At 40.4% G+C, this 144,179-nt stretch overlaps 2 protein-coding genes across 7 annotated transcripts in view; both read right to left on the reverse strand.

The window, feature by feature from the left end:
• Nucleotides 1-16,321: 16,321 nt before the first annotated feature.
• Nucleotides 16,322-96,147, reverse strand: LOC139767294 (uncharacterized). 3 transcript variants are annotated; one of them, XR_011717034.1, is made up of 18 exons: nucleotides 95,988-96,134; nucleotides 82,683-82,814; nucleotides 76,991-77,069; nucleotides 76,039-76,125; nucleotides 74,667-74,872; nucleotides 71,570-71,729; nucleotides 70,994-71,071; nucleotides 68,937-69,141; nucleotides 64,434-64,636; nucleotides 61,271-61,423; nucleotides 53,893-54,009; nucleotides 47,295-47,528; nucleotides 44,165-44,278; nucleotides 36,362-36,610; nucleotides 33,169-33,251; nucleotides 29,601-29,843; nucleotides 27,724-27,848; nucleotides 16,322-16,502 (listed from the first exon to the last, which is right to left on the reverse strand). XR_011717034.1 is itself a non-coding variant. In XM_071696494.1 (16 exons), the coding sequence occupies exons 1-16, from the start codon at nucleotides 96,027-96,029 to the stop codon at nucleotides 29,760-29,762; spliced, it is 2,226 nt and encodes a 741-aa protein (XP_071552595.1). In that variant the 5' UTR covers nucleotides 96,030-96,147; the 3' UTR covers nucleotides 27,907-29,759. The 3 variants fall into 3 exon arrangements, 2 of the variants coding, with proteins under 2 accessions (XP_071552595.1, XP_071552594.1); XM_071696494.1 differs by lacking the exons at nucleotides 16,322-16,502; nucleotides 27,724-27,848 and having other exon boundaries at nucleotides 27,907-29,843; nucleotides 95,988-96,147; XM_071696493.1 differs by lacking the exons at nucleotides 16,322-16,502; nucleotides 27,724-27,848; nucleotides 95,988-96,134 and adding an exon at nucleotides 95,841-95,894 and having other exon boundaries at nucleotides 27,907-29,843.
• A 28,698-nt stretch (nucleotides 96,148-124,845) lies between these two features.
• The window catches only part of cac (calcium voltage-gated channel subunit cacophony), a 1,845,957-nt gene continuing 1,826,623 nt past the window's right edge, over nucleotides 124,846-144,179 (reverse strand). For 3 of the 4 annotated variants that reach the window (XM_071696568.1, XM_071696569.1, XM_071696570.1), the window contains 2 exons: nucleotides 143,947-144,095; nucleotides 124,847-131,143 (listed from right to left, as the gene is read on the reverse strand). In XM_071696568.1, the coding sequence (XP_071552669.1) occupies nucleotides 130,263-131,143; nucleotides 143,947-144,095 (1,030 nt within the window). In that variant the 3' untranslated portion in view covers nucleotides 124,847-130,262. Of the gene's footprint in view, nucleotides 131,144-143,946; nucleotides 144,096-144,179 lie in introns of all 4 variants that reach the window. The other variant, XM_071696567.1, reaches the window with a different exon arrangement.

Below are 144,179 nucleotides of genomic sequence, written 5' to 3' on the forward strand. Positions count from 1 at the left end.
TTGACCACTTGACCTCGACGGTAGGACCCCCTTAGCACGACGGTGCGACCCAGGGGTCGTGCTCGGGGGGTCGTACTGCCGCGTTCAAAACGAGCCAACATTTCAATCTACATGATCAATGAACACAGCTCACACAGTCTACCTGGGATAGGCTATGTACAGATAACACAGTCTATCACACGGCGAGGCTGTGTTTATAATCATATATCATTTTACAATATCACGGAATTTATGATCAACATACTTGGAAATCAGTATAAGGAATTCAAAAATTCTTTTGACAAAGATGCCACACAACCCCGCGCACACAACACCGAGTTTTCCCTGATGTATTTTCTTGTATTTTCAGCCTACTGTATACTCTATTATCACCTGGATGTAGGGAAAGCAGCAATGGTATGTCACACTCTGTATTGTAAATATATACTCTCAAATGCGACTCATTTTGGACGGCATTACACCACTGCTGAGCATCAACGGACGAATACAAACGCCAGCCCTCATGAAAATGTAACTTTGCCCTCGACCTGACATGGTCAGGTCAGACGTCAGGTCGTCATGGTGACCCGCGAGTCGTGCCGCCGTGCCCAGGGCAGCACGACAACGACAGCCACAGGTATGCCCCTGGGAACACAGGCACTACAACCACTCAACACTACCTCAGGTAGAGACCAGCACTTCAACCACTCAACACCCCCTCAGGTAGAGACCAGAACTACCACCACTCAACACCCCCTCAGGTAGAGACCAGAACTACAACCACTCAACACCCCCTCAGGTAGAGACCAGAACTACAACCACTCAACACCCCCTCAGGTAGAGACCAGCACTACAACCACTCAACACTACCTCAGGTAGAGACCAGCACTTCAACCACTCAACACCCCCTCAGGTAGAGACCAGAACTACCACCACTCAACACCCCCTCAGGTAGAGACCAGCACTACAACCACTCAACACCCCCTCAGGTAGAGACCAGAACTACAACCACTCAACACTCCTTAAGGTAGAGACCAGCACTACAACCACTTAACATCCCCTCAGGTAGAGACCAGCACTACAACCACTCAACACTCCCTCAAGTAGAGACCAACACTACAACCACTCAACACTACCTAAGGTAGAGACCAGAACTACAACCACTCAACACTACCTCAGGTAGAGACCAGCACTACAACCTAGACATTTGTACCCTCCCGTGTTGTGCCCACAGCACCAACAACCTTGGGCCTTTCCTGTCTTACGTCAGAATCTACAAATCTAAAGTTCTGCCACAAAAGACAACACAGCAACGAAGAAAAAATAAAATAAAAATTTCTAAAATCTCGACACACGTTGCTGTAAAGCGTTTGTCAAATGCAATTAGTTCTGTTTCATTGTTCCTCCATATACCTTCGGTCAAAGTTAATTACTGTTGCGATAAAATAAAACTTATGTATTTACAGTTGTAAAAAAAAAACTGAGTAAGAGAAGTGGTCATTAATGTCATGGATTTCTATTGATCGATATAAGTGAACAATAAGACTTAGGTCACTGTTTACCCACGTACAGAATGATGAAGGTAATGTTCAGTATCAAATAACTTTAATAAAATAACTAACAGTTTGGCTACAGTTCTACAGTGGGATTATTGGATACGCCTCTTTAACGCTGCAACATAATGTAAGGCAACCATGCTAGTGTACACACGTCTTCCGCAGACAGACAGATATCATCACAGTAAAACTAAGGAAGGATGTGATGTCGGTGCGCAGGAGGGGCACAAAGGACGAGTGGAAGGCCACAGACAAATTACCCCACTCCACTGGACCTGCAAGTTTTGGCAAAACAGGCACTGTAGCCTCCCCTTTAATGTTCTGCTCCAGTCTTAAAAAGTGAAGATTTTATTTGCCTCCAGATTAAGAGCAGGCTGCAGAACGAACTGGCACATGCACTACATCTGATTTTAGCCCGGTAAGAGGAGCCAAAATGAATAGGCGATGCGCATGCATGCGTATCTGTTTATAATGTGGTTACATACTGCCCACTCAAACTGTCCTCTCCCAGATGCACATATTTAAATTCCTTGCACACATAACATTCGCATCGCGTAAATCAGGTATTTTATTCATAAAAATCACTGTATAGTAAATCAAAATCCTATTCAAAGTGTATCTTAAATCTAAATTCTATTCAAAGTTTCTACGTATGTCCCACACTTCTCTGTGTACTAGCTATAAATCGAAATCATCCATACCCAAATCAAATAATTTATTCAAAATCTTGTACAACGAAATGAGATCCACTGTGTAATAACCAACTTGTACAGTACATGGAGGGAGTTCTTCACTCGTGGGGCCTAATTTCTCAACTTGTTCGACTACCAAGTAACTTTTTAAACTTATGCAAGCTGTCCACATCCACAAGTTCACTATTCCATTTCCTTCATTCGGCCATCATTCTTGTACGACAAAAGACAGACCACCTCTTTTCCAACAGGTTTCTTCCCTGTGTTCATGCTGTGGCTTCTGGTTACTTTATCATTGCATTTCAAGATGAATTGTTGACTGATGACTTCTTTAAACTTATTGTTAACGGATGGCTTCTTCAAACTTAAAAGATTGTGAACAGGTCACCCTTTACTCTTTTCTCTTCGACAAAGGCCAAATCCATGAGTCTAGTACCCTTTCTATAAGCTCTTTGTCTTTCTGAAGTGCGATGGCCAAATCTGAGAAGCATATCCCAGTTTAGGACAGATGTTTTACATGAACATCTCGCTTCCACGTCCATATACTTCAATACCACTCCAACACTTGCCACACGATAGTCTGTCTCCTTTCCTGCTGTCCTCAGCTGAGGCTTAGGTACCATGTCTACTTCTAGTCTCTCTCTCACACACAGATTCCTGCAGCGTATTTCCAGCTACGTAACATACCTATCGAGGTCGTCTGCCACTGTGTCCTGTCTCATGCATCGTGTGTCACACGCACTCCGGAGTGAGTCAGGGCTTCCCTTGAATGTGCGTGCGGATGAAGTCACGATGGACGAGAGAGAGAGAGAGAGAGAGAGAGAGAGAGAGAGAGAGAGAGAGAGAGAGAGATAAGAGGAAAACGAAGTAACTAAACCTGGTAACCGTTAAAGAAACAGGAAGTACTGTGGAACTAACAACCCGTGACCCTGGCCCGACCCACGTTGACGGCTGGAAAAAGTGAGGTCGGGGTGCCCTGAGCAACTCACATCGGGCAGGAATGCAACGTGACTTGGACCTTCAGGCTGAGGGCCAAGTCATGACATGGAGGGTGAGGAAAATATGGAGGCGGCCTGGCCTCAGGTATGCACTGCTCGAGATCAAAACAGGGTTAAGAGAGAGAGAGAGAGAGAGAGAGAGAGAGAGAGAGAGAGAGAGGGGGGGGGGGGGCAAAAAAATCACTTCATTAGGCGATCAAAGTCATTTATCTGTCTTACAGAGGAGGAGGAGGAGGAGGAGGAGGAGAGAAAAAAGGGGACTGATGCTTCAGAAGGATCACCAGGAATTAATAGCCACAGCGTGTGACCAAAGGGCAAACGAAGGTGCACCGACCGAGGTTATTATGGTCCGATGCTGAGGGCCAACTCCAACCTGCTGCTGGACCTGACAGAGAGAGAGAGAGAGAGAGAGAGAGAGAGAGAGAGAGAGAGAGAGAGAGAGAGAGAGAGAGAGGAAAAAGCCCAAGAATGTCAATGTATCAATGTGCCATACATTCCAAACTTCTTCAGTGTATATTTCATATATATATATATATATATATATATATATATATATATATATATATATATATATATATATACACGAACAAAGTGCATAGGAACGCGCACCTTCATAGAACATACCAACCTCCAACAGCCAGGATCGAACCCGGGACCCCTGTGCCACAGGCGAGAATATATATATATATATATATATATATATATATATATATATATATATATATATCCCTGGGATACAAAAATAACAATGGAGAAGACGTTTCAGATTTATTTCTTTGTTTCAGTGGTCACGTATGTCTCGTACACTTAACTATATTCCGCCGTCGATGGCTGATCTGTGCCACACTCTTTCCTCTCGTGCTGAACATGTAATTCTACGTCCCACTTTTTCTTACAACTTCAAGTTTAGAAACACACACACACACAAAAAACTTGACCAAGACATGCACGGCGAGATACAAAAGACTCTCTCATTCATCTCTTTACATGTCTTTCCTTTACTGTCCAAATACAACATCATGACAACAACAAAAATATAAACCATGACTTTATTTTCTCCGTTGTCCAATCTTCCTCGAGGCGAACAGAAAACGAAATTCCAGGAATCGTGTCCAGTGGAGCGCACCATAAAGGAAATGGGTGCAATATTATGGGGGAGGGAGCTGTAGCTGCTTGACTGCGGCCAAGACGAGACGAAGGTACACACACACACACACACACACACACACATGATGACCTACCTGCCTACTGCAGGTACCAACAACATGATGTAATGTGTGTGTGTGTGTGTGTGTGTGTGTGTGTGTGTGTTCTCGTGTTGGCACAGGCATCATTACAAATCTGATGGGTACAGGCGTTTGGGAAGGATGGGGAGGGGGGGTGTGTGCTCTTGCCTTATTACAGTCTGGTGGGTACTGGTGCCTCGTTATGATCCCGCATTATTACTAACACATGATTTTCAGGTGTTTGGTGTAACTAAACAGATAAAATACTGTTCTAATAACGTTATACACACACACACACACACACACCTCGCCCATCACACCGCACTTGACCTCCCACTTCTTGACCTCGCCATGAATGCCATGACACGAGCACAAGGTCGGCAGCATAACTACCAGATCGATCCCCAGGCCACACCGGGGACTACTCCCTCTCTACCACCCTGCGAGAGGCACGCCCTGGTGACTGAAGCAAGGTGGTCCGTCATCCATCTGGCCCGCCCTGTGGTAGCCAGCACGGCCGCTGGTGGGGTCCACGGCCGTCTCACCTTTTCAATTGTCCCCAGGTTTTCCCTCACTCCTATTTCTTGCTACGTTACATTTGACCGCCTCAAGTGGAATCATTTATTTCAAGTACTGCTGAGAATATACCTTAAATGGAATCATTTATTTAAGGTAGCGCTGAATACCTACTTTGAATGGAATCCTTTGTTTTCAGGTAGTGCTGAACACGTACCTTAAATGGAATTATCTATTTTAGGTAGTACTAAGTACCTACCTTAAAAAGAACCACCTGTTTTAGGTGGTGCTGAACACGTACCGTAATTGATATCTTCTATGTTAGGTAATGTTCAATACCTCTCATTTTTATTAACATATTTTACGTGACTTCTTTACAATGTTTTGAGAGTTTTATTATGACATTATATGGGTCGCACAGACTTATATAATGCCATGTATCATATCCAAATTAAGATTTTCTCTGACACTAAACAGTTTTTAGGGCATGTTTTATTCACCATAGAATACCGTACAACGAAGAATCAACCCATTACATCTATCAGCGAACTCTGGACGATCAAAACCTTCCTCCGAAGTGACCATTTATAACATGACGTGGTGATAACAAAGTAGAAACCAAGACACCGACAGTTATCTACGAGGTAAAGGTATCTGTAGAAGGTCAGCAAAGGCGATGCCATATGTGAGCACCCACATCTTGAAATAGCAAGGGGAGTCCCCTGGTGAGGAAGGTCCCACTGGTGGGATAAAAATCCCCAGCCCTCTGGTGAAGGGGCGTCTCTCTCTCTCTCTCTCTCTCTCTCTCTCTCTCTCTCTCTCTCTCTCTCTCTCTCTCTGGCCCAGAATATGGTAATGCAATATCTCTTATGACTGCCAGGGAATCTGCGACATCCTGCTAGGTTCCCTCACTACCGCCCTTACCATACCACAACAAACATCGTACTGTATAAGAGGAAAGCCCAGTAGTACGATAAAGACGCCACCTGTAGTTATACGAAAGTTGACGACACTGAAAATGGAATTAGAAGAAGGGAAGCCAATCAAAAGCGACACGCTAGCCGGCTCTCTGATCACCAAACTATTCAGTAAGCCACAACAGGAAGGAAAAGGTGCCAAATGACTGGAAACTGGTTAATGTTATAATTCTACTACTGCACCTAATTCGTACCCATCTACAAGCCCATGCGTTTCATATGTATTCGCTCGGTATACTAAGTTGAGCAAGCAAATGGAATTCAGGTGTCCAAACCCCCCCCCCCCTCCCCTTCCTTCCCCCCCATACACTGGACGCTTACTACTGACCATCTGGAGTCATTCCCCTGGTATTACCTGTAATTACACTACGCATCATACCCTTTCTGAAACCATCAACCCGCTCTACATTCTGAGAGGGCGAAACTGAGCAAATATAATGATAGCTGGGGTGAAATTCCCAACTAGGGCCAGATTTTGGAAATTCAAGGTCCATGGGGCGTGTGAGGCGCGTACTCGGACTGGAATATGTGCAGACTCCTCCAGACGAACACATTCACAATGCAGGGTTATATATGTGACTATAGAAGGGGGCTTATGTAAACATCATCAACCATTTGGGTCTCCCAGAGAAATATAACGTTAAGAGGTATTACGAAGAACGTTTCCAGCAGAAGAAAAATTAAGTAAAAAGGCCGAAATGATCACTGAAATGAATGAATAAAAAGAATGCTCTGTTTAGGAGACACGGGTCTTGTTAGGGTCTAGACCTGCCATTTGCCTTCCCTCTCATTGGCAACAGAGACAGGCGATGTCCCGGCACATCGGCGCAACTTACGATAGGGGAGAAAGAGACAACAGGTATACATGCAGTGGTCAATTCCAGCATCTGGGAGACTAATACTAAAACATTCATGCGATATACGTTACAGAATCAATAGCCCACCAAAAGAAGGGGAAAAAAATTGCCTGAATTCCTGAAGTGTGAGTTGGCATGCAGTCAGCTGTTTGGTCTCGCATATACCTTATACACACCCAATATTAGCGGAAGCGTGAGTGCTGGAAGGTTAAATACATCGCAAAAGCAGCGTCCACTGTTCTCAAAGTCTTTCCCGCCTCTTATGGCACTCGCTCGCGGGTTAAAAGGTTAGGAAGACTGAACGCTGACTTTTAAACATTTCATTTCTTCGTTTATGAACACTAGGTCATTATTTTATGAAAATCAATGATGGTAATTTTCCACCAAGTATATTTTTCTATAACGATATATTTCCTTATCAACGTAATTCAAATAAAGAAATCGTAATTTATCATCTTATGGTAAAATTAGTCTTATAACATCTCGAATGCCGTTAAAAACTTGACAAAACATCTATAAACAGTTTTACCACTTCAAATCATATCAATAAAAGCGACTCTGACGTGAAACCTGTTTCCTAATAAAGACATCAACATTCACTATAACATACGCCAAACCAGAACAGGCTCGCACACGCACGCCTAAGTATCATTAAACCACATGCAAACATTTATACCAATATCAATTGGCTATACCTCCCTCTAAACGTCACAAGCACCCGTACTGTGATAGGTCACCCGAGTGACGTCACAAGACGGTGACGCTAGTATGACATCATATATAAAAAAGGTTACATCAACAATTATAAAGAACCTTCGGGAGGAGTTACATGATAGGGTCATTTCATTCGTGACGTCAGGAACAGACACACTCAGAGATTGGTCACTTTTCTACCTTAGCTGATACGAGACGGACACGTAAATGGCCTCATCAAGGCCATCTCATTTAAGTTTCAAGGTAGGGCAGCTGCACTCTAGACTAGACGCAATCGAAGCTGATATTGTTAAGATTGATTCACGCACCCTAGCGACTTCACTCTCTGCCCTTTCCAAGCGAAGCCTTGAATGCCCTTTTCAGGCCAATTCAATTTGAGGACAAAAACATTTTGAGACCAGTGATCACACCTTGAAACACTTGGATGAGAACTGGTTTTGCGGCGCGCGCCAAATTGCGTTAACTGCTTACTGTCATGAAGTCATTCAAAATCAGTGACTATTACATATGGACCATTCATGAGTATGAATGGTTTAACAGCGTTATGAGAATGATGTAAATAATATATATATATATATATCTGGTCAAGGGAGGAAGTCCTTGACAGCATTCTAAATATCGTATTAAGAACAGAAGACTGAGCCTAAGAGGGAAAATCCTCACTTGGACACCTTCTCTGTTTCTTCTTTTGGAAAAGTAAAAAACTGGAGGGAAGGATTTCCAGCACCCACTCCCTCCCCTTTTAGTCGCCTTTTACGACACGTAGGAAATACATGGGAAGTATTTTTTCTCCCCTATCCCCAAGGATAATCTCTCTCTCTCTCTCTCTCTCTCTCTCTCTCTCTCTCTCTCTCTCTATATATATATATATATATATATATATATATATATATATATATATATATATAGTGTGTGTGTGTGTGTGTACATAATGCACTTATATATAAGACACACCGAAATGCTGTCAGAGGAAGGTTCACGAAAAGAAATGATTAGCATCTAACGGCGGGGCAGCAAACAACACACACGTCAGGGAAATCTTTTGAAGGTGAGCGGGGGTTTAAGTGGTGGTGTTCCTGGACACTCGCTCAGCCTGGGGACCTACACTTCCTCTGATCAGTGTCTGTTATGTTTCCCCACGACGTCAAAGTACGTGCGAGATGGAAAGTAACAAGGAGAGCAGTACACAGAGAAGAGACTGACACAAAATTCAACTGAAGCGATGAAAACAAAAAATCGCGAGTGAAATCTTATTTCAGAACGTATAAAGTATTGGATATCGTTAAAATAGTCACTATCAAAAATAGTTACTAATATATCAAAGGAAACAAGATACAAAAATACAAGCACTACAGGGAGAAAGAATCAAATATAACACAAATATGGAGTGTCGAATAAAACGCACAACTAACAAATGTAAATTGAAAACACGTTACTGTGGCATCCCTTTAACAAGACAATACTGAGAAATCAGTGTGTGAAAGAGATCTTGAGGTACTGATAAGCATCGACTTCAAAACGAGGCAACGATATATAAACGTACGAAATGAAACTAAAATGACGTTTGGATATATTCGTTAGTTCGGATACACCAGGAACTGTTCAGCAGCATCTTGTTGCTCGCCACAGCTGTGGCAATCGGTGTCCCAGATCCGCCACTAGCCTGTCACTCAATCGCCAAATGCGGCTAGTGGCGAACGAGATGAAGCCTAGTCTACACCACCTTGATCTTGTACCGCAGTTCTAACCACCATATCAAAGGATGGATATAAGCTACCAAGAAAGCAGGCAGAGGAGAATGGCAAAAATTAACCCAAGCATTAGGAATCCTTCCTATGACGAGAGACGAAAGGAAGTTAAGTGTGCATTCCCTTAAAAGTCCTGCCAGGGGTTGACATGATCTACACGTACAAGAGGATGAGAGGCTAAATAAAGGTTAATTAAGTCAAATGCACTAAATATCAAATCTATCAAATCAACAAAGAACTCGCAATAATGGTATTCAACATGATGAAACTAGATTTTATAATAAAACCAGAAAACACTGGTTGGGAGGCACAGTTGTTAATGAGTAGAACAAGTTGGCAAAAAAAGGGTAGCAAATGCAAAAAAACAACAAAGTTTCAAGCACAGACTGGATGTCTGTTTGAGTGAGACAAGAAGGATGGGTTTGAAGAGGACCTGCATCACATACATATCGCCAAGCCTGGGAAAGTTTTTTTTTTTTTTAATTTTCCAAAAGAAGGAACAGAGAATTGGGCCAGGTGAGGGTATTCCCTCAAAGGCCCAGTCCTCTGTTCTTAACGCTACCTCGCTGATGCGGGAAATGGCGAATAGTTTGAAAGAAAGAAAGATATATATATATATATATATATATATATATATATATATATATATATATATATATATATATATATATATATATATATATCCCGCGTCCCGGTGACACCTCTCCCTCGACAAACCTACAAAACATTTTGACCACATCGTCGGAAAAGATTACTGTCCCTCTCACTGAGCTTCCCCACTGCCTTGCTCCTAACGCGCTCAGAATCCTTTTCTTCAATCTGGTGGTGACGAGGGGTAAAAGGAATGGGTTCAGCAGGGGAAGGTACAGTGGGAAAACTTTGAGACCAGTTACGGTGTACAGATGTGTAGGCTGTATTGGAGTGTGTGGATGGTTTGCTGGATACGTATTTCTGGTGCTTTATTCATACGCTCGCGGGAAACCGTGTGTGTGTGTGTGTGTGTGTGTGTGTGTGTAGTGATGTTGTTTGTTGGTTAAGGAAGGAATCTGGCTACGCCTAGCCTAGTATGCTACCATCACCCATCCTCCTACAGAACATATACATCTACCCTCATCCTGTTACACATCCGGCCAACCTGTCTCTAATGCCTGGACAAAACCCTAAAAATTTCCTATATGTAACACCCAGAGGGCAATCACTGCAAGTCAACACATTAACACATGAGTCATGTTCTGGGGTTATTCTGTATAAAACTTGTGTAGAGAAGAGTATTAAACCATGAAGTTTAGAATCGTCGTTATACGGGCGAAGCGAATCTACTCTATTTCTTTATCTCAAAATGGAGTCTCTAGCTAGAGACGGTAAAAAAAAACTATGTATTTCCGTCCTCAATGTAACCTGAACTTCAAAAGACAATCTTTAAGCCCAGAATGCAACTGGTAACCACACAAACAGGATGAGGAGTGTTTGGTAACTTCACCAAGCACACGGAAACAACATTCACACACTAGGCTAGGCGTCAAGGTGTTTGTTGTGAGGTACAGGGAGTTAGTTACTACGGTCGCCCAGTCTTGGCACTGGGTTAGGCAATACGTCGGCGTAGAGGGAAGTATTCCTTGCTGGCACAATGTTATCACTCCCTGGGCCAAGATAACACACACACTATCAACGGCCGAGTCGGTCTACCCTCACACAACACCCACATCAGTTCATGCACTATATCCCAATCCTCCCGGTCGGCCGGCCTTACACCTGTTCAATATCCTTCCTTGTATATCATAATTATGTAACCGCACGACCTTTTCTCTGAAGGGGCTCCTGCAGCTTCAAGGCTGCGCTGCCTTCAGTAACAGGAAAATGCTGGACTCCTTTGGAGTGATAAGTTCCTCAGCGAGACTGTACTCCCATTTCGTCAACAGACGATGATGACAGACCCCCGCCGGTGACTTTTCACTCGCTCGCTAAATACAGGCAGGTGGAGCCCGGTAACACTACCCTTCCTTATACTTCTAATGACCTATAAACGGCACACTATTTCTTTAAACTTTTTAACAAGACAGATCAAATCATCCCGTTCCTCTTCTCTGTTTACCAGTATGCCAAGAAGACACCATTAATTTCTATTTACCAATCATTCACACGACTTCCTGTGAAGCAGAACCTTACCCTGGTCCATAAAAGCCGTCGAAACTCGTCTAGTAAATACTTCCTCGAGTTTCTCCAAGAAAAAGATGACAAATTTACGATAAACAAACAGGACGAAAATGAACACGGCATGAAAACATCATCAGTGAGGCAATCTGTTTTCGCTCGTTCTTATTTCTGTTGTCACGAAGGAAGAACTACTCTACTGTCGGCTTCATACGCGGGCACGTCCGCACCTTGGTCAAGATGAGCATCCCTAAGTCCCCGTCCAAACCTTGATCAAAATCTACATACGTCCGAATTGATGCGCACTTCAGCAACCCACCAAAAGTGGGCTCGCCCTCACCTATATTCATGCCTCAGACACACCTTCCTCAACGATGATCGCCTACATCAGCCGCACTTTATTTTGGCTAAATAGATTGAGCTACCGCCCTCCTCCCTTGCTCCTTCCACCGGCCTATCGCGGACATTACCGGGCCAGAGATCGCCCTTAAAGTGGCACATCTTTATAGCGGATGAAGTTCCAAAAACATAAACAGCGCGCATATAAACTGACCAGATCTACTGTCATAAATACATTAAACAGAAAAAATACACATATGTAAGTATGAAAATAATGTGTATATAGTCTCTGGGTCAGTGTATTATACTGCACTTACATGACAGCTAGACACTAGCTGATGTGGACATACGAGGCCAAATGTTCGTTGTATTCCTAACGTTACTTTGCAAAGTCGGGGGGGGGGGGATCAATAACACACGGTATACATATACACACACAAACACACACACACACATATATATATATATATATATATATATATATATATATATATATATATATATATATATAAATATATATATATATATATATATATATATATATAGAGAGAGAGAGAGAGAGAGAGAGAGAGAGAGAGAGAGAGAGAGAGAGAGAGAGAGAGAGGTGGGTAGGTAGGGATTCAGGTTTACGAGGCTTGTGATGCCGGGTTAAATCAACCCTAGCGGCCAGCTGTTGCCGGCTAACCGTTCTTCAAGTGATATTACCGAGGCAAACAACACACGAGCCTGCCCTCCAATGTAACATAATACCCCGAGTAAATTTTCTCCCAGTCTAAACGATCACCCGTTAATACCATACTGGTAATACATATGAAGGAAGAGCTTTTCGTTCACTGATAAATAAACCTAAAGGCATGCCGTTGCTTGCCACATGAGATGCAAAGATGACACCTCGTCTTGGAACACTGCGTATATCTGGACGTTACAAGTCCACAGGCGATGATGTTTTGTATTACGATAAGTTTCCGCCCTCATCAGGAAGTCCCTGTGAAATAACAGGCTTTACAATGTACCTTGGAAACTTAAGGCGTATTTCGTTCCTTGAACACGACGGTACGACCCTTGAACATGACGGTACGACCAATTAACATGACGTCGCAACCCTTGAACATGAAGGTACGTCCCTAGAACATGACGGTGCAACCCTTGAACACGACGGTGCAACCCTTGAACACGACGGTGCAACCCTTGAACACGACGGTAAGACCCTTAAACACGACGGTGCGACCCTTGAACACGACGGGGCGACCCTTGAATATGACGGTGCGACCCTTGAATACGACGGTAAGACTCTTAAACACGACGGTAAGACCCTTGAATATGACGGCGCCCCCCTTGAATACGACGGTACGACCTTTGAACATGACGGTACGACCCTTGACCATGACGGTGCAGTCCTTAGGTATGATGGCCTGACCTTTGCAAGTCAAAGGTTAGGCCATCGTACCCAAGGGTCGTAACGTCAAGCTCGAGGAATCTAAAAGCAGTCAACCAGAACGTCATCGTCTGCAAACACATATCTAACACCAACCAAACTGTGATGACAGAAGCGGTTTGACATCATATCATCTTTCCTCGTTCACATCTCAGAAGCAAAGTTGCTTCAAGTGGCTCCAAGATAAGGCAGAATCCTCCCAACACACACACACACACACACACACACACACACACACACACACACACACGCAATCTTGCGGTCCCTTTATCTCCCGCACTAAAAGTATAAAGGCTACTGACGTTTCTTAAATTTAGTATCAAACTTAAATACAAGAGCGAAAGCACACAACAATGAACCAAATCCCTGGACAATCTGCGAGGGCTGGGACGGCTAAACAACAAGCTATGTACTAAAGACAAATGCTTTAATAAAAGTAATAGTATACAGCGCAGTCTGTCCTGTCCCCTACATTTTTTTCTCCTCTCGAGCAACGATTTCCTCTCTGCCACAAATAACCAAATGCACTCACACGCTGACGACTCAACACTGCATTCCACCACACCCTTCAATTCTGCTCCTTCTCCTCTCACTCGATCTGCATGTCGTCTCGACACATCTTCCTCAATAAGCTCAGACTTGGACATTTCAGTAGTGTTCACGAAATCTAGTTAAGTTTAATGTCCCTAAGACCCAGTTTCTACCCCTCTCTCTATCGAAAATTCCTCAACTTTCCACTCTCCTTTGACGGTTCTGTAATTCCACCTCTTGACTCATTGAACATACTCGGTATTACTATAACATCCACTCTATCCTGGAAACCTAACATAACGGAATTAGCTAAGTCTGCCCCTAGGAAACTGGGAGTCCCATTTACATGTCGAAATCTATTTTCCTTCTGAACACTTGATCCGTCCTCGTATGGAGTACTGCTCTCACATCTGGGGTGGTTCTAGCTCTAAATCCATACTGGACAGACTTGAGTCGGAAGCGGTCCGACCTATAAACTATCCCAGGTTAACTTCAAAACTTGACCCGCTTGACCTACGCCGCAATGCTGATTCTTTTTCCCTCTTCTCTAGGTGCTAATTTGGTTTTCGTTCCTGAGAGCTGCCTGCTTGTGTGCCCACACCACTAGCTAGCCCACGCAATACCCGGCAAGCTGCTGCGTCACATGATTACTGTGTGGCCGCTGGCATTTCATGGGTGGGCCGTTTTGATAACTGTTTCCATCCCTACACCTCGAGGCTTTGGAACTCTCAACCCTCTCATGTCTCTCCTAATGAACTATGACCTGGAACATTTTAAAGGATGTTTTCCATTTTCTCCAGAATTCGTGTAATACTTCAAAATTCGTACTTTTTCTTGTCTATTCTTTTTCCCTTTCATCATTCTTTCTATATTTCAATTATGGCCCGGCCGTGATGCGGAATTTTATCAGTGACCAGAGCCTCCAACGTGAAAAAATAGTGCAGATGCACATGTAAGGAGCCACAAACAACACCGCTTAACGGGGGATAATCATACGTCCGTATCATCGAGTCATAATATAAAGTCCTATACATGCTTGGAAACAACCCCTTATTAGTCAGGGATTACTCTTCACCCACTTCTTTCAGAAAGGCGAGGAGCCAGAACCCCCAAATCGAATGTCCTGTATTCTGATTCAAGTATAATGGTCGTCGTAAAATTTCAAAACAATCACTTATTGGGAATCAAAAGTTAGAGGGTGGGCACCAATGTCTGCACACCACCACAGATTTCATTGCAAGTCCGGAGCGAGTGGACGCTCAAAATGATCACGGAAGAACGATCCTGCTAACCTTGAGCTCAGAAGTGGGCTCGTCACAGATCTTGCTAAATTTGAGCGCATAAGGTGGGCGTTAACCATAGGACTTGCTAGGGCGCATTGGGTGGGGTAATTCAAAAGTCTTTATAACTTGAGCATTTAAGGTGGGCTGTTATATGACGTGCTCAACCTTAGCGCATGAGGTATGGCAAGTTATATGAATTACAGCCACTTCTCAAATGTCCACGTGCACATCATTAATGCATGTACTTGTGATTACAGAATACATGACAAAGGTTGGCGTGCTGGGAAAACTCGGCAGTAGGTAAGGATCTAAACTACTCGATTTTCTAGGTACTTAAACACTTTAATCACTTTAACGATGAACGAATGATATTCTAAAATGCATTACAAATATGAAATACCAAGTTCCACAAGTATAATCTGGTGTTACGCGGATTATGAAACCAGTTATTGATGTCCAGCCAGTAGGAATAGGCTACTTTTGGCTTCCCGGACAACGAGACGCTACACCGAGGGGAGACAGGTTGCACCTCCTACCAAAACGTGGTTTTGCTCAGCTAAAAGGAGGAGCGGACAGCTTCCCGACACGCCAATCATGTGGATGGATGTCGCCGGAAAGCTAACAATGACACTCAAGATTTCAACGAGCTCTGTTATATGGTTAACGGGAAAAGAGCAAAGAAAACACCTGCAGATGACACACACACACAAGCTGCCAGATAACCTTAACCCACTCAGATAACCCTGGGTGGGACCTGGCCGTTACTGTTACAAATGGTAAGAGATAGGGACATTATATTCATTATTAATGAAAAAATCCAAATAATGAAAATAAAAGCCTCTCAAGTTTTACAAATTACCGCCACCCCAAAATTACGTACAAGCACACACACACACACACACACACACACGAGAAAATAAAAATCTCGGAACCATAACGAATACTTCAATCATGTGTGACCCAGAATATATGACGAACGAACTGTAATGTTGAGATTTTTATATTTAACGTGTGCAAAGCAGGCCAATGGTAGTTTGTTCCTGACGTTAACTCGTTAAAGCGTGAATATATAGATACGGATAAATTTATATAGATAACCAGATAAATATATAGACTGATAGATAAAAGAGCATAACTTAGATAAAAACTTAATGACATATGTGGTCAAGAGGTGAGGGCCAGGTGATGGTATGGGAAGGAAGCACATGCTGGTCCCGCCGCTGCCAGACGCACGGACGCCACTCACCAAACTTCTCATTTCTACCATAGCTTACCTTCTTTAATTTTCCTGATCTTGTTGAAGAGGGAAGACATCTTAGTGGTGGTGTGGTGACTTCTTCACCTACGTACTGTAAGTTAGGGCGGGTAATGTCATTCAGGGTCCACGCCGAACAAGGTAGGACGAGATTATGTTTATATTCCTCCACTTATATTTCTAACACAGATTACACTTGTTTCCAAATGATTATCATTGTTCATTCGGAGGGTCACTTAAATCGTCTGAAAATAGAGGACACAAATTTTGTTAAACGCGGTTACGATATATTCTGCTGTTCTATGAGTAAACAATATTCACTTACTGTAAGCACTATAGATAGAACTCTCTGAACCTGCAGTTATTGTAATCTTAAAATCACACGATGAACATATAAAGGTGTTACATCACTGTCCAAAAACTCTAATCACTTCCAACAGAAACAACAGTCTGCTCTCAGTAATTAACCAGTTTTAATAATCAATCCTTTTCTTTGAAACAATTTCAAATCAATTAATACTTTGTATTAAGTATAATTTCCAATTAATCACACATTAATTCACCCGGTAGTGAAAAGTTAATGACATCGATGTAGTTTCAAGATGTAATGTTACAGAAATGTGTTGTAATCTTAACTTTGCTTATCGTATCACTACATGTACGTAAAGATGCTACAACAAAAACTGAAGAGTAGCTCGTGTTAAGTCCTCCGGGAATGTGTGTGAAGCTGGCCACACACACACACGTGTGTGCCTCACGCACCCTAACAGTGAGGCGGGCAACAACCAGCGAGAGCGAGTCAGGCTAGTGAGAGAGAGAGAGAGAGACCAGGACACGCTGTTGGCCCTGTCAAGGTTTGAGTCACACTGAATGGTAGACTTCTCGCTCGGTCGCTCCCTCCCTCCCTCCCTCCCGACAACTGCCCATTATCATCCTCCCTCCATCGTTCATTTAACCGAGGTAAACATACGTGTGTTTTTAAAACGACCCTATGTTAGTCAATGAAATGAATGAGGTCTTAATTTGCATTCTATTATTAATGCATCTCGTTATCATTCTTCCTGTGTATTAAGTTCGCAAATAAATGTTTCCTTTTATTACTTATCCCGACAGTGTTGTTGTCCAATAGGTGGTCATTGTATATACCATCATTTTAATCACATACTTGGTACTCCTGAACACTATAAACATTGCATCTGTTGCTTCTATCTTCCCTAGCTAATCACTGAGACCCGTTTTAACGTATGAGCCTCTCTCGAACCCTCCTACAAACAAGCTGCAAGTTAGTTTAGTTAGTTATACTCGCTACAGCTTACTTTAGTTTGTCAGTTTATCAACAGTAAATGCTAAGGGACGAGCAAGGCATAGGTACTCGACTAAGAGGAGAACTCGTTAACTAACCGGTCAATCGTTCTGTATTCCCGTTGATTGGTCACAACCAATAAAGTCATATTAGATCTATTTTTCTGGGTCACAAACAGACATGGCTACACTTTTGTACAGACATGTTAGGTGTTGGAACGTTAAAGTCTTTTAAATATGAACAATCAGTTTTAAAAATGACCGTATTTTAAGTTACTGTTACTCTTGCGGGAGGTTTTAACTGCATTCACTCTTTCAAGCGAGTCACATGAGTATAATGTATATGTGTATGTATATGTATATGTGTTATGTATATGTACATGTATGTTTATGCGCATATATATATATATATATATATATATATATATATATATATATATATATATATATATATATATGTGTATTTTTTTCCCCATTTTACAAACTTTGTCGCTGTCTCCCGCGTTAGCGAGGTACCGCAAGGAAACAGACGAAAGAATGGCCCAACCCACCAACATACACATGCATATCGATACACGTCCACACACGCACATGAACATACCTATACATTTTAACGTATATATATATATATATATATATATATATATATATATATATATATATATATATATATATATCTTTTTCTTTTCTTTCGTACTATTCGCCATTTCCCGCAATAGCGAGGCAGCATTAAGAACAAAGGACTGGGCCTATGAGGGAATATCCTCACCTGGCCCCCTTCTCTGTTCCTTCTTTTGGAAAATTGAAAAAAACGAGAGGGGAGGATTTCCAGCCACCCGCTCCCTCCCCTTTTAGTCGCCTTCTACGACACACAGGGAATACGAGGGAAGTATATATATAAATAAATATATATATTTGGTAGCGATAAAATAAAATATATATTTTATACTATTCGCTATTTCCCACGTTAGTGAGGTAGCGTTAAGAACAGAGGACTGAGCCTTTGGGGGAAAATCCTCACTTGGCCCCCTTCTCTGTTCCTTCTTTTGGAAACCTAAAAACGAGAGGGGAGGATTTCCAGCCTCCCGCTCCCTTCCCTTTTAGTCGCCTTCTACGACATGCAGGGAATACGTGGGAAGTATTCTTTCTCCCCTAACCCCAGGGATATATATATATATATATATATATATATATATATATATATATATATATATATATATATATATATTTTTTTTTTTTTTTTTTTTTGCTTTGTCGCTGTCTCCCGCGTTTGCGAGGTAGCGCAAGGAAACAGACGAAAGAAATGGCCCAACCCACCCCCATACACATGTATATACATACGTCCACACACGCAAATACACATACCTACACAGCTTTCCATGGTTTACCCCAGACGCTTCACATGCCTTGATTCAATCCACTGACAGCACGTCAACCCCGGTATACCACATCGCTCCAATTCACTCTATTCCTTGCCCTCCTTTCACCCTCCTGCATGTTCAGGCCCCGATCACACAAAATCTTTTTCACTCCATCTTTCCACCTCCAATTTGGTCTCCCTCTTCTCCTCGTTCCCTCCACCTCCGACACATATATTCTCTTGGTCAATCTTTCCTCACTCATTCTCTCCATGTGCCCGAACCATTTCAAAACACCCTCTTCTGCTCTCTCAACCACGCTCTTTTTATTTCCACACATCTCTCTTACCCTTACGTTACTTACTCGATCAAACCACCTCACACCACACATTGTCCTCAAACATCTCATTTCCAGCACATCTATCCTCCTGCATATATATATATATATATATATATATATATATATATATATATATATATATATATATATGTATATATATATATATATATATATATATATATATATATATATATATATATATATATATATATATATATATGATGATAGAGTGGCAGATATAGGGTGTCTTGGTCGAGGTGGTGTGCAAAGTGAGAGGGTTAGGGAAAATGATTTGGTAAACAGAGAAGAGGTAGTAAAAGCTTTGCGGAAGATGAAAGCCGGCAAGGCAGCAGGTTTGGATGGTATTGCAGTGGAATTTATTAAAAAAGGGGGTGACTGTATTATTGACTGGTTGGTAAGGTTATTTAATGTATGTATGACTCATGGTGAGGTGCCTGAGGATTGGCGGAATGCGTGCATAGTGCCATTGTACAAAGGCAAAGGGGATAAGAGTGAGTGCTCAAATTACAGAGGTATAAGTTTGTTGAGTATTCCTGGCAAATTATATGGGAGGGTATTGATTGAGAGGGTGAAGGCATGTACAGAGCATCAGATTGGGCAAGAGCAGTGTGGTTTCAGAAGTGGTAGAGGATGTGTGGATCAGGTGTTTGCTTTGAAGAATGTATGTGATAAATACTTAGAAAAGCAAATGGATTTGTATGTAGCATTTATGGATCTGGAGAAGGCATATGACAGAGTAGATAGAGATGCTCTGTGGAAGGTATTAAGAATATATGGTGAGGGAGGCAAGTTGTTAGAAGCAGTGAAAAGTTTTTATCGAGGATGTAAGGCATGTGTACGTGTAGGAAGAGAGGAAAGTGATTGGTTCTCAGTGAATGTAGGTTTGCGGCAGGGGTGTGTGATGTCTCCATGGTTGTTTAATTTGTTTATGGATGGGGTTGTTAAGGAGGCGAATGCAAGAGTTTTGGAAAGAGGGGCAAGTATGAAGTCTGTTGGGAATGAGAGAGCTTGGGAAGTGAGTCAGTTGTTGTTCGCTGATGATACAGCGCTGGTGGCTGACTCATGTGAGAAACTGCAGAAGCTGGTGACTGAGTTTGGTAAAGTGTGTGAAAGAAGAAAGTTAAGAGTAAATGTGAATAAGAGCAAGGTTATTAGGTACAGTAGGGTTGAGGGTCAAGTCAATTGGGAGGAAAGTTTGAATGGAGAAAAACTGGAGGAAGTAAAGTGTTTTAGATATCTGGGAGTGGATCTGGCAGCGGATGGAACCATGGAAGCGGAAGTGGATCATAGGGTGGGGGAGGGGGCAAAAATCCTGGGAGCCTTGAAGAATGTGTGGAAGTCGAGAACATTATCTCGGAAAGCAAAAATGGGTATGTTTGAAGGAATAGTGGTTCCAACAATGTTGTATGGTTGCGAAGTGTGGGCTATGGATAGAGTTGTGCGCAGGAGGATAGATGTGCTGGAAATGAGATGTTTGAGGACAATGTGTGGTGTGAGGTGGTTTGATCGAGTGAGTAACGTAAGGGTAAGAGAGATGTGTGGAAATAAAAAGAGCGTGGTTGAGAGAGCAGAAGAGGGTGTTTTGAAGTGGTTTGGGCACATGGAGAGGATGAGTGAGGAAAGCTTGACCAAGAGGATATATGTGTCAGAGGTGGAGGGAGCAAGGAGAAGAGGGAGACCAAATTGGAGGTGGAAAGATGGAGTGAAAAAGATATATATATATATATATATATATATATATATATATATATATATATATATATATATATATATATATATATATCCAAGCCCCACAAAACTTTCCATGGTTTACCCAAGACGCCTCACATGCCCTGGTTCAATCCACTGACAGCACATCGACCATGGTATAGCACATCGTTTCAATTCATTCTATTCCTTGCATGCCTTTCACCCTCCTGCATGTTCAGGCCCCGATCGCTCAAAATCTTTTTCACTCCATGTCATCACCCTCTCTATCAATACCCTCCCACATAATTTCCCAGGAATACTCAACAAACTTATACCTCTGTAATTGAAGCACTCACCTTTATCCCCTTTGCCTTTGTACAATGGCACTATGCATGCATTCCGCCAATCTTCAGGCACCTCACCATGAGTCATACATACATTAAATATCCTTAGCAACCAGTCAACAACATAGTCACCCCCTCTTTTAATAAATTCCACTGCAATACCATCCAAACCCGCTGCCTTCCCAGCTTTCATCTTCAGCAAAGCTTTTACTACCTCCTTTCTGTTTATCAAATCATACTTCCTAACCATCTCACTTTGCACACCACCTCAACCAAAACACCCTACATCTGCCACTCTATCATCAAACACATTCAACAAACCTTCAAAATACTTACTCAATCTCCCTCTCACTTCACCAGTACTTGTTATTACCTCTCCACTTGCCCCCTTCACCGATGTTCCCATTTATTCTCTTGTCTTACGCACTTTATTTACCTCCTTCCAAAACATCTTTTTCTATTTGTATTTATTTATTTTGCTTTGTCTCTGTCTCCCGCGTTAGCCAGGTAGTGCAAGGAAACAGACGAAAGAAATGGCCCAACCCACCCACATACACATGTATATACATACACGTCCACACACGCAAATATACATACCTATACATCTCAACGTATACATATATATACACACACAGACATATACATATATACATATGTACATAATTCATACTGTCTGCCTTTATTCATTCCCATCGCCACCCCACTACACATGAAATAACAACCCCCTCCCCCCAAATGTGCATGAGGTAGCACAAGGAAAAGACAAGAAAGGCCACATTCGTTCACACTCCATCTCTAGCTGTCATGCAATAATGCACCGAAACCACAGCTCCCTTTCCACATCCGGGCCCCACAAAACTTTCCATGGTTTACCCCAGACGCTTCATATGCCCTGGTTCAATCCATTGACAGCTCGTCGACTCCGGTATACAACATCGTTTCAACTCACTCTATTCCTTGCACACCTTTCACCCTCCTGCATGTTCCAGTCCCAATCACTCAAAATCTTTTTCACTCCATCTTTCCACCTCCAATTAGGTCTCCCACTTCTCCTCGTTCCCTCCACCTCTGACACATATATCCTCTTGGTCAATCTTTCCTCACTCATTCTCTTCATGTGACCAAACCATTTCAAAACACCCTCTTCTGCTCTCTCAACCACACTCTTTTTATTACCACACATCTCTCTTACCCTATCATTACTTAATCAAACCATCTCACACCACATATTGTCCTCAAACATCTCATTTCCAGCACATCCACCCTTCCTCCACACAACTCTATCCATAGCCCACGCCTCCAACCATATAACATTGTTGGAACCACTATTCCTTCAAACATACCCATTTTTGCTTTCAGAGATAATGTTCTCGACTTCCACACATTCTTCAACGCTCCCAGAACTTTCGCCCCCTCCCCCACCCTATGATTCACTTCCGCTTCCATCAGCTGCCAAGTCCACTCCCAGATATCTAAAACACTTCACTTCCTCCAGTTCTTCTCCATTCAAACTTACCTCCCAATTCACTTGTCCCTCAACCCTACTGTACCTAATAACCTTGCTCTTATTCACATTTACTCTCAGCTTTCTTCTTTCACACACTTTAACAAACTCAGTTACCAGCTTCTGCAGTTTCTCACACGAATCAGCCACCAGCGCTGTATCATCAGCAAACAACAACTGACTCACTTCCCAAGCTCTCTCATCCACAACAGACTGCATACTTGCCCCTCTTTCCAAAACTCTTGCATTCACCTCCCTAACAACCCCATCCATAAACAAATTAAACAACCATGGACACAACACACACCCCTGCCGCAAACCTACATTCACTGAGAACCAATCACTTTCCTCTCTTCCTACACATACACATGCCTTACATCCTCAATAAAAACTTTTCACTGCTTCTAACAACTTGCCTCCCACACCATATATTCGTAATACCTTCCACAGAGCATCTCTATCAACTCTATCATATGACTTCTCCAGATCCATATATGCTACATACAAATCCATTTGCTTTTCTAAGTATTTCTCACATACATTCTTCAAAGCAAACACCTGATCCACACATCCTCTACCACTTCTGAAACCACACTGCTCTTCCCCAATCTGATGCTCTGTACATGCCTTCACCCTCTCAATCAATACCGTCCCATATAATTTACCAGAAATACTCAACAGACTTATACCTCAGTAATTGAAGCACTCACTTTTATCCCCTTTGCCTTTGTACAATGGCACTATGCAAGCATTTTGCCAATCCTCAGACACCTCACCATGAGACATACATACATTAATTAACCTCACCAACCAGTCAACAATAGTCACCCACTTTTTTTAGGGAGAATAAAAAGATGTTTTGCAAGGAGGTAAATAAAGCACATAAGACAAGGGAGCAAATGGGAACTTCAGTGAAGGGGGCTAATGGGGAGGTGATGTGGTGATGTGAGAAGGAGATGGAGTATTTTGAAGGTTTGTTGAATGTGTTTGATGATAGAGTGGCAGATATAGGGTGTTTGGTCGAGGTGGTGTGCAAAGTGAGAGGGTTACGAAAAATGATTTGGTAAACAGAGAAGAGGTAGCAAAAGCATTGCGGAGGATGAAAGCCGGCAAGGCAGCGGGTTTGGATGGTATTGCAGGAGAATTTATGAAACATCTTTTTATTCTTCCTAAGATTTAATGATACTCTCTCGCCCCAACTCAAATTTGCCCTCTTTTTCACCTGTTGCACCTTTCTCTTGACCTCTTACCTCTTTCTTTTATACATCTCCCAGTCATTTGCACTATTTCCCTGCAAAAGTCGTCCAAATGCCTCTCTCCTCTTTTTCACTCAAAATCTTACCTGTTCATCCCACCACTCACTACTCACCTCCCACCTTTCTCACACCACAAGCATCTTTTGTGCATGCCATCACTCCTTCCCTAAATACATCCCATTCCTTCCCCACTCCCCTTACATCATTTCCTCTCACCTTTTTCCATTCTGCACTCAATTTCTCCTAGTACTTCCTCACACAAGTCTCCTTTCCAAGCTCACTTACTCTCACCACTCTCTTCACCCCAACATTCTCTCTTCTTTTCTGAAAACCTCTATATATCTTCACCTTCGCCTCCACAAGATAATGATCGGACATCCCTCCAGTTGCCCCTCTCAGCACATTAACATCCAAAAGTCTCTCTTTCACGCGCCTATCAAATTAACACGTTATCCAATAATGCTCTCTGGCCATCTCTCCTACTTACATACATATACTTATGTATCTCTCTCTTTTTAAACCAAGTATTCCCAATCACCAGTCCTTTTTCAGCACACATATCTACAAGTCCTTCACCATTTCCATTTACAACACTGAACACCCTACGTACACTAATTATACCCTCAACTGCCACATTACTCACCTTTGCATTCAAATTAACCATCGCTATAACCCGGTTTCATGCATCAAAGCTGCTAACACACTCACTCAGCTGCTCCCAAAACTCTTGCCCCTCATGATCTTTCTTCTCATGACCAGGTGCATATGCACCAATAATCACCCATCTCTCTTCATCCAATTTCAGTTTTACCCATATCAATCTAGAGTTTACTTTCTTAAACTCTATTACATACTCCCACAACTCCTGCTTCAGGAGTAGTGCTACTCCTCCCTTTGCTCTTGTCCTCTCACCAACCTGAGTTCAGAACCACAAGGATCCACAGGGACGAGTTCAGAACCATGGGGATCCACAGGGACGGATTCAGAACCATAGAGATCCACAGGGACTTTACTCTCAAGACATTCCCAAATCACTCTTCCCGTTTACCCTTGAGTTTCGTTTCACTCAGAGCCAAAACATCCAGGTTTCTTTCCTCAAACATACTACCTATCTCTCCTTTTTTCTCTTCTTGGTTACATCCACACACATTTAGACACCCCAATCTGAGCCTTCGAGGAGGATGAGCACTCCGCGCATGACTCCTTCTTCTGTTTCCCCTTTTAGAAAGAAAGAACATTATCTCAGAAAGCAAAAATGGCTATGTTTGATGGAACAGTGGTTCCGACAATCTTATATGGTTGCGAGGCATGGGCTATAGATAGCATTGTGCGGAGGAGGGTGGTTGTGCTGGAAATGAGATGTTTGAGGACAATATGTGGTGTGAGGTGGTTTGACCGAGTAAGTAATGAAAGGGTACGAGAGATGTGTGGTGATAAAAAGAGTGTGGTTGAGAGAGCAGAAGAGGGTGTTTTGAAATGGTTTGGTCACATGGAGAGAATGAGTAAGGAAAGATTGACAAAGAGGATATATGTGTCAGAGGTGGAGGGAACGAGGAGAAGTGGGAGACCAAACTGGAGGTGGAAAGATGGAGTGAAAAAGATTTTGAGTGATCAGGGCCTGAACATGCAGGAGGGTGAAAGGCGTGCAAGGAATAGAGTGAATTGGAACAATGTGGTATACCGGGGTCGCCATGCAGTCAATGGATTGAACCAGGGCATGTGAAGCGTCTGGGGTAAACCATGGAAAGTTCTGTGGGGCCTGGATGTGGAAAGGGAGCTGTTGTTTTGGTGAATTATACATGACAGCTAGAGACTGAGTGTGAACGAATGTGGCTTTTGTTGTCTTTTCCTAGCGCTAGCTCGCGCACATGCGGGGGGAGGGGGTTGTTATTTCATGTGTGGCGGGGTGGCGATGGGAATGCATAAGGGCAGACTATGAATTAGGTACATCTGTATACATGTATATGTCTGTGTGTGTATATATATGTATACATGGAGATGCATAGGTATGTATATGTGCGTGTGTGGACGTGTATGTATATACATGTGTATGTGGGTGGGTTGGGCCATTCTTTCGTCTGTTTCCTTGCACTACCTCGCTAACGCTGGAAATAGCAACAAAGAATAATAAATAAATATAAAATAATATATATATCTGATGTCTGTTCCTAAACGGAACTCCCTCAAGGAGTTGGCCACCACAATAGAGTTTTCATAACCAGTGAGCTCAAGTGCTGCTCCTTTGCCTTTAGCTTTAACAGGCCACAGGCAGAAGGCAACTCCAGCACAGTATTTCCAGAGGCTCCTACCTAGTTCCTGCTATTTCTACCTAAATAAATAGATGAATGGAATTTTCGCTATCGCTCAAAATCTAGTTACTCCCTCCACTTCTGATACATATACATCCTCCTGGTCAACCATTCCTCACTCATTCTCTCTATATGTTCAGACCATTTCAGCACACCCAATTAAGCTCTCTAAACCACTCTCTTTTTATTACAACATCTCTCTCTTACCCTTCTATCACTTACTTGATCAAACCACCTGAAACTATACACTGTCCTAAAACATTTTCTTTCTAACACATCCATCCTCCTCTGCACATCTGCATCGAAAGTTCAAGCCTCACATCCATACAAAATCCTTCTGCTTCAACACCTGTCAACATACCCAAGTTTGCCATCTCAGATAATGACATCTCTTTCAATGCGTTCTTCAATACTCCCATGACCTTCACCTCCTCACTCACCCTTACTTTTGCTTTCATGGTTCCATTTACTGCCATGTCCCAGGTATCCATAACACCTCAATTCCTCTAAATTTTCTCCACTTAAATTCACAACCCATCTAACATGTCCCACTATCTTGCTAAACCTAATAACCTTCCTTTTATTCACATTTACTCTCAATTTCTTCCTTTCACACATTCTTCCAACCTGTCATCATCTGCAGTTTCTCACTCGCATCTGCCACCAATGCTGTCATCAGCAAACCAACCTCCACCCTTGCCTCTCTAACAAGTAATTATCAGACATCAAACCAACTGCCCCTCTCAATACAATCACATCCAAATGTTACACACAACAATTAGATCTTAACCCAATGATGCATGCTTTCCATCATCCCTCCTCATCTACATATGCTTATGTACGTCCCTCTTTTCAAACTATGTATTCCCAGTTACCAGTCCTTTTAAGCACACACCTCCACAAGCAGGCCAATATTTTCCTTCATATAACAAAGTATCCAATCCCCACCTAGTTATACCATCAGCTACAACATTTACCATGTTGGTATTCAAATCACTCATCACCAATATATATTATTCACATCCAACCCTTGGAATCATTTGAAGTAATCGTATATAATCTGGTTGAAAATATGCTCCAAATATGTTGCTTATAATTAATGCATAGATTTAGATTAAATCAATGAAATTTTTGTCTTCTCTTTCCATCCTAAGATATAAAGCATTTGAAGGTGGAAGAAAAAATATATTCTTAAAAGGTACCCGATACAGTCATGAGAAAGAAACATTTACAAATTACATGAAAATCACTCTGGGAATGTGTCGTCTTTTGAGAGTATACGAGAGATCATTAGTTATAAGCAAGCATGTGGCAAAAAGCAAACAAGTAAATAGATCACTTACTTAGAGAAAAATACCATAAGGAGGCATTCTATATCTCTCATTTTGCAGAGTTGTGTGTTCACTGCAGTTCATAACAAATCAATTCACTGTGTATACTCAGATTTCACATTTATCCGAATTCAGTGCTGGAAGGATTCATAGTATCAAAGATAAGTGTCTCTTGCCATTCAGTTACAACCACAGTACATGTAATGCATTTATTTCTTTAAATTCTGTTCAATACATTCAACTTTGTATACCTAAGTAGAAAAAAAATGCATCTTTAACAGTTCTTAGATTATCTTTTACGTTAATTTGTACTGAAGGTAAATAGAATAATAAACATAACTCAGAAAGCAATAAACAATAATAACATTCAATCAAACTTGTCATATTTCATGCCTTACACATACATCAACACACATATGTAAGAGATAAATTATCTAGATTCTCTAAAGATTAAAATATAAATTATCTAGATTCTCTAAAGCTTAAAAAAGTATTCCACAAAAATCCAATGCATATTATGTTGCTTTTTACTATATTTAAAGCAGGATGATGCACCCAGAATCTTCCTCACACATTCTAGCTACAGACCTATTCAACCGCTTTGAGCGTCTGCTCAAAAGTTTTACTGAATGATATTGCATATACGTTCTCCTATCAAGTGAAGCTATTTGCTTGCATTAAGAAATTAAAATGTGTGGAAAAAGATGGTTAACTCAGCAAGACAAAAGTGATATCAAGAAAGATAAACTAGAAAAGGCTGAAGGGAAGAGGATAAAAGATGAAACAAATAAAAAGGAATCCAAGGGACATATGCCAAACTACCATGTGGTTGAGAGTAGCCTATGAACCATAACTGGAAAAAAGAGCACCTACTCCTTGGTAATATTCTATAAGCAACAAGGGCATCCAATGTACCGATTTTCTTAATGAAGATATACTAAAATTTCTACAAGGGCAATACTGAGCTCTCTCATTTAGGTGTTATAAAGCATAAGATTCACAAGCACCTTTGTTTTAGTAAACTTGTAACATGAGACTGGAAACGAAAATACTTGTGCATGGAATACTGAGGTCAACCACTGCACTTTAAGAGCCAAATCTCTAACAGTTATTATATACTAAACACTAAATTTTACTTGGGGAAATTCAAACAAAGCTACATCCTTAATACAACATAAGTCAGTTTGTTATATGTTGTCTTTACAACAATATTTCATCTTATTATGAAAGCATTCAGGATTTGATAAAGCAAATTATCAGCAGGCAACATTATAACATACCAATATGTCTGTACCTACAGTGTTACTTCAGTTCCACATATAAAAAGAACTAGGTGCCATACTTTGTCTACTTCTGCGTGCTGTTCTGTCATCAAATCATTACTTCAATCTAAATTTATACATTTGAGTAATTCAACTCTTCTCAAGAAGTGGAAAAGGAATTCGCAACATACATTTATAGAATTAATTGAGAACACTAAATACATACAATTATGTTGGCTCAACACATTCTGCATTATAACACTCTACACATATTCAGACATGAATTGCATTAGAAAAATATGTATAGTATAAAGTTGCATAAGCAAAACTGTACTATGTAAACCCATAAATTCCTTAAGCCCAAAGGTGAAAATAAGTTATTCTTACTGTGGTTACATTGTACTGCCAGAAGGAAAGGCCATACAGTATATCAACAATTTTTAGAAGACAGGTCATACTGTTCACAATAAATTTATCAACATTATGGCTACAGACATAGAATACTAAACATAATACATCAGTGAACTAAGTAAGAAATATTGCGTATACGAAATACAAGTGAAAAATACAAATACAGAACTCCCATAGCCCCTAACTCCTCACTAAAGTACAGTATGTGATACTTACTTGTGTATCTACCAATGTTTTCAGCACTTCAAAATTAGCTTCTCCTCATTAAGGAATAATTTGGTCAATGGAAGAGAGCAAATACTTGAGGCAAACTGGTCAAGGCTATCTTATTACTATTTGTTTACTGGTATACAAGTCATAGAATGTATTTGTACTCTACTGGCTGAGCAATGAAGACACAAGTGTAATTCTTGGCTGTGAAGTTTCTGCAGATGATACTGACAGAGATGATCCCTCTACCTGTTGTGCAAAAAAATAATTTTACTTAGTAGATGTAATCAATAACATCCAACAATGCTCTTACATATACAATTTCCTGAGTCAATTATGGAATGCAAGTTTCTCCCACTTATGTTTAGCAAAACAATGAACAACATATGATTTCCAATGTTTGTTGATGGTGTGCCCTTCTGTTTTGTCTATGATTACTAAATCTGTCAATCATTTCTATGAGAAATAATCATGAATCAAGAAAATATCAAAATAAATTTGTCTGTGTGCTAGATAGTTTAAATTTATTTGACCCCTCCCTCTCTCTCTCTTCTGAATTAAACATGCTGATGCCCTTAGAATTCCTGAAGTGAATTGGAGACAAGTGGTTTTTTTTTCTAGTTTCTAATGAATTACTGTGCATTCCATAAATCGATAAGGATTACATACAATAGTCCAACAACTGAAGCATGGTGAATGGTGCAGTGAGAATACACTGTTTTCAGTAACTGAAAATATCCTTATCTCACAGGACTTTTATTGTAAAAGCTGCAGGTGCCCCTGTATTGACCAACCTCAAAGCAGTTGTTAGCTGAATTTTCCCACCCACATGTGAAGGATCTCATGCATTAATAATTGATTAGAGGCATGTACATATACCAAACGTCACCTCCAACTGTAAATAGCATGCAGAAATGACAACAATGCTCAGTTCCCAGATGATGTAACCAAAATGGAAAGTCATCCTGTTCTCCTTTTCTCCTCCAAGCTGGGATTCTACATTACTTTGTAGTGTGAGTGAACAAAATTGCATATGGTTCAGTTGATGGAAATGACCAATAACCATATTCACATACATAGGAGACCATGAAGAATGACTGAATACAATATCAGAGGAAGAGTATATCTCCAAACACAGAGATGTATATTGGTGGAGGGATCACAAACTGAGGACACTGAGTACACTGTCAGATTGAATAATGGCTGCATGCAGAAATTTACAGATATTAGTGTTATCCAAGGTTCAAATTCCTATATGGCAAAGTGTTTAAATGTCTGGGGTTGTTAAAATGGCTTATAATACTTGTTTTCAGAAATCTTATATTACTAAAATTCTGCTGTCTGTGAGAGTTGACTTTAGTCCTCGGTCCCAAGAGAGTATATAATGCTGTTACAGTTGCTATGTAAGCCACTCATCCTATTATTTGGGAATAGTCAATCACAAAATCATTCTACATTAAGGAAAAACTTTCCTCATGCAGAACAGAATACTCTCCCCTGAATATGTAAATGACTTCATCTGAGAATACAATATGAGTGTCCTTCCACAACTATACTGAAAAAATACATGTATTAAAGACATTCTCAACTCTTAGGTCATAAATAATGGGAGAAACAAATCACTACAACAACTACTTGACAACCTTACATTTCAAATGCTCTTAGATTCCATTTAACTCAAACCACAAGGTTCTGCATAACGAGACTAAAATAAGAAAGGGGACTTTATCATATGGTCTCTTCTAAAGTTAAACATAGGATGGAAAGTAAAGTCTCCATTGGGGCCTAACAAGACTCAAAAGTCTACAGACCTTCAATGAAAATCAAAGCTCAATGCAAAAGTTCCAAAGTTTCTTGACCCCAGTTGTTGCGATGCCTAGCTCAATAAAGTGAAGGTCCATTTCATCCAGAACTATGATATAAACCAAAATTACCATTGAACTTCGAGCTTAAGATCCTATTGCAACTTATCCAAGGCCAATAAGAAGAACTAAAGGTTTGCATATTGTGCATAACAAAAATATCTACGAAAATACCACACCGAGAAAACTTATCTAGGGATCTGTTATACTCAGTTAAAAATGTGATCTATGGTTCAGCATAATGTAAAAATCAAACCAACGCTGAGTTCCATACAGAACATTTCCATATGGGATCACAAGTATTTCCCTTCAGCAGACACCATCAGACTCAGTTGCCCTCCTGTATCATCTACGCTAACTGAGGCAAGAGAACCTTATGTCTTGTAACATAAAGAGAGGCAGTTATCCAGTCTGCTGGGGGGAGGGGGGTCATTTATTGTTTGTTGAGAAACTGCAGATGGAGTCTACGTTTAGGAAACTGTATGCAAGGGAAAACTTGATAGTGAACAAGAATAAAAGCAAAGTTATATAAGGTTTAACGGTGCAAAGAGATAGATTAGTTGAAGTGAAGTGTTGAAGACACCTGAGAGTGAAGATGGCAGAAAATGGAACCATGAAAGCTCAGGTGAAGTCATAAGATGGGTGAGGGAGGTGAAAGTCATGATATCATTGAGGAATGGATGGAAAGAGAAGTCACCATTTTGGAGGGCAAGCATGGGTATGTCTGAAGGTGTAGTAGTCCCAATGATGATGCATGCTTGCAAGGAATAGGCTATTAGATGAGAATGTGCAGATGAGGGTGAGTGTGTTGGAAATGAAATGACAGAGGGCAATAAGTGGTGTGAGGAGGGGTGATCAAGTAAGAAATGATTGGTAGTGAGAGTATGGGTGAAACATGTGAAGAGGGCATGCTGAAGTGGTTTGGATATATGGAGGGAGTGAGTGAGGCAAGGTTGACAAAAAGGATATATGAGTCAGAAATGTATGGGACAAGGAGAATCGAGAGATCAAATTGGAGATGGAAAGATGAAGTAAATAAGATTTTGAGTGCTCGAGGCCTGAGCACGCAGGAGGGTGAAAGGTGTCCATGGGAAAGAGTGAACTGGAGCAATGTGGTTATACATCAGGCAACATAATGTCAGATGATTGAATCAAGGAATATAAAGCAGCCAGGGGAACCATGGGAAAGTCTGTGGATAATGGGTAAGGATTCTGTGTATCACACAGGACAACTTGAGTGAATGTGAGCAAATGAGGCCTTTTCTTTGTTCCTTTCACCACCAACTAATGTGGGAAACAGTGAACAGGTATGAAAGAAAGGGAAAAGACATAACAGATGATTCCAGAAGGCTCAATGATACATGAGTCGAACTGAGGGTGTGATGGTACACTGTCAAGAGGGGAAAGTCCTTCACTGGAGAGGCATCTTATATCAGACAATCACCTGGCCCTGTCTGGTCATTTTCTTACAACTGTTGATGTTTAATGACTAGTTTTAATCTGCCTGGCTAACTCACTATATCAGTGGAATGACAGGAATTGCTTGCATTACAAATAACCATCGCAAAGAAAAACACTTCTCCCTAGGTTGTATTTCCATGTGTAACTAAAGCAAACCACGCAAATATATTACATAGCAGTCTGTCCAACTAAAATGTAAATTATGTACATTCAAACTTTAAAAACCCAAAGTCTGCCTGGGCGTTCCATACCTGCTGCAACTCTCGTGTCTGAAAGGCTGCAGAAGATCCCTCATCCGTCCTGCTGCCATTACTCAGAACCACCATGTAGTCATCTACATTGAGAAAAGAACACGTAATCAATGATAAAATATTTAGTGTACTATCTTATCTTTCTATCATATGAAGCAAAACTTTACTATATTCATCTCTAAAGGTGTAATCTGCTGTGTTTATGTTGGTCAACTGAAAATTTATTACATAATCAGAACCTGCCTTCTATTTCCAACTATATAATGAAAAGATTCTGCTGTTCTATTCATCAATTCTGACCTCCACAAGCTCTGTTTTCACATTGAAGTTGAAACAAGTATTTCTTCATGCAAGCTTCTTGTACATAAACACTTCAATCTTCTCCCATTCAAGAGAACTTTCACTGCACCCTCAATTTTTCTCCCTTGCATGACTCTCCCTTCAACACACAATGCCTTCACAATGAAACAAAGATCCTCCCAATTCAGTCCCACCATAACATTCCCGGCACTCAATTCTAAACGACGGTATTTGATACAGCCCATCCAAACTAGTCTATAACTAGTCACCATCCTCCAAGTAGAAATAAAAAGCTAACCCCCTGCCTGAAACTTCAGGAATGTCTCCTCATAGATCCTCCCACCCCCAACAAATACAACACTGGCAAAACAAATACACAGTGAACTAAACAACGCCCTTCCAACTCACCATATATACAGCTACCAAAAACCACATTCCCCAAACAGACACTAGTCATGCTCCTGTCTACACTTTGGATAAAGAGGATATATGTGTCAGAGGTGGCAGGAACAAGGAGAAGCAGGAGACCAAATTGGAAGTGGAAGGATAGTGAAAAAGATTTTGAGCAATCGGGCCTGAACATGCCGGAGGGTGAAAGACGTGCACAGAATAAAGTGAATTAGAACGAAGTGGTATACAGGGGTCAACATGCTGTCAATGGACTGAACCAGGGCATATGAAACGTCTGAGATAAACCATGCAAAGGTCTGTGGGGCCTGGATGTGGACAGGGAGCTGTGGTTTCAGTGCATTACACATGACTGCAATAAAACCAGTGTGAGTGAATGTTGCCTTTCTTCATCTTGTTTCTGGAGCTACCTTGCAGTCGCAAGGGATAGAAATGCTATTTCCTGTGGGGTGGGGTGGCATCGGGAATGGATAAAGGTGAGTGAGTATGAATATGTACATGTGTATATATGTATATCTATTATCATATTCTTTATCATACTTAGTCACTGTCTCCCACGTTAGCGAGGTAGCGTAAGGAAACAGACATAAACGCCCACACACGCACATATACATACCAATACGTTTCAACATATCCATACATATACATACACAGACATATACATATATACACATGTACATATTCATACTTGCTGCCTTCATACATTCCCACTGCCACCCCGCCACAGATGAAACAGCACCCCCTCCCCACGCGCATATGTAGATATATGTGTATGTATATGTATGTCTATGTATATATGTTGATCATCCCTGGGTGAAAGAACACTTCCCACATATTTCCTGTGTGTCATAGAGGGTGACTAAAAGGGGAGGGAGCGGGGGGCTGGAAATCCTCCCCTCCTGTTCTTTTTTTACCTTTCCAAAAAAGTAACAAAGAAGGGGGCCAAGTGAGGATATTCCCTATAAGTCTCAGTCCTCTGTTCTTAAACCTACCTCATTGAAGTGGGAAATGGTGGATATGTATTTAAAAAAGTGTATGTTGATATGTATATGAATGTGCATTTATGTATATATATGTGTATATGAGTTGATGGGTTGTTCTTCTTTTGTGTCCTAGCACTATCTCGCATTCAATATTTTCAGGGCAGAGTGAATTGCAGTGATGTGGTATACAAGGATCAATAATGTTAAAGGACTGAACCAGGGCATATAAAGCTGTCATGGAAAAACAACAGTTTTGGATAATGGACTGTGGTTTTAGTGCCATATACACAACAGTTAGAAAAAGGATGCAAGCATATGAGGTAATCATTTTGTCTATTCCTGATGTTCTCTTGTAAATGCAAATATGAAAGAAAGACCACCTGATGCAGTTTTTAATGAATATTAATGCCAGATATAAAATAAAATTCTTTAGATGTTGAAAAAGTATTAAGAGAAAGCCCACTTTTATATTCTGGTGGACAACTGACACTTTATGAGAACCAACCTGAAAATGAAATCACAAGAAAAAAGTTCATAACAAAGCAACAAAAGTTGCCATAACTGCTATATGCAAATGATGCTGTATCATCTAAATTAGGGTAATCATATGATATAATCCATCCTATTTCAATGGTGTATGCAGGGGGAGCTGCTGAAAATGAGTGTCAGTGCAAGTAAGATACTTGTTCTTGACAGGGAAGGGAGATTACAGTGTAACATACAGTTTGCATGGTGGAAAAAACTCTTTTTTCTCATTATATTCAACATTCACCATCAAAATGCATGTTCTTCTCATTGGCTCTTTGACTTCTCTCATTTCACCATAAATTTTCTTTCTTTATATTTCCTCTTTCTTGTTGGTTCCTGCAACAAAAATAACATCTCTCAAACATCTCATTTACATGATCATCTGCTTCCAAAAAGGTGGGGACCTTTTAAATCATCATTTTTACATGCCCCCTCATCATCATTCGCCTATGAACCATGAAATGAAGAAAGAAATACGGGGGTCTACTAGGAATGTGGTATGGCAGGGAATGTGAAAGGAATGAATTATGGAGTGGTGCGGTGGGTGAAACATAACATTTTGAGGTGGTTTGGACATGTGGAAAGAATGCAAGATGGAAAATTTATGAGAAGAGCATATGACAGTACAATTAAAGGGAATGGTGGGAGAGAAAAACCACCAGTGATATGGTGAAATAGAGTGGAAGAAAACCGGAGAGACAGAAATGATGAAAGAATGCATGGAATGGTGTATGCAAGGTAGGAATGTAAGGACAGGGATACATGGAAATTCTTCTGCAGCAGTCACCCCCTTCATGGGAGTTCCTAGGAGGAATGGTCATCAGATATACTGACAGATAGATAGATTTAAGCCTTTGTTTCACTACCTTCTTTCAGCTATACCCAGCAATTCATTCCTGTGCTTTGAACATAATTCTTAAGTAACAACAAACAATACAATACTGAGTTACCTAATTTGGAACTCCTTATCTTACTTTCTAGCTGCAGCTGTAGTGGTGCCAGCTGAGAGAGTGGCACAGAAGTTATGCTACCATCTTCATTAATTGTGACAGCATGGCTTAGGTTGGTTCCATCCACTTCTTCTACACATTCCAGTCTTCCACCTGTCTCCTCCACACAGTCCATGTTTCCACCACCATTACCATCACTCCCAATGGTTATTTCCATGCTCTCACTAGGACTGCCTTTGTGACCCTGGACAAACCATTCTGCCACTGACACACCTGTTGTAGAAAAACAAAATCTTAGTTATGTAAGAACAACTTGAATGCCCTATCTTTTACATCTAGCCCCTAAACTGAAACACACAAAAAAGTGAAAACAATGAATGACAAAATATGAAATGCATACCTCTACAATAGAAATTAATCAAACCATTTCAACACACCCTCTTTTACTCTCTCAAGCACACTCTTTTTATTACCACACATCTGTCTTACCCTTCCATTACTCACTCAATCAAACCACCTCACACCACATATTGTCCTCAAACATTTCATTTCCTACACATCCACCCTCCTCCGCACAACCTTATCTATAGCCCATGCCTCACAACCATATAACATTGTTGGAACCACTATTCCTTCAAACTTACCCATTTTTGCTCTCCGAGATAACATTCTCGCCTTCCACACAGTTTTCAATGCTCCCAGAACCTTTGCCCCCCTCCCCAACCCTGTGACACTTCCACCTTCATGGTTCCATCCACTGTTATGGTTTAAGACACTTCACATCCCTGGTTCAATCCACTGACAGCGTGTCAACCCCGACATACCACATCGTTCCCATTCACTCTATTCCTTGCATGCCTCTCACCCTCCTGTATGTTCAGACCCCGATCACTCAAAAACTTTTTCACTACATCCTTCCACCTACAATTTGGTCTCCCACTTCTCATTCCCTCCACCTCTGACACATATATCTTCTCAGTCAATCTTTCCTCACTTATTCTCTTCATGTGACCAAACCACTTCCATACACCCTCTTCTGCTCTCTCAACCACACTCTTTTTATTACCACACATCTCTCTTACCCTTTCATTACTTACTCGATCAAACCACCTCACACCACATATTGTCCTCAAACATTTCATTTCCAATGCATCCACCCTCCTCTGCACAAGCCTATCTACAGCCCATGCCTTGCAACCATATAACATTGCTGGAAACACTATTCCTTCAAACATACCCATTTCTGCTCTCCGAGATAACGTTCTCGCCTTCCACACATTCTTCAACACTCCCAGAACCTACAGCCCCTCCCCGACTCTGTGACTTGCTTCACCTTCCATGGTTCCATCCACTGCTAAATCCACTCCCAGACATCTAGAACACTTCACTTCCTCAAGTTATTCTCCACTGAAACTTACCTCCCAATTAACTTGTCCCTCAACCCTATTGAACCTAATAACATTGCTCTTATTCACATTTATTCTCAGCTTTCTTCTTTCACAAGCTTTATCAAACTCAGTTACCAACTGATGCAGTTTCTCACCCGAATCAGCCACCATAGCTGTATCATCAGCGAACAACAACTGACTCACTTCCCAAGCCCTCTCATCCACAACAGATTGCATACTCGCCCCTCTCTCCAAAACTCTTGCATTCACCTCCCTAACAACCCCATCCATAAACAAATTAAACAACCATGGAGACATCACGCACCCCTGCTGCAAACCGACATTCAGTGGGAACCAATCACTTTCCTCTCTTCCTATTCGTACACATACCTTACATCCTTGATAAAAACTTTTCACTGCTTCTAGCAACTTACCTCCCACACCATATACTCTTAATGCCTTCCACAGAGCATCTCTATCAACTCTATCATATGCCTTCTCCAGATCCATAAATGCTACATACAAATCCATCATATGCCTTCTCCAGATCCATAAATGCTACTCAAAAATCCATTTGTTTATCTAAGTATTTCTCACATACATTCTTCAAAGCAAACACCTGATCCACACATCCTCTACCACTTCTGAAATCACATTGCTCTTCCCCAATCTGATGCTCTGTACATGCATTTAACCTCTTAACCAATACCCTTCCATATAATTTCCCAAGAATACTCAACAAACTTATACCTCTATAATTTGAACACTCACCTTTATCCCCTTTGCCTTTATACACTGGCACTATGCATGCATTCCACCAATCCTCAGACATTACATATATTCATTATACTTTGTCGCTGTCTCCCGCATTAGCGAGGTAGCACAAGGAAACAGACGAAAGAATGGCCCAACCCACCTACATACACATGTATATACATAGACATCCACACACGCACATATACATACCTATACATCTCAATGTATACATATATATATACACACAGACATATACATATATACACATGTACATAATTCATACTGTCTGCCCTTATTCATTCCCATCGCCACCCCGCCACACATGAATTGACAAACCCCTCCCCCCGCATGTGCACGAGGTAGCACTAACAAAAGACAACAAAGGCCACATTTGTTCACACTCAGTCTCTAGCTGTCATGTATAATGCACCGAAACCCCAACTCCCTTTCCACATCCAGGACCCACAAAACTTTCCATGGTTTACCCAAGACGCTTCACATGCCCCGGTTCAATCCATTGACAGCACGTCGACCACGATATACCACATCGTTCCAATTCACTCTATTCCTTGCACGCCCTTCACCCTCCAGCATGTTCAGGCCCCGATCACTCAAAATCTTTTTCACTCCATCTTTCCATCTCCAATTTGGTCTCTCACTTCTCCACGTTCCCTCCACCTCTGACACATATATCCTCTTGGTCAATCTTTCCTCACTCATTCTCTCCATGTGACCAAACTACTTCAAAACACCCTCTTCTGCTCTCTCAACCACACTCTTTTTATTACGACACATCTCTCTTACCCTTTCATTACTAACTTGATCACACCACCTCACACCACATATTGTCCTCAAACATCTCATTTCCAACACATCCACCCTCCTCCACACAACTCTATCTATAGCCCATGCCTCACAACTATATAACATTCTTGGAACCACTATTTCTTCAAACATACCCATTTTTGCTTTCCAAGATAACTTTCTCAACTTCCACACATTCTTCAACACTCCCAGAACTTTTGCCCCCTTCCCCACCCTATGATTCACTTCCACTTCCATGGTTCCATCCGCTGCCAAATCCACTCCCAGATATCTAAAACACTTCACTTCCTCCAGTTTTTCTCCATTCAAACTTACCTCCCAATTGACTAATTGACATGTCCATAATTCATACTTGCTGCCTTTATTCATTCCTGTCACAACCCCGCCACACATGAAATGACAACCCCCTCCCCCTGCAGGCGCACGAGGTAGTGCTAGGAAAAGACAACAAAGACCACATTCATTCACACTCAGTCTCTATCTGTCGTGTATAATGCACCACAACGACAGCTCCCTTTCCACATCCAGGCCCCACAAAACTTTCCATGGTTTACCCCAGACACTTCACATGCCCTGGTTCAATCCACTGACAGCACGTTAACCCTGGTATACCACATCATTCCAATTCACTCTATTCCTTGCACACCTTTCACCCTCCTGCATGTTCAGGCCCTGATCGCTCAAAATCTTTTTCACTCCATCTTTTTGTCAGTTTCTCAGTACTACCTCACTAACAGGGGAAACTGATCATGTATGAAAAAAAATCCTACACTTAATTCATTTATGGTTTGCCTCAATAACATCAAAGATTTTGCTAATGTCATTTTTGAGTTTTCTACAAATATCACAGGAATTCTATCAGATCTTGGTCTTGAGTTCTAAGATGATCAATTGCTTTAATTACTTACCACCCTGGTATGGTAATATCTGTAAGGACATACTTAAAATAGTGACTGACTATTTCATATACACCTTCTTTCATTTTTTGGGGGGGGGGCAAAAACTGACTTCTTTTAATTGATTACACTTTGGAAGATTTTTTGAGCTATCTTAATATTCATCTCCCACACTAAGAGGTTCAACCTTGAATTTTTTGTACTTTGCTTTATCTATTTTTGCAAACAGAATTTTTGTTCCATGCTTTGCATTATTTTCTTCTTTTACATTCCCTGTTTCCTTCTATGCAGCTCCATCATTTCAGCCAGCAATATCCTTTCTTCTAGTGCATCTATATTATCCTGCTAAATCACACTAAATACTTAGACCAATTCTATGTTCTTAACTAATTCACATTAAGCAAATGAACATAAGATAACCCATAAACTACAAAAAATACCACTTTTTAATGTCAAACTTGATTTAAGTGATGGCTACTTATAAGTAGGACCTTAATCTTATATATTCTAAGAAATCTGTGGAATTTTATCACCCTCTCATGGAAGCATCTACAGCCTATTACCAGGATTTGGGCTACATACCTTTCAGGACAGGACAATAAAATCTTCAGCATCTCAGCTCCCTTTCATTAATAGGTAATACAGTCCATAAAGAGGATATACCTAGATAAGTAGTGCTATTATCTTCATATACTATGACAGTAACTTATCCAACTATGGGCAATACCTAGCTGTAAGAAAGAGGAATAAATGAACCACAATGTCCACAAAAAAACATTGTCCGTTCCCTATATATTTTCAGAGGCAATACATGGGTGATGTTTATTGTGGATACAAGCAGATGACACTCTTAGGGTAAAATCATTGTACATCTGTATGCTGAGACTAGTGTTTTTATCAGTGTAAGCTCCAACAACCTTTCTTAGTATGCCTCAAGCTATCTTGAGGGACAAATGTTCTTTCTTTACTCTTCCTGACTGCCAATTCATCTGGAAATTTCATTTCTGGACACTGTAATTCTCCCACCTGTGCTTCAAAATGGTTGGTTCTTACCTCTCTAAGACGGAGAAAGCCCAAATTTTTTACAGAAAGCAACAAAATGTGGGAACACTTGAGGTTCATAAAAGCAATGAGCAATCAAAATGCACAATTAAGTGGCTGGTTCCAGCACCATCTCATCAGTGACCCACCTTAATCAGATCAAGACCCTAGAAACTCAAATCATGGACCTAGAATACTTCAGCAGCCCTGCTATTTCCATGCCCAGACATCTGCAGACAGAAATCAATGCTAAAGGACAGATGAGAAAGTACCAAAATGTGTGATATCGCCTTTAAAAATCTATGGGAGTCAGACAAGGTTTTCTTGCAGACACTGTACATTGTTAGTCATCCACCCACCCATATGATCTTCCATTCATTCCTAGAGGGCTCCTACAAGTATGACACCATTGGATATTTCAGTATTCCTAGGGCATATAAATTTGCCTAATGCCATGAGAAAGCTCCAGTTCAAGTTCATTTTGATAATACAGTACACCTGTGCTTTCCTGCTAGATCACTTGTAATGGCTGGTAGATCCTAAAGTTCTTGTGCTATTGTGATTATACAGAGTGCCAGACTCTTGTGCTTTACAGTCTAAAGACCTGATTACTCAAGCAGGTCATGGGTATTGATACATTATGCAAAACCATTACACAACTGGTATTATTTTGGATTTCATTGTAACTGGTAGATATAATACTTACAATAAGTTTGGTTCTGATGAATATCATTAGTTAATATTTTACCTGAATCTACATGCTCCATTGTTCATTACTGTCTGAGGGTTACTTATCAACCTCATTACAGTAGCTGTAGTTAATTACTGTAATGCAAAACAGTATGTCAAGAGATGATGGAAAAACTTCACAACATAAATGGATAAAATGTAAAACTCCTGAATAACTCTGTTATCACAGCCTCTATTTTATGTCAATCAATTATTATTACTGTATCCTTTCTGCTTCCCCAACCACCCTTTGACCTGGAAGACATCTTCACTGGTACATGCTCACTGCTACACTTTGTGCTGATGTTATATATATACTCCAAACTCTTTTGTTTCATATCTTTGGTTTGCTATTACTGCATACCAGAAAGGACATAGGAACCATGGGTCTATCTTCCCTACCTAAGTAAGACACAGGGTTACAAAATTCATCTGACCTAATAACAATGATGCAAAACAACAGCAGCACATAAGGCATTGTTATTGAAGACAATGAAAGCTCTTGAGATTCTGCAAAGAAATAATTCCATGAGATATTGCACTAACTCCCTTTGGGTACTGTTCTCTGGCCCAGCACCTCTAGTTTTTCATTGGCACATTAATCAGGATATGATGCTTTAACCTCAATGTCTGTCTCTGCCCATCCTTCTAATGACAAAAGGATATTCAGTGATCTTGACCTAAACAAATGGCTACCAGTATAACATCAACAATTAGTATACCAGCAGCAACTGGGGTTCTGCACACTTCAGGCAAACAAAACCTTAATGAGGTTCTGTAAAAGAATCATCCCACACAGTACCCCGACAATTTTCTGTAGGTAGAAACTCTCCAAATTAGTTCCACTAGAGTATCACTAGTACACTAGTTGGGTTACGGAACGTTATACCTCAGAACAGGTCTTTTCTTCCTCCAAAATAACATTAGATTTGAAGTTGACTTTGACTTTAAAGATGAGCAGAATACCAGTAATCATTAAGATTCTCTGCACTGAAGACTATCAATGCCCTGTTGAGTTTTTGCAAAAAAAAGAATCTCATGAGGTGTTTCAAGGACTCCTGAGTAGATACCTTACAACTTGATATTCCAGGTGTATCACTGGTGTTCCTGGAATCCACATACAAATAATATCACGAGTAAGAAGCACCTGTAATGAGGATGTATCAACATCAGTATACTAAAGGGAGTACAGTGTTGTTGAAGTACCTTCCTCCCCCAGATGATCCCACCTTACTGTCACCGAGTGGAAGGTGGATCATAGCCTCAAACCTGCAGGAGTCCCATAAAAGGGTTCCTATGGTTCCCTAACTATCACTGTCATAATAAGTGACACATGGGAACTTAAGCATCAAAGTCTGTCCTCACCTCCGCTACTAATAAAACAAGGATACAAGTCAATCTTGAAAAAATATTTTGAGTGCTGACAGCTAGTAACATGAAAATAAACTAAATTTTTGAAGAAAGTACCTGCCAGATAATCCCTGACAGAAGTAATCCTCTCAACCAGCTGAACTATAGTTATAGCCTCTTATAATGCAGTCAGGTATCATAAGTTTGCTTCACATAAGATCATCAAAATCCAGGTCCATACACAATATCTCTACTATGAAATTTCAATAAAAACAAAAATAGACAACTATAAAGTCTTGCAAATCATAAAAGAAATACAACATAAAATGTAAAAGTATACATAGCACAACAAAGGTCAATTATATCAAAACAAAGTCTCAAGCTACTGCTGTGTTGTAAGTTGCTGGTGCTTGCAGTGTTGCTCAGTAAACAAATCCCCATCGAAAAGGTACTTAAAATTTGTGTCTTGTAAACTGTGAATAAAAAATGAGCACTGATCATACATCAAAATGCACAGCACTAGGTTGAGCAAATAAAATTACTGTTGGTGGTTAGCAGCACCATCCTCTGCATAACCCCTGCACTATGACATTATAGGCCTGAATGGGTTACTGCACTCTTATAAGTCCCTACGAAAGAGCTTCTGCTGGCCTCATGTGTTTCATGATGGTCAAGAGAGTTAAATCCTCATGGATAAACCTGAGTTTCGGGGTAAAACGGTGTTTTAAACTCACAAAATGTAAGTGCTCGTTCAAATACTTAAGGGGATCTGTCCTCCAAAAAAATATACAAGCAGTCTACATATAAAAACTGGCAAAGGATAAACAGAGTATGAAACTCACCTTCTTGTTGACCTTTACAATGTCTGGCATGATTTCTTAAGACTGCAACAGACGACATCAGAGTTCCACACTTTTCACATGACACTGATGAACCTTGACTCTGACTGTTTTCACCTGGATACATGAAATGGTATTAGGCAAGGTCACACATAGACAATAATACAAAATCTTTTAGTCATTCTATAAAAAGACAAATGCAGTACAACCTCTGTGATGTGAAGCGTTTTCTAACCTTAAGACTGATTTTTAAATAACCATATTTTCCCCCTGGTTTATTCTGCTCTGCAGAAAAAAAGCAGTGAAAGACTTGTAGTTAAAAGTATGAAAAATGCACAGAATATAGCATAAAATTCATGCACCACTCTTGTTTTAAGGTGTTGACCTGCTGGTACATCTGGTAAATCTTTTGTGACTTCATAACAGGTGGTAAGCATCGGGTTTGTTTTTTGGTTCCTATCAAGTTTTGTCACATTTTACAATGACTTCTAACATAGGAAGTTACATAAAAGTGAACTGTTCTATTCTTGCCATACTTTTAACATATGCATGCACTGTCCCAAGCTAAATCCAAACTTGACCCTCTTGCCTTATGCCACACTGTTGATTCACTTTCCCTCTTCTAAAGGTATTACTTTGATTTTTACTCCCAAAAGCTGGCTATTGTGTGCCCCCAATACTAGACAGAACACGCAATACTTGGCAAGCTGCTGCATCACATGATTACTGTGTGGCCATTGCCAACTCAAGGGTGGGCTGTTTTAATAACTTTCTTTCCCTACCCCTCAAAGCTTTAGGACTCTCTACCTTCTCACATCTTTCCAAATAAGTATGACCTGGTACATTTCAAAAGACAGGTTTTTTCACTTCCTCTAAAATTCATAAATACTTTCCCTTGACATTCTGTTTCCCTTTCATAATTTTCAATATATCAATTAAGGCTCAGCCTTAGTGTGGACTTTTGTCAAGGACTGGAGCCTGTTTTCGCCATTACCCACATTAGCGAGGTAGTGTTAAGAAGAGGACTGAGCCTTAGAGGGAATATCCTCACTTGGCCTCCTTCTCTGTTCCTTCTTTTGGAAAAGTGAAAACAGGAGGGGAGGATTTCCAGCCTCACACTCACTAAATATACACATATATATACATAAGGTGAGAACATTATTTTGTAACAAAAATGGGTATGTTTGAAGGAACAGTGGTTCCAACAATGTTATATGGTTGCCAGGCTTGGGCTACAGATAGGGTTGTGCGGAGTAGGGTGGATGTGTTGGAAATGAAATGCTTGAGGACAATATGTGGTGTGAGGTGGTTTGATCGAGTAAGTAATGAAAGGGTAAGAGATATGTGTGGTAATAAAAAGAGTGTGGCTGAGAGAGCAGAAGATGGTGTATTGAAATAGTTTGGTCACTTGGAGAGAATGAATGAGGAAAGATTGACAAAGAGGATATATGTGTCAGAGGTGGAGGGAATGAGAAGTGGGAGACCAAATTGGAGGTGAAAGGATGGAGTGAAAAAGATTTTGAGTGATCAGGGCCTGAACATATAGGAGGGTGAAAGGCATGCAAGGAATAGAGTAAATTGGAATGATGTAGTATACCAGGGTCAATGTGCTATCAACAGATTGAACCAGGGCATGTGAAGTGTCTGGGGTAAACCATGGAAAGTTTTGTGGGGCCTGGATGTGGAAAAGGAGCTGTAGTTTCGGTGCATTACACGACAGCTAGAGACTGAGTGTGAACGAATGTGGCCAATGTTGTCTTTTCCTAGCGCTACCTCACGCGCACATGGGGGGAGGGGGGTGCCATTTCAAGTGTGGCAGGGTGGCGACGGGAATGGATGAAGGCAGCAAGTATGGATATGTACATGTGTATATATGTATATGTCTGTGTATATATATGTATGTATATGTGCGTGTGTGGACGTTTATGTATATACATCTGTATGTGGGTGGGTTGGGCCATTCTTTTGTCTGTTTCCTTGCGCTACCTCACTAACATAGGAGACAGCGACTAAGTATAAAAAGAAAAAATATATACACATAAACACCCACATACATACATATACATATCAGCATATACATACATATCCCTGGGATAGGGGAGAAAGAATACTTCCCACATATTCCCTGCGTGTCATAGAAGGCGACTAAATGGGGAGGGAGCAGGGGGCTGGAAATCCTCCCTTCCCATTTCATTTTTTCCAAAAGAAGAAACAGATAAGGGGGCCAAATGAGGATATTCCCTTTAAGGCTCAGTCCTGTGTTCTTAATGCTACCTTCCTAATGCAGAAAATGGCAAATATGTAGGAAAAAAAGAAAATATACATACACAGACATATACATATATGCACATGTACATATTCATACTTGCTTTCCTTCATCCATTCCTGGCACTACCCTGCCCCACAGGAAACAGCATCGCTACCCCCTACTTCAGCGAGGTAGTGCCAGCAAAACGGACAAAAAGGCTACATTCGTTCACACTCAGTCTCTAGCTGTCATGTGCAATGCACAGAAACCACAGCTCCCTATCCACATCCAAGCACCACAAACCTTTCCAAGGTTTATCCCAGATGTTTCACATGCCTTGGTTCAGTCCAATGATAGCACGTCAACAGTATGAGTGGGTGAGTGTGTGTGTGTGTGTGTGTGTGTGTGTGTGTGTGTGTGTGTGTGTGTGTGTGTGTGTGTGTGTGTGTGTGGGTGGGTGAAAAAAGAAAAATGTTATCTTGGAGCAAAAATGGGTATGTTTTCTGCATACCTTCCCTCACCAGATATCTTTGCCATGTAGTAGATCAGGGGGAAGGCCAGGTATGGGGTATAGGTCAGTCTGGATAGAATGAAAGCTATTTATATATTATTGTGTTTCTGAACAAGATACATTTTGGCCTCAATTTCCCCATTTTTGCTATATTTTTTCCACAGGTCCAAGTACAGAGTTACAAAAGTAATAATGGACTGCTCAAGTAAGGACAATTTTGGATGCATTCACAAGAGCAAAAACGTTAATTTGTGTTAGAACTATGCATAATCACCATATGCTTGGACTAGATTGTTTTGGAATCCATATAAGCAAGCTGAGAAAAGAATGGAGATATCAGGATAAACAGTGTGAAACATTCTCGAGTTACTTACCATGTGAATTTGATGGTTCAGCAATGGTGATGAGTTCTGTTTCTTCATTGTCAGTGGTGTGCATGACAAATATGTGATGTTTGATTTCCCCTTCTTCCTCAATCTCCTCTACTCCCTCTTCGTTATCTTCTCTGCTTTCTTCTTCTCCACTAATATCTCTATCCTCTGCATGTCTGTTCTCTTCCCCATTTCCTAAGTTCAGTCGACTGATGAGAATGCCCTGTTTCCCCATCTCTGTTGTGAAATATAAGGTGGCCCATTCATAGCAATAACTAAATGTTCAATAATTTCAAATCCTAATGATATATATTTTATCAACTTTCATGAGAACAAATGTGAAGCATATACTGCACTTCTCTTACAGATGGTCTCAGGCGTCTGTAGAGTTAGTACTTTTAAAGATATAAATGATATGTCCCAATGTTTGCTTATTTACAAGCATCACTTAGAAGTCTACCATAAATCATAAAACATCACACTACCTTATAAAATTGGTTCTTTCACTCATTTTTATGTATTTCCCCTACCTCTGACTTTTCCAACTTTTCCTACCTTTTCAAGCCTCCTTGCTTCAATCATTTCCCTCTGCATAGTTGCTGAGGTGATCAAAACCTATTATTTCTTATGTAAGCACATGATATTGTTTTGCTTATCTGACAGTCCAATAAATATGCAGAATTCTTCATGAGCATCTGAGAATTAGTGACTATAATTTCTAATACTTAAATGCCTTTTCCCACCTCAATGAGGCAGCAGTAAGAACAAACAAAAACAGCCTTATCCACAAACAACCAGTCTCTAACTGTAGTGTATCATGTAGCATACCAAGTGCCTACCGATCACAGCCAAGCCCCAAAGTTACTAAAATATTTAGCTAAGTTCATATTCTCAATCCTGCTGATAATGAGGAAAAAGTTAGACATAATACAGCGATAAAAAGACACAACAGATGTCCAATTCAAGGTGAGATAAAAATTTAGTTCAAATCAATAGTGACTAACAACTTCAAGAAAATCAGAACCATCAGCATTATATCACATGTTACCAGAAAAACACATAAAACTAATGCTTCCCAGATTTTTTACTCTGCAATGGCAGCAAAAGAATAATTGTTACAAATTTACAAAGGGACGCATCATAAAACAACATGTAGCCATGGAAAAATACCATACTATATATGATGGACTCCAGAATATTTGAAAGTAGTTTAGGCTATGCTCCATACTTACATAAATTACAGGCAATATTACTTGATATATCTACATGTTTTAATGCTCTTTAAAGGTAAAGAAATTTTACGACACTTACCCTAATCCTAAATAAGGATTTCTACAAATCCTTATTGAGAGGGTGAAGGCATGTACAGAGCATCAGATTGGGGAAGAGCAGTGTGGTTTCAGAAGTGGTAGAGGATGTGTGGATCAGGTGTTTGCTTTGAAGAATGTATGCGAGAAATACTTAGAAAAACAAATGGATTTGTATGTAGCATTTATGGATCTGGAGAAGGCATATGATAGAGTTGATAGAGATGCTCTGTGGAAGACATTAAGAATATATGGTGTGGGTGGCAAGTTGTTAGAAGCAGTGAAAAGTTTTTATCGAGGATGTAAGGCATTTGTACGTGTAGGAAGAGAAGAAAGTGATTGGTTCTCAGTGAATGTCGGTTTGCGGCAGGGGTGTGTGATGTCTCCATGGTTGTTTAATTTGTTTATGGATGGGGTTGTTAGGGAGGTAAATGCAAGAGTTTTGGAAAGAGGGGCAAGTATGAAGTCTGTTGTGGATGAGAGAGCTTGGGAAGTGAGTCAGTTGTTGTTCGCTGATGATACAGCGCTGGTGGCTGATTCATGTAAGAAACTGCAGAAGCTGGTGACTGAGTTTGGTAAAGCGTGTGAAAGAAGAAAGTTAAGAGTAAATGTGAATAAGAGCAAGGTTATTAGGTACAGTAGGGTTGAGGGTCAAGTCAATTGGGAGGTAAGTTTGAATGGAGAAAAGCTGGAGGAAGTGAAGTGTTTTAGATATCTGGGAGTGGATCTGGCAGCGGATGGAACCATGGAAGCGGAAGTGAATCATAGGGTGGGGGAGGGGGCGAAAATTCTGGGAGCCTTGAGGAATGTTTGGAAGTCGAGAACATTATCTCAGAAAGCAAAAATGGGTATGTTTGAAGGAATAGTGGTTCCAACAATGTTGTATGGTTGCGAGGCGTGGGCTATGGATAGAGTTGTGCGCAGGAGGGTGGATGTGCTGGAAATGAGATGTTTGAGGACAATATGTGGTGTGAGGTGGTTTGATCGAGTAAGTAATGTAAGGGTGAGAGAGATGTGTGGAAATAAAAAGAGAGTGGTTGAGAGAGCCGAAAAGGGTGTTTTGAATGGTTTGGTCACATGGAGACAATGAGTGGGGAAAGATTGACCAAGAGGATATATGTGTCAGAGGTGGAGGGAACGAGGAGGAGTGGGAGACCAAATTGGAGGTGGAAAGATGGAGTGAAAAAGATTTTGAGTGATCGGGGCCTGAACATGCAGGAGGGTGAAAGGCGTGCAAGGAATAGAGTGAATTGGAACGATGTGATATACCGGGGTCGACGTGCTGTCAATGGATTGAACCAGGGCATGTGAAGCGTCTGGGGTAAACCATGCAAAGTGTGTGGGGCCTGGATGTGGGAAGGGAGCTGTGGTTTTGGTGCATTATTACATGACAGCTAGAGACTGAGTGTGAACGAATGGGGCCTTTGGTGTTTTTCCTAGCGCTACCTCGCACACATGAGGGGGGAGGGGTTTGTTATTCCATGTGTGGCGAGGTGGCGATGGGAACAAATAAAGGCAGACAGTGTGAATTATGTACATGTGTATATATGTATATGTCTGTGTGTGTAATATATATGTGTACATTGAGATGTATAGGTATGTATATTGTGCGTGTGTGGACATGTATGTATATACATGTGTATGTGGGTGGGTTGGGCCATTCTTTCGTCTTGTTTCCTTGCGCTACCTCGCTAACGCAGGAGACAGCAATAAAGCAAAATAAATAAATAAACAAATCCCATTTTGAAAGTTATTCTATATTTTCCTTTCAAGCAAATAAATAAGAAAGATTACATGTTATCAACTATATGCTTTGTCACTGTCTCCTGCGTTAGTAAGGTAACGTAAGGAAACAGACGAAAGAATGGCCCAACCCACCCACATACACATGTATATACATACACGTCCACACATGCAAATATACATACCTATACATCTCAACGTATACATATATATACACACACAGACATATACATATATACACATGTACATAATTCAAACTGTCTGCCTTTATTCATTCCCATCGCCACCTCGCCACATATGAAATAACAACCCCCTCCCCCTGCATGTGTGCGAGGTAGTGCTAGGAAAAGACAACAAAGGCCACATTCGTTCACACTCAGCCTCTAGCCGTCATGTATAATGCACTGAAACCAAAGCTCCCTTTCCGCATCCAGACCCCACAGAACTTTCCATGGTTTACCCCAGATGCTTCACACGCCCTGGTTCAATCCACTGACAGCAAGTCGACCCCGGTATACCACATCGTTCCAATTCACTCTATTCCTTACACGCCTTTCACCCTCCTGCATGTTCAGGCCCCAATCACTCAAAATCTTTTTCACTCCATCTTTCCACCTCCAATTTGGTCTCCCACTTCTCCTCGTTCCCTCCACCTCTGACACATATATCCTCTTGGTCAATCTTTCCTCACTCATTCTCTCCATGTAACCAAACCATTTCAAAACACCCTCTTCTACTCTCTCAACCACACTCTTTTTATTACCACACATCTCTCTTACCCTATTATTACTTACTTGATCAAACCATCTCACACCACATATTGTCCTCAACCATCTCATTTCCAGAACATCCACCCTCCTCCGCACAACTCTATCTATAGCCCACGCTTCACAACCATATAACATCGTTGGAACCACTATTCCTTCAAACATAACCAATTTTGCTTTCCGAGATAATGTTCTCGACTAACACACATTCTTCAACGCTCCCAGAACTTTTGCCCCCCACACCATATATTCTTAATACTTTCCACAGAGCATCTCTATCAACTCTTAACATATGCCTTCTCCAAATCCATAAATGCTACATACAAATCCATTTGCTTTTCTAAGTATTTCTCACATACATTCTTCAAAGCATACACCTGATCCACACATCCTCTACCACTTCTCAAACCACACTGCTCTTCCCCAATCTGATGCTCTGTACATGCCTTTACCCTCTCAATCAATACCCTCCCATATAATTTCCCAGGAATACTCAGCAAACTTATACCTCTGTAATTTGAGCACTCACTTTATCCCCTTTGCCTTTGTACAATGACACTATGTAAGCATTCCTCCAATCCTCAGGCTCCTCACCATGGGTCATACATACATCAAATAACCTCACCAACCAGTCAACAATACAGTCATCCCCTTTTTTAATAAATTCCACTGCAATACCATCCACACCCGCTGCCTTGCCGGCTTTCATCTTTCGAAAAGCTTTTACTACCACTTCTCTGTTTACCAAATCATTTTCCCTAACCCTCTAACTATGAACACCACCTTGACCAAAACACCCTATATCTGCCACTCTATCATCAAACACATTCAACAAACCTTCAAAATATTCACTCCATCTCCTTCTCACATCACCACTACTTGTTGTCACCTCCCCATTAGCCCCCTTCACTGATGTTCCTATTTGTTCCCTTGTCTTATGCACTTTATTTACCTTCTTCCAAAACATTTTTTTATTCTCCCTAAAATTTAATGATACTCTCTCACCCCAACTCTCATTTGCCCTCTTTTTTACCTCTTGCACCTTTCTCTTGACCTCCTGTCTCTTTCTTTTATACATCTCCCACTCAATTGCATTATTTCCCTGCAAAAATCGTCCAAATGCCTCTCTCTTCTCTTTCACTAATAATCTTACTTCTTCATCCAACCACTCACTACCCTTTCTAATCAACCCACCTCCCACGCTTCTCATGCCACAAGCATCTTTTGCGCAAGCCATCACTGCTTCCCTAAATACATCCCATTCCTCCCCCACTCTCCTTACGTCCTTTCTTCTCATCTTTTTCCATTCTGTATTCAGTCTCTCCTGGTACTTCCTCACACAAGTCTCCTTCGAAAGCTCACTTACTCTCACCACTCTCTTCACCCCAACATTCTCTCTTCTTTTCTGAAAACCTCTACAAATCTTCACCTTCGCCTCCACAAGATAATGATCAGACATCCCTCCAGTTGCACCTCTCAGCACATTAACATCCAAAAGTCTCTCTTTCGCGTGCCTATCAATTAACACATAATCCAATAATGCTCTCTGGTCATCTCTCCTACTTACATACGTATGCTTATGTATATCTCGCTTTTTAAACCAGGTATTCCCAATCACCAGTCCTTTTTCAGCACATAAATCTACAAGCTCTTCACCATTTCCATTTACAACACTGAACACCCCATGTACACCAATTATTTCCTCAACTGCCACATTACTCACCTTTGCATTCAAATCACCCATCACTATAACCCAGTCTCATGCATCAAAACTACTAACACACTCACTCAGCTGCTGCCAAAACACTTGCCTCTCATGATCTTTCTTCTCATGCCCAGGTGCATATGCACCAATAATCATCCATCCCTCTCCATCCACTTTCAGTTTTACCCATATTAATCTAGAGTTTACTTTCTTACACTCTATCACATACTCCCACCACTCCTGTTTCAGGAGTAGTGTTACTCCTTCCCTTGCTCTTGTCCTCTCACTAACCCCTGACTTTACTCACAAGACATTCCCAAACCACTCTTCCCCTTTACCCTTGAGCTTTGTTTCACTCAGAGCCAAAACATCCAGGTTCCTTTCCTCAAACATACTACCTATCTCTCCTTTTTTCTCATCTTGGTTACATCCACATGCATCTAGACACCCCAATCTGAGCCTTCGAGGAGGATGAGCACTCCCCGCGTGACTCCTTCTTCTGTTTCCCCTTTTAGAAAGTTAAAACACAAGGAGGGGAGGGTTTCTAGCCCCCCACTCCCGTCCCCTTTAGTCGCCTTCTACGACATGTGGAATGCGTGGGAAGTATTTCTTCTCCCCTATTCCCAGGTATATATACATCATAAAATTTCAAAACCATACAGAGTAACCACAAAAGTTTACTCACAGCTCAACACAATCATCCATCAGTAAGTCAAAATACCTATACAACATATGCAGCATCAATCTAAGTTTTCACTGGAAGTTGGTTAAAAGTACAACTAGGAGAGAAAGGAGATGAATGGATCCATAGTGACTGCAGGCATTCTACAGGCCTTAAAAGCAATATGACTCCTTAAAACTATTGCCTTTTCATACCTTGACACAAATCTTGGATAAAATGCAATGAATATCACTTTGATGAAACGAGATTTACCTGAAGTTTTGTCACGGTTTAGGGTCATCTTGTTAGGTAGGAAGCTCAAGCAAATTTGACATCACATTTTCATAAATATTGACAAGTGCTACAATACTGCCTCTTAAAAGGCCACTATACTCTTAAGTCCTTTTTGTGACTTTACCTTGCTGTTGCTCAGAGTTAGTAAGGCGAAGTATGCTGGCTGAGGGTGGTGTGTTACCCTTTTCCCTTCCATGGAGACCCTTCACATGACGTGAACAAGCAGCAAGTTCATGGAAGCCTGAAGTGGAAAACAGTAATACATAATGAACAATACCTTAAATTAATCTCTGAGCTTGAAAAAGTAAAAAGCATTTAATGATACTAAAAGTCTTTAGTAAGCATGTAAACATGAACAAATTCATCTCCTATTTGTGATGATATGCTTTATGCATTTTCATATCTTACATGAACAATGCAATCTGCCATACAATAAAAATGTAACTGATAAACGCAATCCTTGTGCTTGTGTTTGATGAGATATTTGATGCCTACAGCCGTTTTAAACTAATCGACTTACAATTATCAGTTGAAAACAAAGCTGCAGTACTGTGTCACAGATTCTGGTGGATATTTACAAGCAGCATTTAAGAAACCTTTTCTGGATGACAGGACTCAAATGTGATGGGATTTAAATAACTCATGTTAAGTACCAGCACCTGATGAGGTGGACCGTCTCCACGAAACATGTCATGCCACATGTATAGAAAAATTACATGTTAAATGAAATTGTATGAACTCCTACTGAAGTGCGGTTTCACCTTCATATATATATATATATATATATATATATATATATATATATATATATATATATATATATGGAGACATCACACACCCCTGCCGCAAACCTACATTCACTGAGAACCAATCACTTTCCTCTCTTCCTACACGTACACATGCCTTACATCCTCGATAAAAACTTTTCACTGCTTCTAACAACTTGCCTCCCACAGCATATATTCTTAATACCTTCCACAGAGCATCTGTATCAACTCTATCATATGCCTTCTCCAGATCCATAAATGCTACATACAAATCCATTTGCTTTTCTAAGTATTTCTCACATACATTCTTCAAAGCAAACACCTGATCCACACATCCTCTACCACTTCTGAAACCACACTGCTCTTCCCCATGGTTGTTTAATTTGTTTATGGATGGGGTTGTTAGGGAGGTGAATGCAAGAGTTTTGGAAAGAGGGGCAAGTATGAAGTCTGTTGGGGATGAGAGAGCTTGGGAAGTGAGTCAGTTGTTGTTCGCTGATGATACAGCGCTGGTGGCTGATTCATGTGAGAAACTGCAGAAGCTGGTGACTGAGTTTGGTAAAGTGTGTGGAAGAAGAAAGTTAAGAGTAAATGTGAATAAGAGCAAGGTTATTAGGTACAGTAGGGTTGAGGGTCAAGTCAATTGGGAGGTGAGTTTGAATGGAGAAAAACTGGAGGAAGTGAAGTGTTTTAGATATCTGGGAGTGGATCTGGCAGCGGATGGAACCATGGAAGCGGAAGTGGATCATAGGGTGGGGGAGGGGGCGAAAATTCTGGGAGCCTTGAAGAATGTGTGGAAGTCGAGAACATTATCTCGGAAAGCAAAAATGGGTATGTTTGAAGGAATAGTGGTTCCAACAATGTTGTATGGTTGCGAGGCGTGGGCTATGGATAGAGTGGTGCGCAGGAGGATGGATGTGCTGGAAATGAGATGTTTGAGGACAATGTGTGGTGTGAGGTGGTTTGATCGAGTAAGTAACGTAAGGGTAAGAGAGATGTGTGGAAATAAAAAGAGCATGGTTGAGAGAGCAGAAGAGGGTGTTTTGAAATGGTTTGGGCACATGGAGAGAATGAGTGAGGAAAGATTGACCAAGAGGATATATGTATCGGAGGTGGAGGGAACGAGGAGAAGAGGGAGACCAAATTGGAGGTGGAAAGATGGAGTGAAAAAGATTTTGTGTGATCGGGGCCTGAACATGCAGGAGGGTGAAAGGAGGGCAAGGAATAGAGTGAATTGGAGCGATGTGGTATACCGGGGTTGACGTGCTGTCAGTGGATTGAATCAGGGCATGTGAAGCGTCTGGGGCAAACCATGGAAAGCTGTGTAGGTATGTATATTTGCGTGTGTGGACGTATGTATATACATGTGTATGGGGGTGGGTTGGGCCATTTCTTTCGTCTGTTTCCTTGCGCTACCTCGCAAACGCGGGAGACAGTGACAAAAAAAAAAAAAAAAAACATAAATGCCCACACACGAACATATACATATGTATACATTTCAACGTATACATACATATACATTTTTTTTTATCATTTTGCTTTGTCACTGTCTCCCGCGTTTGCAAGGTAGCGCAAGGAAACAGACGAAAGAAATGCCCCAACCCACCCCCATACACAATGTATACACACACACACATCCACACACGCAAATATACATACCTATACATCTCAATGTACACATATATATACACACACAGACACATACATATATACCCATGCACACAATTCACACTGTCTGCCCCCATTCACTCCTATCGCCATCTCGCCACACATGGAATACCATACCCCTCCCCACTCATGTGTGCGAGGTAGCACTAGGAAAAGACAACAAAGGCCCCATTCATTCACTCTCTAGCTGCCACGCAATAATGCCAGAAACCACAGCTCCCTTTCCACATCCAGGCCCCACACAACTTTCCATGGTTTACCCCAGACGCTTCACATGCCCTGATTCAATCCACTGACAGCACGTCAACCCCGGTATACCACATCGATCCAATTCACTCTATTCCTTGCACGCCTTTCACCCTCCTGCATTTTCAGGCCCCAATCACACAAAATCTTTTTCACTCCATCTTTCCACCTCCAATTTGGTCTCCCACTTCTCCTCGTTCCCTCCACCTCCGACACATATATCCTCTTGGTCAATCTTTCCTCACTCATTCTCTCCATGTGCCCTAACCGTTTCAAAACACCCTCTTCTGCTCTCTCAACCACGCTCTTTTTGTTTCCACACATCTCTCTTACCCTTACATTACTTACTCGATCAAACCACCCCACACCACACATTGTCCTCAAACATCTCATTTCCAGCACATCCACCCTCCTGCGCACAACTCTATCCATAGCCCACGCCTCGCAACCATACAACATTGTTGGAACCACTATTCCTTCAAACATACCCATTTTTGCTTTCCGAGATAATGTTCTCGACTTCCACACATTCTTCAAGGCTCCCAGGATTTTCGCCCCCTCCCCCACCCTATGATTCACTTCCGCTTCCATGGTTCCATCCGCTGCCAGATCCACTCCCAGATATCTAAAACACTTTACTTCCTCCAGTTTTTCTCCATTCAAACTAACCTCCCAATTGACATGACCCTCAACCCTACTGTACCTAATAACCTTGCTCTTATTCACATTTACTCTTAACTTTCTTCTTTCACACACTTTACCAAACTCAGTCACCAGCTTCTGCAGTTTCTCACATGAATCAGCCACCAGCGCTGTATCATCAGCGAACAACAACTGACTCACTTCCCAAGCTCTTTCATCCACAACAGACTTCATACTTGCCCCTCTTTCCAAAACTCTTGCATTCACCTCCCTAACAACCCCATCCATAAACAAATTAAACAACCATGGAGACATCACATACCCCTGCCGCAAACCTACATTCACTGAGAACCAATCACTTTCCTCTCTTCCTACACGTACACATGCCTTACATCCTCGATAAAAAACTTTTCACTGCTTCTAACAACTTGCCTCCCACACCATATATTCTCAATACCTTCCACAGAGCATCTCTATCAACTCTATCATATGCCTTCTCCAGATCCATAAATGCTACATACAAATCCATTTGCTTTTCTATGTATTTCTCACATACATTCTTCAAAGCAAACACCTGATCCACACATCCTCTACCACTTCTGAAACATACACACATATATACATACATACACATATACATACATACACATGTTGGAAAGTATCACAATTCTGCACATGATTAAGTATATTCCTAAGAGTCCACAGGGAAAATGAAACACAATAAGTTCCCAAGTGCACTTTCGTGTAATAATCACATCAGGGGAGACACAAGAGAGAAATATAACAGTCAGTTGATATATAACGAAGAGATGTAGCTAGGACGCCATTTGGTAAACATGCGATTGTCAAAGACAACCATGAGAACATCACATACCCCTGCTGCAGACTGACCTTCACTGGGGACCAATCACTATCTATCCTCTCTTCCTACTCGTACACATGCCTCACATCCTTGGTAAAAACTTTTCACTGCTTCTAGTAGCTTACCTCCCACACCATACACTCTTAAGACCTTCCACAAAGCATCTCGATCAACCCTATCACATGCCTTCTCCAGATCCATGAACGCCACATACAAATCATCATTATATTATCATACTTGATTGCCGTTTCCCACATTAGCAAGGTAGCACCAAAAAACAGACAAAGAAAGATCCATCCACTCTCTTACACACATATATAAACGTGTATGTACATAATGCAGTGGCAGTATTATAACCGATGAGGTAGGAGGTGCTGCTGCTGTTGAAAGTAAAAAAAAAAGTTTAAAATTGGGAAGTTATTAGGAATCAGTACCTCAATGGGATACTCTAGTTTTACTTGAGTATCCTAGTCTCACCCCGCCTTCTTGTGGTGACCTTGCAATTACACCCCTTAGGGGTGGAACTAAAGGGGAAGGCATTACCCAACTATATCAGGGTAATACTTTCAAATTTAAACAAATGCCTGAGGTGTGCTGTCACTTTTAATTCTTATTTTTTGACAAATTTCTAGCCTCACTGCCTCCGGAAACACTGTACTGGAGTTGCCCTCTCCCAGTGACCTGTCAAGGGTGAGGCACAAAAGGCTAAAACGTGACACTGGAGTCTACCAGTTATGCCAAGGATTAAAAGAGACAAGCAATAGAGGGTGATGGCGCTGAATGTCAATGGGATGACTGGTGAGAGTAAAAGGAGGGAGCCTGTGGAGAGGATTAAAAGAAGTTTAAATGTGGATGTGCTAGGGATTGGGGAAACCCATATCCTTGAGCAGGGTGTATGGAATGAAAATGGAAATGCTGAATGTAAGTTATGGAAAGGCATGGAAGGAGGTGTGGTATGGACAGGAATGAGTGAAAATTATTAGGGAAGAAGAAAGGAAGGACATGCAATTCTGCTATCACTGACAGTAAGGGAGGGTGTTACAGAGCATGGACTGAGTGAATCAAGAATAGTGTGGGTGAATGGAAAGACTGGGATGTGAAGTATGCACGGGTATGTGTATATGCGCCTATGAATATGAAGACTTTACAAAGTAAGGATCAAATGAAGCTTTTCTGGAGAAATTTTAGTACCATCCTTTATTGCTCCAAGGGTAGGGGACAGGATATTTCTTTAGTTAGCTGTGGTATTGGAAGGGGCCAATACACTACCAACTGAGCCCTCCTTCCCACTGGTGGCAGAGTCACATAAAGCATAGTCAGAAAAGTATGCCTTAAATTTGCAGGGGTTAAGGGAAGGGCCATTACTCTACTACTAATACCCGAAAGTCCTAATGAACAAATTCTTTTTTACACGTTCACCATTTCCCTCATTAGTGAGGTAGCATCAAGAACAAACAAAGAGACAGCCTCATTTACTCTCACCCACTCCCTAAATGTTATATATAATGCACCAAAGATAGAGCCCCCTATCCACAAAGAAGCCCCACAGACTTTTCCATGGTTTCCCCCAATTGCTTCTTAATATTTTGGGGGGAAAAACATTAAGCTCAAAGAAATGTGAAAATAAACCAAGCAATCAAGCTTAAGGCTGAGAATGTTAATATGACTTGGCGCCCAACTAAATTTCCTTAGCCCCATATTCTAAGAGTTAAAATCCATCAAGCAGGAAGCTGAACCATCCACAGTAGTGATTACCACCTTATATCAACAGCCACTGTCAGTTCACCAATTTCAAAACCTTTGGTGACATGAAAGCACTTCATCTAAGACCTTCATTGCCTTGTTGGCTACTAACCAAACCTTAGAGTGACGGCCTACATCACTCTAGAAAGCAAACCAACTGGCTTTTCAGTCATACATGTTGATGCCATGCTTTAAAAAATATAAATCAGGGATATTTAGAGTGACAACTGTATCACTGCACTTCATATGCTGTCAGAATGATGAAGTCTCATACTTTGAAATTAATGCTGTTCTTGAAAAAGAAACTCAAGGGCATAATATGCCTACAATCAAATATCATGATAATCTAAAGTGCGACTGGTGGCCAATTCCTTTATACTGTTATCCGAGCAATGAAATCCTTATAAATATGTCTATACTAAGATGATAAGCTGGTTCACACAGAAGAATGTGGCTGCTGCTTCATACCGTCATTCAATCAATCAGATAACCCAGAAGGCCAATCAACAAGCATGAAGCATTGCTCAAGTGCTAGGTTCATTTTGTAAATATATGCTCACCTTTTGAGCCCTTGCAAGGTAGCATCAGAGACTGAGTCTTTAGGAAAACATCCATTCTTTGTTCCATCTTCTTTTTCTACATTCAGAAAATAATAGTGTATGGGGGCAAGATTTCCAACTCACACTCCTGCCCTTCTTAGTCGCATTCTATGACATGCAACAGATACAGAGGTAGTATTCTTTCTCCCCCATCCCTAGGGATAATAATATAATAACTGGAAATACCAAAATTTGTAAGCAAAAGCAATATGCCTCCCTCTGGATTACCACACATTATCATGTTCACTACTGGGGGAGACACCATGTAATTCATCTTCACTACACCAAAGTAGGGCTTTGCTTACTGGCTGACTCCTGCTAGAAAAAGAAAAATACAATTAGACATGTATACTGACAGAAGTACATTAACATCCTTCATATATCAATTTACTTGTGAAATGATAGGTAAGAAGGATCTACTATATATATCTATATCTATACCTGATAAGAATACTTCCCATGTATTCCCTGCGTGTCGTAGAAGGCGACTAAAAGGGGAGGGAGCGGGGGGCTGGAAAGAAGGGACAGAGGGGGCCAGGTGAGGATATTCCAAAAAAGGCCCAGTCCTCTGTTCTTAACGCTACCTCGCTAATGCGGGAAATGGCGAATAGTTTAAAAGAAAGAAAAAAGATCTATACCTGACATCTGTTTCCTTTGGGAACTCCCTCAAGGGGGTGGCCATGGCAAAAGTCTCCACAGCAAGTGAACTCCAGTGACACTTATTAAGCTATGGTTCCTCACCCTTAACAGACCACTAGCAGAGGGCAACACTTACACGGTGCTTTCAGAGGCTTAGAAGGATCTTCAAAGGTTAACATACTGATCATATTATCATTATGGCCTAACAACAATCTTTACTTATAATTACAATTATCTTGCATATGTACGGTTTAAAGTCAAAAAGCCAATTCTTTTGCTCTTAAGAAAATAAACTTACTGGATACATTATCACCTTGGTGCACAAACTTTACTTACTTTTACCACATATCTTGCACACGTATGGTTTAAAGTCAAAATGACGATTCTTGTGTTCTTGAAGAGTCTGAGGTCGAGCAAAAGATGATCCACATACATCACAATGATATGGCCGCTCTCCAGTGTGTGTTCTTAAGTGTCTTTCCATGTCCCCTGTGAAAGAAAATCAACTGCATTATCATATATCATACGTCAAGACTAAACAACATTTCCTACTTCATGAAAATTAATGATCTAACCAAAATAATTCAACAATGTTAATATCTAAATCATGAAAGTAGGAAGAATGAAATATTTTCTGTACCTGATTGCCATTTCCCATGTTAGTGAGGTAGTAGCACCAGGAAGACAAAGAAAGGACACATCTGCTAACATCAATTAATTAGCTGTCATGTGTAATGCACTAAAACCACACCCCCTATCCACAACCAGGCCCCACAAACCTTTCCACAGCAGACCCCAGATGTTTCACGTACTCTGGTTCAGTCCATTAATCGCAAATTGATCCCAGCATAACACACTGCTCTGAATCACCCTCTCCCGTGCATGCCTTTCATCCTCCAGCATGTTCAAGCCTCAATGGCTTGATATCATTTTCACTCAGTCCTTCCATCTCCAATTTGGTTTCAACGGTCTTACTGCTCCCTACACTTCTAACACATACAACCTTTTTGTCAACCTTTCCTCACTAATTCTCTTCATGGAGAGGTCTGTGTGACTGGCTGTGGATAGGAGGCTGTAGTTTCAGTGCAATGAACATGACAGCCTGAGAATGATTGTTGGCAAATGAAATCTTCGTATGTCTGTTTCCGGTACCAGCTCGCTAATGAGGAAAATTATGAAAAAAAATATGTAAAATATTGGGTGTTATCAAACTCTACCTACTGGTGGTTATGCAAAAAGTGAGTAATGCCACCTTCGGCAAGGTTGGATTATCGGAGTACAATCTCTCTGAAGAACCTTTCACTCCAAAGGGTCCATCCTTTTCCTGCTACTGACTGTAGCACAGCCTTGAAACTATTGGAATCCTGGAGAAGGAGTCCTAGGGTTATATAAAGAAAAATAATGTGTTGGTGTTACCAGACTCCACCTGCAAGAGGTTACAGCGTGATTGGGAAGTCACATTTGATGAGGCTGTTTCATTGTTAATGGACAAAAGAAGTTCAATCTCACTGAAAACCCTCTCACTCCAAAGGAGTATGTCATATCCCATCTGCTGACTGTAATACAATTTTGGAGCAGCAGACACCCCATAAAAGGGGTCTGAGGTTATACAATACAAATGGCCCACACTCATAAGTAAATCACAATCATCTTTTCCATGTCTCCATTTCATGGTTAGGACATGACATACATATCTTTAAATATGGTTTTGGTAGTTCCCATAAAAATACACCAATAATCAATCTTAGATCAATATAGACAATAATGAGTGAGGGTGAGTGGTTCCAAGCAAAAGCTGGTCTTTGGCAGGGGTGTGTCACATTCCATGGCTGTTTAATTTGTTCATGGAAGGGATGGTGAGGGAGGTAAATGCAGGAGTCTTGGAGAAAGCAAGTAGGGAATGACAGAGCCTAGGAAGTGAGTCAGTTGCTGTTTGCTGATGATCAGCAATGGTGGCATACTTGCAGGTGGAACTGTAGAAGTTGGCGAGTGAATTTGAAAGTGTGTGAAATGAGGAAGTTGATAGTAAATATGAGTAACAACAAAGTTATCAGGTTTAGGAAGGCTGAGGGAGAAGTTATATGGGCCACGAGTTTGAATGGAGTAAAACTAGAGGAAGGAAAGTGTTTAAATACTTGAGAATGGACATGGCAGCTAATGGAACCATGAAAGCTGAAGTGGGTCATAGGATGGGTGAGGAGTGCAAAGGGACTGGGAGCAATGAAAAATGTGTGGAAAAAGAGATCATGAACTGGGAAGGCAAAAATGGGTATGTCTGAAGGTATAGTAGTCCCAGCAATATCATATGGATGCTGGGTATTGGCTAATATATGAGGATGTGAGGAGGGTGGATGTGTTGAAAATGAGATGTTTGAGGACTATACATGGTGTGAGGTGATTTGATCAAGTATGTACTGAAAGGGTTAGAGACAGGCATGGTAATAAAAAGAGTGCAGTTGAGAGAGCTGAAGAGGGAGGGTGTGCTGAAATACTCTGGACATATGGATAGACTGAGTGAGGAAACATTAACAAAGAAGATATATGTGTCAGGAGTGGAAGGAACACAAGGGGAAGAACAAACTGGAAATGGAAAGTTAAAGTGAAAATGATTTTGAGTCATTGGGGGCTGAACATGAAGGTGGGTTAAAGTTGTGCATTAAAGAGAGTGAATTGTAGTGATGTGGTATACATGGGTCAACATGCTGTCAATGGACTGAACCAAGGCATGTGAAACAGCCTAGGTAAACCAAAGAAGGATCTGTGGTGCCTGGTAGTGGACAGGGAGCTATGGTTTTGGTGTACTGTGCCTTACAGCTAGAGAATGGATGTGAATGAATGTGGCCTTGCTTCGTCTGTTCCTGCCACTATCTTGCTAGCATGGGAGATGGCGATCAAGTATGAAAGAAAAGAATGAATGGATGATAATGAAAAATTGGAAAAAGTGTTTAATATCACATGTGCATGCAAATAATAAAAAGCAAGAAAAATAATGATAATCTGTGTTAAGTTCTTCCAGCTTCCGATGTGTACTTCCTTCCAAAGATTGATTCCAACAGAAATTTGCATTTTTTTCAAATTTCTCCTTAAGTATAAGCAAGTGACAATGCCTCACTCATCTGGCACCAACATGTAGTGGATTACTGAACATATTAAGCTGTTTGCCCTGTACTAAAAGGGGTAACCTTGATGAAGAAAAGTTTAAAAAGGTGATCAAGTGTGAGACAGCTGTGAAATGATTATGAAACATTGAAAGCAGAGTGGCAGAATGCTTAAATAGCAATATTCAATGGAAAAAATAACAGTTCATAAAAAAACTAGATGCCAAGGGAAACCCTGAAGAGTGAGATGGTCAGATCTATGCATAAAATGAATTTCATTTAATACTTTATTTCATCAATGAATAACACAGATTTGTTTCTCTTACTGCTACAACTGAAATGTATCTAACATTTTGTTGACTAAAATATAAATTACGTATTATAAATAAATACTCCAATACCTTTTGTAGTAAATCTTCTCTCACACTCTGGACAGGCAAAAGGGCGTACACCCTCATGACGAAGATGATGAGTGAGAAGTTGAGATCGTTGTCTGAAGGAACGTCCACATATGTCACATAAATGGGCAAATTCATCTGTGTGAATCAACATGTGTGCCTGAAGAATGCCTGACTGTGAAAACCTCTTGGGACACAGAGTGCACCTACGAAAAGACAATTAGTTGGCAATCAAGAAGATAATTCGAAAGCCTGTCAAAGAAAAATTCTGTTTTCATGCAGTTAATTACGCATAATATAAAAGTAACAAAAAAAAATGGCTAAGATCCCTAAAATAAGCAATATCTGAGTAAGCAACTAATCATGTGGGTACTATAATCCATTAAACAGCTGTCAAGAACATCTATCCTTTCTTCCTTTTATAAAGAAGATTGCCTTACAAAGAATCTTCCGCACAAATCACAATCATACATATCTTCCCAGATTCTACCATCAAATCATCATCTTACAAACATACTCTCTCACTCTAAAACTTCCCCTTTACGCTTCACTTACTCACTCTGTACAAAATCTAAAACATCATTTGAGTATATCCAGGTCACACAAAATCCAACACATCATTTGAGTACATGCAGGTCAATTCTTAAATGTCTATATTTTCCTTAAGTCAACATCATCACATTAGTCCACCATCCCTCAGTCAATAAACAACCCCTCGAAATATCAAATCTCCCTCTGACTTCCTTTTTCCCTACTCTGACTATTCTATAAACTTTGCATATCCTCACTCGGCCCCCTTCTCTGTTCCTTCTTTTCAAAAGTTCAAAACAGGAGGGAAGGATTTCCAGTCTCCCAATCCCTCTCCTTTTAATTGTCTTCTACGAGGAAACAGACAAAGAATGGCCCATCCATTCATATACATATTATACATAAATGCCCATACACCAACATATATATTATCTTTTTTATTATACTTTGTATCTGTCTCCCACGTTAGCAAGGTATATATAGGAGATAGGGGAGAAAGAATACTTCCCACGTATTCCCTGCGTGTCGTAGAAGGCGAATAAAAGGGGAAGGAGCGGGGGGCTGGAAATCCTCCCCTCTTGTTTCTTTTTAATTTTCCAAAAGAAGGAACAGAGAAGGGGGCCAGGTGAGGATATTCCCTCAGAGGCAGGTTTGCGGCAGGGGTGTGTGATGTCTCCATGGTTGTTTAATTTGTTTATGGATGGGGTTGTTAGGGAGGTAAATGCAAGAGTTTTGGAAAGAGGGGCAAGTATGAAGTCTGTTGGGGATGAGAGAGCTTGGGAAGTGAGTCAGTTGTTGTTCGCTGATGATACAGCGCTGGTGGCTGATTCATGTGAGAAACTGCAGAAGCTGGTGACTGAGTTTGGTAAAGTGTGTGGAAGAAGAAAGTTAAGAGTAAATGTGAATAAGAGCAAGGTTATTAGGTACAGTAGGGTTGAGGGTCAAGTCAATTGGGAGGTGAGTTTGAATGGAGAAAAACTGGAGGAAGTGAAGTGTTTTAGATATCTGGGAGTGGATCTGGCAGCGGATGGAACCATGGAAGCGGAAGTGGATCATAGGGTGGGGGAGGGGGCGAAAATTCTGGGGGCCTTGAAGAATGTGTGGAAGTCGAGAACATTATCTCGGAAAGCAAAAATGGGTATGTTTGAAGGAATAGTGGCTCCAACAATGTTGTATGGTTGCGAGGCGTGGGCTATGGATAGAGTTGTGCGCAGGAGGATGGATGTGCTGGAAATGAGATGTTTGAGGACAATGTGTGGTGTGAGGTGGTTTGATCGAGTGAGTAACGTAAGGGTAAGAGAGATGTGTGGAAATAAAAATGGCGTGGTTGACAGAGCAGAAGAGGATGTTTTGAAGTGGTTTGGGCACATGGAGAGAATGAGTGAGGAAAGATTGACCAAGAGGATATATGTGTCGGAGGTGGAAGGAACGAGGAGAAGAGGGAGACCAAATTGGAGGTGGAAAGATGGAGTGAAAAAGATTTTGTGTGATCGGGGCCTGAACATGCAGGAGGGTGAAAGGAGGGCAAGGAATAGAGTGAATTGGAGCGATGTGGTATACCGGGGTTGACGTGCTGTCAGTGGATTGAATCAAGGCATATGAAGCGTCTGGGGTAAACCATGGAAAGCTGTGTAGGTATGTATATTTGCGTGTGTGGACGTATGTATATACATGTGTATGGGGGGGCCATTTCTTTCGTCTGTTTCCTTACGCTACCTCGCAAACGTGGGAGACAGCGACAAAGTATAAAAAAAAAAAAAAATATACATATATATATATATTCTTAATACCTTAATACCTTCCAAGGAAACAGACGAAAGAAATGGCCCAACCCACCCCCATACACATGTATATACATACGTCCACACACGCAAATATACATACCTACACAGCTTTCCATGGTTTACCCCAGACGCTTCACATGCCTTGATTCAATCCACTGACAGCACGTCAACCCCGGTATACCACATCGCTCCAATTCACTCTATTCCTTGCCCTCCTTTCACCCTCCTGCATGTTCAGGCCCCGATCACACAAAATCTTTTTCACTCCATCTTTCCACCTCCAATTTGGTCTCCCTCTTCTCCTCGTTCCTTCCACCTCCGACACATATATCCTCTTGGTCAATCTTTCCTCACTCATTCTCTCCATGTGCCCAAACCATTTCAAAACACCCTCTTCTGCTCTCTCAACCACGCTCTTTTTATTTCCACACATCTCTCTTACCCTTACATTACTTACTCGATCAAACCACCTCACACCACACATTGTCCTCAAACATCTCATTTCCAGCACATCCATCCTCCTGCGCACAACTCTATCCATAGCCCATGCCTCGCAACCATACAACATTGTTGGAGCCACTATTCCTTCAAACATACCCATTTTTGCTTTCCGAGATAATGTTCTCGACTTCCACACATTCTTCAAGGCTCCCAGAATTTTCGCCCCCTCCCCCCACCCTATGATTCACTTCCGCTTCCATGGTTCCATCCGCTGCCAGATCCACTCCCAGATATCTAAAACACTTTACTTCCTCCAGTTTTTCTCCATTCAAACTTACCTCCCAAATGACTTGACCCTCAACCCTACTGTACCTAATAACCTTGCTCTTATTCACATTTACTCTTAACTTTCTTCTTTCACACACTTTACCAAACTCAGTCACCAGCTTCTGCAGTTTCTTACATGAATCAGCCACCAGTGCTGTATCATCAGCGAACAACAACTGACTCACTTCTCAAGCTCTCTCATCCACAACAGACTTCATACTTGCCCCTCTTTCCATGTATACATACATGTATACAGTTATATACTTATATACACGTGTACATATTCTTACTTGCTTTCCATCATCCATTCCTGGCATTAGCCAACCCCAAAGGAAACAGCATCACTACAACCTGCTTCAGCAAGAGAGCGCCATGAAAACATTAAAAAAAAAAAGGAAAAAGCCACATTCTTTCATACTCTAGTCTCTAGCTGTCATGTGTAATGCACTGAAACCCCAGCTCCCTATCCACATCCGGGCCCCACAGACCTTTCTATGGTTTACCCCAGACGTTTCACATGCCCTGGTTCAATCCACTGATAGCACATCGACCCCAGTATACCACATCGTTCCAATTCACTCTATTCCTTGTGCGCCTCTCGTATGCTCAAGCCTCAATCACTCAAAATCTTTTTCATTCCATCCTTCCACCTCCAATTTGATCTCCTGCCTCTCAATGGACTGAACCAGGTCAAGTGAAGTATCTGGGGTAATGCATGGAAAGGTCTATGGGGCCTGGATGTGGATAGAGAGCTGTGGTTACGGTGCATTACACATGACACCTACAGACTGAGTGTAAATGAATGTGGCTTTTTTGTCTGTATTCCTGGTGCTGCCTCACTGAAGCAAGGGGATAGTGATGCTGTTTTCCCTGTGGGGTGGGGTAGTGACAGCAATGGATGAAGGCAAGCAAGTATGAATATGTATATGTGTATTTATGTAATGTTTGCATATGTGTATGTATATGATGCTATGTACATACATGTATATCTGCATATGTGGGCATTTATGTATGTATATGTGAGTGGATAGGCCATTCTTCGTCTGTTTCCTGGCGCTACCTCACTGATGCAGGAAACAGCGACTATGCATAACAGATAATTCATATAGCCTGAGCCAGGTAACCCTTTTATCGACCAACCCCTAGGGGTGGATGAACAGCTGGGGTGACTGTGGACCGACTGTTGTAATCAGGACTGAAACCAATGCGCTTGACCCTGGGCAGCCTGTGAATTCATCACAGTCAGGACTGAACAAACCAAATACTGAGATTATGAATACAGACAGAATATAAGAGTTTAAAATGTGGAATATAACTGAGAAAGTTTAAGAGGAGGGGTCTCATGAGTGTAGATCTCTCTCCCCGTAATGCAAGAATTATTCATAACCAACTACTAAAAGAATAATGAGGAAAAAGATGCACTTACGCATATGGCTTTTCTCCCGTATGAGTACGCATGTGTACCTTGAGGGATTTCTTTTCAGTGTATCTCTTGCCACATATAGCACACTGCCAAGGTTTCTCTCCTTCATGACTAGCTACATGGCGGGCAAGATTACCACGTGTTGTAAATCTGGAAGAGCATTTCATGCATTCATATGGCCTTTCCCCAGTATGAGTTCTTTTGTGTGCTGAAAAGAAAAATATTAGAGGAGAGATCTTTTCTATAACTCATTACTTATAAATTTAATGCCTCTTGATATCATATATACACACTTTAAAAATTCTTAGATAATTATAGTGCATGACAAGAAACATTCATTCATAATGACAGATGCTCACTAAACATCTTGCTCATATATTCTGCTATTATATTCAGAACATTTCTATGCATGATAAGAACAGCTAGCCCAAGTTTTACAGACAAACGAACAGTTTCTAGCCTTAGTGTGATCAATGCTCCCTTGAAACCAAGGTCAAACTATGATTCTCTTGTTCTGAAAGCAAAAATGTGGTCTTGTGCCTTTCTCCCCTTTCATGTAGAAATTTTCACTGCACAGTGCTTTCAATGATTCTGCCAAAATAAAACTGAAAAATAAGCTGAGAAGTGTGGAGAACACTTTCTACTAAGAATTTTTACAAAGACACCTCCCATCAAACTTGAAATTCCCAAAAATTTCCTAAATTTATAGGGGAGGGCAAACACTTTTTTTGTGCATGTTAAAGGGTTAAATGGATAAGCATCCTCCACCTTCACATATGTTGGTGCCAATATGCACTGCCATCTTTGCAATAGATGGCTGAAAAAAGAGTTTCCAAATAGAATGAAATGCACTATATCGCAACAGAACTGCACACCAGAATCTCTAACCCTACTGACTTCTTGTATACATTAGTAAAAATGCTCTGCTGAACACATTCAAGGAACTTGACAACCCCCATTTTCATTCCCATGCAGATCTATGGTATTCCACTGAAAGTACCAATGAAACAACCCCCATTTTCATCCCCATGCAGATCTCTGGTATTTCACTGGAAGTGCCAAAGAATAATAACCTTACCACCATGTGTGGCTCTTCATGTGGCTCTTCTTACACCACCCTGATTATTCTTTCATTATTTTCTAAAATATGCTCCAGTTCACATGATTCTGAAGACATATACTTCCAAGATTATTGAGGTTTCACTTAGCACCATTTTTCATAGAATGTACATACAAGGTTCACTGTTTACCACAGCCTTTTAAGATTTAGTTTCAATCACCAATAGGGCCTTTTTTCCACTACTGTATATCTCGTTACAATACATCCCTCTTGGATAAACACATTTTGATATCCTTGGCAAGTATAAAATTGAATATGCCTATGATGTCTGGTTGACTCTCATCTAGTAGATCCTTAAATTCAAGTTTCCTTCCACTTCACAACAATTCATCCATGCCCTCACATCATGTAATAATTTGTAAAGCTGTAAAATTCTCTTGAAGTAACAAATATTAGTGATGAAAACCTTCTTAACTACATTTGTTTGTGAAAAAAAACATTTCCAAGATTATCAAACATCTAATTACAGTAGCATTCACTACAAAAATAATAATGAGCCAACGAGGGATACGGAAAATCTTAGACTGTAAAAATACAATCATACATGATACATGATTTATCACCTCTCTATATATATCTATAAATTTGTTTCCAAAATCACTTTAATCTCTACACTTGATATGCCATTTTCAATAATATCATTTTTCCTTATTCTTTCAATTACTATTCACAATTCCTCTTTTCTAATCACATATAATATTTTCACCTCTCTATCCTCTGGGGTGCAGTGGAGGTAAGGAAGGATCACAAGTAGCATCTAGGCTGTGTTGTAAATACCACTGCCTAATTGTGTAGACAGACAGAACCCATGAGGTACTTCATACAATGAAGGTGGAATACAGTTTCAGAAACCTGTTCAAAAATTTTCTTATAGTTTTAATCATCCCTACAGAACTGGGAAGAAAGTGTGGAATATGATACAAAATGGAATCCTCCTTACCATTAAGGGCATGGCGATTTGATAACCTTTGGTGGCACACTGGGCATTCCAAACTTTTGGTATGTGATGACCTATGTTCTGAGGGGAGAAAAAGGTGAAAGGATCTTAACCTCACTCATAAATCCATGTATACATTGATATTCCTACTATTCTCTATTCCAAAACAAATAAATGTTAAATTCTACAAGATGCTCTTAAAAAGCATGAAACCCTGCAAGTGAAAAGTCACCTTTCAAGAGGCTGTATCATTGTCAGTGAACAGTAAGGGATACAGTCTCGTCAAGAACCTTCTTGTTCCAAAGGGGTCCATCATTTCTCTCCAGTTTGGAGAGCAGCCTTGAAGCTGCTAGGCCCTCATAAAAGGGGTTATAGAGTTGTATAGTTATGTTATTTACCTTTTTACCTTAACTTTGTGCTTTATCAATATTTGATGAAATTCTAACATCCAACTTCCATAGCTTAATGATAAATGAAAACACATGGTACAGATTCATTCAATCTTCTAATCATTGATTCACTCACCTCTTAACTGACCATAATAAAGATATAACTGTGAAACACCTAAAACATACTTACTATACAAAGCTAGGGCTGTTCGGCACTGCTTAGGGCACTTTTCACACTGGTATGCAGTCTCTGTCTTGCCCGTTATTTCATTTTTATAAACCTTTTTATATTTATTCATACTGGGTACCTGAACAGGATCAGCAGATATCATCAAGTGAACAGATTGTACCTGTAAGTATGAAAACATATTAGGATGAACGTGTTAATTGACAGGCGTGCGAAAGAGAGACTTTTGGATGTTAATATGCTGAGAGGTGCAACTGGAGGGATGTCTGATCATTATCTTGTGGAGGCAAAGTTGAAGATTTGTATGGGTTTTCAGAAAAGAAGAGTGAATGTTGGGGTGAAGAGGGTGGTGAGAGTAAGTGAGCTTGGGAAGGAGACCTGTGTGAGGAAGTACCAGGAGAGACTGAGTACAGAATGGAAAAAGGTGAGAACAATGGATGTAAGGGGAGTGGGGAGGAATGGGATGTATTTAGGGAAGCAGTGATGGAGTGCGCAAAAGATGCTTGTGGCATGAGAAGAGTGGGAGGTGGGTTGATTAGAAAGGGTAGTGAGTGGTGGGATGAAGAAGTAAGAGTATTAGTGAAAGAGAAGAGAGAGGCATTTGGACGATTTTTGCAGGGAAAAAATGCAATTGAGTGGGAGATGTATAAAAGAAAGAGACAGGAGGTCAAGAGAAAGGTGCAAGAGGTGAAAAAAAAGGGCAAATGAGAGTTGGGGTGAGAGAGTATCATTAAATTTTAGGGAGAATAAAAAGATGTTCTGGAAGGAGGTAAATAAAGTGCGTAAGACAAGGGAGCAAATGGGAACTTCAGTGAAGGGCGCAAATGGGGAGGTGATAACAAGTAGTGGTGATGTGAGAAGGAGATGGAGTGAGTATTTTGAAGGTTTGTTGAATGTGTTTGATGATAGAGTGGCAGATATAGGATGTTTTGGTCAAGGTGGTGTGCAAAGTGAGAGGGTTAGGGAAAATGATTTGGTAAACAGAGAAGAGGTAGTGAAAGCTTTGCGGAAGATGAAAGGCCGGCAAGGCAGCAGGTTTGGATGGTATTGCAGTGGAATTTATTAAAAAAGGGGGTGACTGTATTGTTGACTGGTTGGTAAGGTTATTTAATGTATGTATGACTCATGGTGAGGTGCCTGAGGATTGGCGGAATGCGTGCATAGTGCCATTGTACAAAGGCAAAGGGGATAAGAGTGAGTGCTCAAATTACAGAGGTATAAGTTTGTTGAGTATTCCTGGTAAAGTATATGGGAGGGTATTGATTGAGAGGGTGAAGGCATGTACAGAGCATCAGATTGGGGAAGAGCAGTGTGGTTTCAGAAGTGGTAGAGGATGTGTGGATCAGGTGTTTGCTTTGAAGAATGTATGTGAGAAATACTTAGAAAAGCAAATGGATTTGTATGTAGCATTTATGGATCTGGAGAAGGCATATGATAGAGTTGATAGAGATGCTCTGTGGAAGGTATTAAGAATATATGGTGTGGGAGGAAAGTTGTTAGAAGCAGTGAAAAGTTTTTATCGAGGATGTAAGGCATGTGTACGTGTAGGAAGAGAGGAAAGTGATTGGTTCTCAGTGAATGTAGGTTTGCGGCAGGGGTGTGTGATGTCTCCATGGTTGTTTAATTTGTTTATGGATGGGGTTGTTAGGGAGGTAAATGCAAGAGTTTTGGAAAGAGGGGCAAGTATGAAGTCTGTTGGGGATGAGAGAGCTTGGGAAGTGAGTCAGTTGTTGTTCGCTGATGATACAGCGCTGGTGGCTGATTCATGTGAGAAACTGCAGAAGCTGGTGACTGAGTTTGGTAAAGTGTGTGGAAGAAGAAAGTTAAGAGTAAATGTGAATAAGAGCAAGGTTATTAGGTACAGTAGGGTTGAGGGTCAAGTCAATTGGGAGGTGAGTTTGAATGGAGAAAAACTGGAGGAAGTGAAGTGTTTTAGATATCTGGGAGTGGATCTGGCAGCGGATGGAACCATGGAAGCGGAAGTGGATCATAGGGTGGGGGAGGGGGCGAAAATTCTGGGGGCCTTGAAGAATGTGTGGAAGTCGAGAACATTATCTCGGAAAGCAAAAATGGGTATGTTTGAAGGAATAGTGGTTCCAACAATGTTGTATGGTTGCGAGGCGTGGGCTATGGATAGAGTAGTGCGCAGGAGGATGGATGTGCCGGAAATGAGATGTTTGAGGACAATGTGTGGTGTGAGGTGGTTTGATCGAGTGAGTAACGTAAGGGTAAGAGAGATGTGTGGAAATAAAAAGAGCGTGGTTGAGAGAGCAGAAGAGGGTGTTTTGAAGTGGTTTGGGCACATGGAGAGAATGAGTGAGGAAAGATTGACCAAGAGGATATATGTGTCGGAGGTGGAGGGAACGAGGAGAAGAGGGAGACCAAATTGGAGGTGGAAAGATGGAGTGAAAAAGATTTTGTGTGATCGGGGCCTGAACATGCAGGAGGGTGAAAGGAGGGCAAGGAATAGAGTGAATTGGAGCGATGTGGTATACCGGGGTTGACGTGCTGTCAGTGGATTGAATCAAGGCATGTGAAGCGTCTGGGGTAAACCATGGAAAGCTGTGTAGGTGTGTATATTTGCGTGTGTGGACGTATGTATATACATGTGTATGGGGGTGGGTTGGGCCATTTCTTTCGTCTGTTTCCTTGCGCTACCTCGCAAACGCGGGAGACAGCGACAAAGTATAATAAATAATAAATATAAAATGTAACCTATAGATAGGATTGTGAGGATTCTGAATATTTCTGGTTATAATTCGTTTTCTTTTTGGCTGGGACACCGGTAGGTGTTTCTTATCCACTACCATCAGTATTGGAAGACATGGCACATAGGGCCTTAAATGCACTTTCACCCATGACTATGATTGAACTGGAATTCCATTCATAACTGCAACCTTTAACATAAAAAAACGAAAAATTTACGAATGAGAGTTGTAAATACAAAGGTTAATGAGCTGTGTTATGAGTATGAAAAAAATCTATTCAAAGTACCCCCACAACATAATGACAAACATTTTGTCTCCTCCATATATGTCAAATACGGTCTTCTTCAAGAATATGATCAAAGTAATATTTTCTAACAACTGTTTTGAAATACCTCATTCGGATCATTAATCTTAGCCCTGTCTTGTCTTTCAGTTTCCTGAATATTTATTTCTTGCTTTACCACAGCCTTTGTGCTATCCTCTCTTTCACAGTTCATCTTTGTCTTATCTTCATCACCATCATCATTGTGTTCTTCTTTTATTCTCTTACTGATGACTGGCAATTCTGACAGTGGCTCCTGAATGGCCCTCTTCCAGTCTGAAAAAACAATGATTACCTTATTTTGAAGCAAAGATTATTTCACTTACGATAATGTTTCAATTTCTTTCTTTCTCAATAATACTTGATCAAATACATTTCTACATGTATACATGTCTGTTTTAATGTAAAACTAAGTAATAAACACTGAATATGCATGTGCACATACAAAGTTCTGTCAATCTACCTTCTATAGTAAAAAATATGACAACCCAACCTGGAAGCTATAATGACCACTGAATATACACCCAGGAAAAATAGGGAAAATGCATGGGACAACTATGGAAATGTTTAAAAGAATACTTGACTTACAGTTAAAATCAGTCCTATTCGAACTAAGAATAAGCAATTAAGTAATACAGACAACTGCTGTGAAGAATAATATTACTCATCAAGCAAGGTGTGCAGTCAGCACCTGGTGCTAGTCTAAAATCATGGCAAAATCTCTGCAAGTATTGAAAGGTACTCTCTCTCTCTCTCTCTCTCTCTCTCTCTCTCTCTCTCTCTCTCTCTCTGGATAACAGAAAATAATGATATAAAAAGGTGCAATATGCAATAAGCATGTACAAAAACGGAATTAAAATAACTGAGTTCCATAGACAAGAACTTAAAGTAAATGGAGAGAAAGTAACTCAAAACATGGAATACAAAGGTTCATTTGCTTACATGAATAATGCTTCTATGCTTCTATGTTGAGGAAGATGATGGGAAAAGCCAAAAAGTCTATTTTCAACTAAGCTCGGTAACATCAGGATCAAACGATCCTGATGTTACCTTACCTGGCACCTTCTGTTTTTACATCTATGAAGCATGAATATAGTTGGTACCTTCTGTCTTTACATCTAGAAAGCATTAATATAGTTGGTACCTTCTGTTTTTACATCTAGGAAGCATTAATAAAGGAAGGGAGGATTCCCAGATCCCACTACTGCCCCTTTTGTCACCTACAACATACAGGATACACATGGGTAGTATTCTTAATCCCTATCACAAGGGATAGGCCAAAGGATATTACTAGAATTCTGCTTCATCATTCCACAAGGGGTGGGGTTCTCTTACACCCTCTGCTTATGAGACTTATTCGATTGGGAGAAAACAGGTTATCTATTATTTGAGACTGAAGAAAAATGCCAGAACTATTTACTAATGCTCAATTTGATACTTACCCCTGTTTTCGTTTCTTGACATTTTTGAGGTAATGGCTGCACTAGGAGTTCGTGACACACCAATGGTCTGAGTACAGATGTTCTTCCCTGAAGGAGCAATGGAAAATTATTACAAATGTAAATGCAGTACAAATTCCACACACTGTACAACAATAGCCTCTAGAAATGCTAAACTGGAGTTCAGCATATACTGTGCGCCTCTGAGTGAGCTTATTCTAAGCTTAATAAAATCTCTTAATAACAGATTTTCTCTTCCATGAAGCCATAAACAGAATACTCTATGTCCATTTTGACATAAGTGTTGGTAAAAGAGTGAACTTCTGCTCTCTTGGGCATGACAATGGCTCACTACCATAACACAGTATGAAGTTAACATTGACAATATACACTGTACTCATTTCAAGAGAGAAATTTCCTGCATGAATCACGAAAAATCAGAAAATCAAATTTTTCAAAATGAATAGATCATACTAGGACTCAATAAGAGTTATAAGGAAAGCTCAGTTTGAATATCTCACTTAAAAAATAAAGTTTGCTGAAGAAAGTTTAATGAGGGACAAACATTGTACCAAAGATACAGGATATGAATTAAAGGGAAAAATAATGACTAAGAAGTTGCCCGCATATGACAAAAGAAGGAAAAGGGGTGAGATAATTACAACCTTTTTAAGACTCAATGGATGTTTGGCAATTAAGATACTGACTAGCTCTTTAAACTGAATACAGATGTCACCAACAGAAGGTAACACAAGCATTTAAGCAAAAATGATAAAAAGAACTTCTACTGTAAAAAATGGTTGAATGAATGGAGCAGTATAAATAAACGAAAGGTTAAGATATGGAGCTCCATAAATACAGTACTACCTCTCTGTGTTGCACAAATAGCTTGTAACATTTCAACCTAAATTCCTCTCTTTCAATTATATTTCTCTAATCTGTCTCTAACTCTTACCATTAATGAGATGGACTGCTGAGCCATCACCTGCTGAAGATGTAATTTCTTCAGGAAAAAGCTGTCCAGCTGCATGATGCTAAAAATAGAAAAAAATTAATATCAGATATACTATAAATTTTAGGGTGAATAAAAAGATGTTTTGGAAGGAGGTAAATAAAGTGCATAAGACAAGGGAGCAAATGGGAACTTCAGTGAAGGGGGCTAATGGGGAGGTGATAACAAGCAGTGGTGATGTGAGGAGATGGAGTGAGCATTTTGAAGGTTTGTTGAATGTGTTTGATGATAGAGTGGCAGATATAGGGTGTTTTGGTCGAGGTGGTGTGCAAAGTGAGAAGGTTATAGAAAATGATTTGGTAAACAGAGAAGAGGTAATAAAAGCTTTGCAGAAGATGAAAGCCGGCAAGGCAGTGGGTTTGGATGGTATTGCAGTAGAATTTATCAAAAAAGGGGGTGACTGTATTGTTGACTGGTTGGTGAGGTTATTTTATGTATGTATGTCTCATGGTGAGGTGCCTGAGGATTGGCGGAATGCTTGCATAGTGCCATTGTACAAAGGCAAAGGGGATAAAAGTGAGAGTCCAAATTACAAAGTTATAAGTTTGTTGAGTATTCCTGGGAAATTATATGGGAGGGTATTGACTGAGAGGGTGAAGGCATGTACAGAGCATCAGATTGGGGAAGAGTAGTGTGGTCTGAGAAGTGGTAGAGGATGTGTGGATCAGGTGTTTGCTTTGAAGAATGTATGTGAGAAATACTTAGAAAAGCAAATGGATTTGTATGTAGCATTTATGGATCTGGAGAAGGCATATGATAGAGTTGATAGAGATGCTCTGTGGAAGGTATTAAGAATATATGGTGTGGGAGGCAAGTTGTTAGAAGCAGTAAAAAGGTTTTATCGAGGATGTAAGGCATGTGTATGTGTAGGAAGAAAGGAAAGTGATGGGTTCTCAGTGAATGTAGGTTTGTGGCATGGCTGTGTGATGTCTCCATGGTTGTTAAATTTGTTTATGGATGGGGTTGTTAGGGAGGTGAATGCAAGAGTTTTGGAAAGAGGGGCAAGTATGCAGTCTGTTGTGGATGAAAGAGCTTGGGAAGTGAGTCAGTTGTTCTTCGCTGATGATACAGCGCTAATGGCTGACTCACATGAGAAACTGCAGAAGCTGGTAACTGAGTTTGGTAAAGTGTGTCAAAGAAGAAAGCTGAGAGTAAATGTGAATAAGAGCAAGGTAATTAGGTACAGTAGGGTTGAGGGACAAGTCAACTAAGAGATAAAGTTTGAATGGAGATAAACTGGAGGAAGTGAAGTGTTATAGATATCTGGGAGTGGATTTGGCAGCGGATGGAACCATGGAAGCGGAAGTGAATCATAGGGTGGGGGAGGGGGGCGAAAGTTCTGAGAGCATCGATGAATGTGTGGAAGTCAAGAACATTATCTCGGAAAGCAAAAATGGGTATGTTTGAAGGAATAGTGGTTCCAACAATGTTATATGGTTGCGAGGCGTGGGCTATAGATACAGTTGTGCGGAACTGGGTGAATGTGCTGGAAATGAGATGTTTGAGGACAATATGTGGTGTGAGATGGTTTGATCGAGTAAGTAATAATAGGGTAAGAGAGATGTGTGGTAATAAAAAGAGTGTGGTTGAGAGAGCAGAAGAGGGTGTTTTGAAATGGTTTGGTCACATGGAGAGAATGAGAGAGGAAAGATTGACCAAGAGGATATATGTGTCAGAGTTGGAGGGAACAAGGAGAAGTGGGAGACCTAATTGGAAGTGGAAAGATAGAGTGAAAAAGATTTTGAGTGATCGGGGCCTGAACATGCAGGAGGGTGAAAGGCGTGCAAGGAATAGAGTGAATTGGAACAATGTGGTATACCGGGGTCGATATGCTGTCAATGGATTGAACCAGGGCATGTGAAGCGTCTGGGGTAAACCATGGAAAGTTCTGTGGGACCTGAATGTGGAAAGGGAGCTGTGGTTTTGGTGCATTATTACATGACAGCTAGAGACTGAGTGTGAACGAATGTGGCCTTTGTTGTCTTTTCCTAGTGCTACCTCGCGCACATTTGGGGGGAGGGGGTTGTTATTTCATGTGTGGCGGGGTGGCGACGGGAATGAATAAAGGCAAACAGTAAGAATGATTTACATGTGTAAATATGTATATGTCTGTGTGTGTATATGTATATGTTGAGATGTATAGGTATGTATATTTCCGTGTGTGGACGTGTATGTATATACATGTGTATGTGGGTGGGTTGGGCCATTTCTTTCGTCTGTTTCCTTGTGCTACCTTGCTAACATGGGAGACAGCAACAAAGCAAAATAAATAAATAATAAATACTATAAAAGGCAAAAGAAATAAGGACAAAAGAGGAAAGACTTTGGAGTCTAAATGTAATTCTATCATTTATTTATTTATTTATTTTGCTTTGTCGCTGTCTCCTGCGTTTGCGAGGTAGCGCAAGGAAACAGACGAAAGAAATGCCCCAACCCACCCCCATACACATGTATATACATACACATCCACACACGCAAATATACATACCTATACATCTCAATGTATACATATATATACACACACAGACATATACATATATACACATGTACATAATTCATACTGTCTGCCTTTATTTATTCCCATCGCCACCTTGCCACACATGGAATAACATCCCCCTCCCCCCTCATGTATGCAAGGTAGCGCTAGGAAAAGATAACAAAGGCACCATTCATTCACACTCAGTCACTAGCTGTCATGTAATAATGCCCGAAACCACAGCTCCCTTTCCACATCCAGGCCCCACACAACTTTCCATGATTTACCCCAGACGCTTCACATGCCCCGATTCAATCCATTGACAGCATATCGACCCCGATATACCACATTGTTCCAATTCATTCTATTCCTTGCACGCCTTTCACCCTCCTGCATGTTCAGGCCCCGATCACTCAAAATCTTTTTCACTCCATCTTTCCACCTCCAATTTGGTCTCCCACTTCTCCTCATTCCCTCCACCTCTGACACATATATCCTCTTGGTCAATCTTTCCTCACTCATTCTCTCCATGTGCCCAAACCATTTCAAAACACCGTCTTCTGCTCTCTCAACCACGCTCTTTTTATTTCCACACGTCTCTCCTACCCTTACATTACTTACTCGATCAAACCACCTCACACCACACATTGTCCTCAAACATCTCATTTCCAGCACATCCACCCTCCTGCGCACAACTCTATCCATAGCCCACGCCTTGCAATCATACAACATTGTTGGAACCACTATTCCTTCAAATATACCCATTTTTGCTTTCCGAGATAATGTTCTCGACTTCCACACATTCTTCAAGGCTCCCAGAATTTTCACTCCCTCCCCCACCCTATGATTCACTTCCGCTTCTATCATCTCATACTTAAATGAACAGACGCCTGAAATTATGGCTTCAAATATACAAGGAGGCAGAGAATCAAGCCTTTACCTGTGGTTGGCCTCACATTTCATATGAAATACTTGTCACACCATTTAATTCTGACAACTTTCAAATATGACCCATGATTTAGCTTTAGCAATAAAACAAACATATTCAGCACTGTACAGTCAAGCAATATTTAACAATATATTCTATATTGCATTTTAGCTGACTACATGAAGAAGGTTAAAAACGAAAACAACAGAACATCACACCTAAAAATATATAAAGTAAAATTCCTGCGTGCATGTTTGGTACCTCAAGGTAAGAAAGAATGAATAAAAGTGTCTCAGTCAATCACAACTTTGCATTATAAAGACTCTCAGCGAGTTACAGTGCACATGATAATGCCCCTTAGCAAATCAAAATATTCAACTTTTCCAACCTCCACGTTAATTGCATCCTACTTAGCTTATTTTTTTTGCATATCTTATTTCTTTTTACATTTCATTTTCCATTGGATATAATTTTGGTGTTGTTGCTTCCACAACAATCAATAAAACACTGGGAAAAGAGTCTGTTGTAAACTTGCATGCTTTATGCTAGGAAGCAAGAGGAAACATTCTTTTTTAATGTTGAACACGAAAACCCTGTCTCTGAATGGTAACCAGGCTTTTCAGATTAGAAAAGTAAGTTCTAAAGAATGAAGAACTTTTTCTTTCAAGAGTGGTGCCCTGCAAGCGACAAATGATTCTCCACAAATCTCTGATGGCTACAAGTCTCTAAGATCCCTTTTCCTGGGGAGATTTATGTTTCTCCCCTTCACAAAACACGCAAACAACAGTTGCAGCAATGGCTCATTTCAGAACTCCCATACAATTGGCAGCCACCACCTACAGATGATATCATCATCCCACCAGCCACCAAGCCAAACCAGGTCAGCCACCTCATAAACCCAGCAATGACCACCATCAGTTTAAAAAAATGTTAATCACAAGAGAGGGGAAGGTAGGGCAAGGAACAACAATTGGAAATTTGCTTGCAAGACACCATCCCAGAGAGAAACATTTCATTCTTCTCCTCAGGGTATGTCTGACCCACTAGCTATGTGAACATAGCATCATGGAGGTGGAGGGTTAAAGAAAAACTCATGATAAAAAATCAAAGCTATATCCATGGGAATGGGAGGAAAAATTCTACTACTTATCTCCAAGTGTCATAGAAGGCAATGAAGAGGGGTATGAGTAGGGGTCTAAAAATCTTCCCCTCCTGTATAGCTTTCCAAAAGAAGGAACAGAGGGTCTTTTATCCTCAAAGACTCAATCATCTGTTCTGGACACAATCATGCTCATGTGAGAAAGAAATGAAATATACAAAGTTTACATCTACAGACAGAAAACAGACTGAAATGCTATCTTTCAGTAAAGATCAAAGATGTTCTCACCTGTGTTGTGTCTGCCTCTCCCTTACACTTATTTCACACTATAATGACCTCTACTCCTATTGTACTAATAACCATCAAAACCTCTACTTCAGTACCAATAACCAAGTCTCTTCTATCATAACTAGAATCAATTCTTTAAGGAACTTTCTCCATCTCTTACAAATTTCATCAAAAGTTACTAGTCATCTTTCAATCTCCTTTAGTAAAAACTTAACTCTTTCAAAAAGAGCATCTTCTTCTTCCTAAGATTTTAATTCATTTTTCATGTGCACTAACCTTAAATCTACATCTTCTTTGTCCAACGATCGTCAGCTCTACATGATTAATTCACCTTTTCCCAAACTAAATATTTCTCCTAAACTGACTTCCTGAAATCTTCATTCAACCACACTGTTCCTTTCTTTCCACAACCTTTTCTTACTCTGCCAAACACCTCATTAGCAGTCTCAAGGATGCTTCTACTATGTAATTTTCAAGTGCCTCCACATCATCTTAACTTCACTTTACCACTTAACTAATAAAAAATAAAATTATGAAAAAATCCACAAATCAACTTAAAATACTTATATCCTGCCATGTTATGAACTTATCCAAAAAATATTATGTTTACAGATGATATGAAATAATCTAAATGGTTTAAAAAGATCATATTAATCTGCCGTCAATAAAAATCCAAATTTTGAAATGGTTACTTTTCTAATTACAAGTTACTTGTACAAAATTTGAAAGAATGACATTCACAAAAACACCAGTGATATCTTGTTCATAGCTCTACTGATTCTTCTCAAAAAATTATCATCCTAGACAAAATACCCTGAGAGAGAGACAGATGATGCATTCTCACCTTATCAGGTTCTGAGATGGGTGATTTACTCCACAGAGTTTGGATCTGTTTAAATGCTGCATACCAAAATTCTACTGCAAACTTCTGATCTTCTGGTTGTAGCTGACTGGCTATATTCACAATCTCATCAAGCTGGAAAGGGTAAATCAATCTCAATCACGGGGATATATATATATATGATTTTTTTTTTTTTTTTTTTTGCTTTGTCGCTGTCTCCCGCGTTTGCGAGGTAGCGCAAGGAAACAGACGAAAGAAATGGCCCAACCCACCCCCATACACATGTATATACATACGTCCACACACGCAAATATACATACCTACACAGCTTTCCATGGTTTACCCCAGACGCTTCACATGCCTTGATTCAATCCACTGACAGCACGTCAACCCCGGTATACCACATCGCTCCAATTCACTCTATTCCTTGCCCTCCTTTCACCCTCCTGCATGCTCAGGCCCCGATCACACAAAATCTTTTTCACTCCATCTTTCCACCTCCAATTTGGTCTCCCTCTTCTCCTCGTTCCCTCCACCTCCGACACATATATTCTCTTGGTCAATCTTTCCTCACTCATTCTCTCCATGTGCCCGAACCATTTCAAAACACCCTCTTCTGCTCTCTCAACAACGCTCTTTTTATTTCCACACATCTCTCTTACCCTTACGTTACTTACTCGATCAAACCACCTCACACCACACATTGTCCTCAAACATCTCATTTCCAGCACATCCATCCTCCTGCGCACAACTCTATCCATAGCCCACGCCTCGCAACCATACAACATTGTTGGAACCACTATTCCTTCAAACATACCCATTTTTGCTTTCCGAGATAATGTTCTCGACTTCCACACATTCTTCAAGGCTCCCAGAATTTTCGCCCCCTCCCCCACCCTATGATCCACTTCCGCTTCCATGGTTCCATCCGCTGCCAGATCCACTCCCAGATATCTAAAACACTTCACTTCCTCCAGTTTTTCTCCATTCAAACTCACCTCCCAATTGACTTGACCCTCAACCCTACTGTACCTAATAACCTTGCTCTTATTCACATTTACTCTTAACTTTCTTCTTTCACACACTTTACCAAACTCAGTCACCAGCTTCTGCAGTTTCTCACATGAATCAGCCACCAGCGCTGTATCATCAGCGAACAACAACTGACTCACTTCCCAAGCTCTCTCATCCCCAACAGACTTCATACTTGCCCCTCTTTCCAAAACTCTTGCATTCACCTCCCTAACAACCCCATCCATACACAAATTAAACAACCATGGAGACATCACACACCCCTGCCGCAAACCTACATTCACTGAGAACAAATCACTTTCCTCTCTTCCTACACGTACACATGCCTTACATCCTCGATAAAAACTTTTCACTGCTTCTAACAACTTTCCTCCCACACCATATATTCTTAATACCTTCCACAGAGCATCTCTATCATATGCCTTCTCCAGATCCATAAATGCTACATACAAATCCATTTGCTTTTCTAAGTATTTCTCACATACATTCTTCAAAGCAAACACCTGATCCACACATCCTCTGCCACTTCTGAAACCACACTGCTCTACCCCAATCTGATGCTCTGTACATGCCTTCACCCTCTCAATCAATACCCTCCCATATAATTTACCAGGAATACTCAACAAACTTATACCTCTGTAATTTGAGCACTCACTCTCATCCCCTTTGCCTTTGTACAATGGCACTATGCACGCATTCCGCCAATCCTCAGGCACCTCACCATGAGTCATACATACATTAAATAACCTTACCAACCAGTCAACAATACAGTCACCCCCTTTTTTAATAAATTCCACTGCAATACCATCCAAACCTGCTGCCTTGACGGCTTTCATCTTCCACAAAGCTTTTACTACCTCTTCTCTGTTTACCAAATCATTTTCCCTAACCCTCTCACTTTGCACACCACCTCGACCAAAACACCCTATATCTGCCACTCTATCATCAAACACATTCAACAAACCTTCAAAATACTCACTCCATCTCCTTCTCACATCACCACTACTTGTTATCACCTCCCCATTTGCGCCCTTCACTGAAGTTCCCATTTGCTCCCTTGTCTTACGCACTTTATTTACCTCCTTCCAGAACATCTTTTTATTCTCCCTAAAATTTAATGATACTCTCTCACCCCAACTCTCATTTGCCCTCTTTTTCACCTCTTGCACCTTTCTCTTGACCTCCTGTCTCTTTCTTTTATACATCTCCCACTCAATTTCATTTTTTCCCTGCAAAAATCATCCAAATGCCTCTCTCTTCTCTTTCACTAATACTCTTACTTCTTCATCCCACCACTCACTACCCTTTCTAATCAACCCACCTCCCACTCTTCTCATGCCACAAGCATCTTTTGCGCAATCCATCACTGATTCCCTAAATACATCCCATTCCTCCCCCACTCCCCTTACTTACATTGTTCTCACCTTTTTCCATTCTGTACTCAGTCTCTCCTGGTACTTCCTCACACAAGTCTCCTTCCCAAGCTCACTTACTCTCACCACCCTCTTCACCCCAACATTCACTCTTCTTTTCTGAAAACCCATACAAATCTTCACCTTAGCCTCCACAAGATAATGATCAGACATCCCTCCAGTTGCACCTCTCAGCACATTAACATCCAAAAGTCTCTCTTTCGTGCGCCTGTCAATTAACACGTAATCTAATAACGCTCTCTGGCCATCTCTCCTACTTACATAAGTATACTTATGTATATCTCGCTTTTTAAACCAGGTATTCCCAATCATCAGTCGTTTTTCAGCACATAAATCTACAAGCTCTTCACCATTTCCATTTACAACACTGAACACCCCATGTATACCAATTATTCCCTCAACTGCCACATTACTCACCTTTGCATTCAAATCACCCATCACTATAACCCGGTCTCGTGCATCAAAACCACTAACACACTCATTCAGCTGCTCCCAAAACACTTGCCTCTCATGATCTTTCTTCTCATGCCCAGGTGCATATGCACCAATAATCACCCACCTCTCTCCATCAACTTTCAGTTTTACCCATATTAATCGAGAATTTACTTTCTTACATTCTATCACATACTCCCACAACTCCTGTTTCAGGAGTATTGCTACTCCTTCCCTTGCTCTTGTCTTCTCACTAACCCCTGACTTTACTCCCAAGACATTCCCATACCACTCTTCCCCTTTACCCTTGAGCTTCGTTTCACTCAGAGCCAAAACATCCAGGTTCCTTTCCTCAAACATACTACCTATCTCTCCTTTTTTCACATCTTGGTTACATCCACACACATTTAGGCACCCCAATCTGAGCCTTCGAGGAGGATGAGCACTCCCCGCGTGACTCCTTCTTCTGTTTCCCATTTTAGAAAGTTAAAAAATACAAGGAGGGGAGGATTTCTGGCCCCCCGCTCCTGTCCCCTCTAGTCGCTTTCTATGACACGCGAGGAATGCGTGGGAAGTATTCTTTCACCCCTATCCCCAGGGATAATATATATATATATATATATATATATATATATATATATATATATATATATATATACACATACACACACACATACATACGCACATATACACACACACACACACATACATATATATACATATGAAAAAAGTAAGAAACAATTTAGAAAACTGAAACTTCTAGCTTGAAATGAAATGAAAAAATGGATGTCACATAATGGTTCATTATAATGTAGTACATTATATAAAGCAAGGTTATTAGGTTCAGTAGGGTTGAGGGACAAGTGAATTCGGAGGTAAGTTTGAATGGAGAAAAACTAGAGGAAGTGAAGTGTTTCAGACATCTGGGAGTGGATTTAGCGGTGAATGGTACCATGGAAGTGGAAGTGAACCACAGGATGGGGGAGGGGGCGAAGGTTCTGGGAGCGTTGAAGAATGTGTGGAAGGCGATAACGTTATCTTGGAGAGCAAAAATGGGTATGTATAAATTTTAGGGAGAATAAAAAGATATTCTGGAAGGAGGTAAATAAAGTGCGTAAGACAAGGGAGCAAATGGGAACTTCAGTGAAGGGCGCAAATAGGGAGGTGATAACAAGTAGTGGTGATGTGAGAAGGAGATGGAGTAAGTATTTTGAAGGTTTGTTGAATGTGTTTGATGATAGAGTGGCAGATATAGGGTGTTTTAGTCGAGGTGATGTGCAAAGTGAGAGGGTTAGGGAAAATGATTTGGTAAACTGAGAAGAGGTAGTAAAAGTTTTGCGGAAGATGAAAGCCGGCAAGGCAGCAGGTTTGGAGGGTATTTCAGTGAAATTTATTAAAAAAGGGGGTGACTGGATTATTGACTGGTTGGTAAGGTTATTTAATGTATGTATGACTCATGGTGAGGTGCCTGAGGATTGGCGGAATGCGTGCATAGTGCCATTGTACAAAGGCAAAGGGGATAAGAGTGAGTGCTCAAATTACAGAGGTATAAGTTTGTTGAGTATTCCTAGTAAATTATATGGGAGGGTATTGATTGAGAGAGTGAAGGCATGTACAGAGCATCAGATTGGGGAAGAGTAGTGTGGTTTCAGAAGTGGTAGAAGATGTGTGGATCAGGTGTTTGCTTTGAAGAATGTATGTGAGAAATACTTAGAGAAGCAAATGGATTTGTATGTAGCATTTATGGATCTGGAGAAGGCATATGATAGAGTTGATAGAGATGCTCTGTGGAAGGTATTAAGAATATATGGTGTGGGAGGCAAGTTGTTAGAAGCAGTGAAAAGTTTTTATCGAGGATGTAAGGCATGTGTACGTGTAGGAAGAGAGGAAAGTGATTGGTTCTCAGTGAATGTAGGTTTGCGGCAGGGGTGTGTGATGTCTCCATGGTTGTTTAATTTGTTTATGGATGGGGTTGTTAGGGAGGTAAATGCAAGAGTTTTGGAAAGAGGGGCAAGTATGAAGTCTGTTGGGGATGAGAGAGCTTGGGAAGTGAGTCAGTTGTTGTTCGCTGATGATACAGCGCTGGTGGCTGATTCATGTGAGAAACTGCAGAAGCTGGTGAGTGAGTTTGGTAAAGTGTGTGAAAGAAGAAAGTTAAGAGTAAATGTGAATAAGAGCAAGGTTATTAGGTACAGTAGGGTTGAGGGTCAAGTCAATTGGGAGGTAAGTTTGAATGGAGAAAAACTGGAGGAAGTAAAGTGTTTTAGATATCTGGGAGTGGATCTGGCAGCGGATGGAACCATGGAAGTGGAAGTGGATCATAAGGTGGGGGAGGGGGCGAAAATCCTGGAAGCCTTGAAGAATGTGTGGAAGTCGAGAACATTATCTCTGAAAGCAAAAATGGGTATGTTTGAAGGAATAGTGGTTCCAACAATGTTGTATGGTTGCGAGGCGTGGGCTATGGATAGAGTTGTGCGCAGGAGGATGGATGTGCTGGAAATGAGATGTTTGAGGACAATGTGTGGTGTGAGGTGGTTTGATCGAGTAAGTAACGTGAGGGTAAGAGATGTGTGGAAATAAAAAGAGTGTGGTTGAGAGAGCAGAAGAGGGTGTTTTGAAATGGTTTGGGCACATGGAGAGAATGAGTGAGGAAAGATTGACCAAGAGGATATATGTGTCGGAGGTGGAGGGAACGAGGAGAAGTGGGAGACCAAATTGGAGGTGGAAAGATGGAGTGAAAAAGATTTTGTGTGATCAGGGCCTGAACATGCAGGAGGGTGAAAGGAGGGCAAGGAATAGAGTGAATTGGATCGATGTGGTATACCGGGGTTGACGTGCTGTCAGTGGATTGAATCAGGGCATGTGAAGCGTCTGGGGTGAACCATGGAAAGCTGTGTAGGTATGTATATTTGCGTGTGTGGACGTATGTATATACATGTGTACGGGGGTGGGTTGGGCCATTTCTTTCGTCTGTTTCCTTGCGCTACCTCGCAAACACGGGAGACAGCGACAAAGGAAAAAAAAATAAAAGAATAAAGGAATAGTGGTTCCAACGTTATATGGTTGCGAGGCATGGGCTATAGATAGGGTTGTGCAGAGGAGAGTGGATGTGCTGGAAATGAGATGTTTGAGGACAATATGTGGTGTAAGGTGGTTTGATCGAGTAAGTAATGAAAGGGTAAGAGAGACGTGTGGTAATAAAAAGAGTGTGGTTAAGAGAGCAGAAGGGGTCTACTGAAATGGTTTGGTCACATGGAGAGAATGAGTGAGGAAAGATTGACCAAGAGGATATATGTGTCAGAGATGGAGGGAACGAGAAGTGGAAGACCAAATTGGAGGTGGAAGGATGGAGTGAAAAAGATTTTGAGTGATCGGGGCCTGGGCATACAGGAGGATGAAAGGCATGCAAGGAATAGAGTGAATTGGAACGATGTGGTATACCGGGATCGACATGCTGTCAATGGATTGAACCAAGGTATGTGAAGCATCTGGGGTAAACCATGGAAAGTTTTGTGGGGCCTAGATGTGAAAAGGGAGCTGTGGTTTCGGTGCATTATACATGACAGCTAGAGACTGAGTGTGAACGAATGTGGCATTTGTTGTCTTTTCCTAGCGCTACCTCATGTGTGGCGAGGTGGCGATGAGAATGGATGAGGGCAGCAAGTATGAATATGTACATGTGTATATTGGAAAGGATCACAATTTTGTGTGTGATCAAGATATTCCTATGAGTCCACGGGGAAAATGAAACACGAAAAGTTCCCAAGTGCACTTTCGTGTAATAATCGCATCATCAGGGGAGACACGAGAGAAATATAACAATCAGTTGATATACATTGAAGAGACGAAGCTAGGACACCATTTGGTAAACATGTGATTGTCCAAAACATGTTTTGGACAATCACAAATGAAGTAATATTCCTAAATATAATCATGTGACTCACTATAAGGTTTATGCCTGTGTAAGAAAAAAGAGCAGAATGCTCTGCATGAATATTCTTACACTTGCCATCCAATCTCATTCACATTGAAGGGTAGTGTGAAATATATTCACGTTCTTCATTACAACTGCTAAGCCTGTGTATGAAATAAGAGTAGTAGGTTGCAGCTGGTAAGCAGCCAACAACCAGGAAGGTATATTGCTAATACTAGCCCCTTGGGTATTGGGAGGGTTAGTGATGGCTGCATAAAGAGCCAGCACATCAGAGATCGTCAAGCTGCACTCCTCTTACCCAGGTAGCTCTTTTCGTTCTGCCTCACATACATGTGAAGTGCTGGCATTCTGTCCACAAACATACAATCTCTCCTTGTCATACATAACACTTAACAACACTTAACTCATACAAATCATTCTTAACAACTCTAGATTTTCCTGTGGTGAACACCCTGCAATAGCCTTGCCTTTTAGCAAAATGGTAGTAGCAATGGGCAAAAGTAATAAGTATGACTGTTGGGTAGAAGCATTACCTGGGAGCATTAGGTAGAAGTAGTAGTTTGGAACTCCAGCCAGGAAAATTAGGTAGAAACATTAGATAGATGTAGTTGGTAGGAACATTGGGTAGGAACCTCTAAAAACACAGCACTAGAGGTGCCCTCTGTCACTGGCCTGAAAAGGGTGAGGCACTAAAGGATAAGAAGCAGTACCGGAGTTCAACAGTTAAGGAGACTCTTCTGCCAACGAAAATAAGAGTTTGTACAAAACAGAGCAGTGTTCCAAGTAAACAAAGAAACATATACTTCAATATCTGCACCACATTTGCCAGCCAATTCCTCAAACTGAAGGTTAGTCAGAAACGTTTAATACCCTATTTCTAAATATATTCACGTTACTTACCACCAACCCTGTGACAATGTATGAATTATGAAATCTGTGAGAAAACTAGCTCAATAAAAAGAGAAATCATCTCCACATCTCTTACCACTGAATATCAAACATTTCATCATCTTATTGAAAACTATCATAACATAACATTCACACCCCTACTCTTGCTCAATCAGCACTGGAGCAAACCAACACAAGGAATTAATATAACTTTTTTGTATTTTTTGTTATTTTGAATGCTATTTTCATTTCCTATAAGTTATTTCATTTATATTTATTATACTTTGTCTTTGTCTCCCACATTAGCTAGGTAGCAAAAGGAAACAGATGAAAGAATGGCCCAACCCACCCACAAACACATGTATATACATACACGTCCACACACGCACATATACATACCAATAAGTACTCTTTATTATTCTTATAAGATCTATAAACCAATCCAGCTGTCTAAAGGGTAAAATCCATTTTCTTTCTTTATAAGGGTAATACAGTCTATCTACCTATCTATATCTCTAATGCCCATTCCCTCCAGGGGATGGCAATGGCAAAAGAGTCTCCACCTTTCGTTATCTTTAAATGCCCCCTCACATACACCATTCAACACCTTTTTCCAACACTTCTCTCTCTCCAGTACTTATCCACTACATTTCCACACTTCACAGGTGGTCTTCCTCTCACACCAATGACCTTCAGTCCTACTATCATACACTTTTCTTGCAAACACCCCATCTTGCATTCTTTCCACATGCCCAAACCACCTCAAAGTATTACGTTTCACTCACTTTACCACTGCACAATTCATTTCCTTTGCATTCCCTGTCATACTACATCTCTTATACACCCCTCATTTTTTCTCCATTCTATCTAGTTATACCACACACTCCTCTCATATAAACCACTTAAACAACCTAGATTCTTGACATCTGTGACTCATTTCATGTCCATGTTCTGGCTGCTAAAAGTCTGTTAGTAACAATGCTGTCTATACTTGGATACAAGAATAACATTTACTAGTATTCAAACTGCCATACGAGAAGTGGGTGTATTTTTCTTTATGTAAGCTGAGACAGCACAGCAAACTAGAGCAATTTCACCTTCATAACTTTAATCATGGACTAATGTAATCATCATATCTACATGTGAGTGTGTAAATGAGGTTATGAGGTAGGGTAACATGCTTAAAACTCTCTCCCTGTAATAAACCACATAAAGTCACATTGAGATTGTCCATCTGTATGTCACATAAAATCCTTCTCAAAATGCATTGGTGTTGTCTTTTCATACCTATCTATTCATATCTCTGGTGTCTACTCCCTTTGACAACTCCCTCCAGGGGGTGACCACAGCAAAGGAGTCTCCATAATTGGTGAGCTCCAGTGCCATTTTTGAGCCTTAGTACTTCACTCATTATATGTTTTTTTTTCAAAAGAAACACAGTACCAACCCAAGAAACCTAACTTTACAAATCTTTAATAGTATTACATCAATTACATTGATGTAATTTTCACTGTAGTCCAAAAGCTAAAATTTGTCACACTGCTAAAGTTGAAAATTGCCATTAAAAGTTTCATAAGAGCAGGTTGTCTTCTCTAGTTCCTCTAGTTACCTCATTGAGGTAAAGGAAAAAGGTAAAGCATCAGCTAACCCATGCCACTCTTATTTCTTTGAGGAATTGGATGAAAGTAGTATCAAGACATTTTTCACTAATACACTAAAAAAAAAAAAAAATTCGAAATGGTGCTTTGAGATTTGGAGCATTTCTTAAAGTTAAAAAAAATATAAGATAGCAAAATTAGATAAGATGATCAAGGAATGTGTAAGTAACATAAAAGTATGTGAAACACTTGTAGAGGTCAGAAGAACCTACCTTTTCCTAACAGATTAATTTTCACTGTTACAATCAAAATATACCAAACACACCCTTGATCATCCATAGAGCTAACAAAATATTACAGAAAAACAATGCACTAGACACCTGGCAGCTGCCACCCAGCCTCCCAAAAAGAACTCAAGTGGTTTGCAGCACCAAGCCACATTCATGCTAGTATATTTCAAATGTGATGTCTGGAACCTAAGAAGACCTAAGGAAGATTTTTGTAAATTTTGTTGATCCTGAAGCATTTTGTCTAATTTTGCATTAATAACCCTCACATTTTCCCTCATCTTTAAAGTCCTCCCTACTTTCATATACATATCATTCAATAAAAAGCCACCAAACCACATGTTGCCATAATTCTTAAATAGGTGTACTAAATGTATTTTTTGTCTAATTTCTTGAAGAAGAAGAATGGTAGGGATAAACTGTCTTTACAAAAAATAGTGTTTGAAAGTCATAGCTGCATATCACAATATTCTGCAAAGTGAATGCAATCATCAAATGTTATTTCATCAGTGTCTCTAAATAAAGACATGCTCCTTATAAATACTTTTCCCCCATGGAAAAGAAATCATATGTGAATTTTTCAGTCAGTAAATAAGGGACAGATATGAATCTAACCTGCATCATTCCCACTCAATGAACTCCAACCATGCTAGGTATCACATACACCATACATGACATTCATTTTCTACACCATAAACATCAACACAAAAGCCATGCACAATAACATAAAAAAAACAGTATCCTTAGCAAGCAATTCATCCACTTTCTCCAAAACAATGCCTCATCCATCTGGCCTTCAACCGGGTCTAATGCAATTAAAACAAAGCGACGAAACATAAAACAGAGCTCTGAATAATCAGTGGATGCCTAACAACAAAAGCATTCAATATCCACACAAGAATTCAAAAATCCTTCCTATTCAACCTCACCTTATGTTTGGTACTTGGTTCTTTGCAATGGCACAAGACCCTTCCCATCCCATCCACTCCATAACCAATCACCCATACTTACAGAGAAACAAAGCATAAACCAGCTTCACACTTCAACACATATTTTCACATGGTAGATCCCTCCCCTCAACAAACATGAAAATGATAAAATGTATATATCTTTATGACTTAACAAACACCAAATAACTACCCTACCAACCAACCAACCCAGTCTTGAACACTGTCCTGTCAGCAGCAAACCCACCTGGAACTAAATTTCCCAGGCATGCAAAAGCAACATTTGTTCATATGTTCTGCTTACCACTTATCTCTGCAACATTGAAAATACAAATTCAAGCACATCACGAGACACACACACACACACACCACTTCCATGGCAAAGACATTGAACGCTTACTCCACACATACACTTTACCTCACTTCTTGTACTGTGATCCTACCCAATGGACATAGCTACTTCCAGGGTAATGCAAGAATGCTAAAGAAGGGAATCCTGAAGTAGAAAATCAAGTCATTTAATAAAGGCACAGAGTTGTAGTCTGGTGCTGCCACTTCATGAACTGTGGAGCCTTATAGGATATGGTACAGAATGAATTAATTTATAAAGAATAAATGAAGTCTAAGGGAGTGTGACCAAGACATCTCCTCCAACTTTTATAACTAACATCAAGTGGGGGAAGCAATGAAAATCTAGGAAAATGTAGGGGTACATAATGGAAACATGTGTAACATGTTCAATCAATACAAACTATCAACACCTCACCTAACTTCCCCTTGCGGCCATTATACAGCTTAAATTTGAAAACTGAAAACTATATATATATATGGTCTCATGTTTACATGCTCTTGCCGGCAGGTTTGTGGGCTACTATGTGCTCAGGCTAAGACTAATACAGGGGAGTAGACAATTTGAACCATGGATGCAGGGGCTGGCCCACAACTATTCTTCCTTCCCTCAAAACTGTTTGATAAAGTATATCTGGCTTAGGATAGGAAGTGTCTGCTTTTGAGCACATACACAAGAGTAGAGACGCTAGTGTTACTGGACTCCACATGAACTGTGTTACACTGTCCCACTGCAAGTAAAATATCATCTTTGGTGTTGCTCGTCATTGGAGTACAATCTCATCAGAGACCTTCTTTGTCCATGAGAGTCCATCACTTCTCTGCTACCGAAAATAACAGCCTTGAAGCTGTAAGAGCTCCTGGATAACACCAGAAGTCTTTCTTAAGAAGGAGTCTTGGGCAGTGCCAAATAAATAAAATTCTAGACAAACATATACATAAAACGTTGAGAGATGAAGTGATAAAGTGTAGAACTCTCCCTGTAATACACAAATAACAATAATCACAGACTTCATCATGTGCCAAGACACAAAACTCAATGATAATATAGTATATTTCAACTGTAATGTTTAAAATTACAACTCATCTCTGCAACATTCAAAACATAAATTCAAGCACATTATAAGACACACACACACACCACCTAAATGCAACTTCCATGGCAACGACATTGAACACTTACTCCACTTACTGGTTTTCACAAGTTCTGTCAACTAAAAGTGCTCATATAAATACGTCCTCACAATTTCCTTGATCCTCATAATCTACCTATCATTTACCTTTCTTTATGAAGTGGTAAGGGAGCTGTTAAGTGTGATTAGAATTTTCTTCAATCAAAAATTAAGTTCGCAAGGGTAAATCAGGAAAGGATAGAATACGAAAGGACAGGATAGATTATGGTTGGGCTGGGCTCAGTTAGGATATCTTAGGTCGAGCTGGGTTGGGCTAAATTAAGCAAGGTTAAAATACGCTGGGTTGGATTGAGTTGCACTTGAGTAAGTAGAGTTAGCTAGATTTGGTTAGATTAAAGTTGCATTTAGGTTTGAATACATCCTAACCCTAAAACTTGTAGTATCAATACATGGCTTGTGCCATGTATAAAATGCAGTTAATTTGACATATATAATATATATATATATATATATATATATATATATATATATATATATATATATATATATATATATATAATTCATTTATTTGAAATTCTATTTCCTGACATTACAAATGATACGACACTAAAATACTCTACTTCAGTGACAGGAACAAACATCATTTCTTTAAGTGTTGATTTCTACCACTTCACTAACAATAAACCCCTAGACCAACCTTTGACTGGAATCTCAATTGAAATACTATACATCCAGAAGAAGAACAATGAATCCCCTAAGAGGATATAGCAAGGAAAGTATATACCCATCCCTCATGCATGGAGCCACCAGTCTGAGGGAATAATTCCCCCGTGACTTAAAACTGGTGTAGTGGCAGCCATAGTTAGAATGAAATATGATCAACCATTTGACTGCGCAAACTTGAGGTTAAGGCCAGTGTTAACCAATACTGTATTTCTATTTCCTATAAGATCTACCATTCCTGGTTAATTAAGTACAACTAAGAGAGAAATTAACATGGTTTAATGAATTTGATCTAAAATACTCGACATGTCACGCTCGTTCTCTGCCATGGTTAGTACAAGAGACAATCTTTATTGGCCGTACATCAACATGAGACTGAGATGAACTTAGGGGAAACCCCAACAACCTGACAAAAGACACCAGTTATTTGTTTGCTGGTCCACAAAAAAATACAATGCATTACTTTAGTCATGAAGAGGACGACTCTCGCCAGGCACAAGGCAAGAGTAGTATTCAGACCCTTCCACCATGAACGAAATACATATTTTTTTACCTTATACCTCCATAGACGAATACCATCTGATGCAGCTTCCATTATCTCCACGTAAACCCTAACCCGAATCTTCAATAATGTATATAAATAGCCATTACAATATATGGTATGTGGTCGACGTTTCGATCAACTTTGCCATGATGGTGTCTTCATGTAGGGAATACATTTTTCCATAACAATATCATATTATTGTTAAATTCCGTATAGATATATATCATATTATACAGAATTACCTCTAGAATATTCTAATTAAAATAAATGTGATTATGACGATATGATTCATATCATCTAAAACAAGATATCGTTCTGAAGTAAAACATTTATTATTCCCGTTTCATTACTGTAAATTTGAGAAAGTTTATAAACATCTAAATAAAATATCAATAAACATGATTACCGTAAATAAATAACAGCCATATTCATGTATAAGGAACAGGAAAGATCCGTTTAAATTGCGCAGTTCAAGTTAAAGACTGGGTTGGTATTAGCACGAAAGCAAGTCTGCCTCATGAACTTCCTGCCAGTAAAAGGATAAAAACTATCTTGACCAAGGCAGACATATTCAGCATTTCTACTTTGCTTGACAGCATGAGGGGCGAGTAACCCTGGCGTTGGGGACCACAGCTCTGCGAATATTTCCCTATATATACATATATGAAAGACTATGGTAGAGCCATGGCCTCATTAAATGTGGAATCTTTTAGACATACTATATTATTTTCCTACGGTAACAAATTTCTTAATGGTTCAGAAAATTACCAAAAACCTGGGACTATATAGAGGGTGAAATACTTGTAAAAATTAAAAGTACGTATGAAAATCTACACTAATTCACCTTATCTGTAGAGATTTATTAATATTATTTAGCATTCGCCTCCAGAGGGAAAATAAACGTTCTCGGCATAATACAAATATTTTTCCCTGATATTTTGCAGTTTTGGAGTTTGTCTAGATTTCTGGTCAAAGAGTTAACTGACTAGTAACCTTAACATCAGAAATACTCATGAATGAATGGGTCATATGGATTCAGTCATGTAAATTTATGAAGGTTCCAGTAAATACACACTTTGCGTAGGTGTTATTAAGTAGAGATTGGGGGTAGTCTTTCACATTAGGAATGAAAAATTATTGATACAAGATATGATGTAATCATACTATTCAATAAAATTGGACTTTTTTTCCTCATCAATGATGCAAATGTAAATTTACTAGACCTATTTCCGATGCGGATTATGAATTTTTCGTTTTTTCTACGGAAACAATTTTTCAGTCCAGTTGCAGCTATATCATGCATGGGCGAAGTTTGAATAAGATTTGTATCAGTTCAAACTTTTTATAGCAGAAGTTCAGTGTTCCTAGGTAGAAGGTATACAAAGAAGATACTATCCAGAAGGACAAGCTAAAAACGTTGAGCTTTTAACCATCTATGGCGGCGATCTTTACAAGCTAAAAGCTCTGAGCTCTGGCCTCTGGTGCTCTGACTCAGGTTCATCCCTGTATAACATTAGCAGTAATGTGCAATCATTCCTTCATTATAGAAACCCTGGTATCGGTACTCCATCGCTCTTATGTCCTGATGGAAGCACTCTCCTTGTTCGTCAGACACAGCTGCAAGGTTCTCGACACAAACGACCAGATGTGATTGGAGGAAATGCACCTTGAGCGACATCCAACATCCATAGCAACATAGGCTTTCAGGTCTTTTCATGGCGCCTTCCAAATTCGGAAATCTTATGTTTCCCAAGAATATTTCACGTAGCCAAACGAAAGAGTTTCAGACCTACAGTTCCAAGTCATCAAAATGTGTGCTGAAATGGTGGTCTTTCAGGAGTTCCTTTTTGTGCGGACCGACGAAGTTGCCTGATTTCAATTTGGCTCAGTGATCTTCGGAAATCTTTCCAAAACATACCTGAAAACTTTCGAATTTCTCTTGGCAAGTGTTTTCACAACCAAGCTTTATGTGGAGCGGGGTAAGATTTTGTGGATCAACCAGAGGCTTATCCAGGACACTCGAAATTCCTGGCTCATACGGTCTTCGTTGAGGCCAGTCCGACTCCATATAATGCCTGTCCGTTGCTCGACTCCCAGAGGCATAGAAAAAAAAGTATTTCGTGAATCCTGACTGCATTCTCATCAGCATGCCGATCACTTTCAAGTGATGTCTGTATATATGTTGATATGTTTATGTTTGTACATGGGCATCTATGTATACATATGTGTGTGTGTATATACGAGTGGATGCGCCGTTCTTCGTCTGTTTCCTGGTGCTACCTCGCTGACGAGGGAAACGGCGATCAAGTATAATCAAAATAATATATATATATATATATATATATATATATATATATATATATTCTTTTTTTTTCTTTCAAACTATTCGCCATTTCTCGCATTAGCAAGGTAGCGTGAAGAAAAGAGGACTGGGCCTCTGAGGAAATATCCTCACCTGGCCCCCTTCTCTGTTCCTTCTCTTGGAAAGTTAAAAAAAAAAAAAACAAGAGGGGAGGATTTCCAGACCCCCGCTCCCTCCCCTTTTAGTCGCCTTCTACGACACGCAGGGAATACGTGGGAAGTATTCTTTCTCCCCTATCCCCAGGGATAATATATATATATATATATATATATATATATATATATATATATATATATATATATATATATATATATTGGAAGGACCACAATTCTGCGCGTGATCAAGATATTCTTATAAGTCCACGGGGAAAATGAAACACGATAAGTTCCCAAGTGCACTTTCGTGTAATAATCACATCATCAGGGGAGACACAAGAAATAGAAGTCAGTTGATATACATCGAAGAGACGAAGCTAGGACGCCAAATGGATTTGTATGTAGCATTTATGGATCTGGAGAAGGTATATGATAAAGAGTTGATAGAGATGCTCTGTGGAAGGTATTAAGAATATATGGTGTGGGAGGCAAGTTGTTAGAAGCAGTGAAAAGTTTTTATCGAGGATGTAAGGCATGTGTACGTGTAAGAAGAGAGGAAAGTGATTGGTTCTCAGTGAATGTTGGTTTGCGGCAGGGGTGTGTGATGTCTCCATGGTTGTTTAATTTGTTTATGGATGGGGTTGTTAGGGAGGTGAATGCAAGAGTTTTGGAAAGAGGGGCAAGTATGCAGTCGGTTGTGGATGAGAGAGCTTGGGAAGTGAGTCAGTTGTTGTTCGCTGATGATACAGCGCTAGCGGCTGATTCGGGTGAGAAACTGCAGAAGCTGGTGACTGAGTGTGGTAAAGTATGTGAAAGAAGAAAGCTGAGAGTAAATGTGAATAAGAGCAAGGTTATTAGGTACAGTAGGGTTGAGGGGCAAGTAAATTGGAAGGTAAGTTCGAATGGAGAAAAACTGGAGGAAGTGAAGTGTTTTAGATATCTGGGAGTGGATTTAGCAGCGGATGGAACCATGGATGCGGAAGTAAATCATAGGGTGGGGGAGGGGCAAAAGTTCTGGAAGCGTTGAAAAATGTGTGGAAGTCGAGAACGTTATCTTGGAAAGCGAAAATGGGTATGTTTGAGGGAATAATAGTTCCAACAATGTTATATGGTTGTGAGGCGTGGGCTATGGATAGAGTTGTGCGGAGGAGGGTGGATGTGCTGGAAATGAGATGTTTGAGGACAATATGTCGTGTGAGGTGGTTTGATCGAACAAGTAGTGAAAGGGTAAGAGAGATGTGTGGTAATAAAAAGTGTGGTTGAGTGAACAGTATAGGGTGTTTTGAAATGGTTTGGTCACATGAAGAGAATGAGTGAGGAAAGATTGACAAAGAAGATATATGTGTCAGAAGTGGAAGGAATGAGAAGTGGGAGACCAAATTGGAGGTGGAAAGATCGGGTGAAAAAGATTTTGAGTGATCGGGGCCTGAACATGCAGGAGGGTGAAAGGCGTGCAAGGAATAGAGTGAATTGGAGCAATGTGGTATACCGGGGTCGACGTGCTGTCAATGGATTGAACCAGGGCATGTGAAGCATCTGGGGTAAACCATGGAAAGTTCTGTGGGTCCTGGATGTGGAAAGGGAGCTGAGGTTTCGGTGCATTATACATGACAGCTAGAGACTGAGTGTTAACGAAAGTGGCCTTTATTGTCTTTTCCTGGCGCTACCTCGCGCACATGAGGGGGGAGGGGGTTGCTATTTCATGTGTGGCGGGGTGGCGACAGGAATTAATAAGGGCAGACTATGAATTGTGTACATGTGTATATATGTATATGTCTGTGTGTATATATATGTATACGTTGAGATGCATAGGTATGTATATGTGCGTGTGTGGACGTGAATGTATATACATGTGTATGTGGGTGGGTTGGGCCATTCTTTCGTCTGTTTCCTTGCGCTACCTCGCTAACGCTGGAGACAGCGTCATAGTATAATATATATATATATATATATATATATATATATATATATATATATATATATATATATATATATATATATAAGGGGGCTGGGGGTTATCAGTTAGTGCAAACCGCGGATAATAACGAGGCGTCTTTAAACACCAATATCTATTCCAGCACCTTATAAAGTATCACTTAATTTCACCCTACAATCAACCATAGTCAGATAGCAGCCCTAAGATAAACGACTCCACTAGTTACTAGCGTCGACCTTGTTGCTTTCATTTAGTTTCCTATTTCTCACAAGGATGTCTATTTCTTACTTATAAAACGTATCTCCCTTATTATGTGGGTTTTACATACCTAAGACGGCCGCGTGAAGCGTCAGTTCTCCAGTTGCTTGTCCTGCTCTCTGAACTAGGCGTCAGCGACGCCAAACGTTTCAAACATGAGAGCATCGAGGACAGGAACGCCTTCACTATTGTCCTCTCTCGGAGTTCTTTACACATCATCTACTTTACAGTTTAATTTCCTTACACTCACCCCGGGAAACTTTCATCATGACCCCTATGATATTCTTCCCTGAGAAAGATCAACCAGCATATATTACCCCTGCTACGTTACATGGCCCACAGTTACACCCACTTCACGGGTTCCATTGGGTTCTACACCTAGGAGATACTCTCTCTCTTCGTCACCCTAGTCGCTTCCCTGGCCGACGTCATTCATTCGTCTTCCTGGGAGATACCCTCCCTCTCTTCCTCGTCAACCGTCACCCTGGTAGCTTCCCTGGCTGACGTTATACTCTCGTCTCCCTGAGAGATACTCTCCCTCTCTCTCTCTTCCCCGTCACCCAACACTCCCGCTACTTCCACGTCCAAAGGTTCCACATGGTCCGATGAATCCTCAGCCTCAGGCTCCGGCGCATTTGCCTTTCGCGACAACCTAAAGGCGTTCCCATTCGCCTAGCACCTTCATTAACAGCACTTTATGCAATGAGTACCACTAAATTGCACCTGAAGTCAAAGAGCAGTGCAGGGCAGCTCTATAAGGTCCGCGTCAAGCGTTCGTTCTCCCCTCACTCGTCCCGCTCTGTGAAGCAGACTCCCATGCGACGCCAAGCGTCTCCAAAAGAGCATCGAGGTCTGCCCCTCCACTGTTGTCCAACCCCAGGGTTCTTTATACATAATTTACTTTATAATTGCATTTCCTTACATGTATATTCTTTTACATATTTATTACTTCCCGCATCAGTGAGGTAGCATCAAGAACAAAGGACTGAGCCTTAGGGGGTATAATCCTCACTTGGCCCCCTTCTCTGTTCCTTCTTTTGTCAAAGTAAAAACTGGAGGGGAGGATTTCCAGCCACCCCTTTTAGCTGCCTTCTACGACACGCAGAAAATACATGGGAAGTATTCTTTCTCTTCAATCCCTATGGAACAGAGAAGGGGGCCAAGTGAGGACTTTTTTTCTCTAAGGCTCAGTTCTTCGTTCTTGATGCGACCTCGCTAACACAGGAAATGGAGAATATATATATATATATATATATATATATATATATATATATATATATATATATATATATATATATTTTTTTTTTTATACTTTGTCGCCGTCTCCCGCGTTTGCGAGGTAGCGCAAGGAAACAGACGAAAGAAATGGCCCAACCCCCCCCATACACATGTATATACATACATCCACACACGCAAATATACATACCTACACAGCTTTCCATGGTTTACCCCAGACGCTTCACATGCCTTGATTCAATCCACTGACAGCACGTCAACCCCGGTATACCACATCGCTCCAATTCACTCTATTCCTTGCCCTCCTTTCACCCTCCTGCATGTTCAGGCCCCGATCACACAAAATCTTTTTCACTCCATCTTTCCACCTCCAATTTGGTCTCCCTCTTCTCCTCGTTCCCTCCACCTCCGACACATATATCCTCTTGGTCAATCTTTCCTCACTCATTCTCTCCATGTGCCCAAACCACTTCAAAACACCCTCTTCTGCTCTCTCAACCACGCTCTATTTATTTCCACACATCTCTCTTACCCTTACGTTACTCACTCGATCAAACCACCTCACACCACACATTGTCCTCAAACATCTCATTTCCAGCACATCCATCCTCCTGCGCACAACTCTATCCATAGCCCACGCCTCGCAACCATACAACATTGTTGGAACCACTATTCCTTCAAACATACCCATTTTTGCTTTCCGAGATAATGTTCTCGACTTCCACACATTCTTCAAGGCCCCCAGAATTTTCGCCCCCTCCCCCACCCTATGATCCACTTCCGCTTCCATGGTTCCATCCGCTGCCAGATCCACTCCCAGATATCTAAAACACTTCACTTCCTCCAGTTTTCCTCCATTCAAACTCACCTCCCAATTGACTTGACCCTCAACCCTACTGTACCTAATAACCTTGCTCTTATTCACATTTACTCTTAACTTTCTTCTTCCACACACTTTACCAAACTCAGTCACCAGCTTCTGCAGTTTCTCACATGAATCAGCCACCAGCGCTGTATCATCAGCGAACAACAACTGACTCACTTCCCAAGCTCTCTCATCCCCAACAGACTTCATACTTGCCCCTCTTTCCAAAACTCTTGCATTTACCTCCCTAACAACCCCATCCATAAACAAATTAAACAACCATGGAGACATCACACACCCCTGCCGCAAACCTACATTCACTGAGAACCAATCACTTTCCTCTCTTCCTACACGTACACATGCCTTACATCCTCGATAAAAACTTTTCACTGCTTCTAACAACTTTCCTCCCACACCATATATTCTTAATACCTTCCACAGAGCATCTCTATCAACTCTATCATATGCCTTCTCCAGATCCATAAATGCTACATACAAATCCATTTGCTTTTCTAAGTATTTCTCACATACATTCTTCAAAGCAAACACCTGATCCACACATCCTCTACCACTTCTGAAACCACACTGCTCTTCCCCAATCTGATGCTCTGTACATGCCTTCACCCTCTCAATCAATACCCTCCCATATAATTTACCAGGAATACTCAACAAACTTATACCTCTGTAATTTGAGCACTCACTCTTATCCCCTTTGCCTTTGTACAATGGCACTATGCACGCATTCCGCCAATCCTCAGGCACCTCACCATGAGTCATACATACATTAAATAACCTTACCAACCAGTCAACAATACAGTCACCCCCTTTTTTAATAAATTCCACTGCAATACCATCCAAACCTGCTGCCTTGCCGGCTTTCATCTTCCGCAAAGCTTTCACTACCTCTTCTCTGTTTACCAAATCATTTTCCCTAACCCTCTCACTTTGCACACCACCTCGACCAAAACACCCTATATCTGCCACTCTATCATCAAACACATTCAACAAACCTTCAAAATACTCACTCCATCTCCTTCTCACATCACCACTACTTGTTATCACCTCCCCATTTGCGCCCTTCACTGAAGTTCCCATTTGCTCCCTTGTCTTACGCACTTTATTTATCTCCTTCCAGAACATCTTTTTATTCTCCCTAAAATTTAATGATACTCTCTCACCCCAACTCTCATTTGCCCTTTTTTTCACCTCTTGCACCTTTCTCTTGACCTCCTGTCTCTTTCTTTTATACATCTCCCACTCAATTGCATTTTTTCCCTGCAAAAACTGTCCAAATGCCTCTCTCTTCTCTTTCACTAATACTCTTACTTCTTCATCCCACCACTCACTACCCTTTCTAATCAACCCAACTCCCACTCTTCTCATGCCACAAGCATCTTCTGCGCAATCCATCACTGATTCCCTAAATACATCCCATTCCTCCCCCACTCCCCTTGCTTCCATTGTTCTCACCTTTTTCCATTCTGTACTCAGTCTCTCCTGGTACTTCCTCACACAGGTCTCCTTCTCAAGCTCACTTACTCTCACCACCCTCTTCACCCCTACATTCACTCTTCTTTTCTGAAAACCCATACAGATCTTCACCTTAGCCTCCACAAGATAATGATCAGACATCCCTCCAGTTGCACCTCTCAGTACATTAACATCCAAAAGTCTCTCTTTCGCACGCCTGTCAATTAACACGTAATCCAATAACGCTCTCTGGCCATCTCTCCTACTTACATAAGTATACTTATGTATATCTCGCTTTTTAAACCAGGTATTCCCAATCATCAGTCCTTTTTCAGCACATAAATCTACAAGCTCTTCACCATTTCCATTTACAACACTGAACACCCCATGTATACCAATTATTCCCTCAACTGCCACATTACTCACCTTTGCATTCAAATCACCCATCACTATAACCCGGTCTCGTGCATCAAAACCACTAACACACTCTTTCAGCTGCTCCCAAAACACTTGCCTCTCTTGATCTTTCTTCTCATGCCCAGGTGCATATGCACCAATAATCACCCACCTCTCTCCATCAACTTTCAGTTTTACCCATATTAATCGAGAATTTACTTTCTTACACTCTATCACATACTCCCACAACTCCTGTTTCAGGAGTATTGCTACTCCTTCCCTTGCTCTTGTCCTCTCACTAACCCCTGACTTTACTCCCCATACATTCCCAAACCACTCTTCCCCTTTACCCTTGAGCTTCGTTTCACTCAGAGCCAAAACATCCAGGTTCCTTTCCTCAAACATACTACCTATCTCTCCTTTTTTCACATCTTGGTTACATCCACACACATTTAGGCACCCCACTCTGAGCCTTCGAGGAGGCTGAGCACTCCCTGCGTGACTCCTTCTTCTGTTTCCCATTTTAGAAAGTTAATATATATATATATATATATATATATATACATATATATATAATCTCATTTCCAGCACATCCATCCTCCTGCGCACAACTCTATCCATAGCCCACACCTCGCAACCATACAACATTGTTGGAACCACTATTCCTTCAAACATACCCATTTTTGCTTTCCGAGATAATGTTCTCGACTTCCACACATTCTTCAAGGCTCCCAGAATTTTCGCCCCCTCCCCCACCCTATGATCCACTTCCACTTCCATGGTTCCATCCGCTGCCAGATCCACTCCCAGATATCTAAAACACTTTACTTCCTCCAGTTTTTCTCCATTCAAACTTACCTCCCAATTGACTTGACCCTCAACCCTACTGTACCTAATAACCTTGCTCTTATTCACATTTACTCTTAAATTTCTTCTTTCACACACTTTACCAAACTCAGTCACCAGCTTCTGCAGTTTCTCACATGAATCAGCCACCAGCGCTGTATCATCAGCGAACAACAACTGACTCACTTCCCAAGCTCTCTCATCCACAACAGACTTCATACTTGCCCCTCTTTCCAAAACTCTTGCATTCACCTCCCTAACAACCCCATCCATAAACAAATTAAACAACCATGGAGACATTACACACCCCTGCCGCAAACCTACATTCACTGAGAACCAATCACTTTCCTCTCTTCCTACACGTACACATGCCTTACATCCTCGATAAAAACTTTTCACTGCTTCTAACAACTTGCCTCCCACACCATATATTCTTAATACCTTCCACAGAGCATCTCTATCAACTCTCTCATATGCCCTCTCCAGATCCATAAATGCTACATACAAATCCATTTGCTTTTCTAAGTATTTCTCACATACATTCTTCAAAGCAAACACCTGATCCACACATCCTCTACCACTTCTGAAACCACACTGCTCTTCCCCAATCTGATGCTCTGTACATGCCTTCACCCTCTCAATCAATACCCTCCCATATAATTTACCAGGAATACTCAACAAACTTATACCTCTGTAATTTGAGCACTCACTCTTATCCCCTTTGCCTTTGTACAATGGCACTATGCACGCATTCCGCTAATCCTCAGGCACCTCACCATGAGTCATACATACATTAAATAACCTTACCAACCAGTCAACAATACAGTCACCCCCTTTTTTAATAAATTCCACTGCAATACCATCCAAACCTGCTGCCTTGCCGGCTTTCATCTTCCGCAAAGCTTTGACTACCTCTTCTCTGTTTACCAAATATATATATATATATATATATATATATATATATATATATATATATATATATATATATATATATTTTTTTTTTTTTTTTTGCTTTGTCGCTGTCTCCCGCGTTTGCGAGGTAGCACAAGGAAAAAGACGAAAGAAATGGCCCAACCCACCCCCATACACATGCCTTGATTCAATCCACTGACAGCACGTCAACCCCGGTATACCACATCGATCCAATTCACTCTATTCTTTGCCCTCCTTTCACCCTCCTGCATGTTCAGGCCCCAATCACACAAAATCTTTTTCACTCCATCTTTCCACCTCCAATTTGGTCTCCCTCTTCTCCTCGTTCCCTCCACCTCCGACACATATATCCTCTTGGTCAATCTTTCCTCACTCATTCTCTCCATGTGACCAAACCATTTCAAAACACCCTCTTCTGCTCTCTCAACCACGCTCTTTTTATTTCCACACATCTCTCTTACCCTTATGTTACTTACTCGATCAAACCACCTCACACCACACATTGTCCTCAAACATCTCATTTCCAGCACATCCATCCTCTTGCGCACAACTCTATCCATAGTCCACGCCTCGCAACCATACAACATTGTTGGAACCACTATTCCTTCAAACATACCCATTTTTGCTTTCCGAGATAATGTTCTCGACTTCCACACATTCTTCAAGGCTCCCAGAATTTTCGCCCCCTCCCCCACCCTATGATCCACTTCCGCTTCCATGGTTCCATCCGCTGCCAGATCCACTCCCAGATATCTAAAACACTTCACTTCCTCCAGTTTTTCTCCATTCAAACTCACCTCCCAATTGAATTGACCCTAACCCTACTGTACCTAATAACCTTGCTCTTATTCACATTTACTCTTAAATTTCTTCTTTCACACACTTTACCAAACTCAGTCACCAGCTTCTGCAGTTTCTCACATGAATCAGCCACCAGCGCTGTATCATCAGCGAACAACAACTGACTCACTTCCCAAGCTCTCTCATCCACAACAGGACTTCATACTTGCCCCTCTTTCCAAAACTCTTGCATTCACCTCCCTAACAACCCCATCCATAAACAAATTAAACAACCATGGAGACATTACACACCCCTGCCGCAAACCTACATTCACTGAGAACCAATCACTTTCCTCTCTTCCTACACGTACACATGCCTTACATCCTCGATAAAAACTTTTCACTGCTTCTAACAACTTGCCTCCCACACCATATATTCTTAATACCTTCCACAGAGCATCTCTATCAACTCTCTCATATGCCCTCTCCAGATCCATAAATGCTACATACAAATCCATTTGCTTTTCTAAGTATTTCTCACATACATTCTTCAAAGCAAACACCTGATCCACACATCCTCTACCACTTCTGAAACCACACTGCTCTTCCCCAATCTGATGCTCTGTACATGCCTTCACCCTCTCAATCAATACCCTCCCATATAATTTACCAGGAATACTCAACAAACTTATACCTCTGTAATTTGAGCACTCACTCTTATCCCCTTTGCCTTTGTACAATGGCACTATGCACGCATTCCGCTAATCCTCAGGCACCTCACCATGAGTCATACATACATTAAATAACCTTACCAACCAGTCAACAATACAGTCACCCCCTTTTTTAATAAATTCCACTGCAATACCATCCAAACCTGCTGCCTTGCCGGCTTTCATCTTCCGCAAAGCTTTGACTACCTCTTCTCTGTTTACCAAATATATATATATATATATATATAATATATATATATATATATATATATATATATATATATATATATATATATATATATATATATTTTTTTTTTTTGCTTTGTCGCTGTCTCCCGCGTTTGCGAGGTAGCACAAGGAAAAAGACGAAAGAAATGGCCCAACCCACCCCCATACACATGCCTTGATTCAATCCACTGACAGCACGTCAACCCCGGTATACCACATCGATCCAATTCACTCTATTCTTTGCCCTCCTTTCACCCTCCTGCATGTTCAGGCCCCAATCACACAAAATCTTTTTCACTCCATCTTTCCACCTCCAATTTGGTCTCCCTCTTCTCCTCGTTCCCTCCACCTCCGACACATATATCCTCTTGGTCAATCTTTCCTCACTCATTCTCTCCATGTGACCAAACCATTTCAAAACACCCTCTTCTGCTCTCTCAACCACGCTCTTTTTATTTCCACACATCTCTCTTACCCTTATGTTACTTACTCGATCAAACCACCTCACACCACACATTGTCCTCAAACATCTCATTTCCAGCACATCCATCCTCTTGCGCACAACTCTATCCATAGTCCACGCCTCGCAACCATACAACATTGTTGGAACCACTATTCCTTCAAACATACCCATTTTTGCTTTCCGAGATAATGTTCTCGACTTCCACACATTCTTCAAGGCTCCCAGAATTTTCGCCCCCTCCCCCACCCTATGATCCACTTCCGCTTCCATGGTTCCATCCGCTGCCAGATCCACTCCCAGATATCTAAAACACTTCACTTCCTCCAGTTTTTCTCCATTCAAACTCACCTCCCAATTGAATTGACCCTCAACCCTACTGTACCTAATAACCTTGCTCTTATTCACATTTACTCTTAACTTTCTTCTTTCACACACTTTACCAAACTCAGTCACCAGCTTCTGCAGTTTCTCACATGAATCAGCCACCAGCGCTGTATCATCAGCGAACAACAACTGACTCACTTCCCAAGCTCTCTCATCCCCAACAGACTTCATACTTGCCCCTCTTTCCAAAACTCTTGCATTCACCTCCCTAACAACCCCATCCATAAACAAATTAAACAACCATGGAGACATCACACACCCCTGCCGCAAACCTACATTCATATATATATATATATATATATGATATATATATAGGGGATATGATATATATATAGGGGATAGGGGAGAAAGAATACTTCCCACGTATTCCCTGCGTGTCGTAGAAGGCGACTAAAAGGGGAGGGAGCGGGGGGCTGGAAATCCTCCCCTCTCACTTTTTTTTTTTTTTTTTTTTTTTTAATTTTCCAAAAGAGGGAACAGAGAAGGGGCCCAGGTGAGGATATTCCCTCAAGGGCCTAGTCCTCTGTTCTCAACGCTACCTCGCTAATGCGGGAAATGGCGAATAGTATGAAAGAAAAAGAAAGAATATATATATATATATATATATATATATATATATATATATATATATATTATCCCTGGGGAAAGGGGAGAAAGAATACTTCCCACGTATTCCCTGCGTGTCGTAGAAGGCGACTAAAAGGGAAGGGAGCGGGGGGCTGGAAATCCTCCCCTCTCATTTTCCTTTTTTTTTCCAAAAGAAGGAACAGAGAAGGGGGCTAGGTGAGGATATTCCCTCAGAGGCCCAGTCCTCTGTTCTTAACGCTACCTTGCTAATGTGGGAAATGGCGAATAGTTTGAAAGAAATATATATATATATATATATATATATATATATATATATATATATATATATATATATATATATATATATATATATAAAGTAAACCCTTGATCTAATGAAGGCAAAGATGTTCATGTTTAATGAGACAGTATCCCTGACAGCCTTGTATGGATGTGAGGCATGAGCTGTAGATGAGAAAGTTGCAGAAGGGATGAATGTGTTGGAAATGAAATGCTTGAGTATATCATAAGCAGAGGGTTATCGATTGAGAATCAACAGGATAAGAGAGTGGCTTAATCACCTATTTGTATGGTACAGGGAAGTAGTTCTCTACTCATGAGCCCTTTCTCTTCTTTCTATGCCATTAAGTAGCCTTTTAAACCTCTATAAACTGCCAGCATTCTCTTCTCTGCCCCATTGGTTAGTTTCTTCCAATTGTCAACCATCCTTTTACCTATCTATTTGTTATTGTGTTGAAGTACTGTTCCACTCGTGAAGTACTGTTCCCTATCAGTACCATCCAGTTTATTTAAAAACTTGAAGACTGTTTTCAAGTGCCTCCTCTCTCTCCTCTTCTCCTTGGTGGACAGCTTTGTATCCCTCAGCTTCTCATTTAGCTCAGCACACTTGCTCTTCTCTGTACCTTCTCAATCAGACCTTTGTGCCTTTTTAGGTGTGCTGACCATAATTGTAAGTAGTAATCCAGCTCTGGTTTGATACATGTGAATAATTTTATGACCATGTCCTCATCTTTAAATTAGATTGCAGACCTTACACTTGCCAGCAGACAGTCTGCCTCCTTCACGCTTCTCCTAATAAGTAGCTCTGGTGATAAATTAGGCACAATGTCAACCTCTAGATCTCTTTTGCATTGATTCCTGTTATTTATTATTTGCTAAGTAAGAATCACTCCAAGGCTTTCTTTTGTTATGCCCTATCTTCATCATCTTGTACTTACAGATGGCAAAAATAAAATCAAGAGGTTGTTTGATGGGAAATTATGCTTAAAAGATGGGGCCCCATGGGTGTAAAACTCTCCCAGTACAGTACAAATAGGTAATTACTTGATTGAATCTCATCATGCATTTATCTGAACAACTTTGGAATTTGTTCTGGTCTCCCTGTAAGCTGATGTAATCATCATTCTTCTTTTCTATCAAGATCTTGGCATTCTCTGCAAACATGTTTAGATATGATTTCAGTCATATACACACACCAAAAATGGTAGTAGGCCCAAGATGGAGATCTAGTATTTTAACTGACCTGTGATGAGGAACCATGCCCAATGCTTTCTGGCAATCCAAGAACACAGCCTACCCATCCCTTTCCTTGATCTATGATGGAGCTCACCCTGTCATAGAATTCTACAAGATTGGGAGCTCATCCTGTCATAGAAGTCTAAAAGATTGGTTATGCTTGACATCCTTTCCCACTTAAAAAGTTTCTCCTTTGCAAGTAAACATTCATTTGTTCTCTGATTATCTTTTCCAATATTTTACAAAGCACAATTGTTAGTTGGGCTGGTCTGTAGTTCAATGAAGTTGCCCTCTTCCACACCTTTGGAACTACACCTTCCAATAACAACTTATTGGACATTTCAATCAATCTAGCAAGTGCCTCGGCACATCTTTTCAGCATGTTTGGAAAGATTACATCAAAATGATAGGTTTCATGTGGGTTGTTATTTAACAGCCTCATTATGTAATTTCTGTTGATTAACATACATTCCATGACTTCATCACCCTCCCACTTTGGAATTGCTGGTACAATATTGTCTTCCAGTGGAATCACTTTTGAACTCCTCACATACTTCTTTGCCATCCTCAAATCTTTTTCTCTCCAAGTCCCTTAGCCTGATTTGTTGCTCTTTCCTCAAGAGTTTATTCCTGATGAACTCCTGTGAGTTTTGGTTTGTCTTTTGCTTTTTCCACGATGCTTCTTTCAAAATCTTTGCTCCTCCCTCCTTACTTTGCAGTACTCATTCCTTGCTCTACTGTATCTTTCATTTGCTGGCTGGTTACAGTGCCTTTTACATCCTCTCTACATTTCATTCATGAGCTCTTGCTTTATGACATTTCTCAATGAACATAATCTCTTATCATTTATTCCTTGTCTTCCTCTGTTTGCCATTAGAGGTTCCTATATTCTGAGCCCTTCACCGTACTTCACAGAACTTTCTGTACCACTGATCCATTCTCTTATAGTATTCACAACTCGCAATCAATACCCTCAAAAACCTTTATTGTTCCAAGCCCTTGCTATGACTGTACCTCTTTGTTTCCTGTGCTTACGGATGCCCCTCTTGCATTCTACATGACCACATATTCAAAAACAAATACTACACAATCACTCTTTCCAATAGGAGCATCATCCTTCATTTGATCTCTTTCCATGCTACTGTGTGTATATACAAGGTCAAACAAAGATGGCATATCATCTTGCCTTGTTCTTGTATGCTCTATGATATGTTGATGCTGAAAGTTCTCATGTATACTTTTACGGACTTTGTCTCCTTGGGAATCTAATTCTTCCAGTGTATTTCCCTGCAAGTGAAATCCCTCATTATCAGTACTCTATCATCTCTTATGAGGTAGTGTTTTGTTGCTTCCATCACCACACTTATTCCTTTAATATTCTCTACCTAAACCTGTTCTGCATCATTAGTTCTTTGGAGGGTTGTAGTCTGAAAGTATTATTATCCATAGCCTATCCACAGTAATCTTCCCTGCCATAAATATGTCTGAAGGCACCATATATTGAAATTTCCTGGAATTTTATGGAATCCATTGTCAACAGAGTGTACAGAAATGGTTTGGACATAGAGAGAGGATGAGTGAAGTGAGATTGATAAAGAGGTAATATGTGTCAAGCTGGAGGGGACAAAGAGGAGGGGGAGACCGACTTGGTAATGGAAGGATGGACTGGAAAATGTTTCAAGTGCTCAGGGCCTGTATACACAAGAGGGTGTAATGTGTTCACAGAATAAAAGTGAATTGGAATGAGATGTGGTATGTAGTGAAGTAAGGTTCTGTCAATGGACTAAAGAAGATCATACAGAGTGGTCATGGGAAATCATGGAAAGGTCTGTGAAGCCTGGTTGTAGATAGAGGTTCTGGTTTTGGTGCATAATTTATCTATTCCAGGCATTACTTTACTGACAGGGAAAACAGTGAGCATTTATGAAAATAGTATATACAAATATGCTTGCTTACCCTTTTTTCCTACCCCTATGAAACTTACAGCAGTCAGGAAGCCAGCCACATCCACAGAGTGGGACCATAGGTCACAAAGTGTAGTGATGATGTGTGTATCTAGGTAGGGATAGGCATCTGAGCTGTAAGTGTTTGGTGTCTTCATTGTGGTTATTCAATAAGGCACAAAGGGTCCTTGGATGAGTTGATTTGGTGTTTGCAGAAAGGGCATGTGATGTCCAGAGCATGGATGGAAAAGTGTAACTTATGTTTGTGTGGGAGTGTGCCTGTTGATGGAAATATGTCTCATGTGGTGGATTTTGAGACTGACTTGAGAGGGCAGGCAACCGGTGCTTGTTATTTCAGTGTCTTTGTGTGTGTTCTAGCAATATTATGTTTGCTTAGGGTGAGGTAATCTGTGAAAAGAGGTTGCTGAAGTGTGAGGAGTTAGAGCTTTGTTTTGGAGTGGTTGGGGTGGGAAAGTTTTAGTGCCGATGTAAAGTATGGAGTGCTGAGCATGTAAGGTGGGTGTTTACTGGCAGGATCTTTGTTTTGCTGTGTAAGTAATGAGTACTTATTGTTGCTAAGTAGTCAGTGATTGTTCCAAGTGCTCTATTTTGTGTAACTTACAGTTGTGTTGTTTTTGCTTTAGAGAGGGTGGGAGACATGGAAAAGTATCGGTGTTACCCAGGACCTTTCTTAAGGCTCCTGGGCCCAAGGCTGTGCTATTTCCAATAGAAGAGAAATGCATTTTCCTATTGAATGATAAATTCTTTGACAAGACTCTAGTCCTAACAATAGAGCCTTGCCAAAGGTGACTTTTCACTTACAGTGTAACCTTGAGCAGGTGGAGTCCAGTAACACCTGTATATTTATAATACATATATTCACTCTATTCCTTGCACACCTTTCACCATCCTGCATGTTCAGGCCCCAATCACTCAAAATCTTTTTCACTCCATTTTTCCACATCCCATTCGGTCTCCTACTTCTCGTTCCGTCCACCCCTGACATCATGTATCCTCTTTGCCAATCTCTCCTCACTCATTCTCTCCATGTGACCAACCATTTCAAAACACCCTCAACCACACTTTTTATTACCACACATCTCTCTTACCCTTTCATTACTTACTCGATCAAACCACCTCACACCATATATTGTCCTCAAACATCTCATTTCCAACACATCCACCCTCCTCCGCACAACTCTATCTATAGCCCACGCCTCGCATCCATATAACATTGTTGGAACCACTATTCCTTCAAACATACCCATTTTTGCTTTCCGAGTTAATGTTCTTGCTTTCTGCACATTTTTCACGCTCCCAGAACTTTTGCCCCCTCCCCCACCCAGTGACTCACTTCCACTTCCATGGTTCCATCCGCTGCCAAATCCACTCCCAGATATCTGAAACCTTCACTTCCTCCAGTTTTTCTCCATTCAAACTTACCTCCCAATTGACTTGTCCCTCAACCCTACTGTACCTAATAACCTTGATCTTATTCACATTTACTTTCAGCTTTCTTCTTTCACACACTTTACCAAACTCAGTCACCAGCTTCTGCAGTTTCTCACCCGAATCAGCCACCAGCGCTGTATCATCAGCAAACAACAACTGACTCACTTCCCAAGCTCTCTCATCCACAACAGACTGCATACTTACCCCTCTCCAAAACTCTTGCATTCACCTCCCTAACAACCCCATCTATAAACAAATTAAACAACCATGGAGACATCACTCACCCCTTCCACAAACCGACATTCACTGGGAACCAATCACTTTCCCCTCTTCTTACTCGTACACATGCCTTACATCCTCGATAAAAACTTTTCACTGATTCTAGCAACTTGCCTCCCACACCATATACTCTTAATACTTTTCACAGAGCATCTATCAATTCTGTCATATGCCTTCTCCAGGTCCATAAATGCTAAATGGATATCCATTTGTTTTTCTAAGTATTTCTCACATACATTCTTCAAAGCAGAAACCTGATCTACACATCCTCTACCACTTCTGAAACCACACTGCTCTTCCCCAATCTGATGCTCTGTACATGCCTTCACCCTCTCAATCAATACCTTCCCATATAATTTCCCAGGAATACTTAACAAACTTATATCTCTGTAATTTGTGCACTCACCTTTATCCCCTTTGCTTTTGGACAATGGCACTGTCCATGCATTTTGCGAATCCTCAGGCACCCCACCATGCGTTATACATACATTCATATATACATCTCAACATATACATATATACACACACACACAGACATATACATATATACACATGTAAATAATTCATACTGTCTGCCCTTGTTCATTCCCGTCGCCACCCAACCACACATGAAATGACAACCCCCTCCCCGCCACATGTGTGTGAGGTAACACTAGGAAAAGACAACAAAGGCCCCATTCGTTCACACTCAGTCTCTAGCTGTCATGTAATAATGCACCGAAACCACAGCTCCCTTTCCACATTCAGGCCCCACAGAACTTTCCATGGTTTACCCCAGACGCTTCACATGCCCTGGTTCAATCCATTGACAGCACATCGACCCCGGTATACCACATCGTTCCAATTCACTCTATTCCTTGCACGCCTTTCACCCTCCAGCATGTTCAGGCCCCGATCACTCAAAATCTTTTTCACTCCATCTTTCCACCTCCAATTTGGTCTCCCACTTCTCCTCGTTCCCTCCACCTCTGACACATATATCCTCTTGGTCAATCTTTCCTCACTCATTCTCTCCATGTGACCAAACCATTTCAAAACACCCTCTTCTGCTCTCTCCACCACACTCTTTTTATTTCCACACATGTCTCTTACCCTATTATTACTTACTCCATCAAACCACCTCACACCATATATTGTCCTCAAACATCTCATTTCCAGCACATCCACCCTCCTGCGCACAACTCTATCCATAGCCCACGCATTGCAACCATACAACATTGTTGGAACCATTATTTCTTCAAACATACCCATTTTTGCTTTCCGAGATAATGTTCTCGACTTCCACACATTCTTCAAGGCTCCCAGGATTTTCGCCCCCTACCCCACCCTATGATTCACTTCCGCTTCCATGGTTCTATCCACTGCCAGATCCACTCCCAGATATCTAAAACACTTTACTTCCTCCAGTTTTTCTCCATTCAAACTCACCTCCCAATTGACTTGACCCTCAACCTTACTTTACCTAATAACCTTGCTCTTATTCACATTTACTCTTAACTTTCTTCTTTCACACACTTTACCAAACTCAGTCACCAGCTTCTGCAGTTTCTCACATGAATCAGCCACCAGCGCTGTATCATCAGCGAACAACAACTGACTCACTTCCCAAACTCTCTCATCCACAACAGACTTCATACTTGCCCCTCTTTCCAAAACTCTTGCATTCACCTCCCTAACAACCCCATCCATAAACAAATTAAACAACCATGGAGACATCACACACCCCTGCCGCAAACCTACATTCACTGAAAACCAATCACTTTCCTCTCTTCCTACACGTACACATGCCTTACATCCTCGATAAAAACTTTTCACTGCTTCTAACAACTTGCCTCCCACACCATATATTCTTAATACCTTCCACAGAGCATCTCTATCAACTCTATCATATGCCTTCTCCAGATCCATAAATGCTACATACAAATCCATTTGCTTTTCTAAGTATTTCTCACATACATTCTTCAAAGCAAACACCTGATCCACACATCCTCTACCACTTCTGAAACCACACTGCTCTTCCCCAATCTGATGCTCTGTACATGCCTAAACCCTTTCAATCAATACCCTCCCATATAATTTACCAGGAATACTTAACTAACTTATACCTCTGTAATTTGAGCACTCACTCTTATCCCCTTTGCCTTTGTACAATGGCACTATGCACGCATTCCGCCAATCCTCAGGCACCTCACCATGAGTCATACGTACATTAAATAACCTTACCAACCAGTCAATAATACAGTCACCCCCTTTTTTAATAAATTCCACTGCAATACCATCCAAACCTGCTGCCTTGCCGGCTTTCATCTTCCGCAAAGCTTTTACTACCTCTTCTCTGTTTACCAAATCATTTTCCCTAACCCTCTCACTTTGTACACCACCTCGACCAAAACACCCTATATCTGCCACTCTATCATCAAACACATTCAACAAACCTTCAAAATACTCACTCCATCTCCTTCTCACATCACCACTACTTGTTATCACCTCCCCATTTGCGCCCTTCACTGAAGTTCCCATTTGCTCCCTTGTCTTACGCACTTTATTTACCTCCTTCCAGAACATCTTTTTATTCTCCCTAAAATTTAATGATACTCTCTCACCCCAACTCTCATTTGCCCTCTTTTTCACCTCTTGCACCTTTCTCTTGACCTCCTGTCTCTTTCTTTTATACATCTCCCACTCAATTGCATTTTTTCTCTGCAAAAATTGTCCAAATGCCTCTCTCTTCTCTTTCACTAATAATCTTACTTCTTCATTCCACCACTCACTACCCTTTCTGATCAACCCACCTCCCACTCTTCTCATGCCACAAGCATCTTTTGCGCAATCCATCACTGATTCCCTAAATACATCCCATTCCTCCCCCACTCCCCTTACTTCCATTGTTCTCACCTTTTTCCATTCTGTACTCAGTCTCTCCTGGCACTTCCTCACACAAGTCTCCTTCCCAAGCTCACTTACTCTCACCACCCTCTTCACCCCAACATTCACTCTTCTTTTCTGAAAACCCATACAAATCTTCACCTTAGCCTCCACAAGATAATGATCTGATATCCCTCCAGTTGCACCTCTCAGCACATTAACATCCAAAAGTCTCTCTTTCGCGCGCCTGTCAATTAACATGTAATCCAATAACGCTCTCTGGCCATCTCCTACTTAAATACGTATACTTATGTATATCTCGCTTTTTAAACCAGGTATTCCCAATCACCAGTCCTTTTTCAGCACATAAATCTACAAGCTCTTCATCATTTCCATTTCCAACACTGAACACCCCATGTATACCAATTATTCCCTCAACTGCCACATTACTCACCTTTGCATTCAAATATATATATATATATATATATATATATATATATATATGTACAGGGGTCCCGGGTTCGATCCTGGCTGTTGGAGGTTTGTATGTTATATGTATGTTATATGTATATATAAAATGGATTTGTATGTAGCATTTATGGATCTGGAGAAGGCATATGATAGAGTTGATAGAGATGCTCTGTGGAAGGTATTAAGAATATATGGTGTGGGAGGTAAGTTGTTAGAAGCAGTGAAAAGTTTTTATCGAGGATGTAAGGCATGTGTACGTGTAGGAAGAGAGGAAAGCGATTTGTTCTCAGTGAATGTAGGTTTGCGGCAGGGGGTGTGTGATGTCTCCATGGTGGTTTAATTTGTTTATGGATGGGGTTGTTAGGGAGGTGAATGCAAGAGTTTTGGAAAGAGGGGCAAGTATGAAGTCTGTTGGGGATGAGAGAGCTTGGGAAGTGAGTCAGTTGTTGTTCGCTGATGATACAGCGCTGGTGGCTGATTCATGTGAGAAACTGCAGAAGCTGGTGACTGAGTTTGGTAAAGTGTGTGAAAGAAGAAAGTTAAGAGTAAATGTGAATAAGAGCAAGGTTATTAGGTACAGTAGGGTTGAGGGTCAAGTCAATTGGGAGGTGAGTTTGAATGGAGAAAAACTGGAGGAAGTGAAGTGTTTTAGATATCTGGGAGTGGATCTGGCAGCGGATGGAACCATGGAAGCGGAAGTGGATCATAGGGTGGGGAGGGGGCGAAAATTCTGGGAGCCTTGAAGAATGTGTGGAAGTCGAGAACATTATCTCGGAAAGCAAAAATGGGTATGTTTGAAGGAATAGTGGTTCCAACAATGTTGTATGGTTGCGAGGCGTGGGCTATGGATAGAGTTGTGCGCAGGAGGATGGATGTGCTGGAAATGAGATGTTTGAGGACAATGTGTGGTGTGAGGTGGTTTGATCGAGTAAGTAACGTAAGGGTAAGAGAGATGTGTGGAAATAAAAAGAGCGTGGTTGAGAGAGCAGAAGAGGGTGTTTTGAAATGGTTTGGGCACATGGAGAGAATGAGTGAGGAAAGATTGACCAAGAGGATATATGTGTCGGAGGTGGAGGGAACGAGGAGAACAGGGAGACCAAATTGGAGGTGGAAAGATGGAGTGAAAAAGATTTTGTGTGATCGGGGCCTGAACATGCAGGAGGGTGAAAGGAGGGCAAGGAATAGAGTGAATTGGAGCGATGTGGTATACCGGGGTTGACGTGCTGTCAGTGGATTGAATCAAGGCATGTGAAGCGTCTGGGGTAAACCATGGAAAGCTGTGTAGGTATGTATATTTGCGTGTGTGGACGTATGTATATACATGTGTATGGGGGTGGGTTGGGCCATTTCTTTTGTCTGTTTCCTTGCGCTACCTCGCAAACGCGGGAGACAGCGGCAAAAAAAATATATATATATATATATATATATATATATATATATATATATATATATATATATATATTTTTTTTGCCGCTGGTCTCCCTGTTCTCCTCGTTCCCTCCACCTCCGACACATATATCCTCTTGGTCAATCTTTCCTCACTCATTCTCTCCATGTGCCCAAACCATTTCAAAACACCCTCTTCTGCTCTCTCAACCACGCTCTTTTTATATATATATATATATATATATATATATATATATATATATATATATATATATATATATATATATATATATGTTATTCCTGGGGATAGGGGATTAAGAATACTTCTCACGTATTCCCTGCATGTCGTAGAAGGCGACTTAAAGGGGAGGGAGCGGGGGGCTGGAAATCCTCCCCTCTCGTTTTTTTTTTCAATTTTCCAAAAGAAGGAACAGACGGGGCCAGGTGAGGATATTCCAAAAAAGGCCCAGTCCTCTGTTCTTAACGCTACCTCGCTAACGCGGGAAATGGCGAATAGTTTGAAAAAAAAATATATATGTGTGTGTACGTGTAGGAAGAAAGGAAAGTGATTGGTTCTCAGTGAATGTAGGTTTGCGGCAGGGGTGTGTGATGTCTCCATGGTTGTTTAATTTGTTTATGGATGGGGTTGTTAGGGAGGTGAATGCAAGAGTTTTGGAAAGAGGGGCAAGTATGAAGTCTGTTGGGGATGAGAGAGCTTGGGAAGTGAGTCAGTTGTTGTTCGCTGATGATAGAGCGCTGGTGGCTGATTCATGTGAGAAACTGCAGAAGCTGGTGACTGAGTTTGGTAAAGTGTGTGAAAGAAGAAAGTTAAGAGTAAATGTGAATAAGAGCAAGGTTATTTGGTACAGTAGGGTTGAGGGTCAAGTCAATTGGGAGGTGAGTTTGAATGGAGAAAAACTGGAGGAAGTGAAGTGTTTTAGATATCTGGGAGTGGATCTGGCAGCGGATGGAACCATGGAAGTGGAAGTGGATCATAGGGTGGGGAGGGGGCGAAAATTCTGGGAGCCTTGAAGAATGTGTGGAAGTCGAGAACATTATCTCGGAAAGCAAAAATGGGTATGTTTGAAGGAATAGTGGTTCCAACAATGTTGTATGGTTGCGAGGCGTGGGCTATGGATAGAGTTGTGCGCAGGAGGATGGATGTGCTGGAAATGAGATATTTGAGGACAATGTGTGGTGTGAGGTGGTTTGATCGAGTAAGTAACGTAAGGGTAAGAGAGATGTGTGGGAATAAAAAGAGCGTGGTTGAGAGAGCAGAAGAGGGTGTTTTGAAATGGTTTGGGCACATGGAGAGAATGAGTGAGGAAAGATTGACCAAGAGGATATATGTGTCGGAGGTGGAGGGAACGAGGAGAAGTGGGAGACCAAATTGGAGATGGAAAGATGGAGTGAAAAAGATTTTGTGTGATCGGGGCCTGAACATGCAGGAGGGTGAAAGGAGGGCAAGGAATAGAGTGAATTGGAGCGATGTGGTATACCGGGGTTGACGTGCTGTCAGTGGATTGAATCAAGGCATGTGAAGCGTCTGGGGTAAACCATGGAAAGCTGTGTAGGTATGTATATTTGCGTGTGTGGACGTATGTATATGCATGTGTATGGGGGGGGTTGGGCCATTTCTTTCGTCTGTTTCCTTGCGCTACCTTGCAAACGCGGGAGACAGCGACAAAGTATAATAAAAAATAATATAATATATATATATATATATATATATATATATATATATATATATATATATATATATATATATGTTATCCCTGGGGATAGGGGATTAAGAATACTTCCCACGTATTCCCTGCGTGTCGTAGAAGGCGACTTAAAGGGGAGGGAGCGGGGGGCTGGAAATCCTCTCCTCTCGTTTTTTTTTATATTTTCCAAAAGAAGGAACAGACGGGGCCAGGTGAGGATATTCCAAAAAAGGCCCAGTCCTCTGTTCTTAACGCTACCTCGCTAACGCGGGAAATGGCGAATAGTTTGAAAAAAAAAATATATATATATATATATATATATATATATATGTGTGTACGTGTAGGAAGAAAGGAAAGTGATTGGTTCTCAGTGAATGTAGGTTTGCGGCAGGGGTGTGTGATGTCTCCATGGTTGTTTAATTTGTTTATGGATGGGGTTGTTAGGGAGGTGAATGCAAGAGTTTTGGAAAGAGGGGCAAGTATGAAGTCTGTTGGGGATGAGAGAGCTTGGGAAGTGAGTCAGTTGTTGTTCACTGATGATACAGCGCTGGTGGCTGATTCATGTGAGAAACTGCAGAAGCTGGTGACTGAGTTTGGTAAAGTGTGTGAAAGAAGAAAGTTAAGAGTAAATGTGAATAAGAGCAAGGTAATTAGGTACAGTAGGGTTGAGGGTCAAGTCAATTGGGAGGTAAGTTTGAATGGAGAAAAACTGGAGGAAGTACAGTGTTTTAGATATCTGGGAGTGGATCTGGCAGCGGATGGAACCATGGAAGCGGAAGTGGATCATAGGGTGGGGGAGGGGGCGAAAATCCTGGGAGCCTTGAAGAATGTGTGGAAGTCGAGAACATTATCTCGGAAAGCAAAAATGGGTATGTTTGAAGGAATAGTGGTTCCAACAATGTTGTATGGTTGCGAGGCGTGGGCTATGGATAGAGTTGTGCGCAGGAGGATGGATGTGCTGGAAATGAAATGTTTGAGGACAATGTGTGGTGTGAGGTGGTTTGATCGAGTAAGTAACGTAAGGGTAAGAGAGATGTGTGGAAATAAAAAGAGCGTGGTTGAGAGAGCAGAAGAGGGTGTTTTGAAATGGTTTGGGCACATGGAGAGAATGAATGAGGAAAGATTGACCAAAAGGATATATGTGTCAGAGGTGGAGGGAACGAGGAGAAGTGGGAGACCAAATTGGAGGTGGAAAGATGGAGTGAAAAAGATTTTGTGTGATCGGGGCCTGAACATGCAGGAGGGTGAAAGGAGGGCAAGGAATAGAGTGAATTGGATCGATGTGGTATACCAGGGTTGACGTGCTGTCAGTGGATTGAATCAGGGCATGTGAAGCGTCTGGGGTAAACCATGGAAAGCTGTGTAGGTATGTATATTTGCGTGTGTGGACGTATGTATATACATGTGTATGGGGGTGGGTTGGGCCATTTCTTTCGTCTGTTTCCTTGCGCTACCTCGCAAACGCGGGAGACGACAAAGCAAAAAAAAAAATATATATATATATATATATATGTATATATATATATATATATATATATATATATATATATATATATATATATATATATATATATATATATATATATATATGCCCATACATGCACATATACATACATATGCATATCAACATACCCATACAAATACATATATTCTCATGTACATATTCATACTTGCTTGCCTTCATCCATTCCTGAAGCTACCCTGCTCCACAGGAAACAGCATCACTACCCTCTCACTTTTTCTTTTAATACCTGTCTGGCTGTTTCTCATGTTAATTGGGTAGCACTAGAAAAAAAGATGAAGAAAAAGCCTCATTTGCTCACATCCATTCTCTAGCTGTCATGATTGGTGGATTGAAACAACCCCCTATTCCCAACCATACCCTACAGACCTTTCCATACTTTTCTACAGCATCTTCATATGCCCTGGTTAAGTCCATTTGCAGCATGTCACCTCTCTTACATGTTCAGGCCTCAGACACTCAAAATTTTGTTCACTCCATCCTTCCATCTCCATATATTTCTCCAACTTCTGCTTTTCTCCTCCACTTCTGATACATACATCCTCTTTGTCAATCTTTCCTCACTCTTTCTCTCTATAAGTTAAAACTATTTCAGTACACCCTCTTCAGCTCTTTCAACCATACTCTTCTTACCTCTTCCTCACCCTGTCATTATTTACTTGATAAAACCTCCTCACACCACATGTTGCCTTTAAGCATTTCATTCCTTACACATTCATCCCATTCCATACATTCTCATCTATTGCCCATGCCTCACATCTATACAAAATTGTGATTGACTACTATACCTTCGATCATACCCAATTTTGCCCTCCCAGGTAGTGACATCTCTTTCCACAAATTACCAGAACCTTCACCCCTTCACTCACCTCAGCCTCCATGGTTCCTGTTGCTGCTATGTCCACTCCCAGGTATTTACAACACTTCACTTCCTCAAAGTTTTCTCCATTCAGATCATACACCTGCAATGCCAAACAATCCTTTATCAATCCCTCTAAGCACTCTGAATGCCTCAACATCTGACCTCTTCCTTATCTTGCACTCTCTAATTGAAACCTATCAGTTTCTCATTTGGTTTTTCTTTTCAATTAATATATACGCTTGTATACTTCAGATTTTCTACTTTTATCCATCCAGTACTTTCATTCACATCTTATGATCTGACAAGTCCACATCCAACCCTCTCATAAACTGCACACTATGCACAGAAAACCTTGACCCTGTTGCTTCCTTGGCTCACTCTGTCTATTAGATAAAAACTCTGGATTCAAAACAAAACTAATTTCTGTTATTTGCTCACATAGAGGTCTCATTCATGTAGCATCTTGTTACATCAGTACTTTTGAATCATCTAGCCATCTCAGATAATACCAATGTATTATTATCTATCCAGCCAGACTAAATCATTCATAAGAAACTTTCCAAACTTTTCCCTTATAGCACATTTTTCATTGTTATATTTGCTACAATCAATCAAATGAACAGGTTGATTCATAAATTTGACATACTATACCAGTATGGTAAGGTATATCCAAAACAAAAACACTGCACATCTTATATTCTGAACATATGCTGTATAGATGATATTTTGGTTATAGATTACAGATGTGATCTACTGAGATGTTCTCATACAAGTTGTACCTCTTTAATCCAGCAACCTTGGGACCTGGCCATTGCCAGACCACAGAAAATGCCAGAAAACAGCAGTTGACCCCTTTAAAGGGCCTCACTTAAACACTTAACCAGTTATTACCAGCTTGGTTCTCTGTGTTCCTGCAGCATTGCTGCACCCAAAAATTGTTGCCCTATCTTTGGAATCCTAACCCCCAGATGGAGACTCCTCAAAATCGTGGGCAAGGGTTTTCTAAGACATACATTGCCAATACAGGGCAAATTCATCAGCATTATACACTTGTTTTGGGGCTATAAGAAATTAACAAGACTATTAATTAGCTCTGCTGCAGTGTAACATACTTAGGCACCTTAGCACTGCTAGCAACACTGACCTAGTGGCAGATCTATGAACTAATGGCAGCATATTCAAAATGTACCATACCATGGGAATTTCCAGACCACAGAGCACCAGACTGGAGGGGTAAAACCTGCAATTTTACATCACCATATCTTGTATACTGGAGAGTTTGCATCCTTTACAGACTTCATAAAATTTATTTGGGGTTTAAGAATGGAAACAAAATCAACTTTTAAACAATGCATATTGATAAAATGTTTATTCAAGACATAATCCTGTACAGACCTGTTCACGCATTCTGTATGAAAACCCTTAGCAAGAGTACCGGTTAGAAGTAGGTAGGAATGGAAAAGAATGTCTTATATATTCAGTTAACATACACTGCTTGTAAATTTGGTATCATTTGCCTTAGAAATTTACTAGTCTTGAACACTATCAGATACAGAGCAAGTCACTAGTTTCTGAAATTTCCATAAGAAGTTTCTCCTTGCTGTTTCATTTACTTTTACTTTTTTAAGTATCAGCTTTAGAGGCTTTGGTTCTTATTCAAAATCCCAGAAACTAGAGCTCTACAGTAAGTCCCAGATGAAGGCAGAAAATTTTCAAGTTACATCCACACCGCTGTAGTTCACTAGCACTACATCTCACTTTGTTTCATTTATTGTAGGAAAACGAATGATTTGTATAAAAGTTTCTTCAAAAACATCTACTGGATAACGTGCTATACATAATCGAGTGAGCGGGTACAACAAAGTTATCTGGTATTACACACACTCCATGACGTCACACACTCCCTGACGTCATTACCAAAGTTCCAAAGAGGAGGTTCAGAAATTCATGAAAAAGCAATGAGAAAAATTTTTTGGAAATATAAGTTTGGACGTTTTTCTCAGCAACAGCAACCAATCAAAACGCAGTACATATTTAAAGTTCTCAGTTGTGATTGGCTAGCAGCTGCTTGACAAAGTTCTCTCTTACATAATCGAGTTATAACTTGCTTTTTCCTGTAAGTACAAACCCTATGCAAGTCTCACTGAAACAATATAGTTGTGATTTTTGGAGCTGGATAAAAACCATATATAACAATCACTGTTTTAAAAAGACAGCACCTCAATTTGATAAATACTTAAGTGCATGCCCCTTAAAAATTACAGTTCTTTTATGCTTTCTATGATCCCAGTAGCACCTGAAGTCAAAAACAAGTTAAGTGGATACCGGAAATATCTCCTCATAATTTAGGAATGGATGATTGTTACTTACAAGAGGTAACAGCCAGATACATCAAAGAATTTCAATTTGGCATGTTAGGTTACATTCTTTATTCTTATACAATATACTGACAGACAAATCATTCATACCATTTAAAATTTCAGATTTGGATAAAACGTTGACACCCTATACGGCAGTTTCAGTGAACAACCATCAACCCATACACAATGGGGGCTGTGCTGTAGCTTCATTAAGTCTTGTTAACACAATGCAGTTTCTTCCTACATCATGATGCCAAAGACATATTGGATTTTTTTCATTTCTCCATAATATTTTTGGCAACAAGCTGTAAGAAAAAAGTGCATCACATGTACAAGACTTGAGAGAACCAGTCATAGATTCATGGTATGTCTTTCATGGCCTATGCCACAATTCTGATGGGATGATGAAAGTTGAGCTTCACTAAGTGATCCCAGGTGGCCCAGTTTTCCTACTTACAAAGAGGTGAAAGGTAAAAAATGAGCCTTGTTGGCATTATCACTCTAAGCTCAAAATCCTATATCTCACCATATTTCAATGACAGGCAAAGAGAAAAAACTGAAGAGAATGAAGGCACACATGATGATACAAAGAACATATAACAGCTCTTTGTATACTTTTAGAGGCAAGGCCTGCACTTGGGGGGCCGCTCTGGTTTTAGGGGGTTTAATTACAGGGATTATGAAAGAGTGGGGAGGCTTAATCTGTCTCAGAATAAATGAGACAAATCATGAATAAAAAACCCATTAAATCTTAACCACCACTCCTCAGTTTTTTAAATACCAATACTATGGCAATTAAATTGATTAACAGATTAAACATTATCAAAATCATTTGAAAATGATCATGCATTAGAGCTAATTGGCTATAAATTCTCTTGAATGAGAATTCTTGATGACCCCATGAGGTTATAAAAATGCTTTTAGTATATTTCAGTTGATTAAAAATGTTTCATGATGAAAAGTTCTACTATGATGATCTGATGACTAAATCTTAACATGGGGTATCCAAGAATTCCCAATCAAGACACTATTCATATGAAAATCATTTTCATCAAAAGGAAAATGGTACTGGGCTGCAGGCCAACAACATGCGGTTGTGGGCTGGACAGTGTTTGGACCGCATGGGTACTGCGGTGAGGATGAAGTGGTGGTTCTGTAGTTACAGTATTAATAGGCCACTACCCGCATGTTAAATATCTACTTAGGGCAAGTTCAGAAAAGGAGTTCTTGATCAGGTGGATAGGCCATCAAATAATAAAAAACCCTCACATGAATGAGGCTCTATCATTGCTTGATGAACTCTCTATCTGATCAAAATGATTTTTCCAAACACCCTAAAATGTAAACTTTAAAATGAACACCATCAATACTATGATGGCAGTAGCATATCAGATTTTAGAAATATTTGAATTTCAGATCAATCATAGGCTATCATAGTTCACATATATATATTCTTATATATGTATATATTTATATATGTACTGTATATCTCAAATTGTAACTGAGTTTTTTCAAGAGGCTTTAATGTGAAGTTTCCATACAATATATAGATGAAACATTAAGCATTTATGAAAGTAGTAGAGTTTTTGGGAAGTAAGTACATAGTTCTCTGTGCATTTCAGCTTAAGAATATACAATATGGAACACTTTTACATTGGCATTTGGGCAATATTAAACTCAGTAATGAGATGAGATGAAGGCAAATATTCTTTGACATTTAACAGTCCATTAGTGACAGCCAAATGAGTGTAAGAATTGGTTTATTTTAGTCACACGGACATAAATAATGCTTACACACTTGGTAGAACATTATCATCTGGAATCTATTCCACATGAATTAAAGAAAAAAGATTTAACAATAAATCTTTTAATGATACAGAATTCAAGTAAGTTTGTTATGAATCCTTGTATTGAATTTCAGTTGCCTAGACTATGTCACTAGCCTCCAATAAGCTTTTATAAACTGTCAGTCATACACACTGTACTTTGATGCCTTTTATTCCATATATAAATTAGTGACTATTGAAAGACTGGGCATTCTACCTTCTATGACATTTGGCTGCCAAAATAACAACAGTACCAGGATTTTAAGGATGAAAAATATGACTTGCAACAAGAACATCAACTAAGGAATTTGACAGTGGCACGTACTTGGAATGAAGGGAAAATTTGACAGGCACGTACCAGAAGTATGTTGGACCTCAATTTTTCAACAGATTGTAAGATACTGGTATATAAACACTAGTATTATTTTCACCAGCAAATATTGAAACACCTGGTTCTTGGTAACAGGATGGAACTCTATGTTATACAAAAAATGCACTTGTGGATTTGCAGTACACAGATAACTGGGAACAACCCGGATATTTTCAACTTTAAATATGATCGCTACTTTGGCTCCCATTTGCTTTTACCATTTGTGGAAACATTTACATTTCTCACATTTGTGTAATATTTACTACAAATTTCTAATCTTACGGAACATAATAAAAGGTTTGATAAATTTTGGTGAAAAATTTTGAGTGCCAAATGTAGCTGTAATATGCAAATTATTTGATCACAGTTTATAACATCTGTAATATGCCAGAGCTTTTGCAATCTCAAGAATACCTTTTATCCTTAAGACTGCATAGCAACCCCAAACATTTCCCTTGCTGGGTATGAAAATCCAAGGTTGCCAAAGATATCTTAGTACTGCTTCTAGGGTGCTATACTTGACCCTCTCCCACAACGAGGGTCAATCCACATAAGGCAGGACTTTTCATACAAAAGGTGAAAATAGTAAGATCATAAGGATCTACTAACTCATTATCTCCTAACCAAGCTTATCTTTCTATTATAAAAGTCCTGCAGTTCATTGTAGTAATTTACCTTTGCCCATAAAAATTTTCATTTCAAAAAAGCAACAGCCATCCTACAGTTATGAATTTTTAACAATTACTTGCACACAGTAATTTTTGTATTACATGACATGAGAAATAATTTGTTGCTAGCAAGGAGCTATGTATGATGCCAATATAAAGTTTTGGATATTCTCCTTAGAGCAACCAAGTATTAGTTCTACTTTTATTATAATCAGTTCCCTAATTTGATGAAAAATTGTGTGAAGTCATTTCAATTACACCAACAAAATACTGAATTATTTGGATGTACTGTAATGATGATTTCGTGCAAATGGGGCAGGAAAGAGAGGAGACGGGGGCCACTTCTGCCATGCTACCCCCACTCCACACTGCTGGACACACCTTCGTTGTGGACATAAGATATAAAAGGCTATGCTGTCCACTGAAGTATAAAACTAATGAGTATAACTAAGATCCATGCTAAGGAAACACACTTGGAGCAATCAACAGCTTAACTCTGTACTTACTACCAATGATGAACTCAATGCTAGTTTTATTCTCAAGATCCTCATAAAAGACGTTGAGAATGATAACGTGAGTATATATCAGTACTGGTAAGCGCATCCCAAATGTGTTGAATGACTCTAGTTCATCTTCAAAGTATGGCCATACACCTGCGCAGCTACGTAGTGAAAGGACAGTAGCAAGAAATGCCAACACAGGCCTAGTCCACCCTCCTGTGCATGAAGCTGCTCACCAGCACAAAAAACTCCAACTTTGGCAGGCAAATGGTTTTACTCCTCATATGAGAAAAGATCCAGAGATCCTCAGTCTCTATAGCAAACTGTAAATACTACAGACTAGTCATAAAAAACCAGAAGAAAAGGTAACAAAGTGGCACTCATTCTACATCTAATGAACAATGACTAAGAACTGCATTCAGGAGATATACTCAAGTTAACCCATATAGTAACAATGTAATGCTAACAACTGCTTCACATGAAAATGAGTTTATGTTAATTACACTGTGATGGGACATCCATTTTATAAATGGAAACCTTTTTCTTATTAAATCGGTATGTACTTATAAACCAGGAATATATGAAAAGAGTGGAAGCAATGAGATGATGTGGAATGCATCAGTTGGTAGTATATCATCATGACAGTATTGACTGATTTCAGTGCATTTCCTGAATACAGTCCTAAATTACTGACAGACAGCTGTGAATGACATATCTCATTCTGCTCCTTTTTGATATTCATACAACTCTCATACAGGAGAGCTACAATAGTGGTGACATTAAAATATCACAGATTTGATAGAACATTTGTTGTATGTTTAAATAAAGCACTTGTAGGGGATATGGTACAAAACAAACACGAAGAAAAGCCACAAATACACTTGTGGCCATGGCTGACTCCCCTGCCTAGGTCCAGTGCTCCACTCTATTCCCAGGCACTGCTAGTCAGGGCGGCACCGTCCCCATCACCACCTTAGGTGGGATGGGGACCCATGCCGCCCTGTGGGATCCACTAGCACCAATCATCCTCATCACTGTCACTATGGCGCACCCCCGGAGCTCCCCTCCTAGGTGCCCCAGCACCTGGTGCACCAACTGGGGCGGGCAACCGTGGCACTGTACGGTCCCGTCCTGGCTTGTACCCGTTAGGCACTGCTGGTGAGGGCAGTTGACGAGTGCCCCGCCCAATGGCTACTGCCTGTTCAAAACTAAGTGGCTCCTCAGGCCTCCGCTCATATGGATACTGGTCTCTGATAGGTGCCATGGGTGGACGTCGAAGTGCACCTGGGGGTAAGATCTTCCCAGGTGGGGGTGCACGGGGACGAGCACTACCTTCTGTAACAGGTGGAGTCCTTCTTTCTCGGAACACTGGTGGCATTTCTAACTTGGGCACATGTGTGGGCGAGGCATTCAGCTTGGGAAAGTTAATGGGTTGTGATCTGGTGGGTGATTTGGCCCCAGGAAGGGTGTGCTGACCTGCACCTTGGTGGCCTGACAAAGGCTGTGATGGCTGAGGGCCTAAGTGAAGTGTTGAAGGCTTATTTGGTGTAGGTGGTAACCGTCGGCCACCACCCCGCCTCTGTGGTATTGTAGGATAACTAGAACCTGCACGCCTGTGTGGGGAGGGACTACGTGACCGTCGGTCTAAGGACACTGTGCCATATTCTAAGGTACGGCCACGGCGCCCCACAGTTCCTGCCAATCCTGTGTGTGGTGAAGGGCTACGGGAACGAGCATCCAGCCGTGTGGTGATGTAGTGACGGTCAGGACTATTGGAAGCAGAACGGATGTTCCGTGGGCCCCAGGGTCTTGGAGGGAAAGGATCACAGCGCCGAATAGGACTGCGACCTCGTATTGGAGATATCATTCCATAATCATCACCATGCGACTTTCCTGAAACAGGGATATCAGTTACTAGACACTAACAATTAGAATCAGAATATCTGCTATATCTATTCAATATGGTTTTTTTTTTTTTTTTTGCTTTGTCGGTCTCCCGCGTTTGCGAGGTAGCGCAAGGAAACAGACGAAAGAAATGGCCCAACCCACCCCCATACACATGTATATACATACGTCCACACACGCAAATATACATACCTACACAGCTTTCCATGGTTTACCCCAGACGCTTCACATGCCCTGATTCAATCCACTGACAGCATGTCAACCCCGGTATACCACATCGATCCAATTCACTCTATTCCTTGCCCTCCTTTCACCCTCCTGCATGTTCAGGCCCCGATCACACAAAATCTTTTTCACTCCATCTTTCCACCTCCAATTTGGTCTCCCACTTCTCCTCGTTCCCTCCACCTCCGACACATATATCCTCTCGGTCAATCTTTCCTCACTCATTCTCTCCATGTGACCAAACCATTTCAAAACACCCTCTTCTGCTTTCTCAACCACACTCTTTTTATTTCCACACATCTCTCTTACCCTTACGTTACTTACTCGATCAAACCACCTCACACCACACATTGTCCTCAAACATCTCATTTCCAGCACATCCACCCTCCTGCGCACAACTCTATCCATAGCCTATGCCTCGCAACCATACAACATTGTTGGAACCACTATTCCTTCAAACATACCCATTTTTGCTTTCCGAGATAATGTTCTCGACTTCCACACAATCTTCAAGGCTCCCAGGATTTTCGCCCCCTCCCCCACCCTATGATCCACTTCCGCTTCCATGGTTCCATCCACTGCCAGATCCACTCCCAGATATCTAAAACACTTTACTTCCACCAGTTTTTCTCCATTCAAACTTACCTCCCAACTGACTTGACCCTCAACCCTACTGTACCTAATTACCTTGCTCTTATTCACATTTACTCTTAACTTTCTTCTTTCACACACTTTACCAAACTCAGTCACCAGCTTCTGCAGTTTCTCACATGAATCAGCCACCAGCGCTGTATCATCAGCGAACAACAACTGACTCACTTCCCAAACTCTCTCATCCCCAACAGACTTCATACTTGCCCCTCTTTCCAAAACTCTTGCATTCACCTCCCTAACAACCCCATCCATAAACAAATTAAACAACCATGGAGACATCACACACCCCTGCCGCAAACCTACATTCACTGAGAACCAATCACTTTCCTCTCTTCCTACACGTACACATGCCTTACATCCTCGATAAAAACTTTTCACTGCTTCTAACAACTTGCCTCCCACACCATATATTCTTAATACCTTCCACAGAGCATCTCTATCAACTCTATCATATGCCTTCTCCAGATCCATAAATGCTACATACAAATCCATTTGCTTTTCTAAGTATTTCTCACATACATTCTTCAAAGCAAACACCTGATCCACATCCTCTACCACTTCTGAAACCACACTGCTCTTCCCCAATCTGATGTTCTGTACATGCCTTCACCCTCTCAATCAATACCCTCCCATATAATTTACCAGGAATACTCAACAAACTTATATAACTCTGTAATTTGAGCACTCACTCTTATCCCCTTTGCCTTTGTGGCAAATATGTGTAATTAATTAATCATATCTTACAGTGCCTCATTAAAATATAGCATTACAAGTATCTGCTCTATCATTCCTTACTTACAAGGGGTTTAACGAAAGTGAAGCAACAAAGAGTTTTGTCTATTTTGTCTTACAAGTTTCTAAAATTTTCCTTTCATCCTTTACATCTATCTGGCACTTCCTACATGAGTTATTGTCAAGAACAGATGACTGAGCCACAGAGGAAAAGATCCTTGCTTGACTCCATACTCTGTTCCTTCCATTGGAAAGTAATGCAGGAGGAAAGGTTTTCCAGACACCTGCTTCTAACCTTCATTGCCTTCTGTGACATGCTCAGGAAATGTGGGCAGTACTCTTTTTCACCTACTGCCAGGGACATTCCATATATATCATTTGTAGAGCTAAACAAATACCAATAAACAATTTCCTTATGTTAGCCTTTTGCAGGACTAATTCATTATCAAGAAATTAACTCAATTACAAAGCAAACCATACAAACTAGAAAAGAAGGAAAATAGCACCACCTATAAATCATTGGCGATTAAAAATTATATCAACATCTGACAAAGAACGATTATAATTATCAGACCCAATCACTGTAACGAGCCTTGACCAAAAGGTTTAAACTAACAACCTATAAAACTCATTCCATTCTGCTCCTTTGGCTCTTTATGGTTCCATTTTACTGTTGGAGCTCTGCTTATCAATATTTCCAAATATCTCTTTTCTACATAATGTTCATTACTTATTTCCTTCTTTGGTTTTCATAAATGATTTCCATCTTTTTTTCAAATCTTCTTTTAAGTCTATTTTTGTCTCTATGCTGATTTTGCTTTTCTTCCTGCATTTTCAATATTCTCAAATTCAATTCTTGTATTTTCCACACATTCTCTTGTTACTGGATGTTTAGATATACATTTGCCTTTTTTCTTACACTCACAATAATTCTTATGATAATAGCAACCTTCATCTTAGGCGAGTGCATTCATCACCCTATTTCCAGACATTTGTCATAGTTGTATAAAATTTCTGGGTGAACATATTTACAGCCTTTCCTACAGTAACATCCCCTGGTATCTAGAGTTTGAAAGAAGAGTGCTCTCATACACATTTTGGAGTGATTATAATCAAATATGTTGAACAGCATTTTTTCTGTTTTGTTTTATTTACAGTTGTATCATCATTTTCTTTTTATTTGGTGTCATCCTTTGTGCACAAATTATAACTCACTTATTTCATCTTCATTTGTCTCATTCAACATTTTCTATTGCCTATGTTTATTCGCTTCACTGTCTATGTTCTCAATAAGTTTTCATCCTATGACTTCATTCTTGTGCATTAATTTATCGCTTTTTCATTTTCATCTGCACGTTTATTTTGACTCCCTTTGTCTCATTAACATTTTCTCTGCATTTCTATTACCTATGTTTATTTGCTTCACTCTCTATATTTTCATCATCATTTCTTTGTTCTTTATAAATCTAGTCCTTTTCACTGACATGATCTTTTTCTTCTTTCTTTGCAATTCTGAACACTTTACATGCCTTTGACTTCTATAAGCATATATTAGAGTGATGCAATTGATCACTGTCTCCTTTGTGACAGTCATGTTTTTCTTGTCCACAATCTGCATATTTTTTTCTGACATTATTTCCCTGTCTATCATGAACCAAATTTCACATTTTCCAAGCTTACAGGAAGAGAGTTTTCACCTTTTTTTCAATTAGCATTCCATTAAGTTTGTCCTTGCTTATCTTTACATCTTTGTTGACAGGTATGTTTTTACATTCTGATACCATAACTGCTTCCTAAAACTGTTTCCATTATCATTTCATTCTTTATATCTTCAATTTTCAATTTGATGCCACACTTATAATATTCTACCAGTTTAATTTTATCTTTACCAAAAACTGCAAATGAATTTGTAATTATATGATTAACACTTACAATTGCATATCAGTTTTAGTAAGTTCTTTCCAAGATAACATTTTTCTTTTTCTTTCATTTACAACTTTGAGGCTGACCGAGAGTTTTCATTACAGAATAAAAATCAAACATAACAGTAAATGAAATTGAAGCAACCTTTACCACAATAAATGAAACTGAGGTGACCTTTAACACATTAGCTTAAAAGATAATTTAGTCATCACAAAATTAACACATGATAATTAATGAAATCCTGTATTTTCAAATGAATACAGGACTTGCGTAAATGATAATCTAGTTGCCACATTGAGTTCACACAAGACAATAGCAAACAAAATCCTAAGTTAGTTGTCACATGAGTTCACACATGACAATTGCAAACAAAATCCTGTATTATAAAACTTATATCAGCCATTATATTTTACAACTATCTCTTTAATAAGAAGTGTTAAATATCTGTCTTGGAATAAGACAAATTTCAAAACATCACTGTTTTCTCAATATTCTAACTTTCATAATAATTCCCAAATCTTTAACCCTGTTTTCCTAAATCATTTCCTTTCCTGGTGGCCCTTTACAGAGGGTATCTGATATATCCAATACTTTTCCACAACTCAGTAAATCATATTTCTCTTCAATGAATTCCACTGAATTTTCCTCTGCTCATTTGTATGTCACAGTTAGGGGTTTTTGCAGTCTGCAATGTCTCTTTGTCCTCCACATGCTTATCGCTTTCCTTACTCTTGTATCACCCATGAAGAACCTCCCTGTACTTGCTTTTATACCATAACTTATGTTAGATAAGATTAATTATGAAGAGTATTGGGGTTAGTACTGCCATAAAAACATCTTCATCTGACACACTCCCAATTTCATACTACCAGATGTTCTGTTTGAAATAAACTCCTTAGTCTATTCTTTTAATCCAACTTTCATGTTAAGTTCAGCCACTTTTTCTGGTACGATCTTATAATTCACTTTGTCTAATGCCTTAGCAAAGTCCAGCAAGATAGACTCTATTCTCTTTTCATGCATTACTATACCATGTATGTTTTGTTGTGCATTAGTAGTTGCATCTGTTCGTTTTTACCTGGAACAAATCCATGGTGACTTTTAATGATGATTTTAATTGACTTTCATAACATTTCTTTATTTTTCTTCGAAAGAATTTACTCACATTTGAAGTCGAACAAACAGATTTATACTGTTTCATCAGAAACTTTGATTCTCCTTCATGACTCAGTATTGCATGTGCTATTTTGTGCATTTCAACTATTCTACCATCACTGGGTCTGTCTCATCAATATTCAATTTACATAATGACAACCATAGCATGGGCAAAACTTGCCCCAATCAGGCCATCTTAGATAAAAGTAAAAGCACAAATCAATCAGGCCATCTTAGATAAAATAAAAAAGTAAAAGCACAAATCAATCAGGAAGAAGGGTTATGTGAAGGGTTATATGAAGAGGGAAAGACAAAAGGAAGAAAATTCCACAGCTTATGTGTTTGAGGGAAGAAGGATGCATTATAACAGCCATCACTCTAAGTCACTCAAAACTTAAAGGTATTCACATCAAATATCTCATTACTGATATTTATTTATCCATTACCATCTAACATTCATTTTGGGTCATTCTCCTACTCTGAATGGCCATTCCTGATCTTTTGTTAATACGAAAACTATAATTTGGATTAATCTCCATGTTTCTGATAGTTTCTCTTCATTCATTCCTGATTTTTTCCTTAAAATTCTTTATTTAATGTCATTCCCTTTTTTTATTCTTTTCTGTTCGTCCAAATTTTTCTTTCTCTTGGTACCTTCTATGCAGTCCCTCATACTTTCTTCTAACCGGTATTAAGGCCTCAGATACTTCACTCGATTATAAAATCTTCTAACACCTCATTAATTGTGAGTGTATTTTCATCATGTTAGTTAATTCATCATTTAACTTCTTATTGCATTTTGAGCTGAAAACAAATCTGTATTGTTTATTTAACATCTTATATATTTTCATGGAAATATTTTCATACTTTTTTCAACTTTAATGGGTCTACCTTCTAACTTCCTGCTTTTGCTTTGTCCATGTGTGTGAACAGTAATTTAGGGTTCCTTTTAATGTTTTGTATAAGTCTTTATTCATTTTCTGTTCTCTAGGGAATTTCATTAATTCCATACTTGCATTCTTTATTTTTCCACTTAGCTCTTTACTTTTTGTTTCTCTTGTTTTACACCTTTTATTCTTTTTGCATGCTACTGGATTCATCCAAAGTTTACTGTCACTTTGCCATTTTACCTTTCTGTTTTGCTAGGTGTTGGCCGATTCATTATATGTTGCATTTTCTCATGGTATACTTTTATACTTGTTTTAAATTCATTGCCCTTGAAGATCTTGCTCCAATTTTTCTTTGGAGTTCTTTCAATGAACACTCTCCACTCTGATTTGATGTGATCAGGTTTATTTATTTATCTATTTTGCTTTGTTGCTGTCTCCCGCGTTAGCAAGGTAGTGCAAGGAAACAGACGAAAGAATGGCCCAACCCACCCACATACACATGTATATACATACACGTCCACACACACAAATATACATATCTATACATCTCAACGTATACATATATATACACACAGACATATACATATATACACATGTACATAATTCATACTGTCTGCCTTTATTCATTCCCATCACCATCTAGCCACACATGAAATAACAACCCCCTCCCCGTCATGTGTGCAAGGTAGCGATAGGAAAAGTCAACAAAGGCCACATTTCTTCACACTCAGTCTCTAGCTGTCATGTAATAATGCACCGAAACCACAGCTCCCTTTCCACATCCAGGCCCCACAGAACTTTCCATGGTTTACCCAAGACGCTTCACATGCCCTGGTTCAATCCATTGACAGCACATCGACCCTGGTATACCACACCATTCCAATTCACTCTATTCCTTGCACGCCTTTCACCCTCCTGCATGTTCAGGCCCCGATCACTCAAATTCTTTTTCAATCCATCTTTCCATCTCCAATTTGGTCTCCCACTTCTCCTCGTTCCCTCCACCTCTGACACATATATCCTCTTGGTCAATCTTTCCTCACTCATTCTCTTCATGTGACCAAACCATTTCAAAACACCCTCTTCTGCTCTCTCAACCACACTTTTTTTATTACCACACATCTCTCTAACCCAATTATTACTTACTCCATCAAACCACCTCACACCACATATTGTCCTCAAACATCTCATTTCCAGCACATCCACCTTCCTCCGCACAACTCTATCCATAGCCCATGCCTCGCGACCATACAACATTGTTGGAACCACTATTCCTTCGAGCATACCCATTTTTGCTCTCCGAGATAATGTTCTCGACTTCCACACATTCTTCAATGCTCCCAGAATTTTCGCCCCCTCCCCCACCCTATGATTCACTTCCGCTTCCATGGTTCCATCCGCGGTTAAATCCACTCCCAGATATCTAAAACACTGCACTTCCTCCAGTTTTTCTCCATTCAAACTTACCTCCCAATTGACTTGACCCTCAACCCTCTGTACCTAATAACCTTGCTCTTATTCACATTTTCTCTCAGTTTTCTTCTTTCACACACTTTACCAAACTCAGCCACCAGCTTCTGCAGTTTCTCACATGAATCAGCCACTAGCACTGTATCATCAGCGAACAACAACTGACTCACTTCCCAAGCTCTCTAATCCACAACAGATTGCATACTTGCCCCTCTTTCCAAAACTCTGGCATTCACCTCCCTAACAACCCCATCCATAAACAAATTAAACAACCACGGAGACATCACACACCCCTGCCACAAACCTACATTCACTGAGAACCAATCACTTTCCTCTCTTCCTACACGTACATATACCTTACATCCTCGATAAAAACTTTTCACTGCTTCTAACAACTTGCCTCCCACACCATATATTCTTAATACCTTCCAAAGAGCATCTCTATCAACTCTATCATATGCCTTCTCCAGATCCATAAATGCTACATACAAATCCATTTGCTTTTCTAAGTATTTCTCAGATACATTTTTCAAAGCAAAACACCTGATCCACACTTCCTCTACCACTTCTGAATCTACAATGCTCTTCCCCAATCTGATGCTCTGTACATACCTTCACCCTCTCAATCAATACCCTCCCATATAATTTCCCAGGAATACTCAACAAACTTATACCTCTGTAATTTGAGCACTCACTTTTATCCCCTTTGCCTTTGTACAATGGGCACTATGCAAGCATTCCGGCAATCTCAGGCACCTCACCATGAGTCATACAAACATTATTGTAATTTTACGTCAGCAAATCACACCTCTGCTAGAGGTCGCTTTCCCATGAGATACGCTTTGCCACAGAGGTGTTAGTTACACTTCAATCAACACTGCCAGGGGTGCACTCTCCTCCCTGGGGATTACTGTGGATGGTTGTAGTGCAGGCAGCCATCCTCTTGTCACCAGGTTCTTAAAGGGAGTTTTCAACTTGTGGCCGTCTGTCCCTAGGTATACAAGAACTTGGGATGTTCAGCAGGTGCTACAGCATCTGCGTGCCATGCATCCTTTGTCCTCCCTCTCTTTAAAGGATTTAACACTGAAGCTTGTGATGTTGATGGCACTTACGCAGGCTGCCAGAATACAAACTTTGCATTGTTTGTTGCTGAAAAATATTAGCTTTGGGCAGGATTCTGTTTGTGTTTGGTTAGGGGAAACTATTAAACAGTGCAGGCCAAAGTTCAATGTGCGGTTTGTGACCTTTAAAGCATATTCTACTGACATTAGATTGTGTGTGTGTGAAACTCTGAAAATGTATATTGCTAGGACAGAGGAGTTCAGAAATTCTGCACATCAGGAGAATGGGAAGTTACTCCTAAGTTTTATCAAGCCCCACAAGCATGTAACGAGGGACACTGTTGCAAGGTGGATTCGAACAGTGCTTTCTGTTGGGCATAGACTCCAGCCAGTATTCAGCGGGCAGTGTTCGGCCTGCAGCTGCATCGAAAGCCAAAGCCATGGCTCTACCGATTGGACACATCATGGCAAGGGCTGGGTGGTCCAGGGCTGCCACTTTTGCCAAGTTTTATGACAAGGAGATTGTCCCAAGTCACGATCCTTTCCAAGATGCTGTTCTTCAATAGTCTGTTCATTTTGTTTGCATTGGAGATGTTGTCTCTTGTCACCTGGTCCATGGCTATGTAAATTTCTTACTATATTGCAGTTTGTTACTGCTTGTATCATTTCTCCTCTCTGCATGTCTACAGTACGACACCCACATGGCTTCAAAACCTCATGGGAAAGCGACCTCTAGCAGAGGTGTGATTTGCTGACGTAAAATTAATAAAGTACATGAGACTTACCGTAGGTCAGTTGAAATGTGCTTCGAATTTTATGAAGCAAATCACCTCTGCTAGAAGGGAGCTATCACATGCCCACCTCTCCCACCCTACGCTCTGTAGCGTCATGTGGCTTACATATTTCTAGCAGTGCAAAATGTTCAGTTACTTTCATGTGGTTGGTCGTACTTTTAAAGTCTGGTGGCGTGAAGCGGCAAAGCGTATCTCATGTGAAAGCTCCCTTCTAGCAGAGGTGATTTGCTTCATAAAATTCGAAGCACATTTCAACTGACCTACGGTAAGTCTCATGTACTTCATTAATCATTGTATGTGATGTATGATAAGAATTCATCGTTAAATCAGTTGTTACCTAGATTGTTCCATCACATTCACATTTATCAACTTCCAAGCCATATGAAGATACTGATCTGAAAGGCCTGCACTACTATATCTGGAAAACAAGTCATGTCATTTGTAAGGATAAGATCTATTATGGTCTTTGGTCTACTTGTACAAATCTAATGGCCTGAAGGATTTCAATGGGCTATGGATGCATTCCCATTCATTTGCTGATCAATAACTTCTTTCCTTGTATTGCTGTACATCCATAATTCATTCTTCTTTCTTTTCATTCAATAAAACAGCCATTAAAGTCACCTATCCATGTAATCAGTGGACCCATTTCCTTAACTCCCTCCAACATTCTACAAAAATCTAAAATATTTCTTTAAAATCATGTAGTTTGGTTTTTGGTGGTCTGTATGATACTAGATTTATTGTATTTAAGGCTGGGATACCACTACAATTAGTTCACATTTATTGTGACTCATCTTCATTATCTTCTTTCCTTTTAGGTTATATGTAGATATACTGCTACACTGCTCTAAATGTTTCCAACAGATTCAAGTTTGCTTAATCTTCCACTTTCTCATTGAAACACATGTCAGCCATGTTGATCAGGACTGTGTTGTTGTCCTAAGTGTATTCATTGATACAATTTACCTCAACCTATAGTTCTCACCAGACTTGGCATTTTCATTTACATTATCTTCCACTAATTCACCATTCCTTTATGTGAACTCAGCTGGTTTCTGGACTTTATGTTTTCATTCAAATAGTTTTTATATCTTTTGTTTTGAGCTAGTTTTTCCTAATTTTCCAACATTCATTTTTTGTCTCAATCATGTTGTGTTTTCACCATTAATCTATTTCCATTTCACCCAGTCCTTTCCCGATTTAGTTCTCTAATGACAACAATTCCACTGATTTGACGTGTTTCTGCAAGAGGTACATTCTTGTCAATTATGGTTCTGTTTCTCATTCCCTCCTGTTTCTGTGTTTTGATCTGTCCTACATTTTTCAGATTCTGCTAAAACTGGCTCAAGTCATCATTACATTTTGACCTGTTTGATGATGTGTTAATTCTATGTCTGTTTTCTGGCTATTCACTGTTTCCTCTAATCTTTCTCTAAATGTTTTCCTGGCCATGTTTATTCAAATATTTCTTTCTCTGGTACTGGTTTCCACTATATGGGCTTTGTCTATGATTAAATAATCCTCAAATTTTATGATCATGTCTCTGTCTTATTTTTCTTTCTTCTTCCAGTAGTATTTTCCAAATATTCCACTTTTATTTGATGTTTATATCTACATATTTCATTTTCTTTATACTCTTGATAATTCCCATAACAATTAGACGTCTGTATAGGCTTGGCTTTGAGGAGGCATGTACTTATTTTATTTTTCCCACTTGTAGATGTGATATTTGTCATATCTATTATAAACGTTTAGGTAAATATATTCACTTCCGCTTCCATGCCACAAGCATCTTTTGCGCAAGCCATCACTGCTTCCCTATATACATCCCATTCCTCCCCCACTCCCCTTACCTCCTTTGTTCTCACCTTTTTCCATTCTGTACTCAGTCTCTCCTGGTACTTCCTCACACAAGTCTCCTTCCCAAGCTCACTTACTCTCACCACTCTGGCATCAAGAAATCCACAAAGGAATGCTATCCTACACATTTAGGGTGATTACACTCACATTTACTACAGTGCATACATCTGTCTAATAGGTATTATCTGCATGTAATACTGACTTTCATCATATTTGTTGGTGTATTCCTTCCCTGATATGCTTTGACTTTGTTCATGGTTCTTCTCTATTTTCATCACTTTCAAGGTATATTTCGTCATTTGATTTGACAATATTTTCTCTAAATCTTTTTTAGTATGTTATTTTCTTCTTTGCATGTTCTCGATTATCACTTTTGTCACCATCATCAGTAATTTTATTTTGTCTTTCCTTTGTCTTATTTACATTTTCTCCACAGTTCTGTTGTTACCCAGATTCATTCACTCTACTCTCTGCATTTTCAATGTCACTTTCTTGTTTTATATTAATTCTAATCATACATAACCTCTGCAAATCTTCACCTTCGCTTCCACAAGATAATGATCAGACATCCCTCCAGCTGCACCTCTCAGCACATTAACATCCAAAAGTCTCTCTTTCACGTGCCTATCAATTAACATGTAATCCAATAATGTTCTCTGGCCATCTCTCCTACTTACATACGTATACTTATGTATATCTCTATTTCTAAACCAGGTATTCCCAATCACCAATCCTTTTTCAATGCACAAATATACCAGCTCTTCACCATTTCCATTTACAACACTGAACACCCCATGTACACCAATTATTCCCTCAACTGCCACATTACTCACCTCTGCATTCAAATCACCCATCACTATAACCCAGTCTCATGCATCAAAATTACTAACACACTCACTCAGCTGCTTCCAAAACACTTGCCTCTCATGATCTTTCTTCTCATGCCCATGTGCATTTGCACCAATAATCACCTATCTCTCTCCATCCACTTTCAGTTTTACCCATATCAATCTGGAGTTTACTTTCTTACACTCTATCACATACTCCCACAACTTCTGTTTCAGGAGTAGTGCTACTCCTTCCCTTGCTCTAGTCCTCTCACCAACCCCTGACTCTACTCCCAAGATATTCCCAAACCACTCTTCCCCTTTACCCTTGAGCTTCGTTTCACTCAGAGCCAAAACATCCAGGTTCCTTTCCTCAAACAAACTACCTATCTCTCCTTTTTTCTCATCTTGGTTACATCCACACACATTTAGATACCCCAGTCTAAGCCTTCGAGGAGGATGAGCACTCCCCGTGTGACTCCTTCTTCTGTTTCCCCTATAGAAAGTTAAATACAAGGAGGGGAGGGTTTCTATTATCTTTTTTTATGTGGAAAGAATCCAAGACGAGCAGTTTACAAAGAGAAAGTGTGAAAGAACATTTACAGGGGTTGATGTTTGCAGAAGACCACCTGTGATATGGGGAAATAAGAATGAAAGAGTACTGGAGGGAGAGAAAAGGGGGAAGAATACATGGAATGGTGTGTGCTAAGGAGGCATGTAAGGACAGGGATAAGTGGAGACTCTTTTGCCATGGGCACCTTCTTGATAGGAGTTCCCAGAGGAAACAGATCAGATACATAGCTTGATAAACAGATATACTTGCACCATAAATTTTCTTACATACTATATCAACAAGCAGAAGATTGTCTGGATATCCTGGATGATTTTCATCATGAATAATCTTAATTTGTGAATACTCACCTGCTGCATCTTTTCTGCTAAATATCATTCTTAAAGAAAAAAAAATACATGGTATTATCACTGATGACAAAGGAGTTAATAACCCTCTAAAAATACACCTGCTTACATTCCTGACCAGACCATGATCCTCCAATGAGAAAGAAAATCTTTATGCTAAGTCAGTGCAGGAAAACCAGTCTCCACTAGCAAGACTCTTAGATGTAAAACACTGTAGGTTATATAACTGATGTGCCAAGCTGGGGTCAATGACTGCCTTTGCTGGCCACAATTACCTACCTCGTAGCCCACTTCTTTTATGGATGTTATCATATTTAACGAGGTCCACCACATCACTGACAGCATCACTGAAGCCGATGTCATGTTGGGGCTGGCTAGGTCTTCGTGGTGAAGGACTCCGCCTGATTGGTGTTGGAGACCGCATGCGTCTGAGGTAAGTATGATCAACTTCGAAACAGGATAACAGGGTACATCAACAGGGGAAGTCCTTATCAGATGACCAATCTAACTGT

This window comes from Panulirus ornatus, chromosome 59 (assembly GCF_036320965.1).
Source record: "Panulirus ornatus isolate Po-2019 chromosome 59, ASM3632096v1, whole genome shotgun sequence".
Lineage (NCBI taxonomy): Eukaryota > Metazoa > Arthropoda > Malacostraca > Decapoda > Palinuridae > Panulirus > Panulirus ornatus.

Coding starts and splice junctions, on each gene's coding strand:
- LOC139767294 (XM_071696493.1), bottom strand. CDS start 95,894: ATGCATTGTATTTTTTTGTGGACCAGCAAACAAATAACTGGTGTCTTT. Junction 47,529..53,892: donor TAACTCTGAGCAACAGCAAG/GTAAAGTCACAA, acceptor ATTTCACAACAG/AGATGGGGAAACAGGGCATT. Junction 36,611..44,164: donor TTGTAAAGGTCAACAAGAAG/GTGAGTTTCATA, acceptor TTTCTACAACAG/GTGTGTCAGTGGCAGAATGG.